Consider the following 144,179-nt stretch of genomic DNA (forward strand, 5'->3'; position numbering starts at 1 on the left):
TCTCGCTCCTGCTCTCTTTTTACTGCATTAGGACAACAACGCTTCAACTGTTACTTGCTGCGGTAGCTGAACCCCTTTATCCTCTGCATGACCTGTCATTGCCACAGTAAATAGATGAAACCCACTAGCATGAGTAGGAGTTGTTTGAGCCCTGATGTGCCTACTCATTCTGGCTTGTTTGTCATGCCTGCTATTGCTTAGAGTTGTGTCAGGTCTGATTCATCGGGGATGAATTGGGAAGTGGTGAACATGTCCTACTGTGTGAGAGCTAAGTGTGTGAGCACGATTTGGTAAAGGTAGCGGTGAGAGGCCATGTAGGAGTACATGGTGGGTTGTCTCATTGAAACCGTCCTCAGGAACTGAGTTCTGTGTTTGTGATCTATGAACAGTTACTACCACACATTGGAATGCTTAAGTGCCCCTCTCGACTTATTAATCAACTTGATCTCTGTCCAGGAGTTGCAACTAGTTTCTGGTGTTTGTAGGTAGTGTTAGTAGTCTACCAAGTGGTACCCGGTACAGGTGGGCTTGGGACAGACTAGGCACCGTGGCACGGTGTACCAAGCGTAGATCCATCCGTCGAGGTGGGCTTGGGAACCCTGTTCACATCGTTTGGGGCCGTGAGCGACACCCCGGCCGGATCTCCTTGCGGATGGAACCCGAATAGGCGATAAACCTGGACTAGAGACTTGTGTGGTTAGTCAGGTCGTGGCCGACTCCCTCGCCAGGCTTCCGCTTGAAGGTTGCCGAGGTACACGAGGTGTACATGGTGGTAAGTGGCGAGAGCGTGTGTGACGAAGTACACCCCTGCAGGGTTAATATGATCTATTCGAATAGCCGTGTCCGCGGAAAAGGACTTCTGGGTTGCCTGTACAGTTCATAGACAAGTGAAAGTGGATACTCTAAAATGCGCAAGATAAGCGTGAGTGCTATGGATGGCGTTCTCGTAGGGAGACGGGAGCGGATCCATAGTGGTGTATTGATATGGTGAATATGTGGACTCGTGTGCGCCACCTCAAAAGAGTTACTTGCAGTCATAGTTCAGGATAGCCACCGAGTCAAAGCTGGCTTGCTGCAGTTAAACTCCACCACCCCCTTTGTTGATACCGATGCATATGTAGATAGTTCTGATGTAAGTCTTGCTGGGTACATTTGTACTCACGTTTGCTTATTTTATGTTTTGCAGAGAGACGTCAGTCTCGCTAGTAGTTCCGTGTGGACTTCGACGTTTAGCTTGATACCTCAGCTACGATCTTGTGCCCTCGGCAGGATCTAGTAGATAGTCAGGCTTCTCAGCCTTTTTCATTTGTAGATGTCTGTACTCAGACATGTTAAGCTTCCGCATGTGCTTTGACTTGTATGCTCTGAGTGTTGGGTCATGAGACCCATGTTTGTAATATCTGGCTCTTCGGAGCCTAATGAATAAATACTCTGAGTCGTAGAGTCTTGTTGTGATGCCATGTTGTATTTGCACATATCAAGCATATTGTGTGTATGATTGAAATGCTTGGTATGTGTGGGATCCGACAATCTAGTTGTCTATCCTTAGCAGCCTCTCTTATGGGGAAATGTAGTCTAGTGCCTCCTTGAGCCATAGTAGTCCGCTACAGCCCGGTTCACCGGAGTCCTGCTAGCCCAGCACTACTGCTCTGGACACTTGACTGGCCGGCATGTGTTTCATATCGTTCCTGTGTCTGTCCCTTCGGGGAAATGTCACGCGGTGACATCTGGAGTCCTGCCTAGCCTGCTACAGCCCGGGTTCCCGGAGTCCTGTTAGCCCAGTGCTACAGCCCGGATTCGCACGCTGCTGACCGACACGTTCGATGTTGATTCATGTATGCCTGTCCCCATACGTTAGTGCCGCTTTGGGTTCACGACTAGCCATGTCGGCCCGGGTTCTATGTCATATGGATGCTAGCGACATTGTCATATACGTGAGCCAAAAGGCGCAAACGGTCCCGGGCCATGGTAAGGCGACACCCGTGGGAGTACCGTGCGTGAGGCCGCAAAGTGATATGAGGTGTTACAGGCTAGATCGGTGTGACTTGGAATCGGGGTCCCGACATTCGGCCCCTTGCGGTGAAGGTAAAGGCCTAATCCAGTTTGAGGTGGTATTGCTAGGGTTTCGATGACCACGGAGCGAATACGCTTAACCTGGCTCTCGATCTGTTGTTTCTTGTCCTAAGCCGCCGCCAGGTCGTCCCCTTATATACACGGGTTGACGCCCTGCGGCCTACAGAGTCCCGGCTGGCTCATACAACGTGTCCGGCTCGGTGACCTTTCTTACATGCCTTACAATACAAGTCCACATATTCATGGCGGTTTATATTCGTGGGCCTTGAGCCGCCTTCGGGTCTGGGCCCTCTACTAAGCCTACCTATGAACCGCCAATATTATTATACTCTTGGGCTTCATTGAGATGAACCGTCACAGGGATGACCCGGCCCCTCCTGGGTGGGTCATACCTGATAGTCATATCCCCAACATTAGGCCCCAGGTCGACTTGAACTTGTTCATGTCAATCTTCAATACTTAGAAAAATCCTTCCTCCTCTTACTGTGAAATATCATAACCCGCCATGATGTCATCTCCAAAAATTGCGATAACCCACCATGACGTCACCTGCCATTAATGCTTCACAGAACCCAAATCTTTAATAAATCTTCTTCTTTACTGTTCCACCGAAAATCGAGGCGTCCGCGCCGTCGCTTATCCATTTCCGCCTCCTCAATTCTCGCGCGCTATCACTTGTCCTTCCAGTCTTATAAATAAGACCTTGGAATCTCCTCTCATTCTACCCCTTTCCTTCTCACTTTCTTCCTTCTCCTCGCGACGCACCAACCCGCACGAGCTCCGCCGCTGTCGACCTTCGTCTCCGACCTCAACTCCGGCCGCTGCATCACCCTGAACGGACCAGAGAACCGCGGCGCCTCTCCGCCATCTCATCAGCATCGGTAAGCCCTCCTTTCTTTTGCCCTAGATCTGGTATTAGGGTTTCGGCATTCTTCAGTGTTCGTCGATGCTCGTCAGTGTTCGTCGCCGCCCTTCTTTATCCTTGTTTATATCCATGGATAAGATCTAAAAACCACACAAATCTCGCGCGGTAGTAGTTTTAGCATCTGTTTTTTATACTAGAATATACCTTCATCGCTACAGATCCCCTTTAGAGCACCTCTGCTTTTCCACTGTCGCCACTGTAGGTTTCGAATTTATTCCCTTTTTCTGAACAGTTTCAGATCCAAATCCATAACTTTAATCTGTGAAACCTGTTTGTCCAACACTTAGTAGAATTTTACCCTTTGTCAGATTTTGAATACATGTACCTTTCATGGCGGCTTACACGTCCGGCTTACAATTACTCATATACCATTAGTCCTCACTTAAGCCGCCATTCTGAATATTATACTGTCATCGCTTAAACTGTGATTTCACCAATTAACTTGAGCCGGCACTTTTTCTTTCCTTTAGGCTTTCTTTCACAATGCCGCCCAAAACAGTGTACACATGCAATTGGGTCCCTTCCATCGTCACCGAGGGCACTTTCAAAGACTTTTTCAAAGCCGGGTATCTGCCCGCCAAGAGTGTAATGCATTACCGTGCTCCTAACCCGGGTGAAGAAAAACCTCAGCCGAGGGACGGTGAAGTCATCGTTTTTACTGACCACATGAACCGGGGCTTCTCACCGCCCGGCTCTAAATTCTTCCGAGATGTTCTGCACTTTTTCCAGCTCCACCCTCAAGACATCGGACCCAATTCCGTGTCAAATATTTGCAACTTTCAAGTCTTCTGTGAGGTGTACCTTGAAGAGGAGCCTAGTGTTGAACTCTTTAGAGAGTATTTTTACTTAAACCGCCAGACTGAGTTCACAAATGGCCCTAGCTTGGAGCTCGGCGGAATTTCAATTCAACGCAGAAGAGATGCCATCTTTCCTTACGCCTGCTTGCCGAGTCACCCCAAAGACTGGAACCAGACGTGGTTTTATTGCAAGGATACTTCTCCGGCTGACGAGAATCCACTGCCGAGTTACCGTGTTGAACACCTGGACCCAAAACATAACCTTCCCGAAAAACTTACCGCCGCTGAACGGAAGAAGATTGCACCTACTATTGTGAAGGTCAAAGCTCTGCTGGGAAATGGGCGGACTGGTGTTGATTTAGTCAGGTGTTGGGTTTCTTGGCGGATCATTCCGCTAAGCCGCCGTACCGGCTTAATGTGTACTTACACTGGTGGGGAAAAAGATTCACTGCGCCACAGCTCCGCACCATTAACTGATGAAGCAATCAATGAAATGGTTAAGTCTCTTCTGAATGAAGACTCGGAAGATTGTGTCAAAGTGGGTCTGGCCCCTTTTTACAAGCTTAACCCGCCACCAGATGTAAGCCTTTGAACTTACTTATCTTCACCTCGTCATTTGAAATATCTTATTAACTCAACCCTTAATAACCTTTGCAGGCTAAGTCTGAATTTTGGAAGGTGGAGTATGACCACGAGGCTGCTAAAAAGGCCAGGGCTGCCAAAAAGGCCGCTAGGAAAGCCGCCAAGAAGACCACCAAGAAGAAGAAGAAACCAAGCGCATCTGACCTGCTCAAGCTGGATGACACCTCTGAGTCGGAGGTAGCCCTCGACTCTCTTGGCTTATTTTTCAATCACCTTATTGACACTGATTATTATCAGGCTGACACGGGAGCCAGCCAAGCAGCTGAAGAAGAAGTAACTATTATTTCCTCTGGCTCAGACCCTTTGCCAAGACAGAAACTTTGACAAGTAACCCGGAAAGTAAGGTTTTCACACCCCTTGGCTTATCTGGATCCTCACTTTCTTTTGAAGCAACAGCAACACGAGAACCACCGCCAGACCCGGACCAGTGGAGGTGACGAGCTATCATCCGGCTTACGGAACACTCCTGCCCCTCGAAAACGTCGAAACAAGGTTCTTTCCCTAATTACTCTTTTATCTGTTTGGCGGATCTTATCTGTTTACCTTCTAACTCTGTTGATGACCCTTAATCAGGAACTTGCCCGTTCTTCCTCTGGCGACTCATCACAAACTGAGTTGCCGGCTTTCAAAACTGCCCCTGGGTAATAGCAATTGATTTGACCCTGTAATTCTTCATACCCTTATATTTACACTAACTTGTCATAATCCGTGTAGTGGACAAGCAAAGCCCAACAAGAAGGCGAAGGTGAACAAACCAACTGAAGCACCGAAAACTGTTGAGCCAGAGCCACAAGTCTCCGTTCTTGAAGCTACTGACAAACAGCCGGAGGAACCTGTTACTGTCACTCCGCCTGAGATTCCGGATCTCAGTGTTGACGGCACTGCTATTAACCCTTCAACTCCTGCCCCCTCAGGCTCACCTAAGCCGTCAGAGGCTCACAATGATGATGTATTGATTACTGGCACCGGCTTTGTTGAACCGGGAAATCCAATAGCTTTGGCCAAACACACTGCCAAGCAAGAGGTTATTGAGAGGCGAAAACTGAAGTTTGATATATCCCATTATGCACAATTGAGCAGCAATGAGATCCTCTCCGGCTACCTCAGCTAGGTCCACTCCAGCCGCGACCTTGAAATTGATATGGTGAAACAGACGCACCAGAAATATGAGGTATGACTTCCAGCTTTAAGTAATTTATATATATCCTGCCAGCCCCCAAGTCTACTGGCTATGACAAGATTGAATAGGTTGTAGACTTTAGAAAAAAATCTAGAATCTTCTGTCCTAGAATCCCTCCTTGTCCGATTTAAATGTAACCCAGATATTTACACAAGTTGAGTTTTGCATCCGTAGCCCCCAAGGGTCGGCTTAATCCGTAGGAATGAGCCAGTCCTATTTGTTTTTGCATATAAAAGAGAGCTTGACTGCATAGCCCCCATGAGTCGGTTGGGACTGTTACATCACTTCCGGCTCATGATGAAGAAAATACAAACGATATGCATTTGCCCCCAAGTGCCAAAGTCTTGCTTGCAAAGTACTTGGGACTTTATTCATAAGAGCCGTTGTCTTGAAAAATTTCTTTGATAGACATTAGCCCCCAAGTGTCAAGTGTTGTTGCTGGCAAAAGACTTGGGACTTGTATTCTTGTAATCTTGATTCAAATGTTGATAACTCTATACTTTATACAGGATGCCACTGCTGAACTGGAGTCCCAATTGAATGATGCCAAGACCCGGCTGGCGACTCAGGAAACTGAAACCTGGAAGGCTGAGTTGAAATTCCAATTTAGCGTGGCTGAGTTGGAAAAACTGAAGACCAGCTTTGAGGCAGAGAAAAAGGCTTGGGCAGATGAAAAGACGGTTTTAACCCAACGTGCTGAGAAGGCAGAGGCAGCGCTTCAAGAAGTGACCACTGAGCTTACCGGTTTAAAACGTCATGTAACTCAGATGGTTTCAGCTATCTTTGGTGAGTCGCCTTGCCAAGTATCAAAAATGAATCATTATTTTGATCATATAACCCGCCATTTAATCATTCTGCGATATATCCAGGTCCCAGGAGCAGCAATCTCAATCAAGACATGCTTGTGAAGCTTAAAGTTGTCTACACACTTGTTGAGTAGCTGTACACCGGGACTCAACATGCACTAGCCGCCATTTCACCAACAGGTCAAGCACCAACTATGTTGATAGATGTTTTGAAGAAACTCTCTGTGCTGCCTGTAAGATTTGATGAGATAAAGCGATCATCTGCAAGAGCCGGCGCCGTGACGGCTTTGAGCCGGGCCAAGGCATGGGTACCAGAGCTTGACCCGTCTGAGGTAGCCACTGGTTACCCAAGCTTGAAAGAAGATGGTACACCTTTCGGTCAGAAAGACTTCTCAGCCTGCGTAAAGGAAATTCGTCCAATGGCCACTCTGATTGCCAATGACTCGAACCTCTCCAAGTACCATCCGGCTTATGACCAGGAGAATAAGAAGATGCCAACTCCGGCTTACAAAGTGATGGACTTAATCCCGCCAATCCGTAAGCACACCTTTGCTCCTGAAGTCGATCCGCCTGAGCTTATAGGTGATGAGGCTGAATTTGAAGATTTATCTGGCATCAATTGGTCATCACCAACTTTTCAGACGGCGGAAGAAGACGAAGAGCCGGCAAAGGATGATGCAGAAGACTCTGAGCAGCAAGGCCAAGAAGACTGAACCGTCGGGCGGCTCTAACACTTGATCTTTTGAAAAACACTTTGATCTCATTTGGCCCGTGGAGGTGTGTAATATGGTAGTAAAACTTTGAATCTGCCATGCCATTGTGCGCGTTTTGCTTTGCATGAGACTGCCAATTGAATATCTGCCACTGATGTTTATAATATCAGCTTTTTGAGTCTGTTCCTATATGCAAAAACAGATCACAAGTGTCCCACGGTTTACCACAGGACGGGTCATAATGCCCAATACATAATCACTGGAAACTAAAATAGCTTATAACCAGGCCATTGCTTAATTATAACAAAATATGTCATACCTTTGATATTTGATCACACTGTTGGTGTACCAAACCAGTAGAATATGGGCGACAACCCAAAACTTGAGCACTAGTAATTATCATATGTTGCCGGCTTATGAATAAAGCTAGGCCGGGTTAATAAACATCGAATATTATTTTATCTCGTACTGGCGACTTATAGTCAAAAGCCAGGCCGGGTCAATAAACACCGGATATTGACTTATTATGCACTGACGACTTATAGTCGAAAGCCAAGCCCGGTTAATAAACACCGGTGAATTGTGATAATAAAACTTTATAAGCCTTATCAAATAAACTTCAAAAGATCTGTCGAATAAAAATACACGAAAGCGAGGCTTTTCATGGGCTGCTAGGCCAAAAATCGAGTGCTTTCATAGGCTGCACAAGCCACTGAGTTAAACCGTTTTACAAACCTTATAAGATGGACCTCACATAACCAATCGTTGTTTTAACTTTGACAAGTTCAGGGTCTGCATAAGATTGACTTTTCAAACGTTCGGCAGGTCATTCCAGGAATACCTGGGTGGAGTGGCTTACTTAAAAAGGCAGGATAACCCGGGGTTTTAGGTGAATACACCCGGCTTCCAAGCCTGGCTTTTAAGCCTATCACAAGGGTTATAACAACTCTTGTTCTTTAGAACAAAAGAGCCCCCAAGCAATATTTCTGAGCTATGCTCAATGGGCACCTATGTTTGAGTTGTGCTTTTGCAACAGACTCTCTTTGGTCCCTTTAACCTGGGTACCAAGCCCCCAAGTTTTTTGTGTGTGTGTGTGGCCTATAAGCCGGATCAAAGGGTAATCATAACTTTGCTCTATAAAGCATAAGCCCCCAAGTGACCAAAAACTCGTTGTTTAAAGAGAAAAACGACAGAGGCCCTGCTTTAACAGGGATGCCGACTTTATTATATTGATCATAATATATACATTGTCAAAATATGTACATTAGAAGAGTCGGTGGCTCAGGTGTAGTAAGGCCGAAGATGAGCAATATTCCAGGGCCGGTGGGTCTCCTCCTCCGACTTAGGTGAGTCTTTGTGCTCTCGAACATCGATAAGGTAGTATGACCCATTGTTCATATTCTTGCTGACCACAAAGGGCCCTTCCCAAGGTGGGGATAACTTGTGCATATCAGACTGATCCTGGATGAGCCGGAGCACTAGATCGCCTTCTTGGAAAGTTCTGGTCTTAACCCGGCGGCTGTGGTAACGGCGCAGATCTTGCTGGTAAATCACCGAACGAGCCGCTGCGATGTCACACTCCTCATATAATAGGTCAAGTGCTTCCTGACGTGATTTTTTATTGTCAGCTTCAACATAAGCCGCCACACGAGGTGAGTCGTGACGGATGTCACTAGGGAGAACCGCCTCTACTCCGTAGACCATGAAGAAAGGTGTATAACCCGTAGACCTGTTGGGGGTGTATAACCCGTAGACCTGTTTTTATCATATCCCCAACAGCTATGTTATTTTGAGAAGACATAATTGCCTTGTTAGTATGCTTGAAGTATTATCGTTTTTATGTCAATATTAAACTTTTGTTTTGAATCTTATGGATCTGAAATTCATGCCACAATAAAGAAAATTACATGGATAAATATGTTAGGTAGCATTCCACATCAAATTTTTTGTTTTTATCATTTACCAACTCGAGGACGAGAAGGAATTAAGCTTGGGGATGCTTGATACGTCTCCAACGTATCTATAATTTTTGATTGTTCCATGCTATTATATTATCTGTTTTGCATGTTTTATATACATTAATATGCTATTTTATATTATTTTTGGGACTAACCTATTAACCTAAAGCCCAGTGCCAGTTTATGTTTTTTCCTTGTTTTTTAGCTTCGCGAAAAAGGAATACCAAACGGAGTCCAAACAGAATAAAACCTTCGCGATGATTTTTCTTGGACTAGAAGACACCCAAGAGACTTGGAGCTCAAGTTAGAAGAGCCATGAGGCGGCCACAAGGGTGGAAGGCGCGCCCCCCTACCTTGTGGGCCCCTCGATGACCCCCTGACCTAGCTTTGCCTCCTATATATTCACATATATTCCCAAACCACCAGAAGCATCCACGATAACACTTTTCCACTGCCACAACCTTCTATTCCCGTGAGATCCCATCTTGGGGCCTTTTCCGACATCCTGTCGGAGGGGGATTCGATCACGGAGGGCATCTACATCAACTCTATTGCCCTTCCGATGAAGCGTGAGTAGTTTACCTCAGACCTAGGGGTCCATAGCTAGTAGCTAGATGGCTTCTTCTCTCTCTTTGATTCTCAATACCATGTTCTCCTCGATGTTCTTGAAGATCTATCCGATGTAATCTTCTTCTGCGGTGTGTTTGTCGAGATGTGATGAATTGTGGATTTATGATCAGCTTATCTATGAATATTATTTGAATCTTCTCTGAATTCTTATATGCATGATTTGATATCTTTGTAATTCTCTTCGAATTATCGCTTTGGTTTGGCCAACTAGATTGGTTTTTCTTGTAATGGGAGAGGTGCTTAGCTTTGGGTTCAGTCTTTCGTGATTTCACCCAGTGACAAAGTAGGGTAGCGAGACACGTATTGAATTGTTGCCATCGAGGATAAAAAGATGGGGTTTTCATCATATTGCTTGAGTTTATTCCTCTACATCATGTCATCTTACTTAAGGCGTAACTCCGTTCTTTATGAACTTAATACTCTAGATGCATGCTGGGTAGCAGTCGATGTGTGGAGTAATAGTAGTAGATGCAGGCAGGAGTCGGTCTACTTGACATAGACGTGATGCCTATATTACATAATCATTGCCTTGGATATCGAAATAACATTGCGCTTTTCTATCTATTGCTTGACAGTAATTTGTTCACCCACCGTATTATTTGCCTTCAGGAGAGAAGCCTCTAGTGAAACCCATGGCCCCCGGGTCTATTTTCCATCATATTAGTTTCCGATCTACTATTTTGCAATCTCTACTTTCAGATCTATACAACAAAAAACCCAAAAATATTTTATCTTCTGTTTAGTTTTATTTATCTATCTCTATCAGATCTCACCTTTGCAAGTGACCGTGAAGGGATTGACAACCCATTTATCGCGTTGGGTGCAAGTGTTTGATTGTTTGTGCAGATATTGGTGATTCGTGCGTTCTTCTCCTACTGAATTGATACCTTGGTTCTCTAACTGAGGGAAATACTAATCTCTACTTTGCTGCATCACCCTTTCTTCTTCAAGGGAAAAACCAACGCAAGCTCAAGAAGTAGCATACATCAACCCAATTGCCCTTCCGATGAAGTGTGAGTAGTTTACCTCCGACCTACGGGTCCATAGCTAGTAGCTAGATGGCTTCTTCTCTCTTTTTGATTCTCAATACCATGTTCTCCTTGATGTTCCTGGAAATCTATCCGATGTAATCTTCTTTTTCGGTGTGTTTGTCGAGATCCAATGAATTCCGGATTTATGATCAGCTTATCTACGAATATTATTTGAATCTTCTATGAATTCTTATATGCTTGATTTGATATCTTTGTATTTCTCTTCGAATTATCGGTTTGGTTTGGCCGAGTAGATTAGTTTTTCTTGCAATGGGAGAGGTGCTTAGCTTTGGGTTCATTCTTGCGTGATTTCACCCAGTGACAAAGTAGGGGTAGTGAGACACGTATTGAATTGTTGCCATCGAGGATAAAAAGATGGGGTTTTCATCATATTGCTTGAGTTTATTCCTCTACATCATGTCATCTTACTCAAGGCGTTACTCCGTTCTTTATGAACTTAACACTCTAGATGCATGCTGGATAGCGGTCCATGTGTGGAGTAATGGTAGTAGATGCAGGCAGGAGTCGATCTACTTGACACGGACGTGATGCCTATATTACATAATATTTGCCTTGGATATCGTCATAACTTTGCGCTTTTCTATCTATTGCTCGACAGTAATTTGTTCACCCACTGTATTATTTGCCTTCAAGAGACAAGCCTCGAGTGAAACCTATGGCCCCTGGGTCTATTATCCATCATATTAGTTTCCGATCTACTATTTTGCAATCTTTACTTTCAGATCTATGCAACAAAAAACCCAAAAATATTTTATCTTTTGTTTAGTTTTATTTATCTATCTTTATCAGATCTCACCTTTCCAAGTGACCGTGAAGGGATTGACAACCCCTTTATCGTGTTGGGTGCAAGTGTTTGATTGTTTGTGCAGGTATTAGTGATTTGTGCGTTCTTCTCCTAATGGATTGATACCTTGGTTCTCTAACTGATGGAAATACTTATCTCCTCACTGCATCACCGTTTCCTCTTCAAGGGAAAAAACTAATGCAAGCTCAAGAAGTAGCATAGATCAACCCAATTGCCCTTCCGATGAAGCGTGGTAGTTTACCTCAGACCAATGAGTCCATAGCTAATAGCTAGATGTCTTCTTCTTTCTCTTTGATTCTCAATACCATGTTCTCCTCGATGTTCTTGGAGATCTATCCGATGTAATCTTCTTTTGCGGTGTGTTTGTCGAGATCCAATGAATTGTGGATTTATGATCAGCTTATCTATGAATATTTTTTGAATCTGCTAAGAATTCTTATATGCATGATTTGATATATTTGTATTTCTCTTCGAATTATCGGTTTGGTTTGGCCAACTAGATTGGTTTTTCTTGCAATGGGAGAGGTGGTTAGCTTTGGGTTAAATCTTGCATGATTTCACCTATTGACAAAGTAGGGGTAGCAAGACACGTATTGAATTGTTGCCATCGAGGATAAAAAGATGGGGTTTTCATCATATTGCTTGAGTTTATTCCACTACATCATGTCATCTTACTTAAGGCGTTACTCCGTTCTTTATGAACTTAATACTCTAGATGCATGGTGGATAACGGTCGATGTGTGGAGTAATAGTAGTAGATGCAGGCAGGAGTCGGTCTACTTGACACGGATGTGATGCCTATATTACATAATCATTGCCTTGGATATCGTCATAACTTGGCGCTTTTCTATCAATGGCTCGACATTAATTTGTTCACCCACCGTATTATTTGCCTTCAAGAGAGAAGCCTCTAGTGAAACCTATGGCCCCTGGGTCTATTTTCCATCATATTTGTTTCTGAACTACTATTTTGCAATATTTTATTTTCAGATCTACAAACTAAAAAACCCAAAAAATATTTAGTTATCTTTTGTTTAGTTTATCTATCTCTATCAGATCTCACCTTTCAAGTGACCGTGAAGGGATTGACAACCCCTTTATCGCGTTGGGTGCAAGTGTTTGATTGTTTGTGCAGGTATTGGTGATTTGTGCGTTCTTCTCCTAATGGATTGATACCTTGGTTCTCTAACTGAGGGAAATACTTATCTCTACTTTGCTGCATCACCCTTCCCTCTTCAAGGGAAAAACCAACGCAAGCTCAAGAAGTAGCATACATCAACCCTATTGCCCTTCCGATGAAGCGTGAGTAGTTTACCTCAGACCTACGAGTCCATAGCTAGTAGCTAGATGGCTTCTTCTCTCTCTTTGATTCCCAATACCATGTGTTTCCTCGATGTTCTTGGAGAGCTATCCGATGTAATCTTCTTTTGCGGTGTGTTTCTCGAGATCCGATGAATTGTGGATTAATGATTAGTTTATCTATGAATATTATTTGAATCTTCTCTGAATTCATATATGCATGATTTGATATATTTGTATTTCTCTTCGAATTATCAGTTTTGTTTGGCCAACTAGATTGGTTTTTCTTGCAATGGGAGAGGTGCTTAGCTTTGGGTTCAATCTTGCGTGATTTCACCAAGTGAGAAAGTAGGGGTAGCGAGACACGTATTGAATTGTTGCCATCGAGGATAAAAAGATGGGGTTTTCATAGTAAATATTGCTTGAGTTTATTCCTCTACATCATGTCATCTTACTTAACGCATTACTCCGTTCTTTATGAACTTCATACTCTAGATGCATGCTGGATAGCGGTCGATCTGTGGACTAATAGTAGTAGATGCAGGCAGGAGTCGGTCTACTTGACACGGATGTGATGCCTATATGCATAATCATTGCCTTGGATATTGTCATAACTTTGCGATTTTCTATCAATAGCTCGTCATTAATTTGTTCATCCATCGTATTATTTGCCTTCAAGAGAGAAGCCTCTAGTGAAACCTATGGCCCCTGGGTCTACTATCCATCATATTTGTTTCCGATCACTATTTTGCAATCTTTTATTTTTAGATCTATAAACCAAAACCCCCAAAAATATTTAGTTATATTTTGTTTAGTTTTATCTATCTCTATCACATCTCACCTTTGCAAGTGACCGTGAAGGGATTGACAACCCCTTTATCACATTGGGTGCAAGTGTTTGATTGTTTGTGCAGGTACTGGTGATTTGTGCATTCTTCTCCTACTGGATTGATACCTTGGTTCTCTAACTGAGGGAAATACTTATCTCTACTTTGCTGCATCACCCTTTCCTCTTCAAGGGAAAAACCAACACAAGCTCAAGAAGTAGCATACATCAACCCTATTGCCCTTCCGATGAAGCGTGAGTAGTTTACCTTAGACCTATGGGTTCATAGCTAGCTAGATGGCTTCTTCTCCCTCTTTCATTCTCAATACCATGTTCTCCTCGATGTTCTTGGAGATCTATCTGATGTAATCTTATTTTGCGGTGTGTTTGTCGAGATCCAATGAATTGTGGATTTATGATCAGCTTATCTACGAATATTATTAGAATCTTCTATGAATTCTTATATGCATGATTTGATATCTTTGTATTTCTCTTCGAATTATCGGTTTGGTTTGGCCAACTAGATTGGTTTTTCTTGCAATGGGAGAGGTGCTTAGCTTTGGGTTCAATCATGCATGATTTCACCCAGTGAGGAAGTAGGGGTAGCGAGACACGTATTGAATTGTTGCCATCAAGGATAAAAAGATGGGGTTTTCATCATATTGCTTGAGTTTATTCCTCTACATCATGTCATCTTACTTAAGGCGTTACTCCGTTTTTTATGAACTTAATACTTTAGATGCATGTTGAATAACGGTCGATTTGTGGAGTAATAGTATTAGATGCAGGCAGGAGTCGGTCTACTTGACACGGACGTGATGCCTATATGCATAATCATTGCCTTGGATATCGTCATAACTTGGCACTTTTCTATCAATTGCTCGACATTAATTTGTTCACACACCATATTATTTGCCTTCAAGAGAGAAGCCTCTCGTGAGACCTATGGCCCCTGGGTCTATTTTCCATCATATTTGTTTCTGAACTACTATTTTGCAATATTTTATTTTTCAGATCTATAAACCAAAAAACCCAAAAAATATTTAGTTATCTTTTGTTTAGTTTTATCTATCTCTATCAGATCTCACCTTTGCAAGTGACCGTGAAGGGATTGACAACCCCGTTATCGCGTTGGGTGCAAGTGTTTGATTGTTTGTGCAGGTATTGGTGATTTCTGCGTTCTTCTCCTAATGGATTGATACCTTGGTTCTCGAACTGAGGGAAATACTTATCTCTACTTTGCTGCATCACCCTTTCCTCTTCAAGGGAAAAACCAACACAAGCTCAAGAAGTAGCATACATCAACCCTATTGCCCTTCTGATGAAGCGTGAGTTGTTTACCTCAGACCTACGGGTCCACAGCTATTAGCTAGATGGCTTCTTCTCTCTCTTTGATTCCCAATACCATGTTTTCCTCGATGTTCTTGGAGATCTATTCGATATAATCTTCTATTGCGGTGTGTTTCTCGAGATCTGATGAATTGTGGATTAATGATTAGTTTATCTATGAATATTATTTGAATCTTCTCTGAATTCGTATATGCATGATTTGATATATTTGTATTTCTCTTCAAATTATCAGTTTTATTTGGCCAACTAGATTGGTTTTTTTTTGTAATGGGAGAGGTGCTTAGCTTTGGGTTCAATCTTGCGTGATTTCACCTAGTGAGAAAGTAGGGGTAGCGAGACACGTATTGAATTGTTGACATCGAGGATAAAAAGATGGGGTTTTCATCATATTGTTTGAGTTTAATCCTCTACATCATGTCATCTTGCTTAACGCATTACTCCGTTCTTTATGAACTTAATACTCAAGATGCATGCTGGATAGCGGTCGATCTGTGGACTAATAGTAGTAGATGCAGGCAGGAGTCGGTCTACTTGACACGGGCGTTATGCCTATATGCATAATCATTGCCTTGGATATTGTCATAACTTTGCGCTTTTCTATCAATTGCTCCACATTAATTTGTTCACCCATCATATTATTTGCCTTCAAGAGAGAAGCCTCTAGTGAAACCTATGGCCCCTGGGTCAATTTTCCATCATATTTGTTTCCGGTCTACTATTTTGCAATCTTTTATTTTTAGATCTATAAACCAAACAACCCAAAAATATTTAGTTATCTTTTGTTTAGTTTTATCTATCTCCATCAGATCTCACCTTTGCAAGTGACCGTGAAGGGATTGACAACCCCTTTATCACGTTGGGTGCAAGTGTTTGATTGTTTGTGCAGGTATTGGTGATTTGTGTGTTCTTCTCCTACTGGATTGATACCTTGGTTCTCTAACTGAGGGAAATACTAATCTATACTTTGCTGCATCACCCTTTCCTCTTTAAGGGAAAGACCAACGCAAGCTCAAGAAGTAGCATACATCAACCCTATTGCCCTTTCGATGAAGCGTGAGTAGTTTACCTTAGACCTACTGGTCCATAGCTAGTAGCTAGATGGCTTCTTCTCTCTCTTTGATTCTCAATACCATGTTCTCCTCGATGTTCTTGGAGATCTATCCGATGTAATCTTCTTTTGCGGTGTGTTTGTCGAGATCCGATGAATTGTGGATTTATGATCAACTTATCTACGAATATTATTAGAATCTTCCATGAATTCTTATGTGCATGATTTGATATCTTTGTATTTCTCTTCGAATTATCGGTTTGGTTTGGCCAACTAGTTTGGTTTTTCTTGCATTGGGAGAGGTGCTTAGCTTTGGGTTCAATCTTGTGTGATTTCACCAGTGACAAAGTAGGGGTAGTGAGACACGTATTGAATTGTTGCCATCGAGGATAAAAAGATGGGGTTTTCATCATATTGCTTGAGTTTATTCCTCTAGATCATGTCATCTTACTTAAGGCGTTACTCCGTTCTTACTCTAGATGCAGTCTGGATAGCGGTCGATGTGTGGAGTAATAGTAGTAGATGCAGTCAGGAGTCGGTCTACTTGACACAAACGTGATGCCTATATGCATAATCATTGCCTTGGATATCGTCATAACTTTGCGCTTTTCTATCTATTGCTCGACAGTAATTTGTTCACCCACCGTATTATTTGCCTTCAAGAGAGAAGCCACTAGTGAAACCTATGGCCCCTGCGTCTATTTTACATCATATTTGTTTCTGATCTACTATTTTGCAATCTTTTAATTTCAGATCTCTAAGCCAAAAAACCCAAAAATATTTAGTTATCTTTCATTTAGTCTTATCTATCTCTATCAGATCTCACCTTTGCAAGTGACCGTGAAGGGATTGACAGCCCCTTTATCGCATTCGGTGCAAGTGTTTGATTGTTGGCGAAGGTGCATCTATTGGGGACTTGCGCGTTTCTCCTACTGGATTGATACCTTGGTTCTTAACTGAGGGCATATCTGGCCATGGTCCATGCCGGGCCTAAAAAAGCCCATGGCAGAAAACTAAGGCCCAGGCCCTACCATCGGGCCTACTTTTCAAGCCCAAGCCCAGCTCATCTAGTAAAAAGCCCTGAAAAGCCCTTAGGGCTTAGGGCCGTGGGCCGGGCCACTTCCTTAAAATGCCAATATGTCAAGCCCAAGCCCGTCCAGGCCTTGCTGGTGGGCTCAAAACTCAGGCCCAAGCCCGGCCCACGGGCAAGCCCATTGGGCCTAGGCCCTGGATTTTAGGGCCAGGCCTGGGTGGGCCGACAGGGCCGGGCCTGAGATGGCCAGGACTAACTGAGGGAAATACTTATCTCTACTATGCTGCATCACCCTTTCCTCTTCAAGAGAAAAATCAACGCAAGCTCAAGAAGTAGCAGGAAGAATTTCCGGCGCTGGTTTCGGGGAGATCTACGTCAAGCCTACCAAGTACCCATCATAAACTCTCATCTCTTGCATTACATTATTTGCCATTTGCCTCTCGTTTTCCTCTCCCCCACTTCTAAAACGATTTTCAAGAAAATACAAAAAGATTTTCCTCTTTATTCGCCCATGTTTCATTCGTCTTTTCGTTTGCTTTTTGTTTGCTCGTGTGTTAGATTACTTGCTTTGTCACGATGTCTCAAGAGAATACCAAATTGTGTGACTTTTCCAATACTACTAATAATAATTTTACTAGTACTCCGATTGCTCCTGCCACTAGTGCAGAATCTTATGATACTAATGCCGTTTTGCTGAATCTTGTTATGAAAGATCAATTTTCCGGCCTTCCTAGTGAAGATGCCGCATCCCATCTAAATAATTTCGTTAGCTGTGTGATATGCAAAATAAGAAAGATGTGGATAATGATATTGTTAAATTGAAGCTATTTCTGTTCTCACTACGAGATCGTGCTAAAACTTGGTTTTCATCTTTGCCTAAAAACAGTATTGAGTCATGGAATAAGTGTAAAGATGCTTTTATTTCCAAGTATTTTCCTCCCGCTGAGATCATCTCCCTTAGGAACGATATTATGAATTTTAAGCAACTTGATCATGAACATGTTGCAAAATCTTGGGAGAGGATGAAATTGATTATAAGAAATTGCCCTACTCATGGTTTAAATCTATGGATGATCATACAAAATTTTTATGCCGGATTGAATTTTGCTTCTAGAAATCTTTTAGATTCGGCTGTCGGTGTCAAAACCGGCGGATCTCGGGTAGGGGGTCCCGAACTGTGCGTCTAGGATCGATGGTAACAGGAGACGGGGGACACGATGTTTACCCAGGTTCGGGCCCTCTCTATGGAGGTAATACCCTACTTCCTGCTTGATTGATCTTGATGAATATGAGTGTTACAAGAGTTGATCTACTACAAGATCGTAATGGCTAAACCCTAGAAGCCTAGACTGTATGACTATGGTATAATGTGTATCCCCCTATCCGGACTACGCTCTCCGGTTTATATAGACACCGGAGAGATATAAGGTTACATGGAGTCGGTTACATCAGAGGGAATCTACATAGTCGATTGCCAAGCTTGCCTTCCACGGCAAGTAGAGTCCAATCCGTACACGGGTGCAGTCTTCGACCTTCATGTCTTCACAGCCCATCAGTCCGGCCCAATGGATAACAGGCTGGACGCCCGAGGACCCCTTAGTCCAGGAGTCCCTCAATAGCCCTTGAACCTGGCTTCAATGACGAGGAGTCCGGCGCGCAGATTATCTTCGGCATTGCAAGGCGGGTTCCCCTTTTTCCGAACTCCAAGATAGTCTTCGGATGATTATCCAGACCTGTTACACACACCATACGCAACCGCAGAGAGAATATATTTTTACATGAGTCTAATCTGCTGACAGCTTATTATGACATGACATCACGTCTGTCCGGTCATAGTTTCAAACCGTTTTTTGTCTGCCGCTCCACACTTAAGACGCGGTTGCCATTGGCACGTCTTGTCGAAGCAGAGATCGTGCCCCCTTATCGCGGGATTCTCATCAATGCGGGCGTGGGTGACCCAACCGTGCCGTTTGCACGGCCCTTGGGAATAGGCGAGTGGGGAGGCGCTTGATATTCATGGCCTTTATAAGGAGATAAGGATTCCCTTCCTTCACCCACACCTTGGTTCCTCCTCAGCCCTTCCGTCCCTGAGCTCCAGCGCCCAAGTCTTTAGCTTTTCCCTTGTTCGAGAAAGCACTCCAAATATGTCCGGATCCGGAGCTGGAGGCAAGTGGATGGCCTCCTCCGTTAAGAAGAAGGATGTCAAGGAGCTCCGGGAGGCCGGATATCTGGCCAAGGAGATCGCCCACCGACTCCCGACCAAGGGACAGATCGTCCCTACTCCAGAGCCCCACGAGAGGGTTGTGTTTCTTACACATTTCGTCCGCGGGCTGGGGTTCCCTCTTCACCCATTCGTCTGTGGGCTAATGTTTTACTACGGGCTGGATTTCCATGACCTGGCCCCCAACTTCATTCTCAACATCATGGCATTCATTGTCATGTGTGAAGCCTTTCTCCGCATCCCACCTCATTTTGGCCTGTGGCTGAAGACCTTCAATGTGAAGCCAAAGGTGGTGAATGGCCAACAAGCAGAGTGCGGAGGCGCCATGGTGGGCAAGATGCCCAACGTCACCTGGCCCGAAGGCTCATTTGCGGAGACGGTGAAGGATGGCAGTCGGGGTGGTTCTACATCACCAAGCCGCGCGACGCCAACTGGGTGGCGGCCCCAGAATTCCGATCCGGAATCCCGATGCAGCTCACCTCCTGGCAAGAGAAGGGCCTAACCTGGGGTCCCTCGGACGAGCTGACTGGGCTCCAGACGTGCGTCCAGAACATGATAGACAGGAAAATCAAGCTCGTCAACGTGGTCCGGGTCATGCTTATTCGTCGGGTCCTTCCGTGCCAACGCTGGACTTGCTATCTGTGGGAGTTCGATCCGGCCAAGCACCAGACGCTATTAGAGCTCTTCGGCACGACACACGAAGAAATCTGGAAAGTGCTCTTCAAGGTCGGCGAGACGCCACCGCCTACGACCGAAGATCGCGGGCTTAGCTTAAAACGCCAGGCTAACCCGGTCAGTTCTTTTAATGTTTTCAAGGAGTACCCTCTACTAGCATATTTTGAGAGGAAACTTAAGCTTTCCTTCCCCTATTTTCAGGCCTGGATCAAGGTGTCAGAGGAGATTAACTGTCCGGCTCCGCTGCCCGAAGACCAAGAATTCCCATTACTGACGAAAATGTTGTTCCCTACACCTTATGAGGTGCCGGAGAAGACGGCTAAGAAGGCGGCCAAAGGGGCCAAGAAGGGCCTTCGCCGGAAAGGCACTCCGGACGTGATGTCCGGAAGCGAGACTTCCTCTCCGTCTGCTGACGACGACGACAAAGAGGAAGAAGAAAACGACTCCCCACCTGAAGTGGGGAGGAAGAAGAGAGCGGCCCCCACAATTCCGGAGGCGAAAGCGCCTAAGAGGGTTAGAGGCTCCCTCGCGGATAACTCCGTGTGGGATGTTGATAGCAGTCCGGAGCGACCTCGTCGGACCAAGCCTCAGGCCGCCTCGTAAGTACCAGAATCCGAAAACGTCTGGCCTTTCTGGGCTATGATATTGATATACCTTAAACTGTGTTATTGCAGTCCAGCACGCGATGGCTCCCCGCGATCCTCGACAGAGGGATCGCTAGACTAAAAGGAGATGGCTAGCATGTCTCCGCCACCTGCTCATTCCGTCTCTCCCAAGGGTGACAATGAGGCGGTGTCGCAAAAGACCTTCCCCGACCGGGGGGAGCTTCCGGAGATTGTCGGGGTGGCGCCCCAGGACGATTCTTCAGTCGCCGGACACATGGGGGAAAAGCCCCTATGAGGACTGGTGACGGGGGCCGAGTTCCCCTCGGGCCTGAGCCGGACACCATTCCGGAGATCTATGCGGTCCCGGAGTCCAGCGAACGGCATTCCCCAAAAGGAAGGAATGTGCTTGTTCCGCCGGTGATCTCTGTCCAACCAGAGGCACCGGATAATCTGCTGGAGGCACTACGAGGCGCCTCTATTGTGGATGAACACCGTGCCCTTATGGGCACGGCAATAGAGAAGGTTCAGTTCGTCAAAAGCGGACTGACCGAAGCCTGTACTGGCCTTCTATCAGGCTTTGAGGTAAGTAATGTGGTTGTAGAAAGAATATCACAATATAGACAGTAGCCCCTGATGCTCTGTTAGGTGTTCGGGAAGAAAAAAGCCGAACAGAGGATCAAGAAAAAATATCGCAGGAGTCTAACGTAAATTGTCTATGTGACTAAGCAGGTGTCGCTGCAGGTTGCCGTTCATGCTGCGGAGGTCTCCGGACTGAAACGGAAACTGGGGCGAGCCGAGGAGGAGCTCGGCCTCGTGAAGAAGCAGCTGGAGGATAGCCAAGGTATGCAGTACCCCGCGGGTATATTTTTAAGAAAAAATGAATAGTCCGTCCGGACTAAGGTGTTGTAAACTTTATTAGGGGCCACGACCGAGGTGGCAGCCCTCAAGAAGGCGTTAGCCAAGGCCGAGGACAAAGCGGCCAAGGAACGCGTTGCGCGCGAGAAGCACGAGGCTGTGGTTAGCAAGGCCCAGCAAGAGCTCTAGGACGCCGTCGAGAAACTCGAGTCCTTGGAGCGCGATTTTAAGACGCAAGAGTCCGAACTTGCGAAGGCCCGCCGGAGTGTACAGGATGCCCGAGCCGAAGCCCAGAGCGCCCACCAAGAAATTCAGGCGGCCAAGGAGATTACGGCGAGTAAGTCTTTCGCTATGCAAAGCAAGTATGCGAAGGAGACATCCCTTGTACTGACCCAAACTTGGGTTTTCCAGGGGCGTTTATGAATCTGCCGTGCAGCATATCAGATGCTGTCGAGTTTTATCGAGCCGAAGAGGGGATGTCTACGGAGAAGCTATTCTGGTCCCAGTATCTGGGACCCAAACATCCGGTGCCCTTCAGCGACCAGCTAAAGCAGTTGGTCGAGCTGCACAGGTCGGCAGAGCTAGCCACGAAGGACCTGATAGTCCGGTTATGGCCTGCCGAATCTATACATAGCAGTTACTTCGGCCTCGTTAAGCGGCTTGTAAGTGCCTGTCCGTGGCTCGAAGCCGTGAAGCGGTCGGTCTGTATTGAAGGTGCTCGTATGGCCTTTGCCCGCGTCAAGACGCATTGGGCAAAGCTGGATGCCAAGAAGCTGATGACCGAGGGACCACCGGAGGGCAAGGAGCATCGTCGACCCGAGCTCTATTTTGATGGTGTCCTGGAGGGGTCCTGCCTTGTGGCAGAGCAATGTTCGAAGGATGTTATATTCCCATGAGAACATCTGTATTATCCTGTCCTGTAATATGGAACAATGATGTTATTTAATATAATGCTTGCGGTTTAAATTTTACCTCCTGTGCGGCCGTTTATGAAATCTGAGGGTTGACTAGTCGTCGGCTTCTGCCCCCATGTAGATAGTACGGGGGTGTTTGGGATAAATCTAAACACTCTTTACTCCACATTCTGGTCCTTAAAGGAGGTGTTTAGCGCAACGAACAAGGCAATCAGACTATGCGGTCTTCACCGCCCTCACTTAGCCATAGGAGTTTGACAATTGAGAAAGTTGGCGAAGCCCCTGGTATTCGGAAGACCGAACTAGGGGCGCTATACACGCCTAATCGGGGGAACCGATTCTTCGCAAGAAGCGGAAAAAATCTCTAACGATTTGGAACCTCTCGAACAGCTGACCAGCTCTCCCCGCATCATGACAGTCAATTTTCGGCTTTCTCTACTGAGGTGCTCGTCCGGAAGAACCGGGACACAATCACATTAGTTCTCCCTTTACTACCCTAGCCGATGTAGCGGAACGTAAGGTAGTAAGCACAGGAGCCGGGCAACCCAACTATTGACCAAAGACATGATTCGGAGCCGATGCATATAATGCTATAAGTTCAGGGTGCCGAACTATACTGTGAAAGTGTTTGGACTTCTATTGCTGTGATGCGGGGTGTAATGAAGCCCCTGGCGTAGTAATACGTATCATGGTGTACGTGTGCAATGAGTAATAAATACTAAGGTGAGGAAACGGGAAAAAATGAAGTAATGAGCTGACGCCACCATTTATTCACCATTGTGATGTAATTAGTACGTCGAGGCGTACTTTGTACAAGTAATGCGATAAGCAAGTAAGGCTATTTAACATGCCGTAACCAAGGGCGAGCTGTGTGCAGGTATATAAAACAAGTATGGTAATCGTTTAGTAGAGATCACCTGGGGATTCCCTTGTATGCCAGAGCTCCTTGCCTCCTTGGTGTGTTCTGCAAACGGGTCGTCCATATAGAAATCGAAAAGAGAAGTGAACCCGTAATAAAAATAGAAGGTAAAAGCGTGCGAATCCCAGGGTCGGTCAAGCCGTACTGTGGATCGCGAGCGAGTTATGACTCCGTCAGTACCCATGGTGTTTTGAGTGCATAGTTTATGTACGCGCGGTACTAATGCCAGTGCCTCATCGGGACTGGGATGGAGGCCAAACTGCTAATTCGGCTCGTGACGAGCCTAGCTATCCTGTTGCAGTGTAGTCCGGACCCTCTTAATGATGTCCAGGGGCTCGGCAGCCGGATTATAGTGCTGCTTGAGAAGGCCGCTCTGTACTTCTGCTGCTAGGGCGGCGGTTTGCTCCTCTGTACGGAGGGAGCATTCCGTGTTTCCGTTTACTGTAACGACGCCACGTGGACCGGGCATCTTGAGCTTGAGATAACCGTAATGTGGCACCGCGTTGAATCTAGCGAATGCGGTTCATCCGAGCAGTGCGTGATAGCCGCTGCGAAATGGGATGATATCGAAGATTAGTTCTTCGCTTTGGAAGTTATCCGGGGAAACGAATACTACCTCCAGCGTTATTGAGCCCGTACAACGGGCCTCTACGCCTGGGATGACTCCTTTAAAGGTGGTCTTTGTGGGCTTGATCTGTGAGGGGTTAATGCCCATTTTCTGCACTGTACCCTGATAGAGCAGGTTGAGGCTGCTGCCGCCGTCCATAAGGACGTGTGTTAGGTGAAATCCGTCAATAATTGGGTCGAGGACTAGTGCGGCTGAACCGCCATGGCGGATACTAGTTGGGTGATCTCGACGATCGAAGGTGATCGGGAATGATGACCACGGATTGAATTTCGGGGCGACTGGCTCTACCGCATAGACGTCCCTGAGTGCGCGTTTGCGCTCTCTTTTGGGAATGTGTGTAGCGTATATCATGCTCAGCGTTTTGACTTGAGGGGGAAATTTCTTTTGCCCCCCAGTGTTCGGCTGCCGGGGCTCCTCGTCATCGTCCTCGCTTTGTGATTCCCCTTCCTTGTTTCTGCTATTAACCTTGTTGGCTTGTTGAAAGACCTGACAATCTCTGTTAGTATGGTTGGCCGGTTTGTCTGGGGTGCCATGTATCTGGCAAGGATGATCGAGTATGCGGTCCAAGCTGGATGGTCCTCCGCTGCTTCTTTTATAGGGCATCTTTCGCTGGCCGGACTTGGAGCCACTGAATCCTACGTGAACTGTAGTGTCATCGGTGTTATCGCCATTGCTTCGGCGTTTGTGTCTGTTGCGCCGGAGCTTGCCGGTGCTGTTTTTGGCCTTGGAGGGGCCCGTTTCATTGGCTGTGTTTGTACTGCGAGCCAGCCAACTATCCTCTCCCGCGCAAAAGCGGGTCATGAGTACCGTGAGGGCTGCCATGGACCTCGGCTTTTCTTGGCCGAGGTGGCGGGCGAGCCATTCACCACAAATGCTATGTTTAAAGGCCGCTAGGGCTTCGGCATCCGGACAGTCAACGATTTGGTTCTTTTTAGTTAGGAACCTAGTCCAGAATTTCCTGGCTGATTCTCCAGGTAGTTGAGCTATGTGACTTAAGTCATTGGCGTCTGGTGGCCGGACATATGTACCTTGGAAGCTGTCCAGGAAGGCTTCTTCCAAGTCCTCCTAGCTGCCGATAGAATTTTCAGGCAGGCTGTTAAGCCAGTGCCGAGCTGGCCCTTTGAGCTTTAGTGGGAGGTATTTAATGGCGTGGAGGTCATCTCCTCGAGCCATATGGATGTGGAGAATAAAATCCTCAATCCATACTGCAGGATCGGTTGTGCCGTCGTATGATTCGATATTGACGGGCTTAAACCCCTCGGGGAATTCATGATCCAGTACTTCATCTGTGAAGCAGAGAGGGTGTGTGGCGCCTCTATATCGGGCCGCATCACGGCGTAGCTCTGATGGAGTCCAGTACTTCATATTTTTCTGATTTTTATTTATTTTTCTACGTATTATTTTCCGCGGAACTTATTTAAAAAAAACTGCGCCCGCGCGCCGACTGGGCCAAAGGCCCAGCCCCTACGGCCCGTCGTCTCCGTTCCGGAGACGGGATCGCCGCCCGAGTCCCGGCCGGTTACGCCGCCGCCCGGTGCCCCCTTCCCCAAGCTTCGGACCCCCCCTCCTATATATATAGCCCCCCCCCCTCTCTCCCTCAACCCGCAAGCCGCCGCCGCCGCACTCACCGCCGCCGCCGCCGCCCGCATCGCGCCGCTCGTCGCCGCCGCCGCTAGCCCGCGCCGCCGCCGCCGGGAGCCGCCGCCCTCGCCTCGCCCGCCCCTCGCCGAGCCCCGCACCCCGCCGCCGGAGTCGCCGCCCCGCCGGAGCCCGACGAGGTACTGCCCGCCGCCCGTTGACTTTGCCGATTTTCGTTTTAAAAAAAACCCTTCATTTAAAAAAAACCCTAGATCGGTTTTTTTCGGTTTTATTATTTTGCGAGCGTTCACCGAACCGTTCGTTTTAACGAACGCGTTCATCGGTTTTCTCTGTTAACGAACGTCCGTTATTTAACCGTTCGTCCGTTTTTCTTTTTCGTCGGAGTTTTCTCGTTATTTTCTCAGATTCGATTTCTGATCGAATCTTCGATTCTGTTTAACTTTTCGCTCGTTTATCGGAATCAGGCGATTCAAGCGCCTAGAGTTTCGTCTCGAAATTCTCTTTCCGTTTAACCTACTCAAACAAGTTTTTGCTACAGTAAAATTTGACCTAGATCCAGATTAGCAAACGAAGTTTCTCTCTTTCGCCGTTTGACTTTCGTTGCTTCTTTCGAGTTGATTCTTTTTGCAAACCGGAGTTCTTAAGTTGAACTTTCTGGTTGGATCTTTCATTCGAGTTTTACCTATGCATTAGATGAGTACTGATTGTATGCTTGTTTGTTCGCGATAGAGTACCCGGAGTGTGCCGCTTGTTACTTCGACTCGTTAGCTTTTGCGGATCATCAGCAAGGCAAGTAACACTTTGATCATACCCCGTTCATACCCAGTTTTATTGCATTAGATCTGTTTTCCTCAAACACTTGCATGATTAGGATCTAATTAAACTGTGGGTATTGGGAAGTAGTTGAGGTAGTGCCTATTACCTGTTTTCTTATCAAACCCTTGGGAGTTATTTCTACGTTGCTTTTATTATTGCCATGCTATGCTCGTAGACGTGGATTTGGGTTTGAGTGATATCCATGACAGATGTGAGATGTTTATTAATGGTTCAACTTAAGGTGGCAACTAAAACTCACATCTGGGTGGATTGAGGCACCTGGAGAACCCAGTGTTGCCTGTATGTATAAGGTCCGCCACCCAGGCTCAAAGGGATCATAAGATTATTCATGCTAGAAACTTCCGTGTGCAGCCACAAGCTATTATGGGCTCTAGCATAGCTGAGTAGGTTACAGGATCTCTTGAAGAGGTGGACTAGCAGATGTAGGGGAAAGTAGGTGTACCGGTCCATCCAGAGTAAAGAGTGATTGTTTCTGAAAGACTGTGTCTCGGTCATCCGTTTCTCAAACATCATGTAGTGCGAGAATCAAGCGGAGGCGATCGAGTCTTGTGGGGAAAAGTGCGCAAACCTCTGCAGAGTACAAACTGATCATGATTAGCCGTGTCCCCGGTTATGGACAACTTGAGTATCTAGTACCTGGATTATCATTTGAATCTCATCACCATGTTACTTATAATTAATTTTGCTGGGTTAATGATGACACTTAATTGGGATTGAGTTGGAGGTACCTTCTCAATGTTTCACAACCACCATGATAGTTAAATAAAATTTATTCCTTTGAAGTAGGATAAAATTGGCTTTTCGCAAAACTGTAACCATAGAGCTTTCCACCAGCCATAAATGCATATAGTATAGCATTATTATTGTTCATTGTTCTCTATGTGTTACTTTGCCAGCATATCCTATGTGCTGACCCGTTTTCGAGCTGCAATGTTTCATGTTGCAGAATTTTCAGACGACGAGTGAGGTGCCTTAGGTCGTGGTCTTATACTCAGTGATGCCGCTGGAGTTGATGGACTCACTTATCTTCCAAGCCTTCCGCTGTTATCGTTTTAGATGGCCTTAAGCCATGTTTATCATACTTAATCTCTTCGGAGATATTCGATGTAATAAGTGTGTGATTGCTACTCTGTTATAAATCCTCCATTTGTACTGTGCGTGTCAGCATTACTGATCCAGGGATGACACTGGTGCACAGCAGCACAGGCCATTTGAGGTCTGGTCGCTACAAGTTGCCGATAACTCGGTTACAAAACATGATCATCTCATACAATAAAATATAGCATCATGTCTTGACCATATCACATCACAACATGCCCTGCAAAAACAAGTTAGACGTCCTCTACTTTGTTGTTGCAAGTTTTACGTGGCTGCTACGGGCTTAGCAAGAACCATTCTTACCTACGCATCAAAACCACAACGATAGTTTGTCAAGTTAGTGTTGTTTTAACCTTCGCAAGGACCGGGCGTAGCCACACTCGGTTCAACTAAAGTGAGAGAGACAGACACCCGCCAGTCACCTTTAAGCAACGAGTGCTCGCAACGGTGAAACCAGTCTCGCGTAAGCGTACGCGTAATGTCGGTCTGGGCCGCTTCATCTCACAATACCGCTGAACCAAAGTATGACATGCTAGTAAGCAGTATGACTTATATCGCCCACAACTCACTTGTGTTCTACTCGTGCATAACATCAACGCATAAAACCAGGCTCGGATGCCACTGTTGGGGAACGTAGTAATTTCAAAAAAATTCTACACACACGCAAGATCATGGTGATGCATAGCAACGAGAGGGGAGAGTGTTGTCTACGTACCCTCGTAGACCGATAGCGGAAGCGTTAACACAACGTGGTTGATGTAGTCGTACGTCTTCCCGATCCGACCGATCAAGTACCGAACGCACGGCACCTCCGAGTTCAGCACACGTTCAGCTCGATGACGTCCCTCGAACTCTGATCCAGCTGAGTGTTGAGGGAGAGTTTCGTCAGCACGACGGCGTGGTGACGATGATGATGTTCTACCGACGCAGGGCTTCGCCTAAGCTCCGCTACGATATTATCGAGGTGTAATATGGTGGAGGGGGGCACCGCACACGGCTAAAAGATCGTTGATCAATTGTGTGTATAGAGGTGCCCCCCTGCCCCCGTATATAAAGGTGCAAGGGGGAGACCGCCGGCCAAGGAGGAGAGGCGCGCCTAGGAGGAGTCCTACTCCTACCGGGAGTAGGACTCCCCCCCCCCCTTTTCATGTTGGACTAGGAGAGAGGGGGAAGAGGTGGAGGGGAGGAAGGAAGGGGGGCGCCGCCCCTCTCTCCTTGTCCTATTCGGACTGGGGGGAAGGGGCGCGCGGCCCTGCCCTGGCCTCCTCTCCTCTCTTCCACCTAGGCCCACTTAAGGCCCATTAAGTTACCGGGGGGTTCCGATAACCTCCCGGTACTCCGAAAAAATCCAGATTTCACCCGGAACACTTCCGATGTCCAAACATAGGCTTCCAATATATCAATCTTTATGTCTCGACCATTGCGAGACTCCTCGTCATGTCCGTGATCACATCCGGGACTCCGAACAACCTTCGGTACATCAAAACATATAAACTCATAATATAACTGTCATCGTAACGTTAAGCGTGCGGACCCTACGGGTTCGAGAACTATGTAGACATGACCGAGACACCTCTCCGGTCAATAAATAGCGGAACCTGGATGCTCATATTGGTTCCCACATATTCTACGAAGATCTTTATCGGTTAGACCGCATAACAACATATGTTGTTCCCTTTGTCATCGGTATGTTACTTTCCCGAGATTCGATCGTCGGTATCTCGATACCTAGTTCAATCTCGTTACTGGCAAGTCTCTTTACTCGTTCCGTAATACATCATCCCGCAACTAACTCATTAGTTACAATGCTTGCAAGGCTTATAGTGATGTGTATTACCGAGTGGGCCCAGAGATACCTCTCCGACAATCGGAGTGACAAATCCTAATCTCGAAATACGCCAACCCAACAAGTACCTTTGGAGACACCTATAGAGCACCTTTATAATCACCCAGTTACGTTGTGACGTTTGGTAGCACACAAAGTGTTCCTCCGGTAAACGGGAGTTGCATAATCTCATAGTCATAGGAACATGTATAAGTCATGAAGAAAGCAATAGCAACATACTAAACGATCGAGTGCTAAGCTAACGGAATGGGTCAAGTCAATCACATCATTCTCCTAATGATGTGATCCTTTTAATCAAATGACAACTCATGTCTATGGCTAGGAAACATAACCATCTTCGATCAACGAGCTAGTCAAGTAGAGGCATACTAGTGACACTCTGTTTGTCTATGTATTCATACATGTATTATGTTTCCGGTTAATACAATTCTAGCATGAATAATAAACATTTATCATGATATAAGGAAATAAATAATACTTTATTATTGCCTCTAGGGCATATTTCCTTCACCTGCTTGATTGATCTTGATGATATGAGTATTACAAGAGTTGACCTACCACGAGATCGTAGAGGCTAAACCCTAGAAGCTAGCCTATGGTATGATTGTTGTTGTCCTACGGACTAAAACCCTTCGGTTTATATAGACACCAGAGGGGGCTAGGGTTACACAGAGTCGGTTACAAGGGAGGAGATCTTCATATCCGTATTGCCAAGCTTGCCTTCCACGCCAAGGAGAGTCCCTTCCGGACATGGGACGAAGTCTTGAGTCTTGTATCTTCATAGTCCAACAGTCCGGTTGTCCGAGGACCCCCTAATCCAGGACTCCCTCAGTGGTCGTTCCGCATTACGCGAGGGAGATATGTGCTGCAGCGCCTCCTCATCGAATTGAGGTAGCGGTCTGCATTTTGGGTAGCGCTTGGCTGGGCGCTTGAGGCCGTATTCTTTGGCTGTCAGGACATCGGTCCATCTATCGACGAGCAGATCTTGTTCAGCTTGAAGCTGTTGCTGTTTCTTTTTCAGGCTCCTTGAAGTGGCTATGAGCTTAAGCTTAAAGCGCTCCTGCTCTAGAGGATCCTCAGGCACGATGAAGTCTTCGTTGCCGAGGGTTGTCTCCTCCTCGGAGGGTGGACGGTAACTATCGTCCTCCGAGTCATTTTCTATGGCCTGTTCATCAGGGTTATCTTGCCCGTTGTCGTGTTCCTCCTGTTCGGATGCAGCTCCGACAGGGTCTTCATTGTTTTCGGCGTCGCCCGGAGTACTATTTTCTCCGGTGCCAGTGTTGCTATCTTTTGAGCGACGAGGCTTAGAATGGCGTTTGGGCCACCGACGCTTGGACTGCGTCTTAGAGGGTTTATTCGCATCTGGCTCTTCTTTGTCGTCGCCAGATCCTTTAGGTGTATCAACCATGTACACGTCATACGACGAGGTGGCCGTCCAACGTCCAGTGAATGGCGGGTCTTGGCCTTGCTCCTTATCAGCATCGTCGTCCATACCGTCTATGTCTTTGGAGCCATAGTCAAGCACGCCGGTTAAGTCATCGATAGTGGCTATGAAGTGGGTGGCGGGTGGGAAGCAAAATTCCTCGTCATCCGCCTCTAGCTCGAACCGAACATAGTTCGGCTGTGAGTCCTCCTCCAAGGGCAAGTTCTTTAAAGAGTTTAGCACGTCACCAAAAGGTGAGTACTGGAAGATGTCTGCGGCGCTAAATTCAAAAATCGATAACCTATCCAGCTCGGTGTCCGCAGGCGTACCTGGTCCGGAACTTATAGCCGGAGACGAGTCCGGAGTTCCATTGACGCAAATATTGCAGGATGTCGAATCCGTGTGTGGCTCCAACGCCGCAGACTTTGTGGCCTCGGAGGGCATGATCTGCTTTGGTTCTAAGGCCGTTGCAGCAACAGGAACCATCTCTTGGATGTGATCCGATGACAGATCTAAGTCATGTTCATCGGGGCGAGGGACAGCAATCGCTGCGGTCTCAAACCCATTGAAGATCAAGTCTCCACGGGTATCCGCAATGTAGTTCAAGCTTCCAAATCTGACCTGATGGCCAGGGGCGTAGCTATCGGCCTGCTCCAAATGGCCAAGCGAGTTGGCCCGCAGTACGAAGCCACCGAACACAAAAATTTGTCCGGGGAGGAAGGTTTCTCCTTGGACAGCGTCCCCATCAACGATTGAAGGATCCATCGAACCTTTCGTCGACGGCACAGTGGAACTCTCAATGAAAGCATCAATGTCGGTGTCAACACCGGCGGATCTCGGGTAGGGGGTCCCGAACTGTGCGTCTAGGATCGATGGTAACAGGAGACAGGGGACACGATGTTTACCCAGGTTCGGGCCCTCTCTATGGAGGTAATACCCTACTTCCTGCTTGATTGATCTTGATGAATATGAGTGTTACAAGAGTTGATCTACCACGAGATCGTAATGGCTAAACCCTACAAGCCTAGCCTGTATGACTATGGTATAATGTGTATCCCCCTATCCGGACTACGCTCTCCGGTTTATATAGACACCAGAGAGATCTAGGGTTACATGGAGTCGGTTACATCAGAGGGAATCTACATAGTCGGTTGCCAAGCTTGCCTTCCACGCCAAGTAGAGTCCAATCCGGACACGGGTGCAGTCTTCGGCCTTCATGTCTTCACAGCCCATCAGTCCGGCCCAATGGATAACAGGCCGGACGCCTGAGGACCCCTTAGTCCAGGACTCCCTCATCGGCCGCGGGAGGTACTTTTATGGAAAGTACTTTAGGAGAATCTACTAAAATCCTAGATAATATTATGGTTAATTATTCTCAATGGCACACCGGAAAATCCTCTTCTACTAAAAAAGTGCATGCGATTGAAGAGATTAACGTTTTGAGTGGAAAGATGGATGAACTTATGAAATTGTTTGGTAGTAAGAGTGCTCCTATTGATCCTAATGATATGCCTTTGTCTACTTTGATTGAGAATAATAATGAATCTATGGACGTGAATTTTGTTGGTAGGAACAATTTTGGTAATAATGCGTATAGAGGTATTTTTAATCCTAGGTCGTTTCCAAGTAATTAATTATGGTAATTCCTACAACAATTCTTATGGAAATTATAATAAGATTCCGTCTGATCTTGACAACAATATTAAAGAATTTATTAGTTCGCAAAAGAAATTCAATGCTTTGGTTGAATAAAAATTGCTTAAGATTGATGATTTGGTTAGGAACGTGGATAGAATTTCTCTTGAGATTGATTCTTTGAAAATTATATCTATTCCACCCAAGCATGATATTAATGAATCTCTGAAAGCTATTATAATTTCCATTGATGAGTGCAAAGAAAGAACCGCTAAGATGCGTGCTAAGCGAGATTCATTTGTAAAAGCGTGTTCTTCTAGTTTTTGTGAAAATAATGATGAAGATCGTAAAGTGATTGATGTGACTCCTATTGAATCTTTATTTTCTAATATAAATCTTGATAAAGATGGGACTGGAGATGAGTCAACTTTAGTTAAAAGGCTTCCCAATATTTTGGAGTTTATAGATCTTGATGCAAAAATTGATAAAAGTGGGATTGGAGAGGTCAAAACTTTAAGTAGTGATGAACCAACTCTTTTGGATTTCAAGGATTTTAATTATGATAATTGTACTTTGATAGATTGTATTTCCTTGTTGCAATCCATGTTGAATTCTCCTCATGCTTATAATCAAAATAAAGCTTTTACTAAATATATTGTTGATGCTATGATGAAATCTTTCGAAGAAAAGCTTGAATTGGAAGTTTCTATCCCTAGAAAACTTTACGATGGGTGGGAACCTACTATTAAGATTAATATTAAAGATTATGAGTGCAATACTTTGTGTGATTTGGATGCTAGCGTTTCCACTATTCCAAACACTTTATGTGATGTGTTAGGTTTTCCGTGAATTTGATGATTGTTCTTTAAATTTGCATCTTGCGGATTCCAGTATTAAGAAACCTATGGGAATGATTAATGATGTTCTTATTGTTGCAAATAGGAATTATGTGCCCGTATATTTCATTGTTCTTGATATAGATCACTTTCCTAGAAAAAAATTAAGTTGCCATATGAATCTATTATGAGAGATACTTATGGATTTCATACCAAAGATGACAATACCTAGATCTATTGCAATATGCCTAGCTAGGGCATTAAACAATAGCGCTTGTTGGGAGGCAACCCAATTTTATTTTTGTGTTTTTTGTTTTTCTACTGTTCTTCAATAAAATAAACATTATTACCTCTGTAGTAATTGTGTTTTGGTGTTTCAATTAGTGTTTGTGCCAAGTAAGACCTTTGGGATGGCTTACGGCGATAGTTGATTTGATCTTGCTGGAAAACATAAACTTTTGCGCCTAGTAAAACAATTCTGAAAAATCACAGAAGCATGCTTTTGATCTCAAATTTTTACACAAGATTGATGTACAAATTTCCCAGGTTTGTCCTAATTTTTCAAAAAAATTGGAGTTACAGAAGTACTCGTAGTTTACACATTACTACAGGCTGTCCTCTTTTTGACAGATTCTGTTTTCTATGTGTTGTTTGCTTATTTTGATGAATCTATGGGTAGTATCGGGGGGCATGAACCATGGAGAAGTTGGAATAAAGTAGATATTACACCAATATAAATAAAGAATGAGTTCACAACAGTACCAAAAGTGGTGATTTATTTTCTTATAATAACGGATCTCATGAGTTTTCTGTTGAGTTTTGTGTTGTGAACTTTTCAAGTTTTGGGTAAAGATTTGATGGACCATGGAATAAGGAGTGGCAAGATCCTAAGCTTGGGGATGACCAAGGCACCCCAAGGTAATATTCAAGGACAACCAAGAGCCTAAGCTTGGGGATGCCCTGGAAGGCATCCCCTCTTTCGTCTCCGTCTATCGGTAAATTTTCTTGAGGCTATATTTTTATTCACCACATGATATGTGTTTTGCTTGGAGCGTCTTGTATGATATGAGTCTTTACTTTTAGTTTGCCACAATCATCCTTGTTGTACACACCTTTTGAGAGGGACACGCATTAATCATGAATTTATTAGAATACTCCATGTGCTTCACTTATATCTTTTGAGCTAGGCAATTTTGCTCTAGTGCTTCACTTATATCTTTTTAGAGCACGGCCGTGGCTTTATTTTATAGAAATTGTTGAACTCTCATGATTCACTTATATTATTTTGAGAGTCTCCCTAAAAAGCATGGTAATTTGCTTTGGTTATGAATTTAGTCCTAATATGATGGGCATCCAAGAGGGATATAATAAAAACTTTCATATAAAGTGCATTGAATACTATGTGAAGTTTGATTCTTTATGATTGTTTTGAGATATAAAAATGGTGATATTAGAGTCATGCTAGTGAGTAATTGTGGATTGTTAGAAATACTTGTGTTAAAGTTTGTGATACGTCTCCAACGTATCTATAATTTTTTTATTGTTCCATGCTATTATATTATCCATCTAGGATGTTTTATAAGCATTTATATGCTATTTTATATGATTTTTGGGACTAACCTATTAACCTAGAGCCCAGTGTCAGTTTCTGTTTTTTTCCTTGTTTTTGAGTATCCCAGAAAAGGAATACCAAACGGAGTCCAATTGACCTGAAATTTCACGAAGATCGTTTTTTGACAAGAAGAAGCCCACGGAATACCAGAGATGGGCCAGGAGAGTCCCGAAGACACCACGAGGGTGGGGGAGCACCCTACCCCCTGGGCACGCCCCCCTATCTCGTGGCCGCCTCGTTGACCCCCCTGACTTGTTCCCGATGCCAACACGTCTTATATATACCCAAACTTCCAGAACATAACCTAGATCGAGAGTTCCGCAGCCGCAAGCCTCTGTAGCCACCAAAAACCAATCGGGACCCTGTTTCGGCACCCTGCCGGAGGGGGGATCCATCAATGGTGGCCATCTTCATCATCCCGGCGCTCTCCATGACGAGGAGGGAGTAGTTCACCCTCGGGGATGAGGGTATGTACCAGTAGCTATGTGTTTGATCTCTCTCTCTCGTGTTCTTGATTTGGCACGATCTTGATGTACCGCGAGCTTTGCTATTATAGTTGGATCTTATAATGTTTCTCCCTCTCTACTCTCTTGTAATGGATTGAGTTTTCCCTTTGAAGTTATCTTATCGGATTGAGTCCTTAAGGATTTGAGAACACTTGATGTATGTCTTGCATGTGCTTATCTGTGGTGACAATGGGATATTCACGTGATCCACTTGATGTATGTTCTGGTGATCAACTTGCGAGTTCCGTGACCTTGTGAACTTATGCATAGGGGTTGGCACACGTTTTCGCCTTGACTCTCCGGTAGAAACTTTGGGGCACTCTTTGAAGTTCTTTGTGTTGGTTGAATAGATGAATATGAGATTGTGTGATGCATATCGTATAATCATACCCGCGGATACTTGAGGTGACATTGGAGTATCTAGGTGACATTAGGGTTTTGGTTGATTTGTGTCTTAAGGTGTTATTCTAGTACGAACTCTAGGATAGATCGAACGGAAAGAATAGCTTCGTGTTATTTTACTACGGACTCTTGAATAGATCGATCAGAAAGGATAACTTTGAGGTGGTTTCGTACCCTACAATAATCTCTTCGTTTGTTCTCGGCTATTAGTGACTTTGGAGTGACTCTTTGTTGCATGAGGGATAGTTATATGATCCAATTATGTTATTATTGTTGAGAGAACTTGCACTAGTGAAAGTATGAACCCTAGGCCTTGTTTCCTAGCATTGCAATACCGTTTACGCTCACTTTTATCATTAGTGACCTTGCCGTTTTTATATTTTCAGATTACAAAAACCTATATCTACCATCCATATTGCACTTGTATCACCATCTCTTCGCTGAACTAGTGCACCTATACAATTACCATTGTATTGGGTGTGTTGGGGACACAAGAGACTCTTTGTTATTTGGGTGCAGGGTTGTTTGAGAGAGACCATCTTCAACCTACGCCTCCCACGGATTGATTAACCTTAGGTCATCCACTTGAGGGAAATTTGCTACTGTCCTACAAACCTTTGCACTTGGAGGCCCAACAACGTCTACAAGAAGAAGGTTGCGTAGTAGACATCAAGCTCTTTTCTGGCGCAGTTGCCGGGGAGGTTAGTGCTTGAAGGTATATCTTTAGATCTTGCAATTGAATCTTTTAGTTTCTTATTTTATCACTAGTCTAGTCTATAAAAGAAAACTACAAAAAAATGGAATTGAGGTTGCCTCATATGCTTCATCTTTTTAATGTCTTTCGTGAAAATGATGGAAAGGAAAATTGTGCCCAAGTGCTGGAAGAAGAATGCATTAGAATGTTTGGCACTAAATATTTTAATGATGAGCATGATTGCAATGTTGTTAGTATGAATTCCTTGAATATCCATGATGCTAATGATATGCAAAGCCACAAGCTTGGGGAAGCTATGTTTGATGAAAATGATATTTTTGTCCCCCAATTTTTGATGAGCAAATTTATTATGATGAAAGCATGCCTCCTATTTATGATGATTATATTGATGAAAGTGGATTTGGAGAGGACGTGACTTTATTTAGTGATGAATCCACTATTTCGGAAGAGGTTCCAATTGATTATGAGAACAAAGTTGCTATCTATGATGATTATTGTGATGACTTGTATGCTATTAAGAATAATGATAACCATGAAACTTGTCATCATGATTTTAATTTTCGATTGGATTATGCCTCACATGATAGTTATTTTGTTGAGTTTGCTCCCACTACTATTCATGAGAAGAAGTTTGCTTATGTGGAGAGTAATAAAAATTCTATGCTTGTGCATCATGAAAATAGTGCTTTATGTCATAGTTATATTGTTGAATTCATTCATGATGCTACTGAAAATTATTATGAGGGAGGAATATATGCTTGTAGGAATTGCAATAATATCAAGTTTCCTCTCTATGTGTTGAAAATCTTGAAGTTATGCTTGTTTTGCCTTCCTATGCTAGTTGATTATTGTTCTCATGAGTTGTTTGCTCACAAAATCTCTACGCATAGGAAGTGGGTTAGACTTAAATGTGATAGTCATATTCTTCACGATGCTCCCGTTATGTTTCAAATCTTATCTTTTATGTGAGCATCATTGTCATCATCATGCCTAGCTAAATGGCATTAAAGAAAAGCGCTTGTTGGGAGACAACCCAATATTTACCCCTACTGTTTTTGTGTGTCCACATGATTAAGCTACTGTATTAATCATGTTTTATAGCTTTTGTTTCAATATTGTGCCAAGTAGAACCTTTGGGAAGACTTGGGTGAAGTCTTTGCGATCTTGCTGTAAAAAACAGAAACTTTTGCACTCACGAGATTAGCTGCTATTTTTTACTGGAGAGTGATTTTAGGTTGATTCTTTTTTCAGATGATTAATAGACAAATTCCTCACGTCCACCAATTTATTTCAGAATTTTTGGAGATATAGAAGTATTCCAATGATACAGATTACTACAGACTGTTCTGTTTTTTGACAGATTCTGTTTTCTATGTGTTGTTTGCTTATTTTGATGAATCTATGAGCAGTATCGGAGGGTATGAACCATAGAGAAGTTGGAATACAGTATATATTACACCAATATGAATTTATAATGAGTTCACAACAGTACCTAAGTGGTGATTTATTTTCTTATACTAACGGAGCTTACGAGTTTTCTACTGAGTTTTGTGTTGTGAAGTTTTCAAGTTTTGGGTAAAGATTCGATGGACTATGGAATAAGGAGTGGCAAGAGCCTAAGCTTGGGGATGCCAAAGGCATCCCAAGGTAAAATTCAAGGACAACCAAGATCCTAAGCTTGGGGATTCCCCGGATGGCATCCCCTCTTTCGTCTTCGTTCATCGGTAACTTTACTTGGAGCTATATTTTTATTCACCACATGATATGTGTTTTGCTTGGAGCGTCATTTTCTTTTGTTTTTCGTGCTGTTTGAATAAAATACCAAGATCTGAAATTCTTAAATGTTAGAGAGTCTTCACGTAGTTACATAATTATTCGACTACTCATTGATCTTCACTTATATCTTTCGGAGTAGTTTGTCGCTTGCTCTAGTGGTTCACTTATATCTTTTAGAGCACGGCGGTGGTTTTATTTTATAGAAATTATTGACCTCTCATGCTTCACTTATATTATTTTGAGAGTCTTTTATAATAGCATGGTAATTTGCTTTGGTTTTGAAACTAGTCCTAATATGATAGGCATCCAAGATGGGTATAATAAAAAACTTTCATATAGAGTGCATTAAATACTATGATAAGTTTGATACTTGATAGTTGTTTTGAGATATAAAGGTGGTAATGTTGGAGTCATGCTAGTTGGGTAATTGTGGAATTGAGAAATACTTGTGTTGAGGATTGCAAGTCCCGTCGCATGCACGTATGGTAAACGTTGTGTGACAAATATGAAGCATGGGGTGTTCTTTGATTGTTTTCCTTATGAGTGGCGGTCGGGGACGAGCGATGGTCTTTTCCTACCAATATATCCCTCTAGGAGCATGCGTAGTAGTAGTTTGCTTCGAGGGCTAATAAACTTTTGCAATAAGTATATGAGTTCTTTATGACTAATGTGAGTCCATGGATTATGCGCACTCTTACCTTTTCGCAATTTGCTAGCCTCTATGGTACCATGCATTGCCCTTTCTCACCTCGAGAGTTGGTGCAAACTTCGCCGGTGCATCCAAACCCCGTGATATGATACTCTCTATCACAGATAAGCCTCCTTATATCTTCCTCAAAAAAACCACCATACCTACCTATCATGGCATTTCCATAGCCATTCCGAGATATATTGCCATGCAACTTTCCACCGTTCCGTTTATTATGACACGCTCCATCATTGTCATATTGCTTTGCATGATCATGTGGTTGACATCGTATTTGTGGCAAAGCCACCTTCATAATTCTTTCATACATGTCGCTCTTGATTCATTGCATATCCCGGTACACCGCCGGAGGCATTCACATAGAGTCATATTTTGTTCTAAGTATCGAGCTACAATTCTTGAGTTGTAAGTAAATAGAAGTGTGATGATCTTCATTATTAGAGCATTGTCCCATGCGAGGAAAGGATGATGGAGACCATGATTCCCCCACAAGTCGGGATGAGACTCCGGACGAAAAAATAAAAATAAATAAAAGAGGCCAAAGAAGCCCAAATAAAAATATATAAAAAAGAGGCCATATAAAAAAAGAGAAAGGCCCAAACAAAAAATATAAAAAAATGAGAAAAAAGAGAGAAGGGACAATGCTACTATCCTTTTACCACACTTGTGCTTCAAAGTAGCACCATGATCTTCATGATAGAGAGTCTCTTATTTTGTCACTTTCATATACTAGTGGGAATTTTTCATTATAGAACTTGGCTTGTATATTCCAATGATGGGCTTCCTCAAAATGCCCTAGGTCTTCCTGAGCAAGCAAGTTGGATGCACACCCACTTAGTTTCTTTTGATGAGCTTTCATATATTTATAGCTCTAGTGCATCTGTTGCATGGCAATCCCTACTGCTTGAATAGATGAATATGAGATTGTGTGATGCATATCGTATAATCATACCCGCGGATACTTGAGGTGACATTAGGGTTTTGGTTGATTTGTGTCTTAAGGTGTTATTCTAGTACGAACTCTAGGATAGATCGAACGGAAAGAATAGCTTCGTGTTATTTTACTACGGACTCTTGAATAGATCGATCAGAAAGGATAACTTTGAGGTGGTTTCGTACCCTACAATAATCTCTTCGTTTGTTCTCCGCTATTAGTGACTTTGGAGTGACTCTTTGTTGCATGTTGAGGGATAGTTATATGATCCAATTATGTTATTATTGTTGAGAGAACTTGCACTAGTGAAAGTATGAACCCTAGGCCTTGTTTCCTAGCATTGCAATACCGTTTACGCTCACTTTTATCATTAGTGACCTTGCCGTTTTTATATTTTCAGATTACAAAAACCTATATCTACCATCCATATTGCACTTGTATCACCATCTCTTCGCTGAACTAGTGCACCTATACAATTACCATTGTATTGGGTGTGTTGGGGACACAAGAGACTCTTTGTTATTTGGTTGCAGGGTTGTTTGAGAGAGACCATCTTCAACCTACGCCTCCCACGGATTGATTAACCTTAGGTCATCCACTTGAGGGAAATTTGCTACTGTCCTACAAACCTCTGCACTTGGAGGCCCAACAACATCTACAAGAAGAAGGTTGCGTAGTAGACATCAGTTTGTGATTCCCGTAGCATGCACGTATGGTGAACCGTTATGTGATGAAGTCGGAGCATGATTTATTTATTGATTGTCTTCCTTATGAGTGGCGGTCGGGGACGAGCGATGGTCTTTTCCTACCAATCTATCCCCCTAGGAGCATGCGCTTAGTACTTTGTTTCAATGACTAATAGATTTGTGCAATAAGTATGTGAGTTCTTTATGACTAATGTTGAGTCCATGGATTATACGCACTCTCACCCTTCCACCATTGCTAGCCTCTCTAGTACCACGCAACTTTCGTCGGTGCCATACACCCACCATATACCTTCCTCAAAACAGCCACCATACCTACCTATTATGGCATTTCCATAGCCATTCCGAGATATATTGCCATGCAACTTCCACTGTTCCATTTTATTATGACATGCTTCATCATTGTCATATTGCTTTGCATGATCGTAAGATAGGTAGCATGATGTTTACATGGCTTGTCCCTTTTTTGATGTCATTTGCTACGCTATGTCATTGCACATCCCGGTACACCGCCGGAGGCATTCATATAGAGTCATATTTTGTTCTAATTCTTGAGTTGTAAGTAAATAAAAGTGTGATGATCATCATTATTAGAGCATTGTCCCATGTGAGGAAAGGATGATGGAAGCTATGATTCCCTCACAAGTTGGGATGAGTCTCCGGACTAGGAGAAAAAAAGAAAAAATGAGAGAAAATAGAGAAGGGGCAATGTTACTATCCTTTTTCCACACTTGTGCTTCAAAGTAGCACCATGATCTTCATGATAGAGAGTCTCCTATGTTGTCACTTTCATATACTAGTGCGAATTTTTCATTATAGAACTTGGCTTGTATATTCCAATGATGGGCTTCCTCAAATTTCCCTAGGTCTTCATGAGCAAGTGAGTTGGATGCACACCCACTTAGTTTCTTTTTGAGCTTTCATAAACTTATAGCTCTAGCGCATCTGTTGCATGGCAATCCCTACTTACTCACATTGATATTTATTGATGGGCATATCCATAGCCCGTTGATGCGCCTAGTTGATGTGAGACTATCTCCTTGTTTTTGTCTTCTCCACAACCACCATATTCTATTCCACCTATAGTGCTATATCCATGGCTCACGCACATGTATTGCGTGAAAGTTGAAAAAGTTTTAGAACATCAAAAGTATGAAACAATTGCTTGGCTTGTCATCGGGGTTGTGCATGATTTAATACTTTGTGTGATGAAGATGGAGCATAGCCAGACTATATGATTTTGTAGGGATAACTTTCTTTGGCCATGTTATTTTGAGAAGACATGGTTGCTTTATTAGTATGCTTGAAGTATTATTTTTTTATGTCAATATTAAACTTTTGTTTTGAATCTTATGGATCTAAATATTCATGACACAATGAAGAAAATTACATGGATAAATATGTTAGGTAGCATTCCACATCAAAAATTCTGTTTTTATCATTTACCTACTTGAGGACGAGTAGGAATTAAGCTTGGGGATGCTTGATACGTCTACAATGTATCTATAATTTTTTATTGTTCCATGATATTATATTATCTGTTTTGGATGTTTTATATGCATTATTATGCTATTTTAAATTATTTTTGGACTAACATATTAACCTAGAGCCCAGTGCCAGTTTCTGTTTTTTCCTTGTTTTTGAGTTTCGCAGAAAAGGAATATCAAACGGAGTCCAAACGGAATAAAACTTTAAGATGATTTTTCTTGGACCAGAAGACACCCCGAGGGCTTGGAGTCCAAGCCAGAAGAGCCACGAGGCGGCGGCAAGGGTGGAGGGTGCGCCCTAGGAGGGGCGCCCCCTACCTTGTGGCCCCCCCGGGGATCCCCTGACCTACCTCTTCGTCCTATATATTCACATATATTCCAGAACCCTGAGCGGGAGCAAAAAAATACTTTTCCTCCGCCGCAACCTTCTATTCCCGTGAGATCCCATCTTGGGGCCTTTTCCGGCGATCTGCCGGAGGGGGATTCGATCACAGAGGGCATCTACATAAACCCTATTGCCCTTCCGATGAAGTGTGAGTAGTTTACCTCAGACCTACGGGTCCATAGCTAGTAGCTAGATGGCTTCTTCTCTCTCTTTGATTCTCAATACCATGTTCTCCTTGATGTTCTTGGAAATCTATCCGATGTAATCTTCTTTTGCGGTGTTTTTGTCGAGATCCGATGAATTGTGGATTTATGGTCAGCTTATGTATGAATATTATTTGAATCTTCTCTGAATTCTTGTATGCATGAATTGATATCTTTGTATTTCTCTTCGAATTTCCGGTTTGGTTTGGCCAACTAGATTGGTTTTTCTTGCAATGGGAGAGGTGCTTAGCTTTGGGTTCAATCTTGCGTGATTTCACCCAGTGACAAAGTAGGGGTAGCGAGAAACGTATTGAATTGTTGCCATCGAGGATAAAAATATGGGGTTTTCATCATATTGCTTGAGCTTATTCCTCTACATCATGTCATCTTACTTAAGGCGTTACTCCGTTCTTTATGAACTTAATACTCTAGATGCATGCTGGATAGCAGTCGATGTGTGGAGTAATAGTAGTAGATGCAGGCAGGAGTCGGTCTACTTGACACAGACGTGATGCCTATATGCATATATAATCATTGCCTTGGATATCATCATAGCTTTGCGCTTTTCTATCAATTGCTCGACAGTAATGTATTCACCCACCGTATTATTTGCCTTCAATAGAGAAGCCTCTAGTGAAACCTATGGCCCCCGGGTCTATTTTCCATCACATTTGTTTCCGATCTACTATTTTGCAATCTTTTATTTTCAGATCTATAAACCAAAAAACCCAAAAATATTTAGTTATCTTTTGTTTAGTTTTATCTATCTCTATCAGATCTCACCTTTGCAAGTGACCGTGAAGGGATTGACAACCCCTTTATCGCGTTGGGTGCAAGTGTCTGATTGTTTGTGTAGGTGCATCTATTGGGGACTTGCGCGTTTCTCCTACTGGATTGATACCTTGGTTCTTAACTGAGGGAAATACTTATCTCTACTGTGTTGCATCACCTTTTCCTCTTCAAGGGAAAAACCCACGCAAGCTCAAGAAGTAGCAGGGTCTAGCCGACAAGTTACTCAGTTTTCTCGTTTCCGGACGTGGGATCGATGATAACCCCGAAAGATCAGCGTGATAGTACGAATGAAGCAACCAGAGCGTCTTCATGACGTGTAGAGACTCATGGGTTGTCTGGCAGCCCTGAGCATATTCATTTCATGACTCGTTGAAAAGCCTTGCCGCTTTACCGACTCATGAAGAAATTAGATGAATTCGAGTGGACGACTGAAGTGCAGGTTGCATTCCACGAACTCAAAACCTTGCTCTCCACCCAACTGGTGGTTGCTGCTTCGGGTAGCCGAGAGCCTTTGCTCTTGTACATTGCAGCCACGAGCCAAGTGGTTAGCACCGTCATCACTTTGGAGTGTGGGGAACAAGGCAAAGTCTTCAAGACCCAGCGACATGTCTACTACATTTCAGAAGTCTTGACCCTTCCAAGCAGAGATGCCCGCACTATCTGAATTTAGTTTATGGCATCTATCTGATTGTAATTGATTGTATTCATATCTTTTCACACCACTCTCTTAGACAGACTATTGTTGTAGTTGTCTTTAATTGCTTATGTTTATTGTTTTTATAGGGGTGTAGGAATTTCAAAATTGTGTTAGCATACAGTAGATAATTATGAATTGCAACTTTAAAAGCAGTTCGCAGTGATGCATGATTAGAATCAAATGCTATTTATACTAACTTACCTCTTGAGTTGTGTGTAAGTTTCATGTGGATGAAGTTTTTAAGACAAGGAGACAATGATATGAGAAGATCAATAATATGCAAGCGTCCAAGCTTGAAGATGCGCAAGGCACGCCCAAGAAACATTTCAAGAGATCTCAAGCTTCTAAGCTTGGGGATGTCCAAGGCACCCTCTTCTTCCTCAACAATCATCAATTTATCTTGGTTGGTCCTATGTTTTTGTTCATTCACATATTATGTGTTATTCTTGGAACATCTATTTATTTTGCTTGTTGATCATTGCAATCATCATATCTTACCACTATGATTTGAGAGAGCTTATTCATGGTCATAGATTTAAAGAATTCCTATATTGCCACACTTATATCTTTTGGAGCATGTGTTCCTTCCTCCGTTCTTAAATATAAGTCTTTTTAGAGATTCCAATGCTAACTACATACAGAACAAAATGAGTGAATCTACACTCTAAAATATGTTTATATACATTCGTATGTAGTCCATATTGAAATCTCTAAAAAGGACTTATATTTAGGAACGGAGGGAGTAGAAAAGAACTAAGCTCTCTATGCTTCACTGATATTGTTTTAGAGAGTTGGATAGCAATTGGTTGTTGGCATAGCATTGATATGTTCATACTGAATTGATAAGTATGTATAGGTTGTATAATAATAAAAAATCATGAACAATCTATGGAAGCTAAAAGCTAGGAGAATTGGATTCTTCGCAATCATTTTGAGGTAATTCCACATAGAACACTCTAAAATCAAACAAGAGTATTTACATGTTCTAGAAGTTGATAAGAAGAGTCGCAACGCCTTGCATATGCACATTCACAAAAAGGCATCCTCCAACCAACCATTTTGTGTCTTTCGTAACACAACGTCATACAAGTAGGAAGCATAGTTGCCAACTACTTTAGCAAAAAGGCAATAGAGTTAAAGATGCCAAATTGGCTAATATATTTTGATTGCACATCAAATATTGACCCAAAAACATTTAGCATTAGTCATGAACAGGTGTTGAGGTCTTCGAAAACATTCATATCAAGACATGTTGCAATGTTTGCACAGAGAAACCAGGAAAAGGAAACCCTCGTAAGGGCATCAACCTGGTCAGGCTTCTCTACAGTCTCTACAAGAAAAGCTATCAAAGGGATCAACCATGGGCAGAACATGATCATTATGGTTATCACACCTTTGGATACATCCGATAGGATGTGCACTACCAGAGTAAGATCTAAAATCAAACAGAGCATTTCGAGAAGCTCTACTATCAAACTGTAGGCACTTGTATTGATTAGTTCTCCATTTTCTGAGTGCATTTGCCTTCGACAACAAATTTCATCAACTCAAGCACCTTAGCATTCAGAACAAAGAACTTGGCAAACTGAACATCTGGCTTCTTGCCCGTGTAACACTTCAACTCTACATATCTGATATGGTCAAGAGACTCAATCAGATCTGTTGGCTCATGATGATGCACATTTTGCATATCCATCTGCAGAGATGACTAAAAAGAGAATAAAAAATTCAGAAATAGTTATTACCAAGCCAGAACATAATTGTTTCTACCTGGCAATGGCAAGTAAAACAATGACTGATTGGATAAAATATAAAAGTCAAAAAGATTTTAACACTACTGGAGAATAGATTGATCAACTCACCATGATGTATAGCTTCTCCAAGCAAGTAAAGACTTTGAGGAAGACAACAACCATATCAAGATTAGGGCCACTAGACATGATATGTAAGACCTTCACACTATGCATCAACATTCTCAAGTTGCCAGCAACCATTTCCTGCTGATAGAAAAGTCATTAATAAAATAGTACATGCAGCACAGAATGTCAAATTTGAGATAGCCGGTAGCAGCTACGTGTGAATTTGTGGTTCCAAGCTTGAGTTGATCAAAGTTATCTGTCAGTGACCCCAATATCTCCAGTTTTGGTGCACTAATTACCCGTATGACTGGTGTTGTATGATATAAATTTGATCTGACGAATCTTTCCAGGCAAGGGGCATCCTCGATAACTATTTCCTCCATATAGAGATCATCATAGACAACTACGTTGCTAAGTGTCAGCGAGTTGATCACCAAGCGGCTGAAGCCACAACAATTGTCAATAAGCAAGTTCTCGAGGACAGGGCAGCCAAAGAGAATGTTGCGGAGAGTGTCATCGTATACATAAAGGGAGCCCGGAACGAGTGTTTGTAGTTGTGGGAAATTAAATACGGGGGCCTCATCCTGAAAGAAGCTGCAGTGGGCAATGCAGGCCACATGAAGGGTCAGTGTGAAGCAGAGCACCGAGAGTGGCAACGGGTCATCGAATTTAGGAACCCAGATATCGAGCTCCTGAAGATTAGCAAGGGCTGGGGACCTGAACTAGCCATCAAGGTCAGCAGAGTAGAGACTGTGGAGGTGGAGGCGAAGGATGGGGCCCTGGTGTACTAAAAGGATCTGGGTTACAACCTCAATTCTCCCGGGACAACACCCACGAATATGGGCAGTGTCAAGGTTGAGAAGAGCGGGGCACCACGGGTAAAGCCAGCGGCGAGAGATGGCAGAAGTACACACATCATCATCAGTGCGAAGGAAGGAGATGATGATGCCGAGCGTCTCATCCGGAAGGTGGCTGATCAGATCAATTCCCTCCAGTTTCGCCTTCTTCATTGCATAGTTTGCCACCGCCTCCATGTTGGAATGTGCAAGAGCACGCATGGCTTCACTTGCTTGCTCATGAATAACCAGTTTGGGGTCGCTCAAAGCTATCAGTATAGCATCAACAAATTCAGGAATATATTTCAAGTATCCTTTTATGCTATCCAGAAATTCTACATCATTTCCAATCAACAATATGTCATCCACATATAATATCAGAAATGCTACAGAGCTCCCACTCACTTTCGTGTAAATACAGGCTTCACCATAAGTCTGTATAAAACCATATGCTTTGATCACCTTATCAAAGCGTATATTCCAACTCCAAGATGCTTGCACCAGCCCATAGATGGATCACTGGAGTTTGCAGACTTTGTTAGCACCTTTAGGATCGACAAAACCTATTGGTTGCATCGTATACAACTCTTCTTTAAGAAATCCATTAAGGAATGTAGTTTTGACATCCATTTGCCAGATTTCATCAAATGCGGCAATTGCTAACATGATTCGGATCGACTTAAGCATCGCTACGAGTGAGAAAAACTCATCGTAGTCAACACCTTGAACTTGTCGAAAACCTTTTGCGACAAGTCGAGCTTTGTAGATAGTAACACTACCATCAGTGCTTGTCTTCCTCTTGAAGATCCATTTATTTTCAATGGCTTGCCGATCATCGGGCAAGTCCACCAAAGTCCACACTTTGTTCTCATACATGGATCCTATCTCCGATTTCATGGCCTCAAGCCATTTATCGAAATCTGGGCTCATCATAGCTTCTTCATAGTTTGTAGGTTCGTCATGGTCTAGTAACATGACTTCCATAACTTAATTACCGTACCACTCTGGTGCGGAACATGCTCTGTTCGACCTACGAGGTCCAGTAGTAACTTGATCCGAAGATTCATGATCATCATCATTAGCTTCCTGTCTAGTTGGTGTAGGCATCACGGGAACGGATTTCACTGATGTGCTACTTTCCAATTCGAGAGAAGGTACAATTACCTCATCAAGTTCTACTTTCCTCTCACTCACTTCTTTCGAGAGAAACTCCTTCTCTAGAAAGGTTCCATTCTCGGCAACAAAGATCCTGCCTTCGGATCTGTGGTAGAAGGTGTACCCAATTGTTTCCTTAGGGTATCCTATGAAGATGCACTTCTCTGATTTGGGTTCGAGCTTATCAGGCTGAAGCCTTTTGACATAATTGTCGCAACCCCAAACTTTAAGAAATGACATCTTAGGTTTCTTGCCAACCACAGTTCATACGGTGTCGTCTCAACGGATTTAGACGGTGCCCTATTTAACATGCATGCAGTTGTCTCTAATGCATAACCCCAAAAGGATAGTGGTAAATTGGTAAGAGACATCATAGATCGCACCATATCTAATAAAGTACGGTTACGACGTTCGGACACACCACTACGCTGTGGTGTTCCAGGTGGCGTGAGTTGTGAAACTATTCCACACTTTTTTAAATGAAGGCCAAGATCGTGACTCAAATATTCGCCTCTGCGATCAGATCGTAGAAACTTTATTTTCTTGTTACGATGATTCTCCACTTCACTCTGAAATTCTTTGAACTTTTAAAATGTTTCAGACTTGTGTTTCATTAAGTAGATATACCCATATCTACTCAAATCATCTGTGAAGGTCAGAAAATAACGATACCCGCCGCGTGTCTCAACATTCATCAGACCGCATACATCGGTATGTATTATTTCCAATAAGTCATTAGCTCGCTCCATTGTTCCGGAGAACGGAGTTTTAGTCATCTTGCCCATGAGGCATGGCTCCCAAGTATAAAATGATTCATAATCAAGTGATTCCAAAAGTCCACCTGCATGGAGTTTCTTCATGCGCTTTACACCAATATGACCTAAATGGCAGTGCCATAAATATGTTGCACTATCATTATCAACTTTGCATCTTTTGGCATCAATATTGTGAATATGTGTATCACTACAATCGAGATTCAATAAACTATTCACATTGGGTGTATGACCATAGAAGGTTTTATTCATATAAACAGAATAACAATTATTCTCTAACTTAAATGAATAACCGTATTGCAATAAACATGATCTAATCATATTCATGCTCAACGCAAACACCAAATAACATTTATTTAGGTTCAACACTAATCCCGAAGGTAGAGGGAATGTACGATGGTGATCGTATCAACCTTGGAATTACTTCCAACACACATCGCCACCTCGTCTTAACTAGTTTCTGTTTATTTTGCAACTCCTGTTTCGAGTTACTACTCTTAGCAACTGAACCAGTATCAAATACTGAGGGGCTGCTACAAACACTAGTAAAGTACACATCAATAACACATTATCAAATATACCTTTGTTCACTTTGCCATCCTTCTTATCCGCCAAGTATCTGGGGTAGTTCCGCTTCCAGTGACCATTCCCTTTGCAGTAGAAGCACTCAGTTTTAGGCTTAGGTCTAGCTTTGGGCTTCTTCATGGGAGTGGAAACTTGCTTGTCATTCTTCTTGAAGTTCCCTTTCTTTTCCTTTGCCCTTTTTCTTGAAACTAGTGGTATTGTTAACCATCAACACTTGATGCTCTTTCTTGATTTCTACCTTCACCGATTTCAGCATCGCGAAGAGCTCGGGAATCTTTTCCGTTATCCCTTGCATATTATAGTTCATCACGAAGTTCTAGTAGCTTGGTGATAGTGACTAGAGAACTCTGTCAATCACTATCTTATTTGGAAGATTAACTCTGACTTAATTTAAGTGATTGTAGTACCCAGACATTCTGAGCACATGCTCACTGGTTGAGCTATTCTCCTCCATATTGTAGGGAAAAGTACTTGTCAGAGGTCTCATACCTCTCGACATGGGCATGAGTCTGAAATACCAATTTTAACTCTTGGAACATCTCATATGCTCCGTGGCGTTCAAAATGTGTTGGAAGTCCTGGTTCTAAGCCGTAAAGCATGATGCACTAAACTATCAAGTAGTCATCACATCGAGCTTGCCAAACATTCATAACGTCTGCATCTACTCCTGCAATAGGCCTGTCACCTAGCTGTGCATGAAGGACATAATTCTTCTGTGCAGCAATGAGGATAATCCTCAGATCATGAACCCAGTCTGCATCAATGCTACTATCATCTTTCAACTTAGTTTTCTCTAGGAACATATCAAAAAACATAGGGGAGCTACAACGCGAGCTATTGATCTACAACATAGATATGCAAATACTATCAGGACTAAGTTCATGATAAATTAAGTTCAATTAATCAAATTACTTAAGAACTCCCACTTAGATAGACATCCCTCAAGTCATCTAAATGATACGTGATCCAAATCAACTAAACCATGTCCGATCATCACGTGAGATGGAGTAGTCATCAATGGTGAACATCTCTATGTTGATCATATCTACTATATGATTCACGTTCGACCTATCGGTCTCCAGTATTCCGAGGCCATGTCTGTACATGCTAGGCTCGTCAAGTTTAACCCGAGTATTCTGCATGTGCAAAACTGTCTTGCACCCGTTGTATGTGAACGTAGAGTCTTATCACACCCGATCATCACGTGGTGTCTCGAAACGAAGAACTGTAGCAATGGTGCATACTCAGGGAGAACACTTATACCTTGAAATTTTAGTTAAGGGGTCATCTTATAATGCTACCGCCATACTAAGCAAAATAAGATGCATAAAAGATAAACATCACATGCAATCAAAATATGTGACATGATATGGCCATCATCATCTTGTGCTTTTGATCTCCATCTCCAAAGCACCGTCATGATCTCCATCGTCACCGGCTTCACTACTACAGGATGCTACTAACGTGACACTACGATCAGAGACCCTTTGAGAAACTGTGTGCGATGCAATAATCACAAACAGTGCTGTATGAAAACCGTCAGAAATGATGCAAAACGTTTGCGATGAATGATACATCAAATACGGTTCAGATTATAGTTGCGTGTGCGATGAGGGGCATACGGTTGATCTGTACGAACTGTTTGCGATGAGACAGAACAACAGAAACGGGCACCCAGATCAAGGTGTGTGTGATATACGGCATACGGTTCACTCCGATGAACCGTTTGCAATGACTGAGGTGAACACAAACGATTCGGCGTAACAAGATGTGTGTGATACCCGGCAAACAGGTCGGTAATCAGAATTGTGTGCGATCATTATAGACATCCCATATGGTCTTTTTTGTGAATTGTGTGCTCGTCAGGGCACACGGTTCAACAAACCAACCTGTTGGCGATAATGTAGAAGATCTCTGTCGAATACATATTACTAACCGTCTGCGATGAGATTGACAGGATAAACAGAGATATATATAGTCTGCTTAATTTAGTCCTTCTTCTTCTTGTTGTTCTTGTTGGATGGCCCCACGACATCGTCTTGGCGAGGACGCTTCTTGCCGCTGACCGTTGGCTTTTCATCACCGTCGCCGTCGTCATCGTCGCTGCTTTCGTCCTCCTCCTCCTCGTTCGACCATTCCTCCTCATCATCATCATCGTCCTCTTCTTCGTCCTCTGACAGCTCCTCATCCGTCTGGTTGTCGGCTGACGACTCTGCAGGCGGCGTCCCTTCCATGAACCGGATATAATCGAGGTCTGGGCTCGGCGCTAGACTCATGGAAGACGAGCGGGATGATTCGATGTTGACCTATCATCGAGCGCCAAACTGTTGGCCGAACTGTCGTCCTTGCTATCCCTCGACATGGCTGCAGAGTGTGTACCAATGTGTAGCATAGCCTGTCGGGGACGATGAAGATGGTGGACACTTAAGCAGGGTATGCAGAGAAGAGGAACTGCCAATTGAAGCGGGGGTTGATGTGACAGCCTGGTTTTTGCCCTCCTTTATTTGCCTGATTTTTCATTTGAATTGATTTTGAAATTTGGAGTTTTTGAATCTTTTCATATGGACTTAAACACTTGGGTACCCTTGGCTTTCACCCAAGTGCATCATTTCCCTCCCTAACCATCATTCCCTCTCTGGTTCTACCCAAAATAATATTTGGAATATTTTTCTTTAATGAAAAATATTCATTTTCCTCTCCAAAACCCTAGCTAGTTCAATGTGCTCCAAAGAAACCCCAATTTTTCTTGCCCACAAAAATCTGGCAAAATTCACAAATATTCTTTGAACCCTAGGGCACCTTCCTGAGCAAAAATATTGCACCACTTTTTGAAATATTTTTGCAACAGAAATTATTTTCTGTTCTGGACAGAAATGGTGGTTTCTACAGCAACTACCATTTTACTTGCTCCATTGTGCCTGATTTTTCTTGTGCATCATCACCTTAGTAGATGATTGCTAGCCTCCAAAGCACAACCTCCAACTCCCAGCCATTTGACCTCAGTAACCTCTCAAAGTTACTGATCAAAAACTTACCAAGCGTGTGGAATCTTTTCTACTGCACCTGGAACCAAACCAAAGCGTGGTAACCTCTCAATCTACCACGAACAACAAGCCAGACATGATCTTTGGACGTTGGTCGACCTGATGTCATAGTCCACGTGGTGACCGCGTTCGTCCAGGGGTGCTGGCATGCGTGTCGACGCGCTCTGAGTGCCGCCGAGCGCTCTGTTTCGCGCGTGCTCGCTTCCCCGACTGCCGTAGCGCGCCAAACTTCGCCACCATCTTCGTCTCAACTCCATTAACTCCCCTTGGCACTCGCCGACGCCGGAGCTCATCGCAGCGAGCACGGGGGCGGTCCGGCCAACGTAACGATGCGGTGCGCACTGTGCTCGTCGCCTTCCTCTCGATCCTGTGCTCGTCTCCGTTCGCCCACAGTCCCCGCGTGAATTGCGTCGCCTTCTCCCCCTCTCACCGGCGCCGCTCGTCGTCGGGCGCCGTGTCCAGGTGTCAACGGCGGAGCCCCGAACCCCCCTCTCGGCTCGTCTATAAATGGAGCCACCCCCAGCCTCCTCGAGCACCATCCACCACTCCCACACACTCCACAAACTCGTAGATAGCCGTAGCCCGGCCGGGCAGGCAGCGGGCCGCCGTCTCCGAGCTCGAGCTCGCCGGCGATCCCCTCGGGTCGTTGCAGTAGCTCCAGCCCCTCCCAGGCCTGGGCGACCCTTCCGGAGCCCCCGCCACTCTTCGGTGAAGCCGTTCCAACCTTTTGGAGCCCCTGGAGTTGCCTCTGTTCGTCATCGTCCTTGTCTCCGGCGACCACCGCTCTCTGTCTCCGCTTGCGAGGTCGATTCCGACGCCGTCCGACCACCCCTAGCCACGCTACGGGTACGAACAGGTGCGCCTCCATCCCCTCTCTTGATCCCTCCCTTTCATTTTTGCTAAGGAGCCCTCGTCGCTGGCAAGAGCTTCGGCGAGGCCGCGACCCCCTCTGTTTCCTCCTCCCTCTCCCGCTCACCTGACTAGCGGGGCCCGCTAGTCAGCCACTCTGTACGCGCGTGAAGCGGTACTAGTGGTGGCGCCCCGAGGCATTACGCCTTCGATGTCCCCCCCTCAGTTTGTTTTATTTAAATTCAAATTCATGTAGCGACCAGACCTCAGACAGTCTAGTCTCTGTGCATCAGTGTCATCCCTGGATCGGTAATGCTGAGACGCACAGTACTTGAAGGATTTATAACAGAGTAGCAATCACACACTTATTACATCGAATAGTCTCAAGAGAGAACTTAATACAATAAATATGGCTTAAGGCCATCTAATTACGATAACAGCGGAAGGCTTGGAAGATAAAGTGAGTCCATCAACTCCAACGGCATCACTGAGTATAAGACCACGACCTAAGGCTCCTTACTCGTCGCCTAAAAAGTCTGCAACATGATACGTTGCAGCCCGAAAACGGGTCAGCACATGGAATATGCTGGCAATGTAACACATAGAGAGTAATGAACAGAATAATGCTATCACTACATGCATGTTTGGCTGGTGGAAAGCTCTATGGTTACAGTTTTGCGAAAAGCCAATTTTTCCCTACTGCAAAGGAATATATTTTTATTTAACTACAAAGTTGGTTGAAAAATATTGAGAAGGTAAACCCCCTCTCAATCCCAATTAAAAGTAATCATTAACAACCCAACAAAATTAGTTAAGTATAAGATGATGAGATTCACATGATAATCCAAGAACTAGATACTCAAGATGTCCATAACCGGGGACACGGCTAACCATGATTAGATTGTACACTCTGCAGAGGTTTGTGCACTTTTCCCCACAAGACTCGATCTCCTCCGTTGGATTTCTCGCACTACATGGTGTTTGAGAAACGGATGACCGAGACACAGTCTTTCAGAAGCGTTGGCACCTTACGATGGGTAGACAGTTACACCTACTTTCCCCTACATCTGCTAGTCTACCACTGTAAGAGTTCACACGACTTAATCAACTATGCTAGAGCCCATAATAGCATGTGGCTGCACACGGAAGTTTCTAGCATGAATAATCTCATGATCCCTTTGAGCCTGGGTAGCGGTCCATAAAAAATCAGGCAATCACTGGAATACCTAGGTGCCTCAATCCACCCAGATGTGTGTTTAAGTTGCCACCTTAAGTAAACCATTAATTAACAATCTCACATCTGTCATGGATACACTCACCCAATCCACGTCTACTAGCATAGCATAGCAATAAGCAAACGTAGAAGTAACTCCCAAAGGTTGATAATAAAACAGGTAATAGGTACTACCTCATCTACTTCCCGATACCCACAATTTAATTAGATCCTAATCATGCAATTGTTTGAGGATTGATCTAATGCAATAAAACTGGGTATGAAAAGAGGTATGATCAAAGTGTTACTTGCCTTGTTGATGATCCGTGAAACCTAGAGATTCGAAGTTGCACGCTGCGCACTCCGGGTACTCTATCGCAAACAAACAAGCATACAATAAGCACTCATCTAATGCATACGTAAAACTCAAATAAAAGATCTAACCAGAAAGTTCAACTTAAGAACTCCGGTTTGCAAAAAGAATCAAATCAAACGAAGCAACGAAAGTCAAACAGCGAAAGAAACAATCTTCGTTTATTAATATGGACCTAAATCAAATTTTACAGTAGCAAAAACTTGTTTGAGTTGGTTAAACGGAAAGAGGGTTTCGAGACGAAACTCTAAGCGCTTGAATCGCCTGATTCCGATAAACGAGCGAAAAGTTATACTAGAACGAAAAACAGATCGGAAATCACGATCAGAAATAATCGCGGAAAATCCGAGAAAAAGAAAACGGACGAACAGGCTAACGAACGAACGTTCACTGTCTGCAAAAAAAAACGAAAACCGTTCGTTAAAACGAACGAACGAACGAGTGTTCGCTAAATAAACTAAACCAAAAAAACAGATCTAGGTTTTAAAAAAAAACGAACGAAAAACCGGACGGAAAACCGAACGGTTTTCTCGAGGAAAACCGCCGGCGGCGGGGCGGTGGTCAACCTCGGCGGGGCGACGGGCGGCTCCAGCGGGGCGGCGGGGTCGACGGCGGGGCTCCGGCGTCGGGCGCCGGGACGGCGGGCGGCGGCGGCGGCGGATCGGGCTAGGGTTAGGGTTTTTCGGCGGCGGCGGTGGCGACTTGGGCTGACGGGGCCTCGGGGGCGCGCCTTATAAAGGCCTAGCCGGGCGGAGTCCTGGCCGAATACGGCCCAAGGTCGGTTCGCGTTTTTTTTTATAATTTCACGGAGAAAAACAAATAAAAGAAATACTAAACCGACTCCAAAAATCCCAAAATAAATTTTTCCCTACTTCTAAAATCAAGCCGGACAAGATGAACATTTATTTGGGGCCTAAATGCAATTTTGAAAAACGCGTATTTTTCCTAATTCAAATAATAATCAAATAAAATCCAAATAAAATCAAATATTTGTTTTTAATATTTTTCCTCCAATATTTCATTATTTGTGGAGAAGTCATTTTATCCCCTCGAACATATTTTTATATGAAATATTTTCGGAGAGAAAAATAATTAAAACAAATGATCCTATTTTCAAAATTTGAGAAAACCCAAAATATGAAAATAACGAAATCCGTGACTCTCTCCGTGGGTCGTCGAGTTGCATAGAATTTCTAGGATCGCAAAACAAAATGCAATAAAATATGTTATGCATGATGATCTAATGTATAACATTCCAAATTGAAAATTTGGGATGTTACAAACCTACCCCCCTTAAGATGAATCTCGCCCTCGAGATTCGGGTTGGCTAGAAAATAGGTGAGAGTGGTCCTTCCGTAGATCTTCCTCTCGCTCCCAGGTGGCTTCATCCTCGGTATGGTGACTCCACAGAACTTTGCAAAACTTGATAACCTTGCTGCGGGTGACTCGGCTGGCATATTTGAGAATCTTAACTGGTTTCTCCTCGTAGGTCAAATTACTATCCAACTGAATCGCTTCCAGGGGCACTGTATCTTTCAGTGGTATCTTAGCCATCTCCGCATGGCACTTCTTCAACTGGGATACGTGGAACACATCGTGAACTCCCGACAATTCTTCGGGCAATTCCAACTTGTAAGCAACTTCTCCCATACGCTCCAAAACTTTGTATGGTCCTACAAAACGTGGCGCTAACTTTCCCTTAACTCCAAAGCGCTTCACTCCTCGAAGTGGTGATACTCGAAGATAAACTCTGTCTCCGACTTCGTAAACTGTCTCCTTGCGTTTAGAATCCGCATAACTCTTCTGCCTGGACTGGGCTACCTTGAGCCTATCGTGAATCAACTTCACCTTCTGTTCAGACTCTTTAATCAAATCTGGTCCAAACAACTGAGGGTCTCCAACTTCGTCCCACAACAACGGTGTCCTGCACCTCCTTCCGTACAGAGCTTCAAAAGGGGCCATCTTCAAACTTGATTGGTAGCTATTGTTGTAAGAAAACTCTGCATATGGCAAATTGTCGTCCCAACTGGATCCATAATCTAGCGCACAAGCTCTCAGCATGTCCTCCAAAATCTGATTGACTCTCTCGGTCTATCCGTCTGTCTGTGGATGAAAAGCGGTACTGAACTCTAGCCTGGTACCCAAAGTTTCGTGCAACTGATTCCAAAACTTTTAAGTAAACTGGGTTCCTCTATCTGATACAATGGTCCTCGGAACTCCATGCAGACATACGATCATGGTCATGTATATCTTTGCCAACTTAGCACTGGTATAAGTGGTCTTTACTGGGATGAAATGAGCTACCTTCGTCAAACGATCGACTACAACCCATATCGAGTCATAGCCTGAACGAGTCCTGGGCAATCCCGTGATAAAATCCATGCCTAGCTTATCCCACTTCCATTTGGGTATCGGCAATGGTTGTAGCAATCCTGCTGGCTTCTGATGCTCTGCCTTCACTCTCTGACATACATCACAAACTGCTACATACTCTGCAATAACCTTCTTCATTCCGGTCCACCAGAAACTATCCTTCAAATCCAGATACATCTTGGTATTTCCTGGGTGAACCGAATATGGTGAATCATGGGCCTCTTGCAAAATCAACTTCCTAATCTCCGGATCATTGGGCGCATAAACGCGGTCCTCAAACCATACGATATCGTGCTCATCCTCACGAAATCCCTTGGCTTTTCCTTTACTCAACCTTTCCTTTATCTCAGCAATCTCCTTGTCTGTCTTCTGAGCTTCTCTGATCTTATCCATCAAAGTAGACTGAATCTCCAATGCTGCTACATAGCCTCTCGGAACTATTTCCAAACATAGTTCGCAAAGATCCTCTGCTAACTCCTTGGGTAACTCTCCAGTCATGAGTGCGTTGACATGGCTCTTGCGGCTCAATGCATCAGCTACTACGTTAGCCTTCCCTGGGTGGTAATGCAATCTCATATCATAATACTTAATGAGCTCCAACCATCTCCTTTGCCTGAGATTCAACTCCTTCTGCGTGAAAATGTACTTCAAACTCTTGTGATCCGTGTACACCTCACAATGGTTTCCGATGAGAAAATGTCTCCATGTCTTCAACGCATGCACTACGGCTGCTAGCTCCAAATCATGTGTAGCATAATTCAACTCATGGGGTTTAAGTTGTCGTGAGGCATATGAAACAACTCTTCCCTCCTGCATTAGCACTGCTCCAAGTCCTCGACGAGAAGCGTTGCAATATACTTCATAATCCTTGCGTTGATCTGGCAGAATCAATACTGGTGATGTAACCAAACGTTTCTTCAACTCCTGAAAACTAGCCTCACATTCCTCAGTCCAATTGAATTTGGTGTCTTTCTTCAACAACTCCGTCATAGGCTTTGCAATCTTCGAGAAATTCTCAATGAATCTCCGGTAGTATCCTGCAAGTCCAAGAAAACTCCGGATTTCTCCAACTGTCGTGGGTGCTTCCCAATTTGTCACAGTGTTAACCTTGGTGGGATCAACTGCTATTCCTTCTTCGGAAATAACATGTCCAAGGAATCCAACTTCCTTTAACCAAAACTCGCACTTGCTGAACTTGGCATATAACTGATGTTCTCTGAGCTTTCCAAGTACCAAACGCAAATGCTTCTTATGCTCTTCTTCATTCTTCGAATAGACCAGAATATCATCAATGAACACTACGACGAACTTATCCAAAAACTCCATAAACACTTTGTTCATCATGTTCATAAAATAGGCAGGTGCGTTAGTCAGACCAAATGACATAACGGTGTACTCATATAGCCCATACCTTGTGGTAAAAGCTGTCTTGGGTATATCCTGCTCTCAAATCTTCAACTGGTGGTATCCTGATCGCAAATCAATCTTGGAAAATACTTTAGCTCCTTGTAGTCGGTCAAACAAATCATTGATCATCGGCAGTGGGTACTTGTTCTTGATGGTTACTTCATTCAAACCACGATAATCAACAACCATCCTTAACGATCCATCTTTCTTCTCCACTAGAAGTAGTGATGATCCCCAAGGTGACGAACTTGGGCGAATATATCCTTTATCCAGTAACTCCTTAATCTGCTTCTTAATTTCCTCCAAATCCTTAGCGGGCATCCTGTACAGTCTCTTATATATTGGCCCTGTGCCTGGCAAAAGCTCAATCAAAAACTCAATGTCTCTATCTGGTGGCATGCCTGGCAACTCCTCTGGAAATACGTCAGGGAAATCCCTCACCACTGGCACTTCCTCCTGTACAACTCCTAATAAGGAATTCACTTGAGTCCTCTTCGGCACATGCCGGGATACATACTTCATCCTTCTTCCTTCTGGGGTAGTAAGCAAAATCGTCTTACTGGCACAATCGATGTTTCCTCCATACATCGATAGCCAATCCATTCCCAAAATCACATCCAAACCTTGCGACTCCAAAACTATTAGGTCTGAGGGGAAAACTGTTGGGGAACGTAGCAATAATTCAAATTTTTCTACGCATCACCAAGAACAATCTATGGAGTCTTCTAGCAACGAGAGGGAAAAGAGTGCATCTACATACCCTTGTAGATCGCGAGCGGAAACGTTCAAGTGAACGGGGTTGATGGAGTCGTACTCGTCGTGATCCAAATCACCGATGACCGAGCGCCGAACGGACGGCACCTCCGCGTTCAACACACGTATGGTTGGGAAGACGTCTCCTCCTTCTTGATCCGGCAAGGGGAGGGAGAGGTTGATGGAGATCCAACAGCACGACGGCGTGGTGGTGGAAGCAGCGGGGATCTCGGCAGGGTTTCGCCAAGCTCAGCGAGAGGGAGAGGTGTCACGGGAGGGAAAGGGAGGCGCCAGGGCTTGGGGTGCTGCTCCCATGCGCCTCCCCACTATATATAGGGGTGGAGGGGGCTGGTTTCTTGCCCTCCAAGTCCATTGGGGCGTTGGCAAAGGTGGGGGAAAGAAATCCCATCATTTCCCTTCCCCACCGATTGTTATCCCCCTTTTTTAGGGATCTTGATCTTATCCCTTCGGGATATGATCTTATTCCTTCTAAGGTGGGATCTTGGTGCGCCTTGACCAGGGGTGTGGGGCCTTGCCCCCACTACCCACGTTCATGTGGGTCCCCCCATGCAGGTGGGCCCCACTTCGGAACCTTCTAGAACCTTCCCGATACAATACCGAAAAATCCCGAACATTTTCCGGTGGCCAAAATAGGACTTCCCATATATAAATCTTTACCTCCGGACCATTCCGGAACTCCTCGTGACGTCCGGGATCTCATCTGGGACTCCGAACAACTTTCGGTTAACCGCATACTAATATCTCTACAACTCTAGCGTCACCGAACCTTAAGTGTGTAGACCCTACGGGTTCGGGAGACATGTAGACATGACCGAGACATTTCTCCGGTCAATAACCAACAGCGGGATCTGGATACCCATGTTGGCTCCCACATGCTCCACGATGATCTCATCGGATGAACCATGATGTCGAGGATTCAATCAATCCCGCATACAATTCCCTTTGTCAATCGGTGCGTTACTTGCCCGAGATTCGATCGTCGGTATCCCAATACCTTGTTCAATCTCGTTACCGGCAAGTCACTTTACTCGTACCGTAATGCATAATCCCGTGACCAAACACTTGGTCACATTGAGCTCATTATGATGATGCATTACCGAGTGGGCCCAGAGATACCTCTCCGTCATACGGAGTGACAAATCCCAGTCTCGATTCGTGCCAACCCAACAGACACTTTCGGAGATACCTGTAATGCACCTTTATAGCCACCCAGTTACGTTGTGACGTTTGGTACACCCAAAGCATTCCTACGGTATCCGGGAGTTGCACAATCTCATGGTCTAAGGAAATGATACTTGACATTAGAAAAGCTCTTAGCAAACGAACTACACGATCTTGTGCTATGCTTAAGATTGGGTCTTGTCCATCACATCATTCTCCTAATGATGTGATCCGTTATCATTGACATCCAATGTCCATGGTCAGGAAACCATAACCATCTATTGATCAACGAGCTAGTCAACTAAAGGCTTACTAGGGACATGTTGTGGTCTATGTATTCACACATGTATTACGGTTTCTAGTTAATACAATTATAGCATGAACAACAGACAATTATCATGAACAAGGAAATACAATAATAACCATTTTATTATTGCCTCTAGGGCATATTTCCAACAAAAACATGCCTACCTATGGCCAATGGCATCTGAAAACATCCTTGGCTTGCCATATACTCTGCTCCTGGCGAGGTTACTAACATAGGTGTTCTAAGAACTTTGGTGGGCAACTTAAACTTATCCACAAATCCCCTTGATATGTATGAATGTGATGCACTAGTATCAAATAGAACAATTGCAGTAAATGACTTAACCAAAAACTTACCTATTACTGCATCGGGCTGTGCTTCAACCTCCTCCACATTCACGTGGTTCACATGTCCTTTGTTGAAAGGGTTGGGCTTCTTCCCAGAGCTTCCATTGCCATTTCCATTCTTAGCTTCGGGACATTCATTTGCATAATGTCCAGTCTTCTGGCATTTGTAGCAAGTGACTTGGCTTAGACCCTCTTGGCTGGGGTCGATGGGTTGGTACGGTTCTGTCCGTTGCTTCCTCCATTCCCATTACCATTCTTGGGTCCACTATGGTTGTGCGAACCTCCTCCTCCATGGGTATGCTAAAAAGGTCCTCCCGAATTTGGGGTAAAACGTGGCTTCTGATGAGCTCCAGAATTGTACTTCCCTTGTCCATACTTCCTCTTGCGGCTTTCAATCTGCTGCTGCTTCCCTTCAATCATGAGAGCTCTATCTACCAACTCCTGGTAGTTGTTGAAGGTTGCTACCATCAACTGCATGCTCAGCTCATCATTCAATCCTTCCAGAAACTTCTCCTGCTTGGCTGCATCTGTAGCAACGTCATCTGGGGCATAACGTGCTAGTTTACTAAATTCCTCCACATACTGGCCTACGGTGCGTCCTCCTTGGCGTAAGTTGCGAAACTCACGCTTCTTCATGGCCATAGCTCCTGCTGAAACATGGGCAGTACAGAAAGCTTGCTGAAACTGGTCCCATGTGACAGTGTCAATAGGGTGTGTGGCTGTGTAATTCTCCCACCATGATGCTGCGGGTCCATCAAGCTGATGTGCAGCAAAACGCACTCTCTCTGCATCTGTGCATCCTGCAGTGGTCAGCTCCCTTCCAACCTTGCGGAGCCAATCATCTGCCACAATCGGCTCGGTGCTGTTGGAGAACACCGGCGGATTTAGCCTAAGAAAACGGGCTAAGCGGTCCACAGGTGGTGGTGGTGGTGGGTTGTTGTTGTTGTTCCCCTGGTTCTGAACTAGCACTTGCATCAGGGCATTCTGCTGCTGAATCAACTGAGTGATCTCCGGTGGGAAAACAAATCCGGTGTCGCGTCTCGGAGGCATCTGACGGGTTTTTAGAAAAGATGAGAAAATAGAATAGAATGAGGTCTAGAGGGAAAACACTACCCATATGCACATGAGACAAACACAATCATATCACTCCAATCAATTCAAACAAGGCATACAATCGATCTAACTATCGTTACAAAGTGCTTGGACTATACTATATACATGGTGGAATACTACTACTAATTTGGTGGTCTACTAGAAAAATTGCTCAGTCGAAGACTCCATGATATCTGCTCCGGCTTCATCCTCCCAATCATCCTCACTGGGGTCCGAGTCGGTGTCGTCGATGATGATGTAGTTCTCCGGGCAAGTAGAATCGTCATCTTCTCCTCCTGGTGCTGGGTCTCCCATGAAAACTCTGATCTTCTTTATCAGGTCGCCGTTCTTCTCCAACAATGTTGCGATTTCCTCCTCATATCCATCGCGTGTAGACTTGAGTTCTTCCTCCAGTTCCATGATCCTAGTCTTTGCCTTCTTCAGATCTATAATGTCTGCGCACATCTGGTTTTCCTGGCGACGAATGTGCTGGTTTAACTCCTGAATGAAAGCTGCAATAGATCTATCCTTCCTGGTGCTGATCATCTCCCATTGCTCGTCTCGGCGCCCACAAATCGGGTAGATAGTATCCTTGAGATCATTGTGGTACACTTCTCCAATGCGTCCCATGGTAATGTGAGCTGCCATACTCTTTCCTAGACTCCAGGTTGGTGCATCAAAGGAAACTCTATGGGTTCAGTGACTGGCGTGAACGTCCTTCCTGGAACTTGAACTTGAATCATCCAGCGCTCCTCTTCTCGTAGTGTGGCGTTGTAGGTCCCGGTGAAGCTTGGTATTCCGATGTTCAGGTACCTAGTAACTTCCTTCAAGTGTCGTCCAAAAGGTGTATCCTCATCCGGTTGCGCGAACTTGTTCCTTGCATCCGCCATCCTAAAAGAGTGGAAGAAAGGAGAGGAGTCAGAAATGAGAAGAGAGTAGTGATCTAGGGCTTTAGCTTAGTGGTCATGTCCTACAGTCAGCGTGGGCTCTGATACCATCTTTGTAGCGACCAGACCTCAAACAGTCTAGTCTCTGTGCATCAGTGTCATCCCTGGATCGGTAATGCTGACACGCACAGTATTTGAAGGATTTATAACAGAGTAGCAATCACACACTTATTACATCGAATAGTCTCAAGAGAGAACTTAATACAATAAATATGGCTTAAGGCCATCTAATTACGATAACAGCGGAAGGCTTGGAAGATAAAGTGAGTCCATCAACTCCAACGGCATCACTGAGTATAAGACCACGACCTAAGGCTCCTTACTCGTTGTCTGAAAAGTCTGCAACATGATACGTTGCAGCCCGAAAACGGGTCAGCACATGGAATATGCTGGCAATGTAACACATAGAGAGTAATGAACAGAATAATGCTATCACTACATGCATGTTTGGCTGGTGGAAAGCTCTATGGTTACAGTTTTGCGAAAAGCCAATTTTTCCCTACTGCAAAGGAATATATTTTTATTTAACTACAAAGTTGGTTGAAAAATATTGAGAAGGTAAACCCCCTCTCAATCCCAATTAAAAGTAATCATTAACAACCCAACAAAATTAGTTAAGTATAAGATGATGAGATTCACATGATAATCCAAGAACTAGATACTCAAGATGTCCATAACCGGGGACACGGCTAACCATGATTAGATTGTACACTCTGCAGAGGTTTGTGCACTTTTCCCCACAAGACTCGATCTCCTCCGTTGGATTTCTCGCACTACATGGTGTTTGAGAAACGGATGACCGAGACACAGTCTTTCAGAAGCGTTAGCACCTTACGATGGGTAGACAGTTACACCTACTTTCCCCTACATCTGCTAGTCTACCACTGTAAGAGTTCACACGACTTAATCAACTATGCTAGAGCCCATAATAGCATGTGGCTGCACACGGAAGTTTCTAGCATGAATACTCTCATGATCCCTTTGAGCCTGGGTGGCGGTCCATAAAAAAACAGGCAATCACTGGAATACCTAGGTGCCTCAATCCACCCAGATGTGTGTTTAAGTTGCCACCTTAAGTAAACCATTAATTAACAATCTCACATCTGTCATGGATACACTCACCCAATCCACGTCTACTAGCATAGCATAGCAATAAGCAAACGTAGAAGTAACTCCCAAAGGTTGATAATAAAACAGGTAATAGGTACTACCTCATCTACTTCCCGATACCCACAATTTAATTAGATCCTAATCATGCAATTGTTTGAGGATTGATCTAATGCAATAAAACTGGGTATGAAAAGAGGTATGACCAGAGTGTTACTTGCCTTGCTGATGATCCATGAAACCTAGAAATTCGAAGTAGCACGCTGCGCACTTAGGGTACTCTATCGCAAACAAACAAGCATACAATAAGCACTCATCTAATGCATAGGTAAAACTCAAATAAAAGATCTAACCAGAAAGTTCAACTTAAGAACTCCAGTTTGCAAAAAGAATCAAATCAAACGAAGCAACGAAAGTCAAACGGCGAAAGAAACAATCTTCATTTACTAATCTAGACCTAAATCAAATTTTACAGTAGCAAAAACTTGTTTGAGTTGGTTAAACGGAAAGAGGGTTTCGAGACGAAACTCTAGGCACTTGAATCGCCTGATTCCGATAAACGAGCGAAAAGTTATACTAGAACGAAAAACAAATCGGAAATCGCGATCAGAAATAATCGCGGAAAATCCGAGAAAAAGAAAACGGACGAACAGGCTAACGAACGAACATTCGCTGTGTGCGAAAAACCGAAAACTGTTCGTTAAAACGAACGAGTGTTCGCTAAATAAACTAAACCGAAAAAACAGATGTAGGTTTTAAAAAAAATGAACGAAAAACCGGACGGAAAACCGAACAGTTTTCTCGAGGAAAACCGCCGGCGGCGGGGGTGGTCAACCTCGGCGGGGCGACGGGCGGCTCCGGCGGGGCGGCGGGGTCGGCGGCGGGACGGCGGGCAGCGGCGGCTCGGGCGACGGTGTCGGGCGGCGGCGGCGGCGGATCGGGCTAGAGTTAGGGTTTTTCGGCGGCGGCGGGCGACGGTGTCGGGCGGCGGCGGCGGCGGATCGGGCTAGAGTTAGGGTTTTTCGGCGGCGGCGGGGCGACTTGTGCTGACGGGGCCTCGGGGGGCGCCTTATAAAGGCCTGGCCGGGCGGAGTCCTGGCCGAATACGGCCCAAGGTCGGTTCGCGTTTTTTTTAAATAATTGCGCACAGAAAAAAAATAAAAGAAATACTAAACGGACTCCAAAAATCCCGAAATAAGTTTTCCCCGACTTCTAAAATCAAGCCGGACAAGATGAACATTTATTTGGGGCCTAAATGCAATTTTGAAAAACGCGTATTTTTCCTAATTCAAATAATAATCAAATAAAATCCCAATAAAATCAAATATTTGTTTTTAATATTTTTCCTCCAATATTTCATTATTTGTGGAGAAGTCATTTTATCCCCTCTCATATATTTTGATATGAAATATTTTCGGAGAGAAAAATAATTAAAACAAATGATCCTATTTTCAAAATTTGAGAAAACCCAAAGTATGAAAATAACGAAATCCTCAACTCTCTCCGTGGGTCCTCGAGTTGCGTAGAATTTCTAGGATCGCAAAACAAAATGCAATAAAATATGTTATGCATGATGCCAAATTGAAAATTTGGGATGTTACAATTCATTTAATTTCCAGAGAGCTTCAAACAGCTATAACTCTTCAACCATAAGTCCAAATGAATTGATTCTTTTTGCATTGTGTTCTTTGCAAAGAAATCTAGCAGCTCACCAAAGATGAGATTTTTCTGTGCTGTCTAGATTTTCTGGTGATTTTCATAAGGGTTCTTGATATTTTCTTCTTGTGTTTAAAATTATTTTCAGAGGGTGAGGCTTGTCTTGAGGATCACCAGAAGGCTTGTGAACCTCATCTGCACTAAGGCAAGCCACAACAACATTTTCATAGTGCCATTTCAATATTTATGATTTTCTTACTTGCATGAAAGATTTAATCCATGCATTTAAATGACTATTATGTTATTTATATTCTATTAAGTGCTTGTTTTAGTTAATATGCTTGAGTTACAGAATGTTTGAAACTAACTTAGTTGGTAAAGAAACTAGGATTTATTTGTGGTGATGAAAGAATAATATTGTTATGCATATGAGTAATTACTTAAAGTTATTTTCTTGCATGAGTAAAATAATAAAAATTTGCTAGAAAATATTCTGTTTAAAGTAAGGTTTATCCTAACCAGAAAAGTGGCATAAGTTGTTGATGATTATGCTTAGTGTGAATATAGTTGACTCAGTCATTTCCGTTAATATGTGATGCATATGTTAGTGTTGCATTTCATGGCATACTATGACACCGGTTATTTTTACTTTAAGTTGAACCTGAATATAACTCAACTTGAATATATCGTTGGCCGGGTCATGGTGCCACTGAATCGAGTTTTTCCCAGTGCAACCACATTTGCCTTATGGGAGGCCTTGATTCGGTCCGTTGTCATGCCTCTGGTCGGTGCCTCCAACTAGGGAAGGTTATGGGCTTGCTTACCCTGGCCCGGTAAGCAGACATAACCTTGTGTGCCCGTTGTTGAGATTATGGTACCGGGTCCCCTTGTGGGATCATTTTGGCCACGAGGGTGGTCGTTGTGTCTTTGGTAGACACGGGGCCACCCAGGACTAGCCCAGTGGGGATTGTGTCGGAGTGGCCGGGAGAGTGTCATGGCAATGGAGGGGTTTCATCGGAATGCCGTTGGTCCACCCGAATGGGAGTGCGAGGCCATGGGTTCCGTGGTGTGGGTACAGTGTGCTACCTCTGCAGAGTGTAATAATCTATCGATAGCCGAGTCCACGGTTATGGACACGCTCGTAGTAGGTCACACCATGGGTCGACGTTTAATAAATTATGCACACTAAGTTATGAACTTTGCACTTTTGATGATGGTGGAAAGCCATCGAGATGTACAAGACCAAGTATTGGTCGTGGTTGTGATCGCCGTAATGATCACGAGATACTTCTAGTCAAGACCACAATGGTGGTACGTTTGTGATCCAAGAACGGTCACGGTTGGTAAGCTAGTCCCGAGGGACTTTTCTTGCAAGAGCATGATCACAACATTATTGCATTATTAATTGGTTAATTATCATGATATTGATTGTCATTATGATTATGCCTGTTGTGAGCTTGCAAGTACATTCCATGTACTGACCTGGCGTGTCATGCCAGATTTCAGGAAAGTCTCGTTGGAAAGGAGTGCTGCTCGAGTCTAGATAGTGTCCACATCGGTGTCCCTGTGCTATGGAGTTTTCGCTACGACGTTGTTCCGCTGCCACGTAGTTATGATCGAGGCCCCTTTATGTTCACTAAATAATGTACATATTGTTCAGCCGCAACGTGTGTGTCGCTTGGCCTCGACACCTGTTGTAATGTAAACTATGATCCGCTAGCATCAATAAAGCGGTTGTTTTTTGTACCAAGATGTTGTGTGTTGCCAGAAGACATGGTCTCTGGGCTGGCAATACATGGTAAACCGGTCGCTCTGAGCCGGGGTGCCACAGTTGACGTATTATCTAACCGCTGATATAATCAACCGCAATTATTTGTACCCAGTCGCTCCAAATTCCCGGGGTTGCGCAGGACTCCTATTGGCTATTTGGCTGGTTTCCTTTTTCAGGACAAAAACAAGGAACGAGGTTTGGGATTATGCACCGGTACCGGTACGAACTGAGTAGGACAGTTGGCAAGCAATACATTGAGCTCTTCTTATTGATAAAGCCAGTAATAATCAAACTAGAAAGGAAAAGAAAAAAGACAAAGAAAAATATATGCACGAATCTTCGCGTAACACAAATGGCATAGGCCTAGATGTGCATTACTTCGAGCACATCTAAATGTGCTTTAGCAATACTGTCAAACAAAACCCCTAATCATCATTGCAAACAGCGCATAGAACATGGCTAATGCGACAACCACAACTACACATGCTAGTTCCTTCTTGTCTCTTGCTTTCATCTGTTGCCTGTGATTGATTCTTTCTTGCTTCATCGTACTGATTGTACATTCCAGATCAGCCAGTTTCTTCTTCAGCTTTACGTTATCTTCTGCGACCTTGGTAATAACACTCCGAGCCCTGCCATGCCATTCTTCATCCAGCCAGTTAACAAAGGCACAAGCCTCATATCCCTGCCAATGTTAAATAGTATTTTGGATGAGCGGTGGCATTAACTGAAGTAAAATGATGAACTTAATTAGCACTAACCTCTAAGGGGCAACTGAGAAACCGCCTGCCAATGTCGAATCCCTCCGTGCATACACGTCGAGTGGGAGTGTGCCCGTGCACACAACTCAGCTTTTGGTACTTCTCGATGGTGCAAAACTCGGAGTCGAACTCGTGTTGCGGGAGTCTGGAGTCAAGCTCCAGATCCGACGGCAGATCGCTTTCCTGGGGGGGGTCATTCAGGACGGATTCAGCAAGGATCTATACTTTGGACATGCTAAAAAAGATCAGGATAGATTGGAACCTAACAGGACGATTCGGATCCGTAGTACACCTGCCTTCTGATGACCTTAGGAAAGTGCTCGGCGGCGATACAAGCAAGAGCAGCCGCACCGAAACCATCAGCACCACTCGTCCGCATTCCCCCAATATCAGCGCCATGCGAGGGAATTTGGAGGCTATGTAGGGATTTGGGGAAAATGGGGAAACTGTGGAGATAAGATAACGGTCGGGAACTACTAATGGCACTATATATATGTTGTATACGGCACACTGTTTGTACATGTCATTTGTGTTGGGTATTACAACGTCACACACGATTTCCACACCAAACCGTGTGAGAAGACAACGTAGGTTAGACATGGTTGCCGTTACATAATCGTATGTGATGTACTACCCTGTCCATATAATTGAGTTACGGTGAGATACCGTGTAAACAGCCGCTCCACGGATATCCATAAAAAAATAGCCACTCTGCATATACAGATGGCGGCGGTGGCCTAGGCAGCGGCTACTAGAGAAGAGGTCAATCCTCGGTCGTGGGCGGTGGTGGCGTCATAGGAGGTCAATCCTCGGTCTGCGGCGGGAGATAGGAGGAGCTCAACCATCGAGGTCGGTGGCGGCGTGATTCGAGCACATCCATCGCGGTCGATGGCGGGATAGTGGAGGTCGAACTTCAGGCGGCAGCCGCACTAAGCTTTGCTCCTCGACCCTGCTGTCTCGGCGTGCCGCCGCATCGCGCTTGTCTGTCTCCTGGGTGGAGGTCGCCACGCGGCTAATTAATTAAGGTATTCTTTTCGTGAGTGGCTTAATTAAGGTATTCAATTCCTAAGTGTAGTGTTGTACTAGTACTATGCGTGTAAATTGACTGGCCATTAATTTTTGTCATTGCATGTCTGGATAACAACATGGAGCGCCCTCAGTAATTATTAAAATAAAACCTTGTGATTTATGCACGCATCTCTGGGCAGCAGTTAATCCATGTATTAATGTTGCTGTTTTGTTTTTAATTACCATTCGTTTGCTGCAGATGGAACGATCTCGATGGATGAAGAATTGGAAAGCCGCAGATTTTATCAGTGCCGTGACAGAGTTCATGAATTTGGCTGAAAGTACAAAGAGGATAATTGGTGATGCGGATTACATCCTGTGTCCATGTAGATTGTGCCAATACAGAGTCACATGAAGTTGCAGATGTCTAGATGCACTTAGTCTCTAGGGGATTCATGGATGGATATACACGTTGGACCAGACACGGTGAAGAGGAGGTCATGGATGAAGATACCAAGGGCAGCGAGATGCCAAACCCCGATCAGTGTCACATGGATGTTGAATCTAACATTGGGGCAAAGGCGTCAAGCTACCAATGGAACACCGGAAAGCCGAAATGCCCACTGGAAAACCAAGACGTCCACGCAGATGACGACGATCTTGATATGCTAGATTTTGCTGCTATGATTGCAGATTTCGAGGGCCCAGAAAAGGATATGATTGGTACAAGGATCTGCCAACCATTGATGCAGACTCCAAGAAAGAATTGTATCCAGGTTGCAAAAAGAAATATTTTAGGTTGAGTGCCACCCTGGCGCTTCTCAGATTTAAAGCAGCAAACGGTCTATCAAACAAGGGCTTCATAGAGATGTTAGGTCTTTTGAAAGAAATTCTTCCGGAAGATAATGTGCTCCCCAGAAGCATGAATGAAGCGAAGAAAATTGTTTGCCCATTGGAACTTGAAGTACAGAAGATACACGCTTGTGTGAATGATTGTATATTGTACCGTGGTGAGTACAAAGATTTTCGTGCATGTCCCACATGCAAGCATGCACGATACAAGCGCAGGAGAGCAAAGGACAAGTACAAATTGGACGACGACATCAAGACAGGAATCCCGTTCAAGGTTGTTTGGTACTTGCCTTTAATTCCAAGGTTGAGGCATTTGGTTGCAAACCCTAGAGAGGCAAAGAGGTTGCGGTGGCATCATGATGAGTGAATTGCGGATAGGTTTATGAGGCACCCGAAAGATGGGGCTCAGTGGGAATTAATCGACAACAAGTTTTAAAAATTTGCCAAGGATCCTAGAAGTATAAGGCTCGGGGAGTGTACTGACGGGATGAATCCTTTTGGCGATATGAGCACCAATCACAACACATGGCCGGTGCTTCTGTGCATATATAACCTAGCTCATTGGTTGTGTATGAAGAAAAAATGCATTATGATGCCAATGATTATCCAAGGCCCGAAGCAACCTGGAAATGACATCAACATTTACTTTCAGCTACTGGTAGAAGAACTGCTGACAGTGTGGATAGATGCGCCTGCTGTAAAATGTTATGATGCTTACAGAAATGAGATTTTCGATCTACATGCGATGCTGGTGCACACCATTCAAGATATGACGGCATTAGGCAACACATCGGGGCAGAAAACAAAGGGACATGTAGGGTGTGTCACATGCATGGATAGGACAGCTAGCAGAAGACTTCCCAACTCGTGCAAAACAGTGCATTTGCTTCATCGTAGGTTCTTACGGAAAAATCACCCATACCGAAAGATGAAAGCTGAATTTGATGGTACGGCAGAGGCAGCTGAGGGCCCAAGACCCTATGAAGGGGAGGTGGTCCACAACATGGCGAAAAAAATTAATGTTGTGCTTGGCAAGAACCACCCTTTGACGGTGAAACTAACACCCAAGGATCGAGTGTTTAAGAAGAAATCGGTGTTCAGGAAATTACCTTACTGGGAGATTCTACGTGTACGGCACTGCATTGATGTCATGCACGTAGAGAAGAACGTATGTGAAAGCATCCTTGGTACTCTGCTCAAGATTAAAGGTAAAAGAAAGGATGGTGACGGTTCACGGCTCGATATGCTTGCTGATCAATCACAACGCAAGAGTGAAGCAGAAGATGATGACAAATTCATTAAAGCTCACCAGAGTTACAATTTCAGTACAAAAGAAGCAACACAGTTCTTCACCTATTTGTTGTCAGTTAAGACACCCTCTTCCTACTGCGCAAACATCAGAAGTCTCGTGGATGTGAGCTCAGGTAAAATGAAGTTGGGACACATGAAGTCACATGATTGCCACGTAATGTTGACACAAATCCTCCCGGTGGCCATCAGGAATCTGATGGACAAAGATATAAGAAACACACTCATTGACCTCTGTGATTTCTTCAACAAACCATGGCAGAAAGTTGTAGATCCTGAAGAGTTGGATAATATGCAAGATGATATTGCAAGAATATTGGCCAATCTAGAGATGTTTTTACCACCATCATTCTTTGATGTCATGGTCCATCTCACTGTGCACCTTGTCGATGAGATAAAGTATTGTGGTCCTGTGTTTCTTCGCAACATGTATCCCTTCGAGCGGTTCATGGGAATACTGAAGCGCTTTTGTCGGAACCGAAACCATCCAAAGGCAAGAATCCTACAAGGTTATACCGTGGAGGAGGTGGTTGAGTTTTGCACCGAATACATGAAACAAAGACCTATAGGTTTTCCCCTCTCTAGCCACAAGGGAAGGCTGAAAGGGAAGCTGGTCCTTGCTGGCACGCAAATGGCTGCACCCGGAGAATTGGCAGAGAAAGCCCATTTGACGGTACTGCTTAACAGCCCAGTTCTCATCGTTTATGCCGAAACACTTGGCGGAGATACGCCAAAGCTTCTTACCATGGTGCCTTCATCAGAAGTGGAGATGAAGGAGCACACTAAGAAGTATGCCGAATGGCTGAAGAATCGTTTGGCACAAGGATCCATCGATGACATTGCTACGTGGTTGGCACAAAAGCCATCACCTACGGTGTTGACGTACCAAGCATATGACATAAATGGATACACGTTCTACACTAAGGAACGTGATAAGAAGACCTCGTATCAGAACAACTCTGTTCGAATAGAATGCATGACTGTAAATGAAGCTGATAAAAGGGTATACTATGGAACCATCAAAGAGATTTGGGAGCTTGACTATGTGAAAGTTAAGGTGGCATTATTCAGGTGCGCATGGATCCCTCTTGGTCAGGTAAGGATTGATGAGTACAGGAAGACCTGTGTTAAAAGGACAACGATGACATATCACACGGACCCATTCATTCTTGCCAGCGATGCTACCCAGATTTTCTTTATGGAAGACCCCTTGCATAGGAACGGCCATTTAGTGATGCATGGGATGAGAAGGGTACTAGGTGTCAACGATGTTGCCGATCAGGATGAGTACGATGAATTTGATGAGTTGCCAGCCAAGGGATCGCGCACCAATGCAACAGAGAAGCGTAAAATCATCAAAAAACCCAAGTTCATTCGGGGTCAACTTAATGATCCCAGTTCCCCCATGTACATGGGAATTAAGCCGTAAGACTAGTCTTTATGCCTACCCTGCAACTTAATTCGTTCAATTTAGAATTGTCGCGTGTACTGAATTTGTGAGTTATGCCCGGTTTTCTGTTGATGTAAGAACCCTTAATATGTTGACCTTGATATGCTGTCAGCTCAGGCAATGAATATGAACTGTTTTTTGTTATTATTATTATTATTATTATATCATAGAGGTAGAACACTCAATCGATCTCACTACAGTATGTGTGAATAAAAATATGCAATCTGGTTTGCGAATAGCACACGGTTCGTTGATGAAAGCCGTGTGCCGACCAAACCCCAGCACCCCGCCCACGATCTGAGTCATGCTTTCTGATTGGCCAGAACCCAAACCCCACGGATCATACGTCTGCACCGTTGGATGCTCCCAGATCGAACGGTGATTCTCATCCCTTTCGACAGCACATGCAGTTCCGGTTGTAATTTTATTTTTATGCACAAAATACACGTTAATCTCAAAAAATGTCTTAAATATAGCTAACGATACCTGAAATGCGCCAGAAAATCAAACCCGTGGTATAATGGTGATTGCGTACCGTGGAAATTTTTCTGAGGCCAAACGATGAAGTCACCGACCACAAGAGTTTGAATTGACACGTCTCCTTCTGGAAAACCATGATCCTTCATGTGAGATGCTCCGGTTTGGAAGGAGCGGTCATCAAAACTTGTGCCAAACTTTACCAATTGTTTTCCACGGGGTCGTGAGAGCACGACACAGGCACACATCGATTTTGATGATGTCCGAACTCCATCTGAATTTTCTGTGATTAAAATACCAACTAGTCCTACGCCAGTGGCCGCACCTCGCGGCCGAAATGTTTGAAACTTCTCCCCGCTTCTCGAACAAATGGATGAAAACTCACAAAGCGACGCACAAATGATCTGTACACCTTTGCTAGGCTGATAGTAAGGGGGTATCATAGCTAGTATCATGCATGCCAACTAGGCAATTTTGATGAGCTGTCATAGAATTAATTAAATGAAGAAAGAGAGGGTTAAGTATCATATCATGGAAACGTATCATAATAAATGTTATGCTACTATGTGTCATGCATGACAATATAAATAAAGTACTACATATGATACTAGCTACTCTAGATACTATGCATTAGAGCAAGTAAGTACACAATAGAGTGACATAAGACTAGCGACAATGGGTAGTAACATAGAATGTTACTAGTCTATGTTACTACCTCTATAGTGGGGAGTAACATATGTGTAGTAACATGCAACACTTCATTTATTAGGCTATGGACTCATCTTGCCTTCAGATGTGTGATGTTACTCAGACTAGCCACAATGGGTAGTAACATAGACTAGTAACATGCCCATGTGTTACTAGTCTATATTACTACCTCTATAGTGGGGAGTAACATATATGTGTGGTAACATGCAACACTTCATTTATTAGGCTATAGACACATCTTGCCTTGATATGTACATACTCATACTACTAGTAACTAGCTATGTTACTACTTTCCTCTCTTTCTTTATTTATTGCTTGCCACATCATCTACTTAATTTATCTAGATATGTGTGATGTTACTACCTATGTTACTCCCATTGTGGGTAGTCTCATACTATAGTAAGACTATACCCACAGTGGGAGTAACATAGGTAGTAACATCACACATATCCACTTTCCTCCATTTCTCCATTTATTGCTTGCCACATCATCTATTTTATCTAGATATGTGTGATGTTACTACCTATGTTACTCCCACTATGGGTAGTCTGGCTATAAGGAATATAATAATATATATGTGCTTATTAGTTGGAGGAAAGAGAAGAGAAGCGGGCTCTTGCTTAGTAGAGCTAGTTGCAACATGAGACCCAAGACACTTTGTGAGGATGTAAGGTGGGCCAACTATTGATAAACTAGTACGTATATAAAACTTATTATTGTACATGTCCACTAAGAGGTTGGCTGTATATGACATGGCAACTTATTATAGCCGACCCTTGGCTGTACTATTAACCATGCTCTTAGTGAGGTAGCTAGTATATCATAGACGACTAGCTAGTATCAGACTAGCCACAGTGGGAGTAACTTCAGCAGTAACACTGACTCCAACTCAGCAAACTTGCTTATGTGTGGCAATAAGTTAATGAGGAGAGAGATAGTTTCAGTAACTTAGATAGTTACTGTAGCATCACATGTCCCAATGCAATATGAGTCTGTAACCTAAGAAATGAAGCTTTGCATGACACTACACTTATGTTACTACCCACTATGAAGGTAGTAACATATATAGTCTAGGGATATGTGTATGTTACTAGTGTACTACTCTCCATTGTGGCTAGTCTCATACTCCCTCCTTTCCGATTTAGGCTGGTTGTAATGGTATTATCATAAGCGGTATCATCAAAATATCGAACGAATACCAAATTCACATGACTACGTATAGCAAGACTTATCCCATGTCCTTAGGAACAAACGTAACTACTCACAAATCATATTCATGTTCATAATCAGAGGGGTATTAATATGCATAAAGGATCTAAACATATGATCTTCCGCCAAATAAACCAACTAGCATCAACTACAAGGAGTAATCAACACTACTAGCAACCCACAGGTACCAATCTGAGGTTTTGAGACAAAGATCGGATACAGGAGATGAACTAGGGTTTGAGGAGAGATGGTGCTGGTGAAGATGTTGATGGAGATTGACCCCCTCCTGATGAGAGGATCGGTGGTGATGACGATGTTGATGATTTCCCCCTCCCGGAGGGATGTTTCCCCGGTAGAACAGCTCCGCCGGAGCCCTAGATTGGTTTCGCCAGGTTCCGCCTCGTGGCGGCGGTGTTTCGTCCCGGAAGCTTCCCTCTGATTTTTTCCAGGGCGAAAGACTTCATATAGCAGAAGATGGGCACCGGAGGCCTGCCAGGGGGCCCACAAGGCAGGGGGCGCGCCCAGGGGGGTAGGGCGCGCCCCCCACCCTCGTGGATGGTGGGTGGCCCCCCTCTGATTGATTCTTTCGCCAATATTTTTTTATTAATTCCAAATACTGGCCTTCGTGAAGTTTCAGGACTTTTGGAGCTGTGCAGAATAGGTCTCTAACATTTGCTCCTTTTCCAGCCCAGAATTCCAGCTGCCGGCATTCTCCCTCTTCATGTAAACATTGTAAAATAAGATAGAATATGCATAAGTATTGTGACATAACGTGTAATAACAGCCCATAATGCAATAAATATCGATATAAAAGCATGATGCAAAATGGACGTATCAAACGACGATCCTCATCCCTTTCGACAACACATGTACATGTTTTCAAATAGCCCCTCCAAAAAAATGTTTTCAAATAGCACACGGTTCACACACAAAAGCCGTGTGCCTACTTGGCCGTGCACACACAAAGTCTTCATTTCAAACGAAATTATTCTGTTTGTGCACACGAGCGCTTAGAGGCAACCATTTGCATAGGCCTTTCCGCGCGCGCGGCGACCGGAGATATTTTTCACCCTTTTCACCTAGGCCGCCAACACCCTCCCATCGTCCGCCCATGTTTCACTCAACTAGTCCACCCAATCTCTTTCGCCAGCTCCTCCCTCCCCCAGATCCACAGCAGAACCCTCTTCGGCACCGCCGTGCTCACCCCGGCCGTGTGCCCGCTCTTCGCGTCAAGCCTACCTCCACTGTCGTTCCCAACACGCAGCGGCCCGCGCCTCGCCGTCTTCGTTTACTCGCCAGCCACCCTCGAGCATATCAATGCAATAACCCTCGCCTCTCCTGTGGTCCGGCCGGGTTTGCATTAAGAAGCCTGTTAGTTATTGCTCTCCATCGTGGTGAGGCATATTTCCTCGCAATCCCTCTTCCAATTTCGTTCTGTATGTTCCCAAATTGGCTATAAATAACGGAGAGCGTATATATGTTCATTATCTACCTTCCTTACTACATATAAGTTGTATTTGTTCCAATAAGTTACTGCCTATTTACAGATCGCGGGCGCCCGAGTCACACAAACTTAACAAATTAGCCGTACATTTTCTAAATTATTGCATGGCATGTTTAGAAAGCTTGATACCAAGTTGTTAGTTTTATGCTTATCCTCCTTTCCTGAGTTTCGCATGTGTTCTCTGTAGATGCCGAGTAGCAGCGACAGCACTCATTCAGGCCATGTATCTTCATCTGATTCGGACAACCCTAGGTCTTCAGCAGATTGTGAGGGATCAAGTAGTCTTGAACGGGATAGAGCTGCAGCAATTACCCTTTCGGTCAGGACACGGAGGAACGCCCCAAGGAAGCCCACACACCAGCCTAAAGGTGTATATGAAGTAACCAAGATTGATTTAAAATCCTGGGCTCCAACTAAACCAAATAAAGCACGCATGAGGTTCAGGAGTGTGTGTGGATTTGTTGGCAGGGCAAGGCTCAACATTAATCTGCCAGGGTTTCGGAAGGCTGACACAGAAACACGGCGAAGGATAGTCCAAGAGATCATGGATCACTTCAACGTTCCAGAGTAGTGGAGAATGCAGGTGGAACACGCTGCACTGAAGAAGGCTAGGGATGCTTGGAGAAACTGGAAGCACGCGTGCTGTACAAGAAGTACTTGAGTGAAGGCAAGGACCCAATCCCCGCATACCCCCAAATTACAAAGGCAGACTGGGCAGAATTCAAAAGGGTCAGGGCAACTCCAGAGTTTGCTGCGAAGAGTTTCAAGCAATCAGAACTTCAGAAGAAGAACATACACCCCCACCGTATGGGTGTGGCAGAATACTACGACATGAAACTGATATGGGAACAGGAGGACAAAGAAGCAGTAGCGGCGGGTGGGAATCCGGCCTTTAGTGAAATCAAGGGCGAACGCGCCAGAGACTACTTGCGGGCATGTGCAAAGAGGCATGATGACGGAACTTATTACTTTGAAAATGCACGTGACGCCAAACTGTATGAAGTGATGGTAGAGGCTTCCAAGATCCCTGGAAGGTTCTACAGGAACTCAGGGCCATGTGACATTCTGTCCATTGCTCTGGACACAAAAGAGCCCCCTGGTCGTGCAAGGGGTATAGGTGTTAATGTCTCGCACAAGAGGGCTTTCACACTCAGCAAAGAAAAGAGGCTCATCATGAAAAAAGCGAGGAGTGAAATGAAGCAGAATGCATTGTTTAAAAATTTGAAGAAGGAGATTTATCCAGCTGTTAGAAAGGATGTTGAGGAGTCAATGATGATGCAAAAGACTCTAACACTGACAGATAGCCAGCAGATGTGAGGGGAGGCGGGCATGGATTATGCTGCTTATTGCGCGACAACACTGCACAAGAGTAGCGGTGCATCAGCTGACCCCAGCGACACTGAGACTGCAGCTGCTCGTGATGATGCTATATCTGATCTATCTGGAATGAAAGACAGACTGAAGGGCGTGCTTACACATTATGAACGTACATTAAAATGTGCAACAGCCTGGGTTTGCCCACCCTTCTTGGAAGATGGCCTCTTCTTGGACAATGTGCCATTGAAGCCGTGGATTCAATGAATTTGCCCTGAAGAATGTCCTAGGAGACTTCGATGAGCAAAGGACCTTGGGAGAAACACTGTTACATCACATAAAGTGGCCACGAAAGGAAATAGAGTTCATCGATGATATTCCTGAAGCCCCGCCGAGAGCAACCACTATCGCCCCTCAACCGGTGACACTCTCCTTGCCAGAGCAGCTCTCGCAGGCTGATGCATCAACCTGTGATCAGCCGGACCGACTTTGTGGCGTACTGGCCATGTCATCCTCCGCCCCAAAGCAGCCAGTGGCAAGGCCTAAAACTGCTGATGACGCACCACCGGTTCAGATGCTGGCCGCTGAAGCAGCGGGGGGAGACCCAGCTACAGCACATGCTCAGCAGAATATGATAATGCAATCTGAATATTGCAAATATAGATGAAGTACTGATAAAGGTGGGGATCCGAAATCGGTCTTGGTTTGGTCGTTGAACACAAACGAAGTACACGAAGTTGCAATGGCTAACTTTTAACTAAACAAATCCCAAGGAAAAAGGTACTAGATGGATATACTTATATAGGAGCAAGGGGTGGCGGCAAAGCAGGTGGGAGGACGTCCAAAGGCAGCCTAAAACTAACCCTAGGTCGTACAAGGCCAATGGGCCCAAGTGGAGGTGATGTAACACCTTTGGACTTGTAGTTTGACTCGGATTCTGTTGCAGCGTCAGATTGTTTCGTTAATAACTCAACGCTTCGGACGAATTTGAAGGTGAATCCAATTGGGTTGGAACGTGCATGAATTCTACTTTCCAACAAAAAATTAATCACCCAATTCGGCATCCGGATGAAAGATTTATTGGCGTTTTGAGTCAGGTATGTCTATGCAGTTCGAATCCGAGTTCAGAACGTGAGAGACTTGGACTCTATCTTCTCTTGGACCAAAAGTGACGTGAGAGGACTTTTTGATCAGCAAGTAAACGTCTCTTTCTCCCTTATCTTCATATGTGGATTGTACAAATGTCCCATACACCTGCAATTAGACATGACACAAAAGTTTGTGAAGTATTTTTGTCTTGGATGACATAAATAAATTATTGCATACTTTGCATTAGAAATCACCTCACAAATAAACATGTATGCAATATTTTTGGTCGTATCCAAGGTAGTCATGTCCTTATCGGTTCCTGATGAAGGATCTCGGCCCGATCCACTACTTCCCCGGGATCAGTGTGACGCGGAGCCGTGCCGACTTCTTCCTCTCTCAACAGAAGTATGCTGACGAGCTATTGGATCGCGCCACAATGGCGGCCTGCAAGCGAGTGTCCACATCGGTGGACGCCTGCTCCAAGCTGTCTACCGCTGCAAGCGCGCCCATCCGCGACACCTCAGAGTACAGGAGCCTGGTGGGCGTGCTCCAGTACATCACTCTCACGCGACTCGACCTCGCCTACACGGTCTAGCAAGCATGTCTATGCATGCATGACCCGCGTGAGCAGCACCTGTCGCTCGTCAAGAAGATTCTGCGCTATCTGCGCGGCACCTCGATGCATGGTCCTCGTCGCTCGACTTGGTGGCTTACTCTGATGCATATTGGTATGGTTGCCTCGACACGCGCCGCTCCACGTCAGGCTATGTTGTCTTCCTCGGCAACTCGCTCGTCTCCTGGTCATCGAAGAGCCAGCCAATTGTGTCCCGCTCTAGTGCGGAGGCGGAGTACCGCGCCATCGCCAACGCCATCGCGGAGTACTGCTGGCTCCGGCAGCTCCTCGGTGAACTTCGTGTGCCCCTACCAGCGGCCACGGTGACCCACTGTGACAACATCTCCTCGGTCTACATGGACGCTATCCCCGGTGCATCACCGTCGCACCAAACACATCAAGCTCGACACCCACTTCGTCCGTGAGAAGGTTGTCGTGGGCCACCTACACGTTCTCCATGTGCCGACCTCACAATAGTTCGCTGATGTCATGACGAAGGGGCTCCCGACGCCGGCGTTCTAGGAATTCCGGTCCAGCCTATGCATCCGTCCACCCGATGCTCAGACTGCGGTGGAGTGTTGACTGTAACTTCCCACTAGCACGCACGCACGCGCTCCCGCGTGCCCACGATGTAGCTCCACCATGCGCACTCAAGCCCACCTGTAACTGCACTCCGCGCACCTCTGTAACCCGGCTATATTAGCCTGAGTAATACACACGAGAGCACCTAAGGTGCATTCTCTCTTCTCTCGCCTATTCTACATATCTCAATCAGTTTTGTTAAAGCACATATATATGTGCTTTAGCAAAACTGTTACTTCCTCCTTCCATATATAGAGAGCCTAATGTGTTTTTCGAGTGTAACTTTGACCACATGTTAGAGCAATAATATATGACATGCAAGTTACATAAAGCACATAGTCAAAATTCATACGTGGAAGGATGATATAATTTTCACATTATACATCTCATATATTATTAATTTATTCAATAGTCAAAGACAACCTCGAAAAATGTATTAGACCCTATATATATGGATGGGGGTAGTTAATTACCTATTTGTCTATTTTTCCTAGCAACTAATAGAGTAGAATATTTTTAAACCCCGGTTTTGTGTGCGTACGTGGCTGCGTGAAGTGATAACATAATTGAGGAGTTTGTGGTGTCTTCCTATAAGCTACCTGTGAATTCGACACTTTACTTATCACGAAAGTGCTACAACAGACCTATGCACTTATAGAACATGGCGTGTGACCAGTGTGTGGGCCCACATATGCTCTTTCTGCTAGCTCCAATACCCTGGCTACATCCTAACTTGAAACTTCGCGATATATTTTTCCTATTTTTGTCTCGAAAAGATATTATTCTGCATATTCCAAAAAGATGCAGGAAACAACAAGTGACATTAGGTACTGGATTAATATGCTAATCTAATAAATCAATATAAGTTTATGCTAAAGTAATACAGTAGTGATATAAAAGTAGCATTAACATAGCATCATCTATAGATAATTTGAGACGTAACAACTACTGTCCGAGCTTAGTTTGAAATGATACAAAGAAAGGGGTTTTAAAGTGACCCGACAAATTTTGAAGGATTTCGCTATCATTTTTTCTTCTAAATTACAAAATAAAGGTTCATGTCATGGTCTCATGAGGCGGGGCCTGATTATTGATCCATGCTAGGTTGGTGTATGCTCTCAAGTAGCTCCTGTGGTGGCCTTTTTTGCGGCACTTCGGATGACACATATAAGTTTCGTGAGAAGTATTAAATGACACAACAGTTAGAAGATCTGTCATCAAGATGGTGTTTAGAACATTGTTATATGTATAGAATGAAAATCCGAGATATTGCCTTTATTGGTTGGAACCTATAGCGATAACCATCATCATTATATTGTTGAAGGCGTCGTCTTCGTGCCGCTTTTTGTTGCGGCATTTTCTTTTGATTCAACAACAAGGATGCAATCCTTGTTTTAGCCGTCACATGTTGGAATTGGTGGCGTCGATGCGAATGTGTTATCCCTTTTCAGAAAACCTTGTTACGGAAGAACGATGATCATTGTGTAAATGTTTAGATCACGTTTTATCATGATGCTGTTGTGTATCCATTATAATTCGCTTTGGCCTTATTGCGATGCATCAACTTCAAAAAAAATATTTGATTGCTTGCATCCAAATATGTGGAGGCCATAAGGTTTTGAAAAAAGTCTAGGTTTTCCTAAACTCTTTTGGAACCTGTTCCAACTTCTATTCTTGCTCGCTGTTCATTCATATAGTAACATTGCATCCACCTACAGAAAAAAATGAGTACAATTGCTAAGAAAGAATTTTGTTTCTCGAAAAAATAGTTTAGCTTAGTAAATCCCATAATTAAATTCAAAAAGGAAAACAAAAAGAAAAAGGAAACACGGATCCCTTATTTATACCATGCGGTGCTGCATCCACGCTCCGCGTGGACCCATACTCCTCCTACTGTACTCACCGTCGCTTCCTCCTTCCACGTGAGGTCGCCTCACCGCCCCCTCGACATCGCCTTACGTGCACATGCGCTCCGGTGGCCGGTTGCGTGACGCTTTCTCGCTTCTCCCTCCCGCTTTAAGCCATGACTCTCGTCTCATCTGGAGGATTCAAACCCCCGCGCTGTCTCTTTCCCTCCTCGCCCGCATCTCCACCCCTCGTTCCTCCTTTTGTTTTCTTCTGCACCACTCCTTTCTTCTCCGCTTTCCGCCGCGGCATCGGCTCCGGAGCAGGGGCAGATCTACAAGGCGGGCATGATAGGCGTGAGCCACCCTGACATTTTAGACTGGCCTACAAAAAATGGCATGTATAGACCGGTCTATATTTTTTTTGAGTGAAAAAGGAATAGACCAGTCTATACATACCATAGGAAATTACACCTGGACCAGATTAAAAAAAAAAGAGCCCAACAAACAATGGCTTACTCGTCCCGACCCATCTCAGCTGGCTAGCCCAACAAACAACGCACGCAGGTGACACTGGGACAGACGCACCGAGCTCCTGCTCGCACCCGACCTCGCCGGCTCGCCGCCTGCCTCGCCGGCCTGCCTCGCAGGACGCCTTCGCCCGTCGCCGTCTGCCTCGCCGTCGCTATACGCCTAGGAGCCGCCCCTGCCCGCCCGGCGCTCGGCGCTGCCGCGCTCCCCTGGCGCCCCTGCAAGCCGGCGCCTGCCGCCCAGTCCGCTCTCCGCCGACCCCGGCACTCGGCCGGAAGCAAGCCAGCAATCCTGCTCGGCGGCCAGTGTTTAGCCCGATTTGAGGACTTGAGGTAACTTGGCCACTGCAGCACTGCTCATTCCCCAATTTCTGATTTAGGGTTTGCTCTTTGCTGTCTATTGCATCAATCAGTTGGAAGAGTCAAGTCTATTGCGTCAACTAAACAATTAGACTTGCTATCCAGTACATGAACACACAGTCCTGTGAACACATACACATTAATTTTTCTACCCAGTACATGAACACCTGATCAGTGACATAATAATGATTTGTCTGATTGTTCGCCACTCTAACAAGTTCCTGTAACAAATTAACAATGCCATATCGTCTTCTTTGAACTTCTCAAGGTATGTAGTATGTAGGCTTCTCTTATGCAAAATTGAGAATTTTAGTACGTCTGTAAGACCATATTGATCTATTTCTATGTGCTGTTGGTAAATTAATTAGAATGTTGGCATGCCATATTTGTTGTCAATTTTTTTAGGTGGACCACCTTGTTTTAAAATCCTAGATCCGCCACTGCTCTGGAGTCGCCGTCGATATGAAGCCCTCGCCGCACTTCCCGGAGATCGGGAAGAAGTCCAAAGGTACTCCCCGTTCTCCAAGTCATGGTTCCACTGTCTCCCTTCCACTCCCGGATTGTTCCGTGCCGTTTTTTTCGAGCGAATTCTTTCTCCTCTGTGAGTGGCTAAAAACCAAGCTTCGTTTGGCGTGCAGATTTGATCCCCAAGGACCACAGTTTCAACATTGCGGCCTACATCTCATCTGGAGCGGTTCGTTCCCTACCTTCTCTTTGTTCTGATTTTGAGATTTCGGTGTTGCTGTTTGCGCGGTTAGGCTGGAGCTAGGGTTCCGGGCTCGAATGGATGAACAGTCATGAGGTCTCATCCTCTTGCCGGAAACTACTTGGATCAATCGTTTCGTTGCTTGTGATGGTGCTGTTTGTAGGTATTGATGTTGATAACGGGAATGGGGGTTTACCTGATCGAGTTATTTTGCTTGTGTTAGTAGTACTGTACGGATTAGCATGACCAATGGCGTGGAGTACTGTGGTTCTATAGCTTCCCATATATATACTTCATTGAGTGGTTGTTTCACGTCCTCAGAGCTGCTGGGCTATCAGATGTAGCATGAAATCTAGGAACAGGCGTTGGTCTTTTGGTGGAAATAACGCGAAGTTAGTAGTTCCCACATATGGTTTTTACGTCTATGGCAATGCAACATAGATGTCATTCCTAATTTTGTACCTTTGGGGTTTTTGAGGTTTGGCTCCTTGGATAGTTAACCACAAGACTCTTTGGTAGTTGATACTGTTTATTCCTTATGTTGACTGGCACCTATCTTTGTATATCGAACAATATGCTTTTCTAGATTGATACGTTTTGTACTCCTCTCTAATAGGATGTTATTGCTGCTGCCCTGCGAAAGCATGTCGAGGAGGAAGCTCGAGATCTCAGCGGTGAAGCTTTTCTTAGGTTTATGGATCAGCTCTATGAGCAGATATCTAGTTTATTGCAAAGTAACGATGTTTCTGAAAATTTGCTGGCTCTCCGTGCTATCGATGCATTGATTGATATGCCCTTCGGAGAAGGTGCTTCAAAGGTCTCCAAGTTCGCCAGTTTCTTGAGAAATGTGTTTGAAGTAAAGCGTGACCCTGAAATCCTAGTTCCAGCGAGTACTGTGCTTGGTCATTTAGCAAAAGCTGGGGGAGCAATGACTGCAGATGAAGTTGAGCGACAGGTATGTTATAGTTGGTTCTGATTTTCTTGAATATATGTCTTTCAATCTGCTAACAAGCAGTTTTTTTACAGATTAAAACTGCTTTAGGGTGGCTTGAGGGGGACCGAGTAGAGTATCGTCGGTTTGCAGCTGTTCTTATTCTCAAAGTAAGTTGTAACTTGTCAGCTTCCATAATCTATAGTTATTACAAGTTTTAATCAAGGTCATGATGGTAGACAAATTCTACGCAAAATTTCATTACGATAAACTTGATAATGAGTTGTATTTTCTAATGTTAAGCACTTCAGTGAATATGAGTGGGCTTATGATCTGTCTAAAATGTGTCCTTCTCGTATATATTTGTAGGAGATGGCTGAGAATGCTTCCACAACTTTCAATGTTCATGTTCCTGAATTTGTTGATGCTATATGGGTAGCACTGAGAGACCCCAAACAGGCTGTGCGTGAACGAGCAGTGGAAGCCTTGCGTGCTTGTCTTCATGTTATAGAAAAGCGGGAGACACGGTGGCGTGTACAGTGGTAAGCATACTTTTATCCTCACCTCTATTGCTGTATTGTATGAGATCAGCACTTGAAATAACTTACTCTAAACTGTCTGGTGGTTAAGAGGATTGTTATGGTGTCAATGCTTCGTCTATTAAGCTCTTATTTGCACCAAATACTGGGACCCATGTTTATTTACTTGAAGGGGAGCCTTGGCGCAGTGGTAAAGCTGTTGCCTTGTGACCATGAGGTCACGGGTTCGAGTCCTGGAAACAGCCTCTTGCAGAAATGTAGGGAAAGGCTGCGTACTATAGACCCAAAGTGTTTGGACCCGTCCCTGGACCCTGCGCAAGCGGGAGCTACGTGCACCAGGCTGCCCTTTTTTAGTGATCACTCATCCACTCCACTAAGTTTAGGAATAACTCCTTGGCCAAAATTGCAAATTGAAACTGATATCAAGACTTTGGTAACTTCTTACATTCAATCCCATCCATGCTCCCCACTAACTACTCTTATGACCAGCTAGCATTTGCAGCCTCAACTGGATCACTTAAGAGTTAAGACTGCCATTTCCTTACTCTGTTAGTCAGAATTTGACGAATTCACTTGTTAAGCATCTTGTTGATGGTTGATGTATCCCATCTTCTAAGGATTAAACATATGTTGCATGATTGCATGGGGTTCAATCTACCATTGGGTCTAAAGAAGTTATATATTGCATTTGGTTGTAAGATTACATATTGTGTCCCTCAGCAACTATTTATGCTAGTTTGTTAGGAACAATGTCCAAAGCACATCGGGGTCGTTTATTTGTTGCAAAGCACTGACCATATACTTCTGGGATACCATTTTGCAATGTGATTAATCTGCATGTTGGTCATTGGTCTCTTCAGCCAACAATTCAACTTCTCTGATTAGTGATGAGCTGAGCCTTTCTCTTAGTATTGCAGCAAACCCAACTCTGATTTGCAGTGTGTGTACCACACTACCACTGATTTCAGTGTGTGTACCACTGTATCTCTGCTCTCTGTAGTTTTTATAGCAAACAGTAGCCAGACTAGTCAGAACTAACTGGCATGCTGCTACCTTGGTGACTTGACTTGACTATATGAGCTAAGAATATTGCCGTTTTGTCTATCTTATTTTTTTCATGATGTTATTTTACCAGGTATTACCGCATGTGTGAAGCAGCGCAAGTGGGACTTGGCAAAAATGCTTCTGTTCATAGCATCCATGGGTCATTATTGGCTGTTGGAGAATTGTTGAGGTAACTTAAAATTCATTTTGCAGTGATTTCCCCCCGGAAGTTTGTCACAATATTCATAGTGCCGCAAGTAATTTTTTTCTTATGGCTGTTTGCTAGTGTACCACACTTTCCTGTATTTCTTTTACTATGGAACACATGTTTTAACTTCTGGTGTTTATGATCATCAATATAGCAAAACAGCATCAACCCCTTTCTTTTTCCCTTGTGGCAACAATACACAGCTTTGCATACTCTGATTCTGTTGCATGAAATATTGCAGGAATACCGGGGAATTTATGATGTCTAGGTACAGAGAAGTGGCTGATATAGTCCTCACGTACTTGAAACACCGGGATCAGCTTGTTCGTCGTAGTATAACATCTCTTCTTCCTCGAATTGCTCACTTCCTGCGAGACAGATTTGTGACCAACTACCTTAAGGTTTTCCCCGCTGCTAAATTTCTTGAACTAAACCATTTTCTTCTCTTTTGCACCTTATATGATTCATTTCTTGTATCAATTTTTTCTTAATTTTGAAGTTATAACAGAAACACAATAGTTTGAAAACCATGCAAGCTTGACATGCGTTGTTCTCATTCCCAGATATGCATGGAACATATCTTGTTTGTTCTACGTACCCCGGATGAGCGTGCTAGTGGGTTTGTTGCTCTGGGAGAGATGGCTGGTGCTTTGGGTGCAGAACTTGTGCCCAGTTTGCCCTCAATTACCCCACTTCTGCATGAAGCAGTATGCTTCATAACCCTTTTGTACTTTGGTGTTTACTTGAACTTTGTCCTGCTTAATGGCGCGTTTCTGTTCGCAGATTGCTCCTCGCAGAGGACGCCCATCTCTTGAGGCTATTACTTGTGTTGGAAGCTTTGCAAAAGCCATGGGTCTTGCAATGGAACGCCATATTCGTGGTGGGCTGCTAGATGCCATGTTTTCTGCCGGTCTTTCTGATAAACTTGTAGATGCACTTGAGTCTATAAGTACCAGGTATTGTTTCTTGGTTTGAATTCTCTTGCTTTATTCTGTCCTTGGCATGAAAACATTACCTCCCCATTTCCTACAGCATCCCGTCTCTACTGCCAACTATACAAGAGCGTTTATTGGATTGTATAGCTCAAGCACTTCCAAAGTCATCTACGAGGTCTGGTTCTACTGTTAATCGAGCAACCAGATCCAACAGTTTCCAGCACTTTGTGGATTCTAGTGGTCCAGTGCTTGTCCAACTTGCTCTGCGTACCCTGGCAAACTTTAACTTTAAGGTTCGAAATGCTCCACTGAGCTGTGTGATTGTCATCATCTTCGGACTTTAAATTATGCAGTGGTTTCAGGGTCATGAGCTCCTGGAATTGGCAAGAGAGAGTGTCATCCTTTATCTGGAAGATGAGGATAGCAGTACCCGAAAAGCTGCTGCGATATGCTGTTGCAGATTAGTTGCACACTCTCTTTCTGCTTCGTCTACTTCACAGTTCAGTTCAAATAGGTCAAATCGTATGGGAGGAGCTAAGCGCCGTCGTCTTGTAGAAGAGGTTTGTCTTCAACTTCATCATGTGTTCATTAATTATCTGACATGCATACTGAAGCTATCCTGTTTGATGCTTATTATTAGTACTTACTAGACATGCCTGCTATAACATGTATTTTTGGGAAGAGCTGAGATAAACGCTTTGAAACGAGTTACTATTAACTGCATGTGCAATTGTTTCGTTACAGAAGACATAGTCACAGATAAAATCCAAAATCTCAGTTTCTATGCAAGCATGTTCTGAAGCACACCCTTCTTGATCAGACTTAGTTATTCAATATAACATTCAAGCATGTCGTGAACCATATCTTTCTTGATTGGATTTTTATTGAAAATTCGTTACACGATACTGCTTCAGCTTGCCACATTAAATACCATATCTAAACTTCGGTACTGCCTACACCACCCTTTGTTTTACTACTTCTGGTAACATCATACATGACTTCTTGCATTTGGGGTGAAGCTAATAATTTGTTGAACCATCATGCAAAATTCTGCTATTGGCATAATATTTTTTTTTACTCTGAACTATTAGCTGAAAAAACTGAAGCAACAGTTTTTTAACACAGGTAAGCTGAAATTAACCATAGTTCATTAATGAATTTCTTGATTTTGTATTTTCCAGTTTGAAAACATAAGTTGACCTGGTAATAGCATTCTAAAGAACCATATAAAAGATTCAAGCCTTCGGCGACCATATATCTATGTTGCTTTGAAGTAAATTATTATTTTGCTCTACAACACATGAGCACCTGTGCCTTGGCCCTCTTAAGAAAAAACATGTCAACAACTATTGTGTGCTTACTGTGGAACCTCATCATAGCCTTGGTCAGCTCTCTCGCATAGGCCCATAGTCCCACCACACATGTCTCTTATCTTTGTGAAATGGCTATTTCTAAGTAAAATTTGACTTATATTGTGAAATGGAGGAATTGCATTCTCATCAAAAAACCATTGGTACCCTCAACACAAATTTCACACCTGGACATAGTAATGGCATTAACTGGCTACTCCATACACTAATTAGCCTTATGGTATAGATAACATATTAGAGACAATTGACTAGTATCACTTGGTACATGTTTTAGTTCGAAACATAACTTGCATGGTAGTGTAGAATGCGGGAAACTGAGTTAACGTCTCATAAGATATGACATGGTAGACGACTCCTACCATCTTTCATTGCACTGAATATGTTAATTTATGCATGCATGTCTGTATACAATTTACAATTTAATCATGAATGATGATTTTTACACTGAATGAGTAAAGTTTCTCATGTGGAGCTGTAGTATTTATAAACATTGACATGAAGCAAACTATGTATGAGAAGAGGATAGGCGTGAAAGGGTAGAGGAGGTAGTTCACATCATATATGGCACAGTGGGGAACTAGGATATTTATACCTGTTAACATATTTCATGATTGTTTAAGTTGCCCCACACATGCTATGGGTGCGATGATATGCATTTCCACAAAACAAGGTTGGGCAGACAACATGATACATCAGGTAACAATACATGAGGGTTAGAAGAGCAGCAAACTCGGTACTACCATGGCATCAGAACATTGAGAGCCTCTACTCGCCATTGTCCATAGAAAATCACTATGTACCTAGTAACTGCATTACTGTCTTTATTAACAAATCATCAGATGTACTTAGTTACTGCCTTACTAGACAACATCAAGTGAGCAGACTAGGAATCACTAAATGTAAATGGAGGAGAAGATTGAAACTGGCCTAACTGGAGGAGGTGGTGGGTTCGTAGAGTGGAGTTCAGAGGCTGCATCGACTAGGAAGAATGGGAGGGAGGAGGTGGCACAATGGCTGTTGGAGACGGTGGTGTTGAGTGAGTGCGTCGGGTGGAGGCAAGGGTTACTTTGTTGGGTTAATACAGAATGATTTTGCCTACACACAGAAAGGACCTGCAATCAGGAGCTTGTCTATTGACTGACCAGCTGTGTGATAGTCACTCATGCTTAAGCCATCGATCCCTGTCGGTTACACATTATTTTTAGATTTGGACTTGGTTCATGGGGGTTGCACACCTTAAATTGTGTCATAGGCACTATAGTGATAATTCCTCTGATGCATTTTGGTTGACATAGTATTCATCATGTCATTCTTGTATCCCTCTGCAGATAGTGGAAAAACTTCTTATTGCTGCAGTTGCTGATGCTGATGTTGGTGTTAGGAGTTCAGTCTTCAGGGCTCTGTACCGCAATCCGACTTTTGATGATTTCTTGGCCCAAGCTGACATCCTGACTTCAATTTTTGTTGCCTTAAATGACGAGGTACACTGTATGGCATGTTTATCAGTTACCATATAGAGTAGGCTATTAGACACTTATAGCTATGTTACCAGATGCTTTTGGCACATTTGTTTAGTTTGTTCTTATTTTTTCTTCTTCTATGAAAGTATTTTTTTGGAGCAGGGACGTTGTGAAAGTAGTGTTTAAATACCACATCTTTGCAAGCAAAAAAGAATAGTCCTTGGTTATTATATCCATGCTGAGAAATATCTACATTAGGACCTGGATATTTTGTTGTTCTCTTTGCACTATTCCAGTTCACGTTCCCTTCATATATCTGTTAGTAGCAAGTAATTTCTAAACATTATATGACCCTTGCTATTGCTGACAATTTTTTTCTTTGCTCCATGCTTTAGGAGTACGGTGTAAGAGAATTGGCAATTTTAGTTGCAGGCAGATTGTCTGAAAAAAACCCTGCATATGTACTGCCTGCCCTTCGTCGCTATCTTATACAGTTGCTCACTTATCTTGATCAAAGGTTTGTAGCATCTAAAATTGTTGCGCTAATAATGATCAGTGCTGGTTTCAATTCATATTGTGTTACTACAGGGTCATGCTTCTAAATATCTTTGTGCTGTCTGCAGTATGGATAGCAAGTGTAGAGAGGAAAGTGCTAGATTGTTGGGCTGCTTAATTAGGAGCTGTCCATGGCTAATACTTCCTTATATTGCTCCAATTCACAAGGTTAGTAAGACATGAGATCATTTACACTGTTTCTTGTGCTAGCCTTCCTACTTCCATGTTTTCTATCAGGCACTGGTGGCTAGACTTTGTGAAGGAACAGGACCAATGGCCAATATTGTGCTTGCTGCGGGAGTGCTTGCCACTGTCGGGGAACTGGCCAAAGTGGTATGTCTTTCTCTATCATGTGATGTTTGGTTCATTTTAGCCCCTCTACTTTTACATAAGTTCAAATTGGTCCAATCTTGTCGGGTAACAAAGGGTCCAACCAGGACTTCTGACTTGTGATGATTTATGTTCTGCGTGATAGGGTGGTTTTGCAATGAGGCAATATCTTCCTGAGCTAATGCCTCTGGTTGTGGATGCTCTTTTGGATGGAGGTTCTGTGAGCAAAAGGGAAGTTGCAGTAGCAACCCTTGGACAAGTTATTCAAAGCACAGGGTACATGCCTTTTTTTGTCTTCTCACATTTGTGTGCATATTGAGTTGCATGTCTCAAATTCACAACATGACATCAATTCTGTATCACAAGATTTTCGCTGTTAAAATTTTCTGCCTGTCCGTTAAAGTTTGTTATTGCTTTGTTCTTATTGTTAGCATATTTAGTGTTGTTTCCTACTCCAAACTTGAGGTTTGAAATATTAATTGTGACCTTAGTTTTAGAGAAAAAGAAAATGTGAGTATTCACAGTATTTTGTTAGCAATATAGTATACTTCCTCCATTTCGGTGCATAAGGCATGCACATAGTTCTAGGTCATCAATTTAACTAGCTAAATATGTATTATATGTAATAAAGTATATATATTTAGAAACTGTATTCACATATGAATCCAGTGATATGCTTTTGATGACATATAACACAATTTTAGTTAGTCAAATCGACGACCTAGAACTACGCACATGCCCTATGCACTGAGACGAGGGAGTACAATTCATGGGCCTCTGCAGCGACAGACCATGAGAAATGCGGAACCACCTCTTAGTTGTGCCCCTTTCAGCCTTGCCTAACTGTATAAAAAATTAAGCATCCAGTGGACCACCGAGGATGACCTTGGTCAAATAGATGCGACGAGGCTGAACTGATTTTTAGCAGCATTTCACCATATCTAACAGTAGAACTCAAAGTTTTTTTTTTTTTGACCATGTTCCCCTGATACTGCTTCATGGGAACACCTATTTAGCAGAGAGCTAAGCTTCAGCTTGTTGTCCTTTAGATTCAAGGAGGAGCTCTAGGCTCCTCTCGGTAGCTGGATTGACTCTTTATATTAACCTCCTGGCTTGTATATAAACTGCTCTCTGTTTTTAACTCTTTGTAAATATCTCGGTATATATCCCCCTCTCTCTTGTAAATATATACTATCGGGGCCTTCCCTACAGTTTTTTTGTAAAGAAAGTAGACATATGCCAATCCTAGGTTTGATGTTCCCATGAGCCAAGCCGTCCTATAAACATTACATTCGTAACACTCGGTAGTTATAGAATCATTGTGAGTCCCCCTTAAATACTTCACTTTCTTGGGTGGTATCTTACCCTTTGTGTTTGGTACAACTACCTGCTCCGCTTCCTGCCTTGGGGGCACACATGGCTCTCAAGTCTTGACCCTTGATAATAGTTTGCTAATATGTAAAAAGAAAAAAACTCATCAATAGGGACTATGCCCTGTGCCTTTTTAAATTAAGAAGAAACAATGAAAGCACATACCCTGCGGCGCAGAGGGCTCGAACGCTGCTGGTGGTCTTTGCACACACCCAGGTGCGAGGCGCTAGCCAACTGGTGGACGCCCAGTTACTAATGTGGAAGATAGCTGCGTTATAACGTCCAAGTACTTGTTTTCATATATGTTGTAGAGTAATTAATTTCACTATGTATGTATTGCCATGGCTTGGTCATCGCTTATATTTTCTGATTTTTCATGGATGGTCATCAGCTATGTTATTGCTCCCTATAATGAATATCCTCCGTTGCTTGGCTTACTCTTGAAGTTGCTGAATGGTGAATTGGAATGGTCGACTAGATTGGAAGTTCTGAAGGTATTTATTTGGCTGATGCGTTGCTGTTTCATGAAAAACAATTATAGTGCCGTTGTGTTATAAGGTGATATATTTTGCAGGTTTTAGGGATTATGGGTGCGTTGGACCCTCATGCACATAAGCGTAATCAACATAATTTAACTGGTCAACATAATTTACCTGGTCAACATAGAGAGGTTCTACGTCCAACAGTTGAGACTGCACAACATATCGTTTCCATGGAAGAGGCACCAACTGATTTCTGGCCATCTTTTTCGGCGTCTGAGGACTACTATTCAACGGTATGATTTTGTGTTACCTATGTTGGAAACAGGAAGGACCCTTGTGTTAGTCCCTTTAACCGTAATTCTCAATTGCTAGGTTGCAATTAGTTCTCTCATGCGAATTCTCCGAGATCCTTCCCTTGCAAGTTATCATCAAATGGTTGTTGGCTCTCTTATCTTCGTTTTTAAGGTAATATTTCTATTTTGAATAATTTGTCCTTAGACTATGTTTCTGCATTATCACTTTAATAAATTTTTTGTGTTCTCTGTGATACATATGGATCTAGTCAATGGGCCTTGGCTGTGTTCCCTATCTACCAAAGGTGAGACTCAATTTCCTCTACTGTACTGCAACTCTGCAAGTTCTATGCATTTATAGTAGTCATGTTTCACCACAATACTGTCCAGATATGATCCACCATCTCTGGCTGACTGGAATACTCATGCATGAGACATTCTATTTCTAGCTGATACTTTGGCCATGCATGGCCTTGAGTTGTTAGCTTTCCAAGGAACCGTAACTGATTTGGGTCAACAACCTGTTTGTTGCATCAACTGAAGTCCTTCCACAACCAAATCATGAATTATGTGATTTGGAGAGTTTTAACAACAATGCCAAATTTCAAGCTTAATTGCAGGATAACCTTTTTTATGTCATGAGAAAGTATTGCCTAGCAAGTTTCTTCAAACAGTATCAGTTGTTTTTCCCAAGATTTCCTGCGATCTCCATTTCTCCAGTTATCCAAATTCTTGATGGGTCCCAAGATCATTTATTGAACAGATAAAGTTTTCCTCTGGTTGAGTGAATCACAACCAGAAAGCTAAACAACCTTTGTAGTTCCAAGCTTTCAATATACCCCCTTCATTCCAAAGTATTTGAAGTTCCAGATTTGTCCTAAATCAAATTATTTAAGTTTGACCTAGTCTCTAGAAAAAAATATATCAACATCTACAACACCAAATTAGTTTCGTTATATTTCATGAAATAATTTTTTGTTCTATATACTCGGTGGCGCTAAACTAAGCGCTCGCGCAAATCCTCTAATCATACTCTCCGGTGCTAATTACACGGCGTGCCGCTCGCGCAGTACAACCCACCACCACCGATCTATAGCATATGAAGGTAAAACCAATAGTAAATATGGTAACGGATTTAATTTTTGTTACCGCTGCAGTGCGCCAAACCTCTGCCTGGCGGAACTATTCCCTAATCACGGTAAAAATGCTAGCAATGAATGGTTATGGAATTAAATTTCTTTACCAGATTCCATGCACTGCACAACACGAAAGTGCCCCACGGCTCCTGCTACTAACCATGGTAAAAAAGACTGGCATGTATGGTAAAAAAGGGCACGGCAGCCCGGTGCACATAGCTCCCACTTGCGCAGGGTCCGTGTAACGGAAATAAAATCATTACGAGGTGCCACGCACCACTCCATGGTAACATTACCAGTCCCGTGCGTAAGCCTTATCATGCGCTCCAGGGGTAGGTAAAGTAAACCAAACCAGCAAATTCTTCGGTTTGATGGTAAAAGGTTTCTCCGAATGTTGTAATAATCTGTAGGTAGTTACGACTGATGCATAGGATAAGAAGTTGGTGGTAAACCTGATGAACACGGTAATAAACAGGTAGGATTTTCTAGTAAAAAGTGCAAGTGCACGTTCATGAGCGACGGTGTAAATTGGAACTCACATGCAGTAGTTATGTGTACATGTGACTTTCCAAACTAAGTAATATTACCATAAAATGTTAAAGATCTTACAGTAATGATGCATAGCTCTTTACGGCTAGGCCTAATACTACTAGCATATAGGTTTCCAGTTGATATATTTGTACTAGTAAACATGGCATATAATGCTAGTAAAAAATTAGAGCAGAGGTTTGTTTTCTATGTACCACAATGGTTTCACTCTATAGAGATAACCTTTTACTATCAACTAGCATCGACCTAGCAGTCGTAGCCACAAGGCTTATTACTATTGAGGTATGGCTTGATTACTATTGAGGGCTGCCAGATTACGTTCGATTAATCAAATGTGGGGTGGTTATGTGTGCATGAATCAGGAGACCCATGTTGGTTTGGGTAGAGCACGGTGGCTCGCGCGTGGCGGACCAGCGCGCAGAATAATTTACTTTGCGCTCAGGCTCACGTTAGCGGTGCTATATATATACCTATATATATGTATGATGTTATAACTATTAGCACATTTTTCTGTAGACTTGGTCAAATGTGTAGAAGTTTGTTTGACTTAGGACAAAGCTAGAACTTCAAATAATTTGGAACGGAGGGAGTATTAGGGTTGGATATAAGGCAATTGGGTTGGCACTGCTATGTTTTTGTGTGAAAAGATAGAATACATGTTAGAGTTGCACCTTTCTTTTTTTTCTGAAATACTTCCTCTTTTGACTGGAAGGTTCTCCCTGAGCTATTCCGCGCCGTTCGTATGTGCGAGGATGGTGGTTTGAAAGAGTTCATAACCTGGAAACTCGGGACATTAATATCTATTGTTCGACAGGTAAGATGGCCCTTCTAGTGTTACCCTTTCTCTTCATTTCATTCTTCGAAGATTTTTGCTGTTGCAATTGGTATCCAGCGTATCTCATCAGATTTACTTATTTCAGCACATTCGGAAGTATTTACAAGACATACTCTCTCTTGTCTCCGAATTATGGACTTCCTCGTTCAGCCTTCCTGCACCAAAGCGGACTATACAGGGCCCACAGGGTTCTCCAGTAATAACACTTTTCCTCTGTTGTTATGTTCTGTTGCACACCTACATTTTCTAATTTCCCTGGATGAGGCATAATGGCATGCTTACATGGGAAAGAACACAAAAGGCAAACAGTAAACTGCAATTTTTTTCTTCAGTCATACAGTAGGCTTGATGCTCAGTTTCAACTATCCCACTTATTTTAGATTAGCTATGTTGATGACTATATTCTACGGTTGGTATCATCTTTTGTCGCCACATGCTTCTGTGCGCATGGCTATTTTATTCGTTACAGTGCAAACTCTGAACTGATCTTCTATAGGACAAGGTTAACGAAATAAGATCAGCCCCCCCCCCCCCCTGCCCCCCAGTTTTAAAATCATAAGTCAGCTGATAACAGTGGAATTTAATATGGGTACTTCCCGACAACGCATAGTTCACTGTAGTAATAATAGCTACATTATTGGCAGGGTAGCAATATTAGTGAGTTCTGTGTATTTAGTGCATGTCTTGCTAACCTGCTGAAAGATTGGGTGCACCCAAACTGATGAGTTCTGTGTATTTAGTGCATGTCTTGCTAACCTGCTGAAAGATTGGGTGCACCCAAACTGATTCTGTGGTTGGGTGAGTGACTATGTTTCCTGAGCGTCGTTTGTGAGAAGTCCAGTTTAAATGATATAATTTCTATGTATTCCTAATAATTATGTCATGGCAAACAGAAAATTTGTGGAGTAATAATTTTGTGATTCTGGTGTTTCATATCGTGGTTTTCTTAATTTTACTGTCTTGCATCTCCAGGTTCTTCATCTTGTTGAGCAACTATGCTTAGCATTGAATGATGAGTTCAGAGTGTATTTACTCCATATTTTGCCAAGTTGTATTCAAGTCTTGGGTGATGCTGAACGCTGCAATGATTATTGCTATGTGCCTGACATATTACACACACTCGAAGTGTTTGGCGGTTTGTATCCAACTCCTACCTTTTTTTTTCATGTCCCTAATTTATGTTGAAACTAGCATATGTTAACTTATGGCACCTTTTAGGAAATTTGGATGAGCACATGCACTTGGTTGCTCCAGTGCTTGTTCGTTTATTTAAAGTGGAGCTAGTTGACATCCGACGGCGTGCTATCATTACTTTAACTAAGCTTATACCTAAGGTGCAGGTCGGTTGATGTTCTAATCAAGTTTGATGTATCATATCTTTTTTGCAAAAGGTTGCTTCTGTGCTTTTGTATTGCTCATCATGCATCTTCGATATATCTTGTCCAGGTTGGTACTCATGTATCGGCGTTAGTGCATCATCTGAAGCTCGTCTTGGATGGGTAAGGTTTATGGTTACAAATAATTTAATGTATCTAGCATATTGGGTTTTCCTTGTGCTTTTTAAGTTCTTGTTCTCGTAGCATATCTATTATCACAATATTATTTTTATTTCTACTTAATTTGTAACTGGTTATTTTTACTTTTATCAGTTTAATTAATACATTTTGTCTTGTGCATCTCTTTTCTTTGATTGTTATTTCCCCTTATGTGAGTAGAAACAATGATGATTTACGGAAAGAAGCTGCAGAGGCGCTCTGCTCGCTCGCACATGCTCTCGGAGAGGAATTTACAATTTTCATACCATCAATACGCAAACTTCTTGTGAAGCACCATTTGCGGGTACCCTGTTTTAATATTATGCATTGTACCTTTTGATGTCTTTTGTCTAATTTTTCATGTTTTACTTCTTACAGTACAAAAAATGGGATGAGACTGAAAATCGATTACTAAGGCGAGAACTGTTCATCTCCGATAACTTGTCAGTACAGAAGTACACACAGTGTCCACCTGATGTCATTAGTGACCCCCTTGATGATTTTGAGGGTGTTCCTTCTGAGGAAGCTGATGAAACACAGCGGCAACCAAGAAGTCATCAAGTAATATGCTTTGTGGTTCCAGCTATATTTTATAGATTTCTTCACTTGTATTCTGCTTCTTACTAATTATTGTTTTCCATTGTTCTTTTGTCAACTTTGCCTAGCTTTTAAGACATCAGAGCTCACTCTTGCCCATAAAACCTTTGACTTTTTGGAAGATTGTTATTTCACCTGGGAAGACCTTGGTTCCTTTTCAAAAGAATTGAATCTTATCGTTCTTGTTCAGTGTTTCTGAGCAGCTACTGTGTACACACCCGCTTAAGTATTCATGGTAGCCACACATATCAATATGACCACTTGCTAACCACTTAATGTGATAGTTGCTTGTCTTTGTACTAGGCTGATGTATGTGTTTTTTGTTCTTCTATTTTCTTTCTCTGTTGTAGTCACTAGGTAGTAGATTGTTGTAATTGATGGTTTTGCTTCTGTTCGAGAAAAATGATTGACAACCTGTATTGTTCATCTGCTCTTTCATGTAGCCCTATATTTTTCTTATACTTAATTTAGACTTTTGGTTGCTGCAGGTCAACGATGTTCGGTTGAGAAGTGCTGGCGAGGCTTCTCAGAGAAGTACTAGAGAAGATTGGGCTGAATGGATGAGGCACTTTAGTATTGCACTTCTCAAAGAGTCACCATCTCCAGCTCTACGCACTTGTGCAAGGCTAGCACAGCTTCAGGTAAAGCAGTTGTTCTTTATAATGTGTTGATCATGCTGTGAATTATTTTCTGACAGAAATATTCAGCCCTCTGTTGGACGCGAGTTGTTTGCTGCGGGTTTTGCAAGTTGCTGGGCCCAAATGACCGAATCATCCCAAGAGCAACTAGTGAGAAGTCTCAAGACAGCATTCTCATCTCAAAACATACCACCAGAAATTCTTGCAACGCTGTTGAACTTGGTAAGTTTGGTCATAGGATTTTTGTATACAAAATTTACAATTCATTTGTCATGCTGTTTCTTTTATTAATTGTCCGCTTCTGTAAGTAGGCAGAGTTTATGGAACATGATGAGAAGCCTCTTCCAATTGATACTAGGCTGCTTGGCGCACTTGCTGAGAAGGTTAGCTGTATTGTTACTCTTTGTGTGTCTTTGGCAAACTATTAAGATCTTCATGACCATGTGTGTTTTATTGAAACTTCTGAACTATTTTTTCAGTGTCGAGCATATGCAAAAGCCCTCCATTATAAAGAAATGGAGTTTGAAGCTGTATGTTCAAAGAAGATGGGTGCAAATCCTGTTACAGTGGTTGAATCCCTTATTCATATTAACAATCAACTGCACCAGCATGAGGTTGGTCCTTGTGTCATGTGAAAGGATAAAGGAGTAATCTATATAGTTTTTAAACCTTTTTTTTAATTTCTACAGGCAGCTATTGGAATACTGACTTACTCACAACAGCATCTAGAAGTTCAGTTGAAGGAATCCTGGTATATGCCAGTTTACTACTACACCTATAACCCCGTTGCCAAAGAATCATTTTCTCACATTTATTATGATCCTTATCTGGCATTTATAATTAGTACTTCTAAACTAATGGCTTTGAATGATAAATATGGTTGAGAACTTGCTAAAATAAGACCCATCATTTTTAATGATTCAAGTTTCTTGTTTCAATATCTGTTTAATTTTGTGTAATGTAGGTATGAGAAATTGCACCGTTGGGATGAGGCCCTAAGGGCATATACCATGAAGTCATCTCAAGCATCTGGCCCTTTACAACACAGCCAAAATTTGGATGCTACATTGGGTATGGCCATTACTTATTCTTTACTGCATCATACCCTCCTTCCCAAAGACTTGTCACTTTCCAATCCTGAGAAACAGTTTCCAGAATACCATTTTGAAAATTCTCAGATCCTCCACTAGGGCACCCTTGTTATTGGCTTATTGTGGAAGTCATTTTCTGTTCAAATATGATTGTGCACGTAAAAGAAAAATAAAGAAAACCACATAGCGAGTTATTTATGTCTAATAATTCATATATGAATCTTCTTTAGTATACATAGCAAATGTAACCAGCTCAGAATCATGCTTATGTTAGGGAGGATGAGGTGCCTAGCATCCTTGGCTCGGTGGGAAGATTTAAGCACATTATGCAGGGAGCAATGGACTGGTGCAGAACCGCCTGCTCGACTGGAAATGGCTCCAATGGTTGTGGATAAATCTTCTTGTCCATTTATAGATAACTTTTAACAGGTGAACTTAATTTTTCTTCTTTTTGTTTCTGTTCCTATAGGCTGCAAATGCTGCTTGGCATATGGGTGAGTGGGACCAGATGTCTGAATATGTTTCTCGTCTGGATGATGGGGACGAAAACAAGCTCCGCTCGTTGGGTAACACAACTGCTAGTGGTGATGGAAGCAGTAATGGTGCTTTCTTTAGGGCTGTTCTTTCAGTTCGTTGCAAAAAGGTGGAGCATGTTCCTATTTTGAACTCTGATTACATTCTTTCCATAATTTGATCATAGTTTGGTTTTTTGTGTTCCGTTACAGTATGAAGAAGCTCGTGTATATGTTGAGAGAGCTCGGCGGTGTTTGGCAACTGAACTTGCACCATTGGTATGACACAGCCATATATTCCTTTGTATAATTTCAATGATTCAAGTTTTGTCTAAATTTATTTTCATTACTATATTATTCATATTTTGGAAATATTTTGTGTACAGTGGTTTTCATATTTGCCAAAGCTAACCGATGATTACGTTGTGATTTTATGCAACAAAGCAACCACAAACTGACTCTCATACATCTGAATTGCTAATAGTAAACGGTGTGTTTCTTGGGTCTTGCTTTATAGCTGAGACTGGCAGTATATGTGTAACAAGAGGCATTTGGTACTGATGAAATATCTTGCTTTATAGTATATGTGTAGCAATTAGAGGGGAACTTTTGGAACTGATACATTCTATAAGATACAAGTATAGATGAAATAACTAGTCTTTATACTTCTACAGTGTATTATTTTTAGCACTTACAATGAGCTTATCTGTTCTCAGAGGGTGTTTCTCTAATTATATCTCAAGAATTTAATTGGTTTACATACCTGGTGTTCTCTTTTACATGAAAGAAAAAGTGTGATCTTTTCATCGTTTGGCCCTATATGGGGGGTCTTCTTGTGATGAACAGTCTGCACTTTCATAAGTCTGTGATAACTGTGTTTCCATCCAAAAAAGGTTTATTAACTGCTCACAAATCCGTTTTGCCCTTCTGTATACCCATACTTGTTCGTTACCAATTTGCTAGGTACTTGAGAGTTATGAGCGTGCTTATAATAACATGGTGCGGGTTCAGCAGCTTTCAGAACTCGAAGAGGTATTCTAATTTTGGTTTATGTTCTGAAGAAGTTAGTTACTGTTTTACTAACAAACGGTGTGTAATTCAGGTGATTGATTACTGCACTCTTCCGATGGAAAGTCCAATTGCTGATGGGCGAAGGGAACTTATCCGTAATATGTGGAATGAGCGCATTAAAGGAACAAAACGGAACGTTGAGGTTATATGATGTATTTGCTTAAGAATAGTGTGTTGTAGCCTGTATGGTTCTTATTCTCCATATTGACTTCAAAAATTTACTCAGGTGTGGCAAGCCCTACTTGCTGTTAGAGAGTTGGTTCTTCCTCCTAATGAAGACAGAGATACCTGGATAAGATTTGCTAAACTTTGCTGGAAGAGTGGACGTATTAGTCAGGCTAAATCTACTTTAGTCAAACTTTTACAGGTGAAAATACTAGTTATTATTAATTAGTGTGCCTGTTTAACTCTGCAATCCTCTCTATAAAAGAAATAATTTCTTATACCACATGCAGTTTGATCCTGAATCTTCTCCTGAGTTGACACTGTATCATGCACATCCTCAAGTAGTCCTGGCTTACCTGAAGTACCAGTATGCTGTTGGAGATGAGCTTAAACGAAAGGACGCATTTTCTAGGCTACAGGTGCTTGTTCTTGTACTCTGACAATACATGGCAGCACTCATATCTTCAAGTGTTTATACTGATATACCCTTGTTTCTGGTGAGATAGGATCTGTCAGTGCAGATTGCAACAGCCACAAATAGTTACTCTGGAATGCTAGTAAGCCATGGTGCTATATCAAGTGCTGGAGTACCACTTACTGCCCGTGTCTATTTGACACTTGCTAGCTGGAAGAGAGCACTGTCACCTGGATTGGATGATGATGCCATTCAAGGTCTAAAAAACTTCAGTTTTTTCCACTGTTTTCCTTTAATTTTATTTCAAATAGTTACGAATCTCTTTCTCCAGAAATATTGGTTTCCTACAAAAATGCCACATTAAGTGCCAAGGACTGGGGCAAGGCATGGCATTCGTGGGCTTTGTTCAACACTGAAGTCATGTCCCGATATACTTTGCGAGGCCGTCCAGATATAGCAGGAAAATATGTTGTTGCAGCAGTAACAGGATATTTCTACTCTATTGCGTGTGCATCTACAACTAAAGGTGTCGATGATAGCTTGCAGGTAGATATTTTTTTTCTTTCTGTTTTTTGTTCTGCGAAGTAGATTCTGAGCAAAGGCTTTATATAGTGGCTGATCCCATCGCATTTCAAAAATGCTTTTACACCCTTCCCAATGTTTGAGAAGAGCAAAAACTCAAATTACAATATTATGTTGTTTAGTCATGTTCCTACTATATTTATAAGTCTTGAAAGGTGATATATGCGGGATCATAGCCATACAACAAATGACTAGCAGCATCTCTGACTTGGTCAAGTATAAGTGGTAATGAACAGACGTGAAATATCTGGAGTGGCAATTGGTCTGATCACCTTTTGGGGAGAAGATTTCCCAGGCTGCACTCCTTTGCCCTTGATCATCTCTTTGGTCCAGGATGTACTTGTTACCCAAGAGCCCTTAGATCTTTTTCATCTTCAGCTCTCCAGCCAGGCCTTTGATGAATTCCGTGAGTTCAGGCAATTCTTGACCAACCTTCATTGTTCCCCTAATGTTGCTGATTCTTGTTCTTTCTCATGGGTTGCAAGTTTTTCCTTCTCTAAAATCTATAGTCCACTTTCAGCACATTGAATTTGCCTGGCTCCTTCTAAATGATAGACTTAATACAAAGGAAGTACTCTCCTAAGCTGAAAAGGCTTTGCCTGGCTCCTTCTAAATGATAGACTTAATACAAAGGACATCCTCCAACGTCACTAATTTAATCCTCCTGGAGGCTCTGATTGTCTGCAACTTGGATACCCTGGAAACTCGTGATCATCTCTTCTGGTTATGTAGCTTCAGCTCCTCCTGCTGGAATGCTCTTGATTTGCGCCTCAATCTCCCATGGAGGAAGTTATCTTCAGGGTGAAGCTCAAGTTCAACAAGGTCTTCTTTCAGATCACGACGGTTGCAGCTTGAAATATTTGGGAGCAAAGAAAATTTTGAAGTCTTTAGCAACATCCCCTAGTAGGGCCACTTGTTTGTTTTGTTTCAAGAAAGATCCCTCTTCCTTCTTTCTTACGGATGAAGGATGAGCTTGCCATCCCTCTAAGGTCCCTTGGATGAGTCTCTCCCCATGGCCTGGTACTTGCCTGCCTTCTGCCCCTTCTTGTACAGCCGTCCCTCGTTCTTTCCTCCTTTGTACAGCCCCTCTCTTGTAAATATCTATCTTTAAAAAGGGCAGCCCGGTGCATGTAGCTCCCGCTCACAGGGTCCGGTGAAGGGTCTGACCACTTTGGGTCTTTTGTAAATATCTTTCTTTATATTAATAAAATTTACTGTGGGGGGCCTCCTCTACATCTTAAAATAATCATTCCGCTACATCTTGGTGGCATGGAAAAAAAATATTATGCCACTTTGAGATGACTGCCTAAAAATAGTTTTCTCTAATTCCTTGCTTTTTCAATAATATATTTAAATGATTATGTTTACTTTTGTAGGATATTCTCCGTCTCTTGACTCTTTGGTTCAACCATGGGGCAACCTCAGAGGTTCAAATGGCATTGGAGAAAGGCTTTACACTTGTCAAGATCGAAATGTGGTTGGTTGTGCTACCCCAGATAATTGCCAGGATTCATTCAAACAATAGAATAGTTAGAGAACTGATACAAGAATTGCTAGTTCGAATTGGAAAGGGGCATCCGCAGGTCCGCAATTTTCTTCTTAGGCTGATAAACTTTGGCTATGATTTGGATGTTCAATTAGTGTATCTGTGCTGCTTTCTTGTGAAATTTACTAGGTTTCTGCATTGCTATAGCGACTGTCATAGAATCACAGTTGTTGCTTTAATAACTAAGTGACACAAGATGACCTATCTCCCTATCCGGTGATCTAAAGAAACGACTAAAAGAATAAAGGAGTCGAATAGTAAAGAACAAGGAGACCTACCAGGCATTAGCGTCCAGTGGCATTCGTTTAAAGAAGAACAATCAAAACACAAGTAAACGGTTCACTCTCCGGGATAAATTTTGCCTCACAGGGTCGAGCCCTGGCGAGCGGTCTGGTGCCAGCACACCCCTACCTACTGAGTAATGCTTGGTTCTTGTTGCATTCCTCATTTTTAGTTCGATCCATGCTCACCTCCAGTTTTGCTGCCTTTTGTTTGTGTTAACGACTTGTATAAGGTGGCTGCAAAGTTAGTAGTACTGTTTGTGTTTTTTAGTGTTCAGGTTTGTTGTTTCATGCTTACTTTTGTCCAGGATTCCTTATGCTTTGTGTGTGTATGTGTGTGAATTGCTCGTTGGGTCTTGTCTGCCAGGAGCTGACTGGTTCTGGTGTTTCCCTGTGATAATAACTATATTCTCCTTTTGTGTCTTTTCAGAATTTTCAAGTTTCCTTAGCTTTATAGTTCTTTTGTTTGTTTGAAATATAACCTATGTACCTGAATACTGCTGTGTACCATCCATACTTGTTGGAACCAGTTTGACTGATAACTGGCCATTATATCCAACTGAAAGGATGACCTTGCTTTTTTTAATTATGTTGGGATTATTCTAATTTAGTTTTGCCAATTCCTTGACATTTTTTACCAGGCATTGATGTATCCTCTTTTGGTTGCTTGCAAATCAATAAGTATATTAAGGCAACGTGCAGCACAGGAGGTCGTTGATAAGATCCGCAAGCATAGTGGAGGCCTTGTTGATCAGGTTAGCATCAGTATCTGTTAAGCTTCTACGGAAGACACATAGCCCGCTCCTGACTTTGTTGATGTTGGTTGCTCCAGGCGCAGCTTGTTTCAAAGGAACTGATACGAGTTGCCATTTTGTGGCATGAGATGTGGCATGAAGCTCTTGAGGAAGCTAGCAGGATGTATTTTGGTGAGCACAATATCGATGGAATGCTTGCGGTACTTGAGCCATTGCATGCAATGCTTGAGAGAGGGGCTGAGACAATAAAAGAGAACACTTTCATTCAGGTAGTGCCGTCACCAAACTTTCCTCCAGTCCCCATCACAGTATATCGTAACACAAATATATTTCTCTTGCTAATGTTTGGGTTACTATTCATGAAAATGCATTTTGTCCTTACATCTTGGTCTGTTTTATACAGTAAATCATTTGGTGCCTTCATCCCATTCAATTATCAACTTGACATTGAACATCAAATTCAGTTTGTTATGTTAAGTGTTTAATAGCTTATGCTATTGAAACTTATCCAGGCCTATGGACATGAATTACTTGAAGCCCACGAATGCTGCTTAAAATATCGCGCTACTGGAGAGGATGCTGAGCTAACTAAGGTATATAAGAGTGTCAATACAATAATTTCTGTATTGTGTCTTCTTGAGTCTGCTGAGGATGACTTCTGTGTTCTTTAGGCATGGGATTTGTATTACCATGTTTTCAGAAGAATCGACAAACAGCTTCCAAGTCTTACAACTCTTGATTTGCATGTAAGCATGTTATATGATTGTTTTCCTGCAGTTTGTTTCCTTTAGCTCCTTGATTGAACATTTGATGTCTCTTTCAGTCTGTTTCACCTGAGCTGCTCAAATGTCGAAAGTTGGAGCTTGCTGTACCAGGAACTTATTCTGCAGGTATTCCACAGGGTTATACCATATATTTTAAATTTTAGTTCTCTACTTCTTACGGTACCTAGTACTCTTTTCTTTTGCCTTACCAATTCTACAGAACTCACAATTGTGAGATGAATTATTTGTAGCATACATGGGTTATTTGTACCAAGTACCCCAACATTTTAATTACCCACTAGTTTGTGTTATGTCATCAACATCCCTTGTCTATGATAGATCCCTACTGGAACCATCCAATAAAATGTTAAGTGATGGCAACAATAAGACAATTTGTTTAGATTGAAAAACGTGCTTTTCATTTGGTTGTATAAGAATTCTGACAGTAAGAATTAAACTTTTCTTCCTTATTCACCAGTATTGAGTATTTTATTCTGCAATTGATTGTTAAATTGACTTAGAATTCTGACATTAAGAATTAAACTTTGCTTCCAGATTCACCACTAGTGACTATCGAGTATTTTGTTCCGCAATTGATTGTTATTACATCCAAACAAAGACCAAGGAAACTGACAATTCATGGAAGTGATGGCGAGGATTATGCATTCTTGCTTAAAGGTCATGAAGATTTAAGACAAGATGAACGCGTTATGCAGGTTTGTATCTAGATTGCAAGTCTCTTTCACGCTGATTTCTGATGTTTTAGTAGCAATAGAGCATGGAGTAGCAAGCATATTTTTATATGTTGTGCCCATGAATAGTTTTGTCCTCCACTGTCCCCTTACCTGAGGCCAGTTCTTTGTTTTCCCCGCACCCTTGTGGTTTACCATCTGAACAGTAACCGATTCCTCATCATTATATCTTTATTTGTTTTACCTAAGGCCAGTTTTTTTTTTCCGTATCTTGATCTGAAATAGGCAGCTTGAAAAACACCACTACTCCAAAACAAAAACTGTTCACATGCCCATGCGTAGTTAACTAGCCTGATCTTACATAGTGATGCACAGTTTGAACTTATATGAATGCTTAGTTAACAAACTGTTCTTTGAAGTCCTGATAATACTGATGTATTGTTGATAAGCTGGAGCCCCTCTCTGGCATTGATGCAATTAACACTTGGGGCATAATCTGTTAATCTGGTGGTGTCTTCGCAAGCTGAAATAGCCTCTAGATATTACAAGCTACCAACAAAAAATATGTGTCTAAAGACCTTTCCTCTTCACTTAGCTTTTTGGTCTGGTGAATACTCTCCTGGAGAACTCAAGGAAAACATCAGAGAAAGATTTGTCGATCCAAAGATATGCTGTTATTCCCTTGTCTCCTAACAGTGGATTAATTGGATGGGTACCTAATTGTGACACGCTTCATGCTCTGATCCGTGAATACAGAGATGCAAGGAAGGTTAGTCTGCCTCAATAATTTGTTTCCTTCTGAAAGAAGATAAACGTGTTTTGCTTGATGTCATTTGTCAATTGATTTCCCTCATCTTCTTTGTTCAGATTTTCTTAAATCAAGAGCACAGACTTATGTTGGCGTTTGCACCCGATTATGACCACTTACCCCTCATCGCGAAGGTGGAAGTATTTCAGCATGCTCTGCAGAATACCGAAGGAAATGACCTTGCAAAGGTACTATGCTGTCTCTAGTCACTGCACTATGAAAAGAGCTCGCTGATTTTGATGCTTTCTGGTGACGATATTTAATCTGCCTGAACAAAATTGTGATAGGTTCTCTGGCTGAAAAGTCGAACATCCGAAGTATGGCTTGAGCGGCGTACAAATTATACAAGAAGCCTGGCTGTTATGAGCATGGTATGAATTACTGCTATGATATGTGTTTTCATATGAGATATTCCTTTCGACTTAAGATGATGAAAATGTAATTTTGCAGGCTGGCTATTTGCTTGGGTTAGGAGATCGGCATCCAAGCAATCTTATGTTAGATCGTTTTAGGTAATTTCTATGAAGCTTGAAGTAACCATATGAATGTTGTGAATTTGTTTTTGTTGTCTTGAGGTCTAATAATAATTTTTTGCTTCAGTGGGAAAATTTTACACATTGACTTTGGAGACTGTTTCGAGGCATCAATGAATCGAGAAAAGTTCCCTGAAAAAGTAAGTAGTCCGTGTTCTGTGCTTTATTCCTTGCCAATCACCTGATAGGTTGATGCTATAGTTTTGTTGAGTCTTATCTTGTATTGTAACTGTTATTGAATGCGTGGCATTTTAACTTTTTTTTACTGCACTCACATTTTGTATGTATGGTGTAGGTACCATTCCGTTTGACTAGAATGCTCGTGAAAGCTATGGAAGTTAGTGGTATTGAGGGTACTTTCAGAACAACTTGTGAAAATGTGATGCAAGTCCTCCGAACAAACAAGGACAGCGTCATGGCTATGATGGAGGTAAGTAATACATATTCTATAGCCCGTAGCACCTTTGCCTGGCCAATATTATATACTCCATCCGTACCAAAATATAGTGCTTATTAGATATTTTTGAAAGCCAAACTTTGTAAACTTTGACCAAGTATATTGAAAAATGTTTCGATATTAGAATGCCAAATCAATACCATTGGATTCATTCATGAAATATATTTTCATATGATGTATATTTGGTATTATAGATATAGATTTTTTTTTAATAAAATAAGTCAAAGTTTGTGAAGCTTGACTTCTACGACACCAACACGCACTATATTCTGAGGTGGAATGTGTATTTAATATTGAAATAAAAATAATCCGCTTTTTTAGACCCTAAGATTTGCCTCAAGTTCACATTTCATCCTAACATTTTAAAACCGTCTAAAATGGACCTTGAGCTTTTAAACAGTCCACTTTACCCCCTTATCTGATTTTAGGGCATCTCCAACGACATTACCCCAATCCGCCCCTAAACATCCGGACATGCCTGTCCACATGATTTTTGCCATCCAATGCCATCCTGCAAACGTCCGCGTCCGAATTCTCGCAAACAGGAACCAAACTGGGTGGACCTTTGCGGGTGTCTGGGACGTCCAGACGTCCCCCACGTACGCGTCCGATTGCGCGGTCCTACCGGAAGTCATGCTATGTGTCTCGCCCGCGAACATTCTCCGTACATTTATGCCGCTCCATGCTGCCGGTCAGACCGACATGACCGGATGGGAGGGCAGCGCCGCTTCAATGCGAGCATACGGCGACCGAGAAGCCTACTCGGGCCGCTGAGCTGCATTGAAGTGACGTCGGTCTGCCCGCCCTAGATATTCAAGCAGGCAGGCGGCGGCGTCCAAACCCATCTCTCCACACAACGCCGGCTCTCATCTCCTCTCCACTCAGTGCCGCGTCCCAGATCCTCTCTCGTCCTCTCCTCGACTGGGTGATGGGCAAGTCCGCCGCCAGCGGCTGGTTCTTTGCGCCGGTCGGTGGATCTTCCTCTAGATCGCGGCACCGCCGCGCATAATCTCCAGGGCCGTCATCCTCCACCGCGTTGTCGACGAAGGAGGTCTGCTCTCCTCGGACGCCGAGGAGTAGTAGCAGTCGCCCCTCCTCGTGGAGGCCGGCTCGAAGTATGAGGAATTCCAGGCGTAGCTAGAGGTCCAGCTCGAGGGCGCCGCCACGTCAAGCAGAATGAGCCGCAACCCCGCAATTGCGGCGTCTAGTGAAGGAGCCATCGTCGCCGCCAAGCAGCACGTTCGACCGCTTCCAACCGGGGTCCCCGTCGTTCCGTGTCAGGCATGGCAAGGAGGTGGCACCGCCCCGGTGAAGGAAGAGGAGCTCGGCAACACCGTCGCCAACGCGCGATCGCATCCCCCACTACCTTGGTGGCCAACAGGGCGGCTGCTGAGCAGACGCGCCAGGCGGCGTTTGCCATGTCCGACATTGCACCGAACTGGGTCCTCGTGGACCCAGACCTCGCGTTGGTCTTGGCCGTCCGCCCGCTGCCGCCTCAGTGACCAGCTCATCATAATTGGGATGGTCAGGTCCCTGCAGGCCACCCCTCTCCTCGGCTGCAAGGGCAAGGCCAGGGGCGGACGACGACGAGGAAGAGGTCACCGTCCAGTACCTTGTGTAGTTTAGTTCAGTTCTCTTTAAATTTAATTTGAAAGGAAGAGGTCACCGTCCAGTACCTTGTGTAGTTTAGTTCAGTTCTCTTTAAATTTAATTTGAACTTATCCAATTTCATCTGGTTTGCTTGCAGTATATCGAACTTTCTTAAATTTCGTCCGTTTTTCAATTTGCGTTTGTAATGTTGCGGGCGTTTGCTGGGTGCGGTTGGATGGCCAGCTCCAGTATCCGTGCCCGTGTCTGATTTGTGGTACGCCGTTGGAAATGCCCTTAAAACGGTTTTCATCCTATGTGGTGCCCATGTGATAGTATTTATTTTAGCAAACAATCTGATTTTATTAATTAATCGGACAAAGTGCCAAAGGGCACTTACTTAAACACGAACAACAATGACCCATGATAAGGTACTTAAAAGTAGGGGTGAGCATTTGGTTCTCTGGGTTTTTTGGTTTAGTTTCTTGTGTTTACAATTATTATTTTTATTTAAATCAACAAGCAAATTAGCCCGTGAGTTATTGGGAGCCGAAAGTTCGGTTAACAGACCAAAACAACGACTAAATAAGATTAAGAAATGAGAGGAGAATATGGCATCACAGCCGTTTGCTTTATCTCATAAACGAAAAAAAGCTTGATCTCCGCCGAGGTGGTCATGGTTAGCTAAGCAGCAGTGTTGGGAAGGTGAAGTCGGGACGCGCCATGGCAGCAGCCTGGGAGGAAGCAGGACAGCAAGACTACAGGAGGCTGGTGGTGGGGAGTAGAAAGAGCCGATAGCACCCATGACTTGAGCAGTTTTTTCATCTTTTGCATCTCCGTGTCTCTGGTGAAAACATTGCAGAAGACAGAACTTGCACAAGCTGTACTAGCTCAAAGGTTTTAAAGAGCCACAATAGGTGAAACTTTTAGATCGTTGAACACACTGTGGCGAGGGATACACCCCTTGCGAGATAGGCAGTTGAACCACTACTTTGTTGTTGCACCGTTCAGACCAAAACAAACTTGACACCATCACCACCGCCACCTCCGGATTGAGAACCTTGGATCTGCTGGTCAAAAACAACTCAAGAACATATTAACGGTGTGGAAAAATTGGAAGTCAGACGGAGGCCCTTGGGAGGAAAGCCAGTACAAAACTCACGCAAATTGTTTTGCGCATAGATGAGTCCAAGAAGTTTTTGCCTGGGCAAAGCAAACTACACATGCACGTGTCTAAGCTCAGAGGGTCATCGTCACTCTGGCAACCCATGGTAGCTGCCCAGAGTTGCTGGCTCCGTTCATGGCTACTTATACATTTTTTCCTCAAACTGTTGTGCTCCTTCATGCTTCATCTCTTGTACCTAAACCAGTATGTTTGGTGATATTCTAATTTAATATTTATTTTCAGGCATTTGTACATGACCCGCTGATCAATTGGCGTTTGTTCAATTTCAATGAAGTTCCTCAAGTTTCAAACTATGGAAATGCTCATACTCATACAGTGGTCAGTAGTGAAGAAGCTGCTCCTAGTGAAGAGCTCATGCAGCCTCCTCGAGGAGCCCGCGAGAAGGAACTGCTACAGGTTGCGTCCTTTTCTCATGCTTGATTGTATTGTACTGTCCTAACCACATCCCTATAGTGGTGACCATTTATGTCGTTCATGCAGGCGGTCAATCAACTCGGTGACGCTAATGAGGTTTTAAACGAGCGTGCTGTAGCTGTCATGGCACGGATGAGTCACAAGCTAACAGGGCGTGACTTTTCTTCTGGATCAGCCTTGTCAGGCGCCGGCGGCTCAAGTCAACATGGCAGTGAACATTTAGCCTCAGTAGATGCTCGGGAGGTAGAACCTGGATTATCCGTGAAGGTTCAGGTTCAGAAGCTTATACTTCAAGCGACTTCACATGAAAATTTGTGCCAGAACTATGTCGGGTATGCGTTGTTATTCTTATACATGGATTTTATGCTCTTAGGGATAATATGTACCTATTCATGAGATATTGCACTTGCGAAAAAAAAAACGAAGTACCAAAATTTCGTATTGCACTAGTATAGCATTTTAGAAAGTGAAAAAGTAACACCATATTTGTGAAAAAGACAAAGTAATAGGTGCATAAGAAACCTAAGAGTATATTTGTATTTCTATCTAGTTTTAGCAACTTATGTTAGTTAACTATTTGAGTTTTGCCACGTCTCACTGTGTATGTATTCTGTTTGACAGGTGGTGCCCGTTTTGGTGAACTCCGGCAAAGCAGATCTCGTGTACGTACTGTAAATAACTTGTACATAGGTAGGCAGGTAGCTTGCTGTATCCCCTTTTTCAATGAACGTGTTGTATCCCAACGTGTGCAGTATTTTATGTAATCACATTTGGTAATGAAAGCTATCATCCGCCTTTTTATGTTATAATATGGAATTACTGTACTTTGCAAATGTTAGGCCTTGTACAATGCAAGATGCTTAGAGGAGGTGCTTAGAGAAATAAACTGTTTTTAGAAGCACTGGTGCTTATTCATAGAGGGATATAAGCACTGGTGCATAAGAAAAACTCGGTTTATTTTACTAAGCATCTTCCAGAGCTTAGATCGGGAGCAGATGCATACGAAAGGATGTTGTGATACCTCTAGTCGTTGAGCTGGTTAAAGTTTACTAAAAGGAGTTGCTTCACAAGATTGGGAGAAGTTGCATATAAAAGGAATCTTTGATGGCTCTAATTGTTGAGCTGGTTAAAGTGTCTTTTTATTTCTCTGTAGTTCTCCATTTTTTCCTCATAAAAATGGAATATTTTAGCTGAAATGCATTTCTCGTCCGTACTAACAGGGGATAATGTGAATCTTTAGAGCATCTACAACTAGAACCCTCAACTTACCCCAAAAGCCAAGATCGCCACACAACCAGCCAACTCAAACATTCGTGCTATCCGGCACCCCTCAACACAAGACATATCGCGTTCACATCCGCTCCAAATTTGACTGCCATTGCTCTTGTGTCTGAGCCATTGGCCTCCTCCAGCATTGCTCCCCGTTTGATTTTGCCATCCTAGATGTTGACGCTGAGTACCCCATCCCAGCCATGGACGACGCATTGGCGGAGTTCGTGGGGCTCCAGACCGCCGTTGCTTGCAAGGCGGAGGGGGAGCGGTGAGCTCAACAGCGTGTTTGGGAAGTTGCGGCGAAGGAGGCCGTCAACATGGACTTGTGCACATATGCTATTGTATTGCTTGCTTCGTTAGTTGCACATACCATTGGATCAATTTACGGATGGTAGTTTCATTGTGATGCATATTTGAGGACGCACACATGATGAAGATGATAAATGATGGTCAAGAGCCTATGCATTACAACTTGGGTGATACCAATTTCCCTATATTTGATGTTGGGCAAATATCGCGTAAAAAGAGAAGGTAGCAAAGGCAAGAGGTCCGGCATTCACAAGCAATGATGATATGTTTAACGGTGTCCTGGATAGGGGATAGGGGGTCTCTCACCACGTCATCTCCCGGCCAGGTGGGCCGAGCCGAGGACCCCCCATGTGGGTTCGCCAGAGGGCCACGTCGAGGTGGCCCATGGCTTATAAAAGGAAGCTGTCGAAGACTTGACGTATACTCCATGATATTAGAAATCATTCACAACACGTTCTCCTTGTACGTAACTGACTAGGATGTAATTCTAGCCCCGGTACGTATATAAATCGAGGGGTAGGGCACATAGATGACACACAACGATCTCATAGTAGATCACTTGTATTTTGTACTCCATCCCAAATCAATACAAACACAAGCATGACACGTGGTTTTATCTCGTAGGAGAGCCCGAACCTTGGAAAAAACTCAGGCCCCCCTCTTACCATTGTGTCAAGACACTTAGCTCAGGACCCCCTACCCGAGACCTGTTGGATTTGACTCCGTCGTTGGTGGCACATGCATGTCCCGCTAAGGAGTCACACAGATTCGATGGGGATCCAGATCGGTGAACAGATCGATGTAGGGTAACGCAGCAGAAAAGAAAAAAAATATGTACTATGTACACGCCCAGAGCCATTATGAGGATGCATACAAGGTTTGATTTGATCATTACCAACTTGTAGAGCAGCGGAAGGAGAGTTGTTGAAAATCGTCGGTGCAGATCCCCGCAGCTATATAGGATTTTACGACCTTCCAACTGCGAGGATTTTCTCCCTCGAGCAGTCCTCCGGACAGCCCCTCGAACCGAAGATCGAAATAATAACAAATAATATAGTTAACGGTTCCATTTCCCCCCTAAATTTGGCGTACGATCTCTCTATTGGGTTGCATTGGTGTCACCTATCCAACAGTGCTTCGCCGTCCAGAACTTATTCTTACCGGACACTAGACAACCTTTCGGTAGTACGAAACTATTTCGGGGAGGGAGAGAGAATGGCAGATCATTGCATGCCTTCGTGGTGAGAAACTTGGAGAGACTTCGGTGAGTTTGAGAGCTCCTCTCCTCCTCCTTTTATAGTGTGAGCAAGGGGTTGAGGGATGCCACATCCTAGATTTTTCCCAAATCCAGATTTTTCTCAAATCTAGTATGTTAAAAAATTTCACAAGGAATTAAAAGTTTCCTAGGAAATCCTTGCTTGAAATGCTAGTTAGCTAAAAATTGATGGGAACGTTGCATGAAAATCAAAAAAATTCCTATGAAACACCCAAGATCTAATCTAGGAGATGTATAACAACGAGAGGGGAGTGTGTCTACATACCCTTGCACACTGAAAGCATTAGCGTTGTAATGCGGTTGATGTACTCGTACTCTTCACAATCCAATCGCGATCCAATCCGATTTAGTGCCGAACGGACGGCTCCTCCAAGATTAGCACACGTTCAGCTCGATGGCGTCCTCTCCTTCTTGATCCAGCACGGAACCAACACGGTGGTATGGTGGTGGCAGCAACAATGAAATTCCGGCAGGGCTTCGCCAAGCGCGTACCGGAGGAAAGGTGGGAGAAGTTGGGAGCGACGGAGGGCAAGGGTGGAGGCTCCAGCTGCCCTCCCACCTCCCCACTATATATAGGGGTGCCGACCCTAGACCCTCCTCCAAGGGAGGGGGTGGCGGCCCTAGGGGGTGGCTTGCCACCCAAGTCAAGGGGGGCGTCCCCATCTAGGGTTTCCCCTTAGCCCTAGGCGCATGGGCCTCTTTGGGGGCTGATGCGCCTAGCCCAACTAGGTCAGGATCCCTCCTACATCGCATGTGGGTCCCCGGAGCTGGTGGAATCCCCCCACCCCGGTGGACCCCCGGAACCCTGAGGTGCCTCCGGTATGATATACACTTGTCGGCATGCCCTCGAACTTTTCCGGTGACCAAAACCAGACTTCTCATATATAATTATTTACCTCCAGAGCTCCTCGTGATATCCCGGATCCCATCTGGGACTCCGAATAACCTTCGAACTTTCCGCTATTAATATCTCAATACTACCCTAGCGCCACCGAACGTTAAGTGTGCGACCCTACGGGTTCGGAACATGTAGACATGACCGAGACTCCTCTCCGGTAAATAACCAACAGTGGAACCTGGATGCCCATATTTATTCCTACATATTCAATGAAGATCTTTATCGGTTGAACCTCGATGTCAAGGATTCAGTCAATCCCGTATGCAGTTCTCTTTCTTCGGCGATATGTTACTTGCCCGAGATTTGATCGTCGGTATCTTCATACCTAGTTCAATCTCATTACCGGCAAGTCTCCTTACTCGTTCCCTAATACAAGATCTCGTGACTAAACTCATTAGTCACATGAAGCTTCTTATGATTTTGTATTACCGAGAGGGCCAAGAGATATCTCTCCGTCACACGGAGTGACAAATCCCAGTCTCGATCCATGCAACTCAACAGACACCTTCGGAGATACCTATAGAGCACCTTTATGATCACCCAGTTACGATGTGACGTTTGATAGCACACAAAGTATTCCTCTAGTGTCCGGAGTGGCATGATCTCATGGTCTAATGAACTGATACTTGACATGAAGAAAGTTGTAGCAAATAACTAAACGATCTGATGCTAAGCTCACAGTTGGGTCTGTCCATCACATCATTCTCCTAATGATGTGATCCCATTATCAAATGACAACACATGTATATGGTTAGAAAACTTTAACCATCTTTGATCAACGAGCTAGTCTAGTAGAGGCTTACTAGGGACACTGTGTAGTTTATGTATTCACACATGTATTTAAGTTTCCGGTCAATAGAATTTCAGCATGAATAATAAAAATTTATCATGAACGGGAAATATGATAATAACCAATTTATTATTGCCTCTAGGGCATATTTCCAACAGTATCCCCACTTGCACTAGAGTCAATAATCTATATTACATCATAATGAATCTAACACCCATGGAGTCTTGGTGTTGATCATGTTTTGCTCGTGGAAGAGGTTTAGTCAACGGGTCTGCCACATTCAGATCCGTATGTACTTTGCAAAGTTCTATGTCTCCATCCTTAATGTAATTACGAATGGAGTAGAAGCGACGTTTGATGTGCTTGGTCTTCTTGTGAAACCTGGGCTCCTTGGCAATGGCAATGGCACCAGTGTTATCACAAAAGATAGTCATTGGATCCGATGCATTAGGTATCACCCCTAGGTCGGGTATGAACTCCTTCATCCAGACTCCTTGCGCTGCTTCCGAAGCAGCTATATACTCCGCTTCACATGTAGATCCCGCTACAACGCTCTGCTTGGAACTGCACCAACCGACTGCTCCACCATTCAAAATAAATACGTATCCGGTTTGTGACTTCGAGTCATCCATATCAGTGTCAAAGCTAGCATAGACGTAACCCTTTACGACGAGCTCTTTGTCACCTGCATAAATGAGAAACATGTCCTTAGTTCTCTTTAGGTACTTAAGGATATTTTTGACCGCTGTCCAGTGATCCACTCCTGGATTACTTTGGTACCTCCCTACCAGACTTATGGCACACATCAGGTCTGGTACACAACATGTCATACATTGTAGAGCCTATGGCTGAGGCATAGGGGATGACCTTCATCCCTTCTCTTTCTTCTGTCGTGGTCGGGCTTTGAGTCTGACTCAACTTCACACCTTGCAACACAGGCAAGAACCCTTTCTTCGACTGTTCCATTTTGAACTTCTTCAAAGTCTTGTTAAGGTATGTGCTTTGTGAAAGTCCTATCAAGCGTCTCGATCTAGCTCTATAGATCTTAATGCCCAATATGTAAGTAGCTTCACCTAGGTCTTTCATTGAAAAGCTCTTTTTCAAATAACCCTTTATGCTTTAAAGAAATTCTATATCATTTTCAATCAATAATATGTCATCCACATATAGTATTAGAAATGCTACAGATCTCCCACTCACTTTCTTGTAAATACAAGCTTCTGTGTAAGTTTGTATAAAACCAAAAGTTTTGATCACCTCATCAAAGCATATATTCCAACTCCGAGATGCTTGCACCAGTCCATAGATGGACAGTTGGAGCTTGCATACCTTGTTAGCATCCTTAGGATCGACAAAACCTTCCGGTTGCATCATATACAACTCTTCCTTAAGGAATCCGTTAAGGAACGCTATTTTGGCGTCCATCTGCTAGATTACATAATCGTAATATGCGGCAATTGCTAACATAATTCTAACAGATTTCAGCATCACCTCGGGTGAGAAAGTCTCATTGTAGTCAACCCCTTGAACTTGTCGGAAACCCTTTGCGACAAGTCAAGCTTTATAGACGGTGACATTACCATCAGCGCCTGTCTTCTTCTTAAAGATCCATTTGCTCTCAATGGCCTGCCGATCATCGAGCAAGTCCACCAAAGTCCATACTTTGCATACATGGATCCTATCTCGGATTTCATGGTCTCAAGTCATTTGTTGGAATTCGGGCTCATCATTGCTTCTTCATAGTTTGTAGGTTTATTGTTGTCTAACAACATGACTTTCAGGACAAGATTGCCGTACCACTCTGGTGCGGAATGTACCCTGGTTGACGTACGAAGTTCAGTAGTAACTTTATCCGAAATTTCATGATCATCATCATTAGCTTCTTCTCCGGTTGGCGTAGACATCACGAGAACTGCTTTCTGTGATGTGCTACTTCCCAATTCGAGAGAAGGTATGATTACCTCATCAAGTTATACTTTCCTCCCACTCACTTCTTTCGAGAGAAACTCCTTCTCTAGAAAGGGCCCATTCTTAGCAACAAAAATCTTGCCCTCGGATCTGTGATAGAAGGTATACACAATGGACTCTTTAGGGTATCCTATGAAGACGCACTTCTCCGCTTTGGTTTCGAGCTTATCGGGCTGAAGCCTCTTGACATAAGCGTCGCATCCCCAAACTTTAAGAAATGAAAGCTTAGGTTTCTTGCCAAACCATAACTCATACGGTGTCATCTCAACGGACTTAGATGGTGTTGATAACCCACAAGTATAGGGGATAGCAATAGTTTTCGAGGGTAGAGTATTCAACCCAAATTAATTGATTAGACACAAGGGGAGCCAAAGAATATTCTCAAGTATTAGCAGTTGAGTTGTCAATTCAACCACACCTGGATAACTTAATATCTGCAGCAAAGTATTTAGTAGCAAAGTAGTATGGAAGTAACGGTAACTGTGATAAAAGTAACAGTAGTAGTTTTGTAGTAATTGTAACAATGGCAACGAAAAAGTAACTAAGCAAAGATCAATATGTGAAAAGCTCATAGGCATTGGATTAGTGATGGATAATTATGTCGGATGCGATTCCTCATGCAATGGTTATAACATAGGGTGACACAGAACTAGCTCCAGTTCATCAATGTAATGTAGGCATGTATTCCAAATATAGTCATATGTGCTTATGGAAAAGAACTTGCATAACATCTTTTGTCCTACCCTCCCGTGGCAGCGGGGTCCTATTGGAAACTAAGGGATATTAAGGCCTCCTTTTAATAGAGTGCCGGACCAAAGCATTAACACTTAGTGAATACATGAACTCCTCAAACTACGGTCATCACTGGTAAGTATCCCGATTATTGTCACTTCGGGGTTAACGGATCATAACACATAATAGGTGACTATAGACTTGCAAGATAGGATCAAGAACTCACATATATTCATGAAAACATAATAGCTTCAGATCTGAAATCATGGCACTCGGGCCCTAGTGACAAGCATTAAGCATAGCAAAGTCATAGCAACATCAATCTCAGAACATAGTGGATACTAGGGATCAAAACCTAACAAAACTAACTCGATTACATGGTAAATCTCATCCAACCCATCACTGTCCAGCAAGCCTACGATGGAATTACTCACGCACGGTGGTGAGCATCATGAAATTGATGATGGAGGAAGGTTGATGATGACGACGGCGACGAATTCCCCTCTCCAGAGCCTCGAACGAACTCCAGATCAGCCTTCCTGAGAGAGATTAGGGCTTGGCGGCGGCTCCGTATCGTAAAACGCGATGAATCCTTCTCTCTGATTTTTTTCTCCCCGAACGTGAATATATAGAGTTGGAGTTGACGTCGGTGGAGCACCAGGGGGCCCACGAGGCAGGGGCGCGCCCAGGGGGTAGGCGCGCCCCCACCCTTGTGGACAGGGTGTGGGCCCCCTGGTCTTGATTCTTTCGCCAGTATTTTTTATTAATTCCAAAAATATTCTCCGTGAAGTTTCAGGTCATTTCGAGAACTTTTATTTCTGCACAAAAATAACACCAAGGCAATTCTGCTGAAAACAGCGTCAGTCCGGGTTAGTTCCATTCAAATCATGCAAGTCAGAGTCCAAAACAAGGGCAAAAGTGTTTGGAAAAGTAGATACGATGGAGATGTATCAACTCCCCCAAGCTTTAACCTTTGCTTGTCCTCAAGCAATTCAGTTGATAAACTGAAAGTGATAAAGAAAAACTTTTACAAACTCTGTTTGCTCTTGTTTTTGTAAATATGTAAAGCCAGCATTCAAGTTTTCAGCAAAGATTATGAACTAACCATATTCACAATAACATTTAGGTCTCATGTTTACTCATATCAATGGCATAATCAACTAGCGAGCAATAATAATAAATCTCGGATGACAACACTTTCTCAAAACAATCGTAATATGATATAACAAGATGGTATCTCGCTAGCCCTTTCTGAGACCGCAAAACATAAATGTAGAGCACCTCTGAAGATCAAGGACTGACTAAACATTGTAATTCATGGTAAAATAGATCCAGTCATACTCAATACAAATTAATAGTAATGGATGCAAATGACAGCGGTGCTCTCCAACTGGTGCTTTTTAATAAGAGGATGATGACTCAACATAAAAGTAAATAGATAGGCCCTTCGCAGAGGGAAGCAGGGATTTGTAGAGGTGCCAGAGCTCAATTTTGAAATAGAGATGAATAATATTTTGAGCGGCATACTTTCATTGTCAACATAACAACCGAGAGATCTCGATATCTTCCATGCTACACACATTATAGGCGGTTCCCAAGCAGAATGGTAAAGTTTATACTCCCCCAGCACCAACAAGCATCAACCCATGGCTTGCCCGAAACAACGGGTGCCTCCAACTAACAACAGTCCTGGGGGAGTTTTGTTTGCAATTATTTTGATTTGAGCATGGGACTGGGCATCCCGGTGACCAGTCATTTTCTCGTGAGTGAGGAGCGGAGTCCACTCCTCTTGAGAATAACCCGCCTAGCATGGAGTATACAGACATCCCTAGTTGATACATGAGCTATTCGAGCATACAAAACAGAATTTCATTTGAAGGTTTAGATTTTGGCACATACAAATATACTTGGAACGACAGGTAGATACCGCATATAGGAAGGTATGGTGGACTCATATGGAATAACTTTGGGGTTTATGGAAGTGGATGCACAAGCAGTATTCCCGCTTAGTACAAGTGAAGGCTAGAAAAAGACTGGAAAGCGACCAACTCGAGAGCGACAACAATCATGAACATGCATTAAAATTAATCAACACTGAGTGCAAGCATGAGTAGGATATAATTCACCATGAACATAAATATCGTGGAGGCTATGTTGATTTTGTTTCAACTACATTCGTGAACATGTGCCAAGTCAAGCCACTCAAATTATTCAAAGGAGGATACCACCCTATCATACCATATCACAACCATTTTAATAGCATGTTGGCACGCAAGGTAAACCATTATAAACTCCTAGCTAATTAAGCATGGCATGAGCAACTATAATCTCTAATTGTCATTGCAAACATGTTTCATTCATAATAGGCTGAATCAGGAACGATGAACTAATCTTATTTACAATAACAAGAGAGGTCGAGTTCATACCAGCTTTTCTCATCTCAATCAGTCCATCATATATCGTCATTATTGCCTTTCACTCGCATGACCGAACGGTGTGGATAATAATAATAGTGCACGTGCATTGGACTAAGCTGGAATCTGCAAGCATCTTAATACACAGGAGAAGACAAGATAATATGGGCTCTTGGTTAAATCAACAATAATGCATATAAGAGCCACTACAACATTTTCATTATGGTCTTCTCCTTTCGACCCCCAAAGAAAAGAAATAAAACTATTTACACGGGAAGGCTCCCAACAAGCAAAAGAAGAACGAGAAATCTTTTTGGGGTTTCTTTTAATTATTACTACTACAAGCATGGAAACCAAACTAGCTAGAGCTATAACTAATTTTTTTTGTTTTTCTCAAGGTTTTTCAAACACACAAGAAGAAAGCGAGAAAAAGAAAATAAACTAGCATGGATAGTACAATGAAAAAGTATGAGCACCGACAACTGGAATGAGTGTGTGAACATGAATGTAATGTCGGTGAGAAATACGTACTCCCCCAAGCTTAGGCTTTTGGCCTAAGTTGGTCTATGCCCAAGGATCAAAGTTGTAGCTGGGGTCATACTGAGATGCGGCAGCTATTGCCTCATGAGCTGCAGCTTGGAGGCGAGCTGCCTCCGTCCTCCTCTCATACTTGTTCGCCTCCTCCCTGGTTATAATATATCTCCTTTTTGCCTGAAAGTCAAAGAAACCAGGAGCAGGGAGAGCAACATGGACAATGCGACGCTTGTCAAAGATTAGTCGGTACTGGAGGAACTGTTCGTTCCTCTCAACAAACAGATGACGAACCATAGCATTATAATCTAAATAAGCAGGAGGCAGTTCCATATCATTTTCATGTATGGGTATCTCAAGAAAATTAGCTAAACGGGTTGCGTAAATTCCACCGAACAAATCTCCATTAGTACTATTATTATGCAACCTACGTGCAACAATGGCCCCCAACTTGTATTGTTTATCTCCTAATACCGCACTCTTGAGAACACTAAGATCAGGAACACACATGTGACATGCCTCGTCCTTGCCGTTAATGCATCTACCTATAAAGAGAGCAAAATAATGTATAGCAGGAAAATGAATGCTCCCTATGGTGACTTGTGTTATTTCTCTACATTCCCCCACAGTGATACTAGCAAGAAAATCTTTAAACTCAAATTTGCGAGGTTCACTAGCACTACCCCATTGTGGGAGTTTACAAGCAGTATTAAAATCTTCTAAGTCCATGGTATAAGATTTACCATAGAGATCAAATAGGACAGTGTGAGAATTGCGTGAAGATGTAAATTTGAACCTTCTCACAAAGGAATCAGTTAGGTAATAATACTGAGGGCACTTATCTAGCATGAAGCCCTTGAGTTCAGCATTACGCATATATGCGTCAAATTCCTCCTTAATTCCTGCTTGGACCATGAAATATTCTGACGGCCATTCACAAGGCCACACTTGAGCTTCTCTTGGTAGTTCATGGTCCGGCTCATGTATTGCGGGCCTGGGTCCTTGCTTCCTTGAAGAACCACCTTGGTACATTTTCCTAAACATATTTCTTCCTCTGAAAAATTTCTGAAAATTTTAGTAGCTCAAAATAAAAGTGAACCAAACTCAACAAAATTGATAGCAACTACTCCCACAAGTGCCTAGAGACTATATCATGCATTAGAACTACTTGGGACCATATAAATTTGACATGCAAGCTCAAGAACAGGGTCACCTAAGCAGCAAAAATTTGCAATGAATAAAGCACTAGAACAAAAACTAATTGGACCATTGGAGGAGTCACATACCGAAGAACAATCCCCCAAAGCAGTTTTGTGAATGGAGCTTTGAGCAAGGAGATCGAAAATGGCAGCAAGATGAGCTAGAACTCGTGCTTGAGCTGGTTGGTGATTTTTTCTGGAGGAAGAAAGAGTGTGTGGGTGCTGGAATAAGTGGAGGGGGGCCACCAGGGGCCCACGAGGCAGGGGGCGCGCCCAGGGGGGTGGGCGCGCCCTGGACCCTCGTGGCCAGGTGTTGGCTCCCCCTGGTGTGTTCTCAGTGCCAAATATTCTAAAAAAATCATATTTCATTTTCGGGACATTTGGAGAACTTTAATTTTCGGGGTATTTTTTATTGCACGGATAATTCAGAAAACAGACAGAAAATACTATTTTTTGCTTTACTTAATCTAAATAACAGAAAGTAAAAGGAGGGTACAAAGAGTTGTGCTTTCTAACTTCATCCATCTCATGCTCATCAAAAGGAATCCACTAACAAGGTTGATCAAGTCTTGTTAACAAACTCATTCCGAATCGCATGAAACCGGAGAATTTTCGAATAGCACTAGGTTACCTCAACGGGGATATGTACGTCCCCAATAATAAGAATATCATATTTCTTCTTGACAGTAGGAAGAGGAAATTCAAAACCTCCAATAGTAATCGTTGGAATTTTTCCAATAGAATTGATACTGTGGACTTGAGGTTGTTTCCTCGGAAAGTGTACCGTATGCTCATTACCATTAACATGAAAAGTGACATTGTCTTTGTTGCAATCAATAACAGCCCCTGTAGTATTCAAAAAGGGTCTACCAAGGATAATCGACATACTATCGTCCTCGGGAATATTAAGAATAACAAAGTCCGTTAAAATAGTAACATTTGCAACCACAACAGGCACATCCTCACAAATACCGACAGGTATAGCGGTTGATTTATCGGCCATTTGCAAAGATATCCAGTAGGTGTCAACTTATTCAAATCAAGTCTACGATATAAAGAGAGAGGCATAACACTAACACCGGCTCCAAGATCACATAAAGCAGTTTTAACATAGTTTCTTTTAATGGAGCATGGTATAGTTGGTACTCCTAGATCTCCAAGTTTCTTTGGTATTCCACCCTTAAAAGTATAATTAGCAAGCATGGTGGAAATTTCAGCTTCCGGTACCTTACTTTTATTTGTAACAATTTCTTTCATATACTTAGCATAAGGATTCATCTTAAGCATATCAGTCAAACGCATACGTAAAAAGATAGGTCTAATCATTTCAGCAAAACGCTCAAAATCCTCATCATCCTTTTTCTTGGATGGTTTAGGAGGAAAAGGCATGGGTTTCTGAACCCATGGTTCTCTTTCTTTACCGTGCTTCCTAGCAACAAAGTCTCTCTTATCATAACGTTGATTCTTTGATTGTGGGTTATGAAGATCAACAGCAGGTTCAATCTCTACACCATTGTTATTGCTAGGTTGAGCATCAACATGAACATCATCATTAACATTATCACTAGGTTCATGTTCATTACCAGATTGTGTTTCAGCATCAGAAATAGAAGTATCATTGGGATTCTCAGGTGTGTCTACAACAGGTTCACTAGAAGCATGCAAAGTCCTGTCATTTTTCTTTTTCTTCCTCTTAGAAGGACTAGGTGCATCAACATTAGTTCTCTGAGAATCTTGCTCAATTCTCTTGGGATGGCCTTCAGGATACAAAGGTTCCTGAGTCATTTTACCCCCTCTAGTCACAACTCTAATAGCATTATCATTCTTCTTATTATTTAATTCATTGAGCAAATCATTTTGAGCATCCTTAACTCTAATGCTTATTTAATTCATTGCTTTAAGCACATGTTCTACTTGAGTGGTAACCATAGAAGCATGTTTACTAATGAGTTTAAGTTCACCCTTAACTCTAGACATATAATCACTCAAGTGCTCAATCATATAAGCATTGCGTTTCAATTGTCTACCAACATAAGCATTGAAGTTTTCTTGTTTAACAATAAAATTATCAAACTCATCTAGGCATTGGCTAGCAGACTTAACGATGAATATCACCTTCATCAAATCTATAGAGAGAATTTACCTTTACTACCTGTGTTGGATTATCAAGACCATGTATTTCTTCAATAGGTGGTAAATTCTTAACATCTTCAGCTTTAATACCCTTTTCTTTCATAGATTTCTTTGCCTCTTGCATATCTTCAGGACTGAGAAATAGAATACCCCTTTTCTTCGGAGTTGGCTTAGGAGTTGGTTCAGGAAGTGTCCAATTATTTTCATTAGTCAACATATTATTCAATAGCAATTTAGCTTGATCAACAGTCCTTTCCCTGAAAACACAACCAACACAACTATCCAGGTGGTCTCTGGAAGCATCGGTTAGTCCATTATAAAAGATATCAAGTATTTCATTTTTCTTAAGAGGATGATCAGGCAAAGCATTAAGTAATTGGAGAAGCCTCCCCCAAGCTTGTGGGAGACTCTCTTCTTCAAGTTGCACAAAATTATATATTTCCCTTAAGGCAGCTTGTTTCTTATGAGCGGGGAAATATTTAGCAGAGAAGTAATAAATCATATCCTGGGGACTACGCACACAACCAGGATCAAGAGAATTAAACCATGTTTTAGCATCACCCTTTAATGAGAACGGAAATAATCTAAGGATATAGTAGTAACGAGTTTTCTCATCATTAGTGAATCGGGTGGCTATATCATTTAATTTAGTAAGATGTGCCACAACAGTTTCAGATTCATAGCCATAAAAAGGATCAGATTCAACCAAAGTAATTATATCAGGGTCGACAGAGAAATCATAATCCTTATCGGAAATACAAATAGGTGAAGTAGCAAAAGCAGGGTCATATTTCATTCTAGCATTCAAATATATTTTTCAGCTTAGCTAACAGTTTTTTAAGATCATATCTCTCATTGCAAGCAAGAAAGTATCTAGCAGTTTCTTCATCCATAACATAACCCTCAGGCACAACAGGCAATTCATATCTAGGGGGAGAATCTTCATCATCACTTTCATCAATATTATCACTTTCAATAATTTCATTCTCTCTAGCCCTAGCAAGTTGTTCATCAAGAAATTCACCTAGTGGCACAGTATTATCAAGCATAGAAGTAGTTTCATCATAAGTATCATGCATAGCAGAAGTGGCATCATCAATAACATGCGACATATCAGAATTAATAGCAGAAGTAGGTTGGGGTGTTGCAAGCTTACTCAAAACAGAAGGTGAATCAAGTGCAGAGCTAGATGGCAGTTCCTTACCTCCCCTCGTAGTTGAGGGAAAAATCTTAGTTCTTTCGTCTTTCAAGTTCCTCATAATGATCAGCAGATATAAATCCCAAGTGACTCAAAGAATAGAGCTATGCTCCCCGGCAATGCTGCCAGAAAATAGTCTTGATAACCCACAAGTATAGGGGATCGCAACAGTTTTCGAGGGTAGAGTATTCAACCCAAATTTATTGATTCGACACAAGGGGAGCCAAAGAATATTCTCAAGTATTAGCAATTGAGTTGTCAATTCAACCACACCTGGATAACTTAATATCTGCAGCAAAGTATTTAGTAGCAAAGTAGTATGGAATTAATGGTCACAGTGATAAAAGTAACAGTAGTAGTTTTGTAGTAATTGTAACAATGGCAACAGAAAAGTAACTAAGCTAAGATCAATATGTGAAAAGCTCGTAGGCATTGGATCAGTGATGTATAATTATGTCGGATGCGATTCCTCATGCAATGGTTATAACATAGGGTGACACAGAACTAGCTCCAGTTCATCAATGTAATGTAGGCATGTATTACGAACATAGTCATACGTGCTTATGGAAAAGAACTTGCATGACATCTTTTGTCCTACCCTCCCATGACAGCGGGGTCCTATTGGAAACTAAGGGATATTAAGGCATCCTTTTAATAGAGTACCGGACCAAAGCATTAACACTTAGTGAATACATGAACTCCTCAAACTACGGTCATCACTGGTAAGTATCCCGATTATTGTCACTTCGGGGTTAACGGATCATAACACATAATAGGTGACTATAGACTTGCAAGATAGGATCAAGAACTCACATATATTCATGAAACATAATAGGTTCATATCTGAAATCATGGCACTCGGGCCCTAGTGACAAGCATTAAGCATAGCAAAGTCATAGCAACATCAATCTCAGAACATAGTGGATACTAGGGATCAAAACCTAACAAAACTAACTCGATTACATGGTAAATCTCATCCAACCCATCACCGTCTAGAAGGCCTACGATGGAATTACTCACGCACGGCGGTGAGCATCATGAAATTGGTGATGGAGGAAGGTTGATGATGACGACGACGACGAATTCCCCTCTCCGGAGTCCCGAACGGACTCCAGATCAGCCCTCCCGAGAGAGATTAGGGCTTGGCGGCGGCTCCGTATCGTAAAACGCGATGAATCCTTCTCTCTGTTTTTTTTCTCCCCGAACGTGAATATATAGAGTTGGAGTTGAGGTCGGTGGAGCACCAGGGGGCCCACGAGGCAGGGCCGCGCCCAGGGGGGTAGGCGCGCCTCCCACCCTCGTGGACAGGGTGTGGCCCCCCTGGTCTTGATTCTTTCGCCAGTATTTTTTTATTAATTCCAAAAATATTCTCCATGAAGTTTCAGGTTATTTCGAGAACTTCTATTTCTGCACAAAAATAACACCAAGGCAATTCTGCTGAAAACAGCATCAGTCCGGTTTAGTTCCATTAAAATCATGCAAGTTTGAGTCCAAAACAAGGGCAAAAGTGTTTGGAAAAGTAGATACGATGGAGACGTATCAACTCCCCCAAGATTTTACCTTTGCTTGTCCTCAAGCAATTCAGTTGATAAACTGAAAGTGATAAAGAAAAACTTTTACAAACGTTGTTTGCTCTTGTTGTTGTAAATATGTAAAGCTAGCATTCAAATTTTCAGCAAAGATTATGAACTAACCATATTCACAATAACATTTAGGTCTCATGTTTACTCATATCAATGGCATAATCAATTAGCGAGCAATAATAATAAATCTCGGATGACAACACTTTCTCAAAACAATCATAATATGATATAACAAGATGGTATCTCGCTAGCCCTTTCTGAGACGGCAAAACATAAATATTCACTATAAAATTTTTGAAGCCCGTAAGAGGAAGCTATCGCCCGTTCGTCATCAAATATGCATTGTTCCCTCTCGGAACCACGAGTCTTCTAGTGAGTTGCTTCAGTTTGTGAGGGGTGTGTGTCCAAACTTTCGTCAAACAAGCCAAATTTTTTTACCACGTCATCTTGGTGGCATGACATTACATTAAGCAAGGTTTCATGAGTTTATGATCTTTTTAAATTTTTTGGAATTTAAATGCCATGACACTCCATGCTTAATTGTGTCATAGCCGTGAGACCAATATATTTCAAAATTCCTTCCAATTTACTGCACACGGAATTAACATGCACACAAGTACACAAAATATGACTTTGCAGACCGTTATGGTTAGCCGCTGCATGTACATGTAGTTCAAATTTGAATTTATGGTCATTAAATGGCTAAAGAATAACTTAAATGTCTTAAAAGGTCAAATGACCCCTGAAATTTTCCAAAATTTGACATGACAGTTGTATTAGTACTTCAATTTTTCTCATACATTTAAAACACCATCCATTGCCACTTTACTCCAAATTCGTCTTTCACAGCTAATAAAAAATATCAACAACATCACACACATTTTTTTGTAGGAACCGTTTGCTATGAAAATTCCTGGGTCTATCTAAGTCTTCCTCCTTAAGCTTCGCCGGCTCGTCTGCTCCAGTGCCGGCAACCTCTGAATCCACGAATCCCAATCCCCATTCCCGCAACCCCTTCTTGCAAAGATGACGCCGTGGAAACGCTTTGTGAAGGCCCGTACGGTGGCCGAGTCCTCCCCAAGCGCGGCCGCCTGTGCTGAGAGCGCGGCCGCATCCGCATTGAGCACGGCCGCATCCGCCGAGAGGGCGTCTGCGGCAGCCGACAGGGCAGCTGCAGCAGCCGAGACGGCTTTAGCAGCTGCTGCGATAGTGGGTGCAAACGTCGAGAGCGCTCGAGCTGGCGTCCGTGCCGCCGATGTCGCCCTGGCCCGGGTCGAGGCCATCCACGCCAAGATCGAGGACGCACACGCCAAGATATTCCAAGCCACCTCGGAATCCAGCATGCTACCCATGTCTGAAAAGGCAGCGGCGGCCATAGAGCACCTGCTTCCTCTTGAGATCGTCGAGCGGGAGCTGGAGATGCAGAAGGCGGAGGAGATCGAGGAGCGCCGGGAGGAGGAGTTGCGCTTGGGTGAGGTCGAGGTAGAGAAGAGTCTGTCCATCGAGGAATCGGCGGTGGAGTACCAACGCGAGCTCTGGTGCAGCCACTACTACGAGTACTAAAACCTTGAGGGCGGTGCCAAGGATGAGGACGAGGACGCGGTCGACTTCAGCAGGGGGGACGTGGAGTCCACCAACAGCGGCATGTCACCAGAACAAGTCATCGACATCTCATCTCACACAGGCGATGCATAGGCTGGCGCGACAGCGGATTTGTTAAAATTATGCATACTTAGGCTTTGTTTTTAATGTCAGTCTTTCGTTAGAGCAACTCTTAGGTCAACTGGCTCTGTTTAATTACTAAAATTGCTCGATTCAGTAAGTGTGGTCTGTGTGCTGTACGCTCTTTTGTGTGCCCAAATTAGCAAGCGATGTTAAATTATGCAATGACGTGGATGAGGACAGTACCCGGGGAAATTTCCACCAAAATTTGAATTATCAAACTCATCCCATGTGCGTAAAGCAGAAGAATCGTTTGTGATGCACACAATCTTTCAAAGTGAATGGTGTCCGGCGGCACCATGCGCAAGGTTTCTCTCCACATTTCGAAATTTTGGCCTACCACCGAAATATCTACCCCCCTTCCCCACCCCCTTTTCTCCCCGACCACAAGTCACATTTCCCTGTTTCCTCCTTCCTTCCTAAGCTATAGCCTCTTCCTCGCTCTCGTCGTCTCGCATCCTACCGCTGGGGTCGCCATGGTCTTCTTCAATGACCTCTCCAGCGGTTCCTCCTCCTCCAACGACTCCTTCACCACCCGGGTATGCCTCTCTTCTCTCTCTCGGGCTATGACTTGGAATGAAGGATTTTAACCCGGCGGTCGATTTGAGTCATTTCTTCCTCTTGTAGCTCCCTAGGACCATCAGTTGCAACAAATGGAGCGGGGTGGCTGAAGATCTGTCTGCTCGTTGTCACCATCAATATCCATGCATGAAGCTAGTTGTGTTTGAATCTGTGGACAGTGGGAGGAAGTTTTTGGCATGTGCAGAGAAGGTTACCCCTCTTTCGTTGTTACAAATCAATTGTTAGATGTGATTCAGACACTGTCACGGTCCCAACCCATTCATACCACACCTTCAATCCTAAGACAAGATCACAGTTTGTACCTAGTATCTCAAAATGTTGCCATCTCATCAGCGGTGCCATTAGAAAATTATTTGGCACAGCTTCAGCAGTTTGTGCAGCCAACTTTGGTCCACACATCCGAGCATCCAAGCAGTAAAATACTAAATCTTTGTGGCACAAAGGAACTGGGCATCGGAGCAACTAGGTGCTCCGGAGTCCGGGTCCCTGATTTTTTTTCCGCTGCATCGGCTCGCCAGTGCAGGACACCCGTGCGAAATGTAGCACCAGTTGTCTTTACACCGGTTTTCGCATACATAGTGGACGGCCTTAGTGCTATTAGTTCTATGTTAATAAATTTGTGCATGTACACACCTGTTAGTATCAATTTGCTGTCATCCAAACACTGTCGCTATGTTGTTGCAGTTATATTTAGCTTCCTTATAAAATGTTCAGTTTGCTATTTATAGTACATGAGTAAGAACTTGTAGCGTTGTTGTAGTTAATTATAGCTTCTGATGTTTCAAAATTTGGTTGTTGTCTCAGTAGCAATTAATTCATTTGCACATTGATCTTTTCAAGAAGATATGTCATAATTAATCTATTTCTTCAGTTTTTCAAAATAATTATTGGTGATTTTCTATGTTGCTATAAATCCATTTCCCCTACAATTGTTACTGATCTAGTTTTAAATATTATAGGATGAACGAAAGTGTTCTTACTTGGAGCGGGTTGATCAAGAGTGGCCACAGTCTTTGAAGATGTGCCTAGCAAAGCTCTGGAGCATGTATGAGGAAGAGAACAGAGGTAGGCTTAGAGAAAGTGTTGTAAGCACTGAAGAATATTTGAAGATGCGGGATAAAAAAGAGGAAGGTGGAGAATGAGCTCAATTTTTTTAAATTAGACTTTGCTAAGATGGTGTTGGCGAAGGAGGAGGCACTTTCCCAGTTGGCCAGTGCAAAACAGGTTCTTACTGAACTGAAAGTAGAGGTGGATAAGACGAGCCTGGATGATCTCGATTAGGGAAATTAATATATTGTTCTAATATTGTTCTTATGAAGCTGAACTAGCTATATGCCGTACTGTGCTGTTTTCAGGTAGCTATCGTACTGTGATGTTAAAATATATTTATGTGCCTGATATGAAATTGGCAAACAATTGTCCGATATGAAATGTGAATTTGTGTAATACTGGAATTATTAATTGTAAGCTAATAAACCTGCCAAATGGGTCATGGAACTTCGCAAACAGTTCTAGCAGTAAAAGCGCTTGTGATGGATAGCCCAATGCCACACAGTTTTCTTCATCAAATCGTGTGTGACGTAGTTAAATAAAAGCAAATGATTAACCGAGGTAGAGCGTGTGTGATAGTTACACCTATCACACACGAGCCTATACATAAAAAACTGTGTGGGATGTACATACGAACGAAAACGTTTTCCCTGGATTGACTGTGTGGGATGTACACACGAACAGAAATGATTTCCCTGGATTGACTGTCTGGGATGTACATAAGAACGAAAATGTATTCCTTGGATTGACTGTGTGGAATGTACATAACAAACGGAAACTTTTGTTTGGGACTGACTGTATGGAATGTACTTACGACCGGAACCGATTGGGCCTGTATAATTATATTTGATCGCTCGCCCGTCGCACACAACCTCGTTTTGCCGAGCATGTGTGCCAGGAGAGCCTATCCCCGACGGTTTCTGGGTCGTGTGGGAAGGACCCCCCTATCGCCTACACTCACTTGGCGACGGTTCCAAATGCCGTCATGGAAATGGGTTAAAAACCGTTTGTATAGCACCTCGCTGTACCAGTGCAACCATAGCATTAAGTATCAAGTCCTCTTTACTCCCATACGCAACAACCCACTTACTCGGGTCTGTGCTTCTGTCACTCACACCACCCACCATCAGCGAATCATGAATATATTGCAGCACCCTATAACGGGGGTCACTCACGCTTGCGCGACACGGAGAGCACCATAGGACAACACCAAATATACAACTCAAACCAATCATGATCATCAATCAACCCATAGGAGAAAACGAATCTACTCAAACATCATAGGATAGCCACATATCATTGGATAATAATATATAGCATTGAGCACCATGTTTAAGTAGAGATTACAACGGGGAGAAGAGGTGTTACACCGCTGCATAGAGGGGGAGAGAGTTGGCGATGACGTCGGCGAAGTTGTTGGTGTAGATCGCCATCACGATGATGGCCCCGGTGGCACTCCGACACCACCGGGAGAGAGGGGGAGAGAGCCCCCCTTCTTCTTTTTCTTCTTCTTCTTCTTCTTCTTCTTCTTCTTCTTCTTCTTCTTCTTCTTCTTCTTCTTCTTCTTCTTCTTCTTCTTCTTCTTCTTCTTCCTTGACCTCCCCCTAGATGGGAGGAGGGTTTCCCCTCTGGTCCATGGCCTCCATGAGATTGGCTCTATCTCTCTGTTTCTCTTCTGTTTCGCGTTTCTGTTTTCTGGCCTTTCACCGTTTATTAAATCCCCGGAGATCCGTAACTCCGTTTGGGCTAAAATTTTAACAAAAATTTCTTCCGGATATTATCTTTCTTGCGGCGAAAGAAGGGCACCAACTGCCTTACAGGGGCCTCACAAGCCCGCTAGCCGCGCCCAGGGTAGGGGGCGCACCCCTCGAGCTTGTGAGCCCCTCGGGCATCATCTCACGTTGATTCTTTTTCCCAAAAGTCACAAATATCCCAAAACAAATCTCCGTAAATTTTTATCGTGTTTGGACTTTGTTTGGTATGGATATTATGTGAAACAAAAAACAAGTAACAAACAGGAACTGGCACTTGGCACTGGATCAATATGTTAGTCCCAAAATATAATCTAAAATATTGCCAAAAGTATAAAAAAGTTGTAGAATATTGGCATGAAACAATCAAAAATTATAGATACGGCGGAGACGTATCAGCATCCCCAAGCTTAATTCCTGCTCGTCCTCGAGTAGGTAAATGATGAAAAAGATATTTTTGTATGTGGAATGCTACCTAGCATAATCTTGATCATATAATCTAATCATGGCATGAATATTAAGACACGAGTGATTCAAAGCAATAGTCAGTCATTTGACGGCATCAATACTCAAGCATCCCAACAAACATCATGTCTTTCAAAATATCAATGCTAAAGAACGTTATCCCTACAAAATCATATAGCCTTGTCATGCTCCATCTTCTTAACACAAAGTATTTATCATGCACAACCCCGATGACAAGCCGAGCAATTGGTTCATACTTTTTAACACGCTTCAGCTTTTTCAACTCTCATGCAATACATGAGCGTGAGCCATGGATATAGCACTATGGGTGGAATATAATATGATGGCGGAGGTTGTGTGGAGAAGAAAAAAAGGAGAAAGTCTCTCACATTGACGCGGCTAATCAACTGGCTGTGGAGATGCCCATCAATTGATGTCAATGCGAGGAGTAGGGATTGCCATGCAACAGATGCACTAAGAGCTATAAGTGTATGAAATCTCAAACTGAAAACTAAGTGGGTGTGCATCCAACTTGCTTTCTCATGAAGACCTTGGGCATTTGAGGAAGCCCGTCATCGGAATATACAAGCCAAGTTCTATAGTGAAAAATTCCCACTAGTATATGAAAATGACATCATAGGAGACTCTCTATATGAAAAACATGGTGCTACTTTGAAGCACAAGTGTGGTAAAAGGATAGTAACATTGCCCCTTCTCTTTTTCTCTCATTTTTTTATTTTTTTCCTCTTTTTTTGTTTTTTGTTTTTGTTGGGCTCTTTTTGGCCTCTCTTTTTTAAAAAAAAAATTTGTTCGGAGTCTCATCCCGACTTGTGGGGGAATCATAGTCTCCATCATCCTTTCCTCACTGGGGCAATGCTCTAATAATGATGATCATCACATTTTTATTTACTTACAACTCAATATTACAATTCAAAGTATGACTCTATATGAATGCATCTGGCAGAGTAGCAGGATGTGCAATGATCTAGCATAGCAAAGATATCAAAAAAGGGACAAGCCATGAAAATTTCATGCTAGATATCTTACGATCATCCAAAGCAATATGACAATGAATGGTCAAGTCATGTATATGATGATGATGGAAGTTGCATGGCAATATATCTTGGAATGGCTATGGAAATGCCATAATAGCTAGGTAGGTATGGTGGCTGTTTTCAGGAAGATATAATGAGGCTTATGTGTGATACAACATATCATATCACGGGGTTTGGATGCACCGGCGAAGTTTGCATTGACTCTCGAGGTGAGAAAGGACAATGCACGGTACCGAAGAGGCTAGCAAATTGCGGAAAGGTAAGTGTGCGTATAATCCATGGACTTACATTAGTCATAAAGAACTCACATACTTATTGCGAAAGTTTATTAGCCCTTGAAGAAAAGCACTACTACGCATGCCCCTAGGGGGATAGATTGGTAGGAAAAGACCATCGCTCGTCCCCGACCGCCACTCATAAGGAAGACAATCAATAATAAATCATGCTCCAATTTCTTAGCATAACGAGAGACTATAAGTGCATGCTTCTGGAATCACAAACCTTAACACCAATATTCTTACTAAACCACAATCATTCACTAGTACCTCCCACATATTATCTCTATATCGCAAAACTATTGCAAGGAATCAAACATATCATATTCAGTGATCGCCAAGTTTTATGTAGGATTTAATGACTAACCATGTGAATGACCAATTCCTGTCAACTCCCTAAATAGATATAAGTGAAGCATGAGAGTTTAATTCTTTCTACAAAATATTTTCCCATGCTCTAACAAATATAAGTGAAGCAAAAGAGCATTCTACAAATGGTGGTTTTCTATATGTAGAGAAACAGGCAATCAAAACTTCAAATGATATAAGTGAAGCACATGAAGGATTCTATAAAGTCATACTCAAAAGATATAAGTGAAGTGCAAAGAGCATTCTATAAATCAACCAATGACTTTCTCATAACATCATGGTGCATTATTAAAAGAAAAATAAAAACCACACGAAGCTTCAAGAATTTACGCATATCATGTGACAAATAAAAATATAGCTCCAAGTAAAATTATGGTCGTTAGAAGAAAGAGGGGATGTCTTCCGGGGCATCCCCAAGCTTAGTTGCTTGGTACTCCTTGAATATTACCTTGGGGTGCCATGGGCATCCCCAAGCTTAGGCTCTTTTCACTCCTTATTCCTTCATCCATCGTGATCTCACCCAAAACTTGAAAACTTCAATCACACAAAACTTAACAAAACCCTCGTGAGATCCGTTAGTATAATAAAGCAAATCACTACTTTAAGTACTGTTGCAAACCCATTTATATTTTATTTTTGCATTATAACTACTGTACTCTAACTTCGACACGGCTTAAATCACCGATACAATCCATAGATTCGCCAAAACACGCAAAACAATGCATCAAAAATAGAATCTGTCAAAAATAGAACAGTCTGTAGAAATCTGAACATTGACCATACTTATGTAACACCAAAAATTCTGAAAAATTAGGACAATTTTTTTTGCATAGAAGTACTGTGTAAAAATTTCAGAAACTTCTGACGTTCCAATCAAAAATGTGAATTCACGCACTACAGCCAAAGTTTCTGTTTTTGCACTGCACATACCAAACAAGCAATCTAATCATCCTAAAGGAAAATCTTGGCACATTGTTTTTATAATACAATGGATTTGTACAAGGGGATAATTATTTTTGTTGAAAAGTTTCTGTAATTTAAGATATGCAAAGTTTCCATGGGCATGAACAAAGTTCAAGGAGCTCCCCCACTTCAACGGTGCTCGTCTTTCTTACTTCCACTTTTCTTTTTGAAAAGTTTTAGGTTCCCCTCTATATTTTTTGTTTTAAAACTTTATAAAAGAACTCAACATAATAGAATGACTCTCTAAAACTTCCGGGTTGTCTCCCTGGCAGCGCTTTCTTTAAAGCCATTAATCTAGGCATAAAGTGCTCAAGTAATCGATCCACCCGGATCCCAAGGTATGTCAAAGCCAATTTTAATTAGCAATGATCTGTAATTTAGTATTGAGCACAAAGCAATGTATATCATGCAACAATGAAGTCTAACTCTCTTCCTATGCATAAGCATGTCATAAAAGAACAATTCATGCACACAAAGTAAAGGCCTATACATAGCATAACCAGTTTCTTGCAATTTTATTATGTTGGAAACATAGAGAGGTGGAGATATAGTTCCTCTCCCAAAATAATTGCAAGTAGGAGCAGCAAGCACATGCATATTATATTCATCAAAATTTTCATGTGTAGTAGTAAAACGCAACCCATCAATATAATCTTTAATAAGCACAAACTTCTCCGATATAGTGTAGTTGGGAGAATTCAAAAAGATAATAGGATTATCATGTGTGGGTGCAATAGAAACAATTTCATTCTTAACATAATGAACCATAGCAAGTTCATCTTGGCCACAAGCATAGCAAGCATTAATTTCATCGAAAAGTGATATTTCAAACGAATCCAAGGGATCATAGAAATCATCATGGCATTCATCCTTCGATACACATGAAGGGAAATTAAGCAATGTATGATTTGAGGAGTTACTCTCATTAGAAGGTGGGCACGGGTAGCTAGTCCGCTCTTCCTCCTTTTGTTCTTCGCTCTCCTCGTCATCTTTTTCATCTAATGAGCTCACAGTGTCATCAATTTCTTCTTCCATAGTTTCCTGCAAAATATTAGTCTCTTCTTGGACAGCGGAGACTTTCTCAATAAACTCATTAATATCGGCATTATATTCATAATTCTCATAGCAATATTTTAGTATAGCATAATTTTCAGGTCTGTAAACAACATCATCATAATTTTCACACTTTTCAAACAAAGATTCAATTTCATAAGCACCCTTAAAAGCAACAAAATCTTCTATTCGCTCCACATCATAGTAATCATACATACCATTAGCATAAGAATCCAAGGTTGCATTATCACTAAATTTACATGAAAAGGGAAGGTGTGGAGCCTTCATCCTAGAGCAATAAGTATAATCATATCTCAAGCATAAATTCCAAGCATACCAATGCAACACTTCAATTTGATCCCAAGAGTTTCCCTTTTTGAGTCAAGAGATAATCCCTAAAGTATTCACGTTGATCCAACGTGTCTCCCATTATCAAGTTGAATGGGGTTTTCTTAGGATTATCAAACTAGTGTTTAATATTTTTCACATAATGAGCATCGAGGATTTTAGGAGGTTCCCCATCTCCATGAGTAGCAAGCACACCTAATTTTTTTGATATTTCGTGTTCCATATCCATAATTAAAGATATAGAACAACTCAGAACAGAAAATAAAATCTACTTAGTGATAAAGCAAACAGCACACACGAGAATATTCACCCCACACCATTGCTCCCCGGCAACAGCGCCATAAAAAGGTCTTGATAACCCACAAGTATAGGGATCAATTGTAGACTTTCTTGATAAGTAAGAGTGTCGAACCCAACAAGGAGATAAAGGTAGAATTTATATTCCCTTCAAGTTCTATAGACCATCGATACAACTCTACGGACGCTTAATGTTCGCTTTAACTAGAACAAGTATGAAACTAGAAGTATGTTGTAGGTGTAAAGGGATAGGTTTGCAAGATAATAAAGAACACGTAAATAAAAGCTAGGGGCTGTTTAGATAAAGAAACAATTAAGTTAGTTTTAGTAGAGAGGTTTTTGTCACAAGAAAGTTATTTGTGCCTAGGCAATCGATAACTAGACCAGTTATCATTATTGCAATTTTATATGAGGGAGAGGCATGAGATAAGATACTTTCTCTACTTGAATCATATGCACTGATGATTGGAACTCTAGCAAGCATCCGCAACTACCAAAGATCATTAAGGTAAAACGCAACCATAGCATTAAGTATCAACTCCTCTTTACTCCCATACACAACAACCCACTTACTCGGGTCTGTGCTTCTATCACTCACGCCACCCACCATAAGCGAATCATGAGTGTATTGCAACACCCTAAAGAGGGGATCCCTCACGCTTGCACGACACAGAGAGCACCATAAGACAACACCAATAATAAAACATACAACTCAAACCAATCATGATCATCAATCAACCCATACGACAAAAAGGGTCTACTCAAACATCATAGGATAGCCACATATCATTGGATAATAATATATAGCATTGAGAACCATGTTTAAGTAGAGATTACAGCGGGGAGAAGAGGTGTTACACTGCTGCATAGAGGGGGAGAGAGTTGGTGATGACAGCGGCGAAGTTGTTGGTGTAGACCGCCATCACGATGATGGCCCCAGCGGCACTCAGACGCCACCGGGAGAGAAAGGGAGAGAGTTCCCCTCCTTCTTCTTCTTCTTCCTTGACCTCCCCCCTAGATGGGAGGAGGGTTTCCCCTCTGGTCCTTGGCCTCCATGGCGGAGAAGGGGCGGGAGCCCCTCCGAGATTGGATCTACCTCTTTGTTTCTCTTTTGTTTCACGTTTCTATTTTCTGGCCTTTCACCGTTTCTTAAATTCCCAGAGATCCGTAACTCCAATTGGGCTGAAATTTTAACATGATTTCCTTCCAGATATTATATTTCTTCCAGCGAAAGAAGGGCACCAACCACCTTACAGGGGACCCACAGGCCTGCTGGCCATGCCCAGGGTAGGGACGCCCCCCTCGAGCTTGTGGGCCCCTCGGGCTTCGTCCTGCGTTGATTCTTTTGCCCAAAATAACAAATATTCCAAAATCGCGTTTGGACTTCGTTTGGTATGGATATTCTGCGAAACAAAAACAAGCAACAAACAGGAACTGGCACTGGGCACTGGATCAATATGTTAGTCCCAAAAATAATATAAAATATTGCCAAAGTATATAAAAGTTGTAGAATATTGGCATGAAACAATCAAAAATTATAGATACGATGGAGATGTATCAGGCCCTCTCGGTGTGACAATATCCATCATCGTCTAGACAGACACAATGTGATTTGATCACAAGGATGTCGAAACATGGGAACGAGAAAAGAGAACAAAGTCTATAACGAGGAAACTGACATAGTGAACAAGTAGTCGATTCACGAGGACGCTGATAAATCTCACATCAGGTTTTTTTAACATATCATGAAGCAACAGGAATATCATAAGGTAACTAAAGGTTCACTCGAATATAAATTCACGCGGATATAGGGGTCAATATGGATGTCCACGGTTTCGATATTGATCATTGATCGGAAGATGATAAAATCATGTCTATACTTCACCGAACCTACAAGGTCACACACTTGAGAATCATATATCTGCTGAGTAGAGGTGGAAGTGAGCCCTCCAAACACACTCCAACTTGATACTTTGAGCTCTCGCCAAATGGTATGCAATGATATCTCTCTCTCTATCTATCTATCTCTCTCTCCCTCTCTAGCTACTACACAAAATAGTTTTGTAGTGCCACAAGGTTGCCTAGTCTCCGACAAGGATTAGTTCTGATGGCAAAGCGCTGCTAGATCGGTGACACTATATGTGTGCAACCCGGAAGAGAGATTGTACGTTGGATCTTCTATCCGAGTGACTGTTCGAGGGAGAAAATTCTCCCGGTTGGGAGGTTATAAATCCTAGTTGCGGGAATCTGCACCAACAATCTTTGCCAACTCTTCTTCTATTGTGCTACGAGTTGGTAATGATCAGATCTAACCTTGTATGCATCTTCATAGTGGTCCTGGCGTGGTGTGTAGGACGTTTTTTATTTTGTGCTAAGTTACCCTACATCATATGTCGTCATCGAGCACCACTAGTCACATCTTCTCTACTGCAATTCTTTTAGTAGTTTATCTTCGGTGTTCTTTGTCCTCGATAAGTATCTATTTGTACACTATGAGTGTTTATCTTCCAAGTTGTTTATCTGAACCAATACAATGTTGTGTAGTATATACATGTTTGTCTTTATGTTTCTACTGGTTGTGCTGAAGGTGATTTGTTTCTATGTTTCTATGGCCATCGATTATTTATCTACTGCTACCTTGTCATTCTCTTCAACATTATTTTGGTTAGTACTTCCCAGTAGATTTGCATGTTTCTTTTGAAATAATTTTGTTTCAGAAATAGTTTTATTTTGTAGAATTGATCTGTTTAGTTTTTCGTTGTGTTCCTTGTGTTGTGCTGGGAGTATTTAAGTTTTGAAAGAAATTTTAAATCTCCCATTCACCAATCCCCTTTGGTCGATATACTCCGGTCCTACAAGGGTGACTATCCAGGCCCAAGGGGGGTCTGCCAATGGCACATCCGAGATGTAAAACAACTCCTCCTACCAGTTTTTGACGGTGTCGAGAAGTACCCCTTGAGCCACCCGATGCCCTGGATCTTGCTGATTGAGGCGCCCCCTCACTCGCACACCTCCAGGTCATTGTTCTAGGGCTTGACAGTGAAGAACTTGCACCAGAGCCCAAAATTGGGCTCGCGACGTAGGATAGCTTCACGGGAAGTTATGAAGCACAAGATGTGGAGGATGGAGTTTCGGGCAAGATGGTGGAAATGAAGGCCGTACAAATGGAGGATGTCATGGAGAAAGAAGTGAATTGGTAATCCCAAACCATGTAGGAGATGGGAGATGAAACATACCCGCTCGCCTATACATGGCCGGGGCACCCTGACAGGGTAAAAACCGTCATCCCTCGCGATGGAAGCAGAGCGAGCAGGAGCGATCTCCGGTGTCAGCAGATAACCGGCCAAGGACAACTGGTCTGGCGTCATCGTGTTGGTCCTCAACCTCCCCTTTGTCTAGGAGGCGATTCATGGCACTCCCGATGTCTTCTTGTCAGCCTTGGGGGGTTTCCCCGCCTGGGTCTGGCTACCCTCTCCGTCCATGGTCAAAAAAGAGGTGAAGAAAGAATGTGCAGAAGTTCTTGAGCTCGGGCGCAAGAACTCGAAGATGAAGATGGAGATTAGGGAGAATGAGAGCGTAACTTGGATCCTCCTCACCCCTGGCCTTTTATGGACGGAGTAATACGCGAAGCGTTGATACGTCACCAATGTATCTATAATTTATGAAGTATTCATGCCATGTTTACAACAATTCTATATGGTTTTGGTATGATTTAATGGAACTAACCCAGACTGACGATGTTTTCAGCAGAACTATCGTGGTATTGTTTCTTTGTGCAGAAATAAAAGTTCTCCAAATGCAACAAAACTTTTTGATGATATTTTTGGAACAAACGAGGCACTAGAAGCTTCTTGGGAGGACCACAAGGTGAAGGAGGTGGCCACCACCCACCAAGGTGCGCCAGGGCCTTGCCCGTGTGCTGGTGGGTGGTGGGCCCCTCAAAGCCCATCTTCGCATGAAACCAACGCCAAAAAATTCTATAAATACAGAAAACCCCAGAAATAACCCTCGATCAGAAGTTCCACCGCTGCAAACCTCTGTAGCCATGAAAAACCAATCTAGATCCTGATCCGGCACCCTGCCGGAGGGTGAAATCATCACCGGTGGCCATCTTCATCATCTCGGTGGCCACCATGATGAGGAGGGAGTAGTCCACCCTCGGGGCTGAGGGTTTGTACCAGTAGCTATGTGTTTAATCTCTCTCTCTCTCATGTTCTTGATTTGGCACGATCTTAATGTATTGTGAGCTTTGTTAATATAGTTGGATCATATGGTGTTTCTGCCTCTCAATGTTGTTGTGATGAACTGAGTTTTCCCTTTGAGATTTCGTTATTATCGGAATGAATACTTTTATGGATTTGAGAGCACTCGATGTATGTCTTGCTATGAATACCTGTGGTAACAATGGGGTATCATATTAATTCACTTGGTATATGTTTTGGCACTCAACTCGCGGATTCCCGAGGTGACATTGTGGTAATCTATGCATAGGGGTTGATGCATGTTTTCATCCTTGTTTCTCCAGTAGAAATCTTGGAGCACTCTTTGAGGTTCTTTGTGTTGGATTGAGTATTATGAATCTGAATTTGTTTGATGCATATCGTATAATCAACTCATGGATACTCGCGGTGATATTGGAGTATCTAGGTGACATTAGATTTGGTTGATGTGTATCATATGGTGTTATTTTAGTACGAACTCTTGGATAGATCGATCGGAAAGGATAACTTGGTGTTACTTTAGTATGAACTCTTGGATAGATCGATCGAAAAGGATAATTTTGAGGTGGTTTGTACCCTACAAACAATTTCTCTAATGTTCTCCGCTAGATAAGAACTTTGGAGTGATTCTTCATCGCACGTTGAGGTATGGTTATATGATCCAATTATATTAGCATTGTTGAGAGATTGCACAAGCGAAAGTACGGACCCTAGGCCTTGTTTTCAAGCATTGAAATACCGTTTGTGCTCACTTTTGTTACTTGCTACCTTGCTGTTTTTTATTGTTCCTATTACAAAAATCAATATGTTCTATCATTACTACACTTGTATCACCATCTCTTCGCCGAACTAGTGCACCTATACAATTTACCATTGTATTTGGTGTGTTGGAGACACAAGAGACTCTTTGTTATTTGGTTGCAGGGTTGTTTGAGAGAGACCATCTTCATCCTACGCCTCCCACAAATTGATAAACCTTAGGTCATCCACTTGAGGGAAAGTTTCTACTGTCCTACAAAACTCTGTGCTTGGAGGCCGAACACGATTCTACAAGAATAAAGTTGCATAGTAGACATCAAGCACTTTTCTGGCGCCATTGCCGGGGATGTGAGTGCTTGAAGGTATATCTTTAGATATTGCATTTGGATCTTTTAGTTTCTTGTTTTATCACTATTTTGTTTTATAAAAGAAAACTACAAAATAATGGAATTGAGGTGGCCTCATATTATTCTCATTTATCATGTCTTTCTTGAAAATGATGGAAAAAATTGTGCTCAATTGATAGAAGAAGAATTCAATAAATTTTTTGGCATAGAATCTTTGAATGATGAGCATGATTGCAATGTTGTTAGTATGAATTCTATGAATATCCATGATGCTAATGATATGCAACGCCATAAGCTTGGGGATGCTATATTTGATGAAGAGGATATTTTTAGTCCCCCAAGTTTTGATCACAATATTTATTATGATGATATCATGCCTCCTATTTATGATGATTATATTAATAAAAGTGGATTTGGAGAGGTCATGACTTTATTTAGTGAGGAATCCCCAACTTTGGAAGAGGTTTCAATAGATTATTATGAGAGCAAAGTCACTATCTATGATGATTATTGTGATGACATGTATGCTATAAAGAATAATGATAACCTTGAAACTTGTCATCATGATTTTCAATCACATGTAGTTATTTTGTTGAATTTGCTCCCACTACAATTGATGAGAATAAATTTGCTTATGTAGAGAGCAATAAAATTTATATGCTTGTGAATCATGAAAAGAATGCTTTATGTGATAGCTATATTGTTTAATTCATTCATGAGGGTACTGAAAATTATTATGAGAGAGCAACATATGCTTGTAGGTATCTCAATAATATCAAGTTTCCTCTCTATGTGTTGAAAATCTTGAAGTCGTGCTTGTTTTGCCTTCCTATGCTAGTTAATTCTTGCTCCCATATATTGT

At 43.0% G+C, this 144,179-nt stretch overlaps 1 protein-coding gene and 1 pseudogene across 3 annotated transcripts; one reads left to right on the forward strand and one right to left on the reverse strand.

Annotated features, from left to right (window-relative positions):
• Positions 1–6,802: 6,802 nt before the first annotated feature.
• Positions 6,803–51,717, reverse strand: LOC123159101 (putative F-box/LRR-repeat protein At5g02700; annotated as a pseudogene).
• Positions 51,718–83,031: 31,314 nt separating this feature from the next.
• On the forward strand, positions 83,032–112,591 carry LOC123181753 (serine/threonine-protein kinase TOR). Of its 3 annotated transcripts, none has more exons than XM_044594084.1 (59): positions 83,032–83,358; positions 83,791–83,893; positions 84,024–84,079; positions 84,708–85,046; positions 85,118–85,192; positions 85,392–85,564; positions 86,697–86,795; positions 87,055–87,214; positions 87,377–87,520; positions 87,597–87,769; positions 87,846–88,041; positions 88,111–88,308; positions 90,447–90,599; positions 90,974–91,095; positions 91,202–91,301; positions 91,371–91,466; positions 91,609–91,739; positions 93,226–93,328; positions 93,409–93,609; positions 93,689–93,781; positions 93,879–93,914; positions 96,007–96,108; positions 96,215–96,325; positions 97,102–97,264; positions 97,348–97,469; positions 97,576–97,628; positions 97,845–97,968; positions 98,043–98,225; positions 98,750–98,902; positions 98,969–99,121; positions 99,211–99,282; positions 99,379–99,513; positions 99,589–99,650; positions 99,864–99,970; positions 100,265–100,374; positions 100,460–100,633; positions 100,716–100,781; positions 101,466–101,534; positions 101,605–101,715; positions 101,800–101,940; positions 102,029–102,157; positions 102,245–102,410; positions 102,485–102,699; positions 104,112–104,318; positions 105,204–105,317; positions 105,395–105,586; positions 105,830–105,910; positions 105,989–106,063; positions 106,141–106,207; positions 106,637–106,797; positions 107,369–107,542; positions 107,641–107,769; positions 107,869–107,952; positions 108,032–108,093; positions 108,182–108,254; positions 108,410–108,544; positions 111,567–111,740; positions 111,825–112,090; positions 112,380–112,591. In XM_044594084.1, exons 2-59 carry the CDS (start codon positions 83,848–83,850, stop codon positions 112,396–112,398), a joined length of 7,428 nt encoding a protein of 2,475 aa, XP_044450019.1. In that variant the 5' UTR covers positions 83,032–83,358; positions 83,791–83,847; the 3' UTR covers positions 112,399–112,591. The 3 variants fall into 3 exon arrangements, with proteins under 3 accessions (XP_044450019.1, XP_044450021.1, XP_044450020.1); XM_044594086.1 differs by having other exon boundaries at positions 97,348–97,463; XM_044594085.1 differs by having other exon boundaries at positions 96,218–96,325.
• Positions 112,592–144,179: the final 31,588 nt, after the last annotated feature.

The sequence above is a fragment of the Triticum aestivum genome, chromosome 1D, assembly GCF_018294505.1.
Source record: "Triticum aestivum cultivar Chinese Spring chromosome 1D, IWGSC CS RefSeq v2.1, whole genome shotgun sequence".
In the NCBI taxonomy this organism is placed as follows: domain Eukaryota; kingdom Viridiplantae; phylum Streptophyta; class Magnoliopsida; order Poales; family Poaceae; genus Triticum; species Triticum aestivum.

Excerpts from the sequence above, each read along its gene's own strand:
- LOC123181753 (XM_044594084.1), top strand. The coding sequence starts at position 83,848 with ATGAAGCCCTCGCCGCACTTCCCGGAGATCGGGAAGAAGTCCAAAG. Across the intron at positions 84,080-84,707 it reads CCTACATCTCATCTGGAGCG|GATGTTATTGCTGCTGCCCT; the intron begins GTTCGTTCCCTA and ends CCTCTCTAATAG. Across the intron at positions 106,208-106,636 it reads ACCAGGAACTTATTCTGCAG|ATTCACCACTAGTGACTATC; the intron begins GTATTCCACAGG and ends CTTTGCTTCCAG.